Source organism: Gouania willdenowi, chromosome 5 (genome assembly GCF_900634775.1).
Source record: "Gouania willdenowi chromosome 5, fGouWil2.1, whole genome shotgun sequence".
NCBI classification, from domain to species: Eukaryota; Metazoa; Chordata; class Actinopteri; order Blenniiformes; family Gobiesocidae; genus Gouania; species Gouania willdenowi.
Window position 1 is genome coordinate 38326 of NC_041048.1, and position 133902 is coordinate 172227.

The window sequence follows — 133902 nt, forward strand, 5'->3', positions numbered from 1 at the left end:
TGAAAACAATGTTTGCTGGTTATTACCCTTTGGGTAATGTCATTTAAAAAGTGGGAACAATTAGTTTAAACTGGTATATAATGGGCATGACGATTGGTAAAATGGCAAAAATAATGATGAAATTTGGTGAAAAGAGGTTAAAAGTCATTGAAATGTGATGTAGAAGTGTCAGAAATGTGAGAAATGTAGCAAAAATACATTAAAAGGAGCAAAAATATGACAAGAAAAAGTGATGAAAATAGGTTAAAATATGGTGAGTTTGGTGAAGTTGTAGAAAAATGATAAAAATAAGCAAAAATTGGCTCAAATTATTAAAAAAAAATATTTTTCGTTTCTTGAAGGCTTCTGGGGACCCCCTACATCTTATCTCATTTGTGACTTTCTACAGAACAGGTGTAGCAAATTAGCACACATGCTAATGCTAACAAATGTAAACGTTACATCTGGGTTAAGGTCAAATCAACAAATGAATGAATAAAAACAAACCAATCAGAGGTTCTGTGTTCCAGCAGCGTTTCCAGAAGACAATTGACTATGTGCTGGTGGCCAATAAGGTGGAGGAGGAAAATGACCAGAAGAGTCGGAGACAGAAGGCGTTTGTTGAGCAGCTCCAGAACAAAAGGATCAAAGTCACTGTGAGTTACTTCTTCATGGATTTAGTGGTTCATGTTACATGTAGTGAAAACGCTTTTATTTGTAGAAAATCCAACATGATGATAAAATCTTCTTTGGTCTGCGTGCTCCCAATGAGATATTTGAGGACTACAAATACCTCCTGAAAGTATCCGACTCATGTAACTGGTGTGGTGATATGAAGTATGGAGTATCTCAGGCTACCAGGTAATATACACACCTTTCATATCACTGTGGAATGGATCCACTATTAGGGTGTGTCATCATTTACTGTGTGATGGATGGATTTATTGACATATTCATTTAAAAGCCAAAATAAACAGACAATGATTAGATGAAAAACGTCTTTATATCTCACAGCTTCCTGTCCTGTATCGTTGCACAGTAACATTAAAATAATAAACATTGTCTCATCTTAGAGTCATTTTAACTAATGTCCCACACACTACGGTCTAAAATAAATCAGATTGTTTTTAGTAATTTATTATTCTCTCTGTAAATGTTTAGTTTGATCTGATCAATACTTTATAGATATGGATAATGTAATGAGGGGGGTGTGTCCTTATTGTTCTTCCATGTTCATCTTCCAATATGTCAGGAACTCCATCACATGTAAAGGTAAATATGGTATAGTAATACAGCTCCACCTACTCTCTATATAAGGACACACCCCCCCATCACTACATTATCCATATCTATAAAGTATTGATCAGATCAAACTAAATATTTACACTGGGAATATTGAATAATAATTGATTATTATTATTATTATTATTATTATTATTATTATTATTATTATTATTATTATTATTATTATTATTATTATTAATAATAATAATAATACACTCAAAGACACTTTACAACAACAAGTACAGTGATTAAAACAAAGAAATATAAATCTGTCCCCCCAGGTTGGGTGCTTGGTCCTGGGGGGGTGAGGAGGGGGTGTAGGGGTGGAGTCTGTGAGGTAGGAGGAGCTATGAAGGGCTGTATGTGTGAGAAGGAGGAGTTTGAACTGGATGTATTGCGGAACGAGCAGTGTTGGGCAAGTTACTTTAAAGTAGTAACTTAGTTACAGTTACTAGTTACTTTTCTCAAAAGTAACTCAGTTACTTTAAGTTACTCGTTCCTTTCAAGGTAACTAGTTACTAGGGAAAGTAACTTTATTTATGTTTTACTCTAAATTCTCTAATGAATGTGTTGCCTCCCTAACTGGAGGGAGACTTGCTCTCATCCAACCCATAGTGTGTAAAAAAGAAGGGGCGGGACATCCTCCTCAGGAAGGGAAGCTTTTATTTTTAGAGCTCCCCCTGCTGACTGGATTTAATGATTTTTGAGTTTTGATCAACTTTCTTTAAATTAACCAAATTTAAATGATCCTGATGACATCATTCCAGACCGTAAGTGATGATTTGCGTTGTTTAATGCGACCAGGACAGGGCGGAGCAGCTAATAACCGGTCCCCGGAAACAAACTGTAAAGTTAAAATACTCGTCACATCATTGGATTCCACGGTGGAATCCATCTGAGAGAGTTCGGAGAGTTTGGCTCCTTTTGTCGTTAACTGCGGCTTCCAACAATGCTGCCAACGTCATCCAATTTTGCAATAGATCAGGAAAATGCCAGATCCAATCAGCAGAAGACCCGATATAATACATTCTCATCTGGTGGTGGACGTCTTCCACGTCCTCAGGACTTGTGAACTCTCCCATTGCCCGTCCTTCTAGTAGAGATTTGACAAAAAGCGAAGAAAGAGCAGATAATCAATTCCATGATTAGATTCAGGATCCAGATGCTGATAGAGGCTCATGTTAGATTAAAACAAAACAAAAGAGCAGCAAGCAGGAAAATGAGGGAGAGGGAAACATTTTACATTTGCCCACCAACAAAAACAACAGACAGGTGATGGCTGTTTAATATTTAATTTTAACCATTTATTTATTGATCATTGTATTCTAGCTGCTAATTGAGGATTGATAAGAAAGTGATTACACTACAGGTGCTTGATTTTATTTTTGATCTTATTCCAGGATTCGCATTGTTAACTTCATTCTAAATCATACCTATATCAACACAGGAGGTAAGTCATTTAAAGTATTCAGAAAGATATTTACTTTGATTAATCCATCTTTAAGTGAACAAATACAAAGTGAGCGATGTTTAGCGCTAAGCTAGTATGTAGGTAAATATGATGTTTGTGCAGGGAATGAATCGACACAAACACAATCCAAACATCTCCTTCTTTTCTTTTCTAGAGGATCTAAAGGAGCTGCTGAAAAAAGATGTTTTTGAAACTATGTTTTGTCTCCATGAGGTGGGTTCAGTTGTTAGCTAGTGTGTTAGCACTGCTGTTAGCTGTAAGCTAGTGTATTAGCACTGCTGCTAGCTGTAAGCTAGTGTATTAGCACTGCTGCTAGCTTTAAGCTAGTGTATTAGCACTGCTGTTAGCTGTAAGCTAGTGTATTAGCACTGCTGCTAGCTTTAAGCTAGTGTGTTCGTACCGCTGCTAGCTGTAAGCTAGTGTATTAGCACTGTTGTAAGCTAGTGTATTAGCACTGCTGCTAGCTCTAAGCTAGTTGGCTAGCACTGCTACTCGCTCTAAGGTAGTGTGTTAGCACTGCTGCTAGCTTTAAGCTCATGTGTTAGCACTGCTGCTAGCTGTAAGCTAGTGTATTAGCACTGCTGCTCGCTCTAAGCTAGTGTGTTAGCACTGCTGCTAGCTGTAAGCTAGCATATTAGCACTGCTGTAAGCTAGTGTATTAGCACTGCTGCTCGCTCTAAGCTAGTGTGTTAGCACTGCTGCTAGCTGTAAGCTAGTGTATTAGCACTGCTGCTAGCTTTAAGCTAGTGTGTTAGCACTGCTGCTAGCTGTAAGCTAGTGTATTAGCACTGCTGATAGCTCTAAGCTAGTGTGTTAGCACTGCTGCTAGCTGTAAGCTAGTATATTAGCACTGCTGTAAGCTAGTGTATTAGCACTGCTGCTAGCTCTAAGCTAGTTGGATAGCACTACTGCTCGCTCTAAGCTAGTATGTTAGCACTGCTGCTAGCTGTAAGCTAGTGTATTAGCACTGCTGCTAGCTTTAAGCTAGTGTGTTAGCACTGCTGCTAGCTGTAAACTAATGTATTAGCACTGCTGCTAGATGTAAGCTAGTTGGATAGCACTGCTGCTCGCTCTAAGCTAGTGTGTCAGCACTGCTGCTAGCTCTATGCTAATGTGTTACCACTGCTACTAGCTCTAAGCTAGTGTATTAGCACTGCTGCTAGCTCTAAGCTAGTGTGTTAGCACTGCTGCTAGCTGTAAGCTAGTATATTAGCACTTCTGCTAACTCTATGCTAATGTGTTAGTACTGCTGTGAGCTCTAAGCTAGTGTGTTAGCACTACTGCTAGCTCTAAGCTAGTGTGCTAACACTGCTGCTAGCACTAAGCTCGTGTGTTAGTACTGCTGCTCGCTGTAAGCTAGTGTATTGGCACTGCTGCTAGCTCTAAGCTAGTTGGGTAGCACTGCTGCTAGCTCTAAGCTCATGTGTTAGTACTGCTGCTAGCTTTAGGCTAGTGTGTTAGCACTGCTGCTAGCTCTAAGCTAGTGTATTGGCACTGCTGCTAGCTCTAAGCTAGTTGGATAGCACTGCTGCTAGCTCTAAGCTAGTGTGTTAACACTGCTGCTAGCTCTAAGCTAGTGTGTTAGCACTGCTGTTAGCTCTAAGTTAATGTGTTAGTAATGCTGCTAGCTCTAAGCTAGTGTGTTTGCACTGCTGCTAGCTCTAAGGTAGTGAATTGGCAATGCTGCTAGCTCTAAGCTAGTTGGATATCACTGCTGCTCGCTCTAAGCTAGTGTATTAGCACTACTGCTAGCTCTAAGCTAGTGTATTAGCACTGCTACTAGCTCTAGGCTAGTTGGATAGCACTGCTGCTAGCTCTAAGCTAGTAGGATAGCACTGCCGCTAACTCTAAGGTAGTGTATTAGCACTGCTGCTAGCTCTAAGCTAATGTGTTAGTACTGCTGCTAGCTGTAAGCTAGTGTATTAGCACTGCTGCTAGCTCTAAGCTGGTGCGTTAGCACTGCTGCTAGCTCTAAGCTAGTGCATTAGCACTGCCGCTAGCTCTAAGCTAGTGTGATCATGGTACCAGGATCATTCACACTAATTTATATCCCATTAATAACATACAGTAGGTCACAAAGTATAGACACACATATATTAATACAAATAATTGATCAGATGAAACTGATAATTGATAAACCAATCCAACATAACTAAGTCAAAGATCATTAAATTACAAACTGAGATATGATTTTTGATAATTTGACCAGTAATGAGAAATACAGATCCTGAATCAGTAGATTGCTATGGATCTTTTCCAAAATGTAAAGGAATCTTCAATAGCTTAAGGTTTATCTTTGGTTTAAATTATGTTCTGTAATCCTGCGAACAAACAAATAAACAAAGGTAAAAAATATGGAGATAAACAAATGGTCATTTGGTGAATCCAAAGTCTTCTGTATGACTAGATTTACATTGAGATCTTTTCACACTAAAACAACACGTAACATGTTTTATTTGGGTCATGACTCTTAGAAAGAGGATCAGAAGAAGCTGAAGAAGAAGTGGGCTCGATGGTCGGCTCTGTTCACTCGACAACCCACCGAACAAATCAAGTGAGTGTTTGTTTATAAACGTATATATTGTTCTTATAATGTTTAAAAAATGATGCAAACCAGCAGATTGAACAGTATAAGTTTCCATTTAAAACAGATGTGTTTTAAACTAACGTTCAGCACAATTTTATGACATTAAGTAATAAAGAATGTGTTAAATAATGTGTTTTACCTTCCAGGTCTTATTTTGGGGAGAAAGTGGCCTTATATTACCTGTGGTTGGGTTTTTATACCAAACTGTTGGTTCCAGCTGCTGTTATTGGTGTCATCGTGTTCCTCTTTGGGATCGCCTTCTTCAACACCAACCCTTTAATGTGAGTCATTTAAAAAGGTTCTTCATATTATCAATACAACATTACAATAATCAATCATTTTTATTTTTTAATCCACAGAAAGGAAGTTTGTAACTCCAGCATCATAATGTGTCCTCGCTGTGACAAGATGTGCAGAGTATGGGAACTTTCAGACACATGTTCCTACGCTAAGGTAACAGTCCGTGTTCCTACGCTACGCTAAGCTAACAGAACGTGTTCATACGCTAATGTAGCATGTACGCTATCTTACATTTAAGTACAGGTTTGGTACAAACAGATAGCGATACAATTATTATTATTATTATTATTATTATTATTATTATTAATATTATTATTATTATTATTATTATTATTATTATTATTATTATTATTATTATTATTTGGGCTAGAGTCAGAAGCCTAGATTTAACTCAAGGAGTGGACAGTAAAGACACTGAGCACAGTTCTGATTTTTGGTGATACCTTATATTGTGATAATTAAATTGGATTAACCAACATTTAGACATTTACTACAATAGACATTATACAAATGGCCATACACAGAAAAATACAATATATACATTATCTTGGTGTCAGTGGGCATCCAATGATTGTGTCGCACGCATAGTCCATAAATGTCCAACCAGAGTTCCAAGTCCATAGAAGTCCAAGTATAGGAGATGAATGTATATGAGGTGTGTGGCCCTTTAGTGGATGTATATGAGGTGTGTGGCCCTTTAGTGGATGTATATGAGGTGTGTGGCCCTTTAGTGGGTTGTGAAGGGGGAAAAACAAGAAAAAGAGCGGTTGCACAAAGGAGCCTCCTACCAGTGACCAGAGCAGTGGAGGGTCAGTTTGTTCAGTCCAGGTAGAATCTTCAGTTTAGTTCCCAGACTAGGTTCTAGTTCACCATCAACTGGTCAGTGTTGTACACACATTAAGAAACATTCAAACATACTGGTGCTCCATAACACAAGCTGTAATATATTTAACAGTATTTCAATAATCAAATATTGTACAATATAATTGGTTCATGGTATATAAATATGATTCAAGTAATTATAATATTTGTAATACTAATCAATTCATTAGTGATTGACTGGACTGCATTAAAGTGCATTGATAACCAGGAACTGGTTTAAAGTGTTTAAAGTGCATTAATTCTCATCAACACAGCCATGAGAATAAACTATAAATCCAACATTTCAGTCAATAGATCATAATTAGAGAAAGAAGGCATACAAGATGTTATTAAATGTGCCAACCAAAGAGCAGCGGTAGCAGCTAAGCTAAGCTAATTTAAGTTTACCAATTCTGTGGTTCAGTCCGTAAAGGGCTTCGTTTCAGACAATCAATGGCTCCGGTTTTCGGCTCCTATAGTTGGACATTTACTGCCTTTAGTTTCAAGACGTTCACTAAACAAACAACACTACAACGTACCTGCAGCAAACAGCTAACAGTACGTGTTCCTACGCTAAGGTAACAGTACGTGTTCCTACGCTAAGCTAACAGTACGTGTTCCTACGCTTAGGTAACAGTACGTGTTCCTACGCTAAGGTAACAGTACGTGTTCTTACGCTAAGCTAGCAAAACATGTTCCTACGCTAAGCTAACAGTACGCGTTCCTACGCTAAGGTAACAGTATGTGTTCCTACGCTAAGGTAACAGTACGTGTTCCTACGCTAAGGTAACAGTACGTCTTCCTACGCTAAGGTAACAGTACGTGTTCTTACGCTAAGCTAGCAAAACATGTTCCTACGCTAAGCTAACAGTACGCGTTCCTACGCTAAGGTAACAGTATGTGTTCCTACGCTAAGGTAACAGTACGTGTTCCTACGCTAAGCTAACAGTACGCATTCCTACGCTAAGGTAACAGTATGTGTTCCTACGCTAAGCTAACAGTACGTGTTCCTACGCTAAGGTAACAGTACGTCTTCCTACGCTAAGGTAACAGTACGTCTTCCTACGCTAAGCTAACAGTACGTGTTCCTACGCTAAGGTAACAGTACGTGTTCCTTCGTAAGCTAACAGTACGTGTTCCTACGCGAAGGTAACAGAACATGTTCCTACGCTAAGGTAACAGAACGTGTTCCTATGCTAAGCTAACAGTACGTGTTCCTATGCTTAGGTAACAGTACGTGTTCCTGCGCTTAGGTAACAGTACGTGTTCCTATGCTAAGCTAACAGTACGTGTTCCCACGCTAAGCTAATAGTACGTGTTCCTACGCTAAGGTAACAGTACGTGTTCCTACGCTAAGGTAACAGTACGTGTTCCTACGCTTAGGTAACAGTACGTGTTCCTACGCTAAGCTAACAGTACGTGTTCCTACGCTAAGGTAACAGTACGTGTTCCTACGCTAAGCTAACAGTACGTGTTCCTACGCTAAGGTAACAGTACGTGTTCCTACGCTAAGGTAACAGTACGTCTTCCTACGCTAAGCTAACAGTACGTGTTCCTACGCTAAGGTAACAGAACGTGTTCCTACGCTAAGGTAGCAGAACGTGTTCCTACGCTAAGGTAACAGTACATGTTCCTACGCTAAACTAACAGTACGTGTTCCTACGCTAAGGTAACAGTACGTCTTCCTACGCTAAGCTAACAGTACGTGTTCCTACGCTAAGGTAACAGTACGTGTTCCTACGCTAAACTAACAGTACGTGTTCCTACGCTAAGGTAACAGTACGTCTTCCTACGCTAAGCTAACAGTACGTGTTCCTATGCTAAGCTAACAAAACATGTTCCTACGCTAAGCTAACAGAACGTGTTCCTATGCTAAGCTAACAAAACATGTTCCTACACTAAGGAAAAAGAACATGTTCCTACGCATATATTTTTGTGCAGTGGGCGTGTCAGGAGTCTGGGGGGGAGAAATGTGCGTAATGTACGTATCGTGTGTAACGTGCAGGCACACAAAATAAAATATTTAACAGGTGAATAAAATATTTAACAATAAAACTGTGAATGAATAATTATAGGAGGTGAAAGTTTCTCTGATCCAGTGTTTGTGTTTCAGATCAGTCACTTATTTGATAATGAAGGAACCGTGGCCTTTGCTATGTTCATGGCTATCTGGGGTAAGTGATGAAGATGATGATGATGATGGTGGTGATGGTGGTGATGATGATGATGAACTTTTCCAGCCACCTTGTTCTTGGAGCTGTGGAAGAGACACAGAGCGAGACACGTTTCTAAATGGAAGGTTTACGACTGGTGTGAGGAGGAGGTGGGTGGAGCTTCTTTTACTGTGGTTTTCAACACAAGGGGCCGTCCTCTTGACATGGAGCTATGAGCATTATATATAATATATAACAGCTGTAGAATCACTGTGTGTGTGTGTGTGTGTGTGTGTGTGTGTGTGTGTGTGTGTGTGTGTGTGTGTGTGTGTGTGTGTGTGTGTGTGTGTGTGTGTGTGTGTGTGTGTGTGTGTTAACAGGAGGAGCTGATCATGGAGATTGTTAATGATACAAACTGTAAACCCAAACAGTTCAGACACTCGTATCTACGCAGCACGTTGGTTCTGGTCCTGGTCACTCTCATGGTAAACATTATTTACTCTATGATGTATATCAGGGGTCCTCAATCCTGGTCCTCATGAGCCTCTATCCAGCATGTTCTAGATGTTTCCCTCTTCCAACACTCCTGATTCAAATGATGACCTCATCATCAAGCTCTGCAGAATCCTGATGACCATCCTGGTCATTTCAATCAGGTGTGTTGGAAGAGGGAAACATCTAGAACATAGATGTGATTACAAACTATTGATCAATGGATACATGTTCATTATAACATCTGGGTAATGAGCATATGTTTAGGTTTAGTTCATAGGTTTAAATCTGAGTTATTAACTGAGGTGTTTACTGTTCATGTCAGATGATCATCATGATAATAATATAATGCTCCAGTTGATGCTGATCATAAGAATAGATCATGCTCTGATGATTTGATGATAATGTCATAAAGTGTGGATGTGGACCCAAATCTAGAGACGGTGGAGGCAGCAGGGAGAACGTTGGTAATAGAACCTCCATTTTTATTCTAAAGGCAACAAAAAACTAAATCCAAAAAGACACGTGGAGGAGAACATGGAGAACAACCAGCAATCATTCTGTGTTCAGGCACTCAAATAAAACATAGACATTATATACATAGATGCCTCATAGACTGACGCTGCCTATTGGAGTATCAGTGCGGCCGCCATCTTGGACAGGTCTATAATGCATTTATTTCTACTGAGGAAGGTGTATCTCTAATTACAATAATCATCATAACTCCCATAATTTTTACCTGATTTTCACACGGTTTAATTTGTTACAAACGGCAGAGATTTAGTTATGATACAGGATGCTGTCAGTATGGAAAAATATGAGCTTTCATGCTAAAATACTTTGTATTATGCTCTAACAAAGACGTGGTAGGCTATGATATATTGGTAAATGTTTAAATGAATTAATTTGATATTTCATTAAAGAAACAAGTTTGATTGTTTATTTTCATTTATCAGACACAATGTTTTTATTAATAATATTATACTTCTACAGTATATAAATATGATATAATATTATTGTTAATATAGGCTTCAAAGACTTTTTCAATGAAAAGATGTTCTTTGGTTAAAAAAAAGATTAAAATCACTAATTCCTAAACGTGCAGAAAGAACTAACGGTAAAAAAAAAATATTAACTTTAGTTTTCCATATGAATCATAGATATCTCTGTTAGCATATAGAGTAAAAATACACCTACTCTGTGTAGATGACATCATGTGAAGTAGATGTGGTCACATCATCTCTAAACTGATAATCTGACCCGTCCTGTCATAATGATCAGGTTTAAAGTGTTCACTACAGAAAACTGATGAATTAGTAGAAACTAAACCTCCTTTAAAACATTTAAAACATCTTCCATCGCCTCCTCAACCCTGTATCACTGGGAACCTTCAACATCACTGGGAACCTTCAACATGTGGAGAAGAAGAAAACACACACAGAGAGAGAGAAAGTTAGTTAGAATAACGTTAGTTACTATGACATAATATGATATAATATATACAAATCAATGTCTTTGGAGGGTCACTGTCATCTACTGACTAAAAACTGTTTTATCATCTGACAAATATCTCTAAAGTCAGACATTTATTATTAAAATCAGATCTAGAACTGGTCATACACACATTTATATCATCACACATTAACTATTGTAATTTGACATGTTTTAATAAGTCGACCCTAAACAGACTCCAGATCGTACAGACGCTGCTGTCAGACTTTTAACTGGTGCTTCTAGAACATCCCACATTACCACCATTCTTTCTACTCTGCACTGGTTCTAGTGAAGTTTAGAATAAACTATAAATATTAGTTATTACATTACATGAGCGTTACATGGTCAGACCCCTCAATATATCTCAGACTTGTTGTACCCCTACACTTCAGGGTGAAGTCTTCAGTCTTCAGACCAGGGTCTCCTAAAGACCCTAAAACTAAATGTAAAACCAGAGGAGACCTGGTGTTCCAGACTCTGGAATAACCTGCACCAGTCTCTCAGGGAGCTCAACTGTGTGGTTACTTTTAAAAACTGTTGAAGTCTTTACTTTACAGAAAAGCTTTTAGTTACTGGATTTTAAATGTTTTTATCCTTTTATGATGTTTATGTACATGGTTTATTATTCTATTATGATGTTACACTTGCTGTACAGCACTTTGTGATTTTATCTGCAAAAAGCACTTTATAAATAAATTACTTACTATAATAAATGATAAATAAACCAAAAGTATTGTTCAATCTTACTTGTGAAAAGTAATACCACAGAATCTGGTTTGAATACTGCGTCGGTTATTGCAGTTAAAAGCTACACAAAACACCGGTATAGTTGTTCTCTAGCGCAAACTTTAGTGGGTTCGACACCAAAAAACTTATATGGCTTAGTCAGACTCGTGTTGGGTGACTTTAATGTGCAGGTCCGCCCAAAAAGTGCAAAAAATGGATTTACAGACACCAGATCTACGTACAGTTCTTTGTACAATATTTACAGCTTTCTCAGTCTTTTTCCTGGAGTTGGTATCTGTCATGTACTCAGCTCCCCTTCAATTCCCCAAAAGACCAAAATAAAATCATTCTGTACTGAAAACGGAAAGTCACATGACGTCCCGTGACGCCACTCATGTGCGCCCTGCGTATACCGATATAATGCGTAAGATGCGTTCCCTCAGGTTGGCTGTCAGTGTATGAATGAGTGATGTATACCAGACAAATGTTAGCAACTCAGAGAAAACTATGAATAGAAAAAGGCTTGAGCAGCGACCAAGTGTGCACCCATGGTGGCTGAAGACCAAGTGTGCACCCATGGAGGCTGAAGACCAAGTGTGCACCCATGGTGGCCGAAGACCAAGTGTGCACCCATGGAGGCTGAAGACCAAGTGTGCACCCATGGTGGCCGAAGACCAAGTGTGCACCCATGGTGGCTGAAGACCAAGTGTGCACCCATGGAGGCTGAAGACCAAGTGTGCACCCATGGTGGCCGAAGACCAAGTGTGCACCCATGGTGGCCGAAGACCAAGTGTCCACCCGTGGTGGCTGAAGACCAAGTGTGCACCCATGGTGGCCGAAGACCAAGTGTGCACCTGTGGAGGCTGAAGACCAAGTGTGCACCCATGGTGGCCGAAGACCAAGTGTGCACCTGTGGAGGCTGAAGACCAAGTGTGCTCCCATGGTGGCTGAAGACCAAGTGTGCACCCGTGGTGCAGGATTATCTGGAACACAAAGACAAGAGTTAAAATCTAGAGCCTATGTTACTAATCTAGATTAGCTCTTCTCGCGCTAACTTCCAGGACTTAATCAGTGTGTGCTAGACCCTGAAGCTTGCTAACGTCTTACAGAGCTAAATCACCATGGTAACTTAGGCTGAATGACTGACCTGGTCAGAACCAGGTTTTGCTCTGGCTCGAATCTTAGCAAGTGCTAAAGCCCCGCCTCCTGACCAATCAGATCTCTTAGAAAACAACCTGCCCATTGTTAGATGATCCTGGTTGGTGCAGATCTGGCGGCTGAGTTTAGGAAAAAAAGATTATTAATGTATAAATTAATTATTTCATTCACCGATGGCATAATTTAGTAAACGTAGATTTATATCTGATAGACTGATCTACAGTCACCTGATGAAGTCTGTGTCTACGTATGCACAGACTGGTGACGTCATTTATTCATTAATTCCTACGCTATAGTGAGTCTGACATCATCATCAGGAACATACTACAGTAAACAATGTGTTCTCATCCCAGTGAGTAATAAATAGATCTACCTGAATAGAAACACGTGTGTGCTGTAATAAAGTTTAGCTGCAGAGCTCTGTCTGTTTATCATCCAAAGGATTAATATGATCAATAATCTCTCACTTTTACACATTAACAGTATCAGCAGCTTCCTGTCTGAGTTCTTTTATTCCTGTCTTTTCTGTAACAACAGGTTGTTTTTGGTCTGAATTATGGATTTTAATTATTCATCATTTTAAACTTAAGCTGAACACCTAACCTGGTCGGTACCATGTTATGAAGTAGATCAGATCTGATCGAGTATAAAAGCTCCGCCTCCTGGTGCGCTGCACTAACCCTGTTGCTCTTCACTGTCATCATGAATTTATATTTATTATATTTATTTAAGATCATAAACTGTTCCTCCTGTAAAGACGCTCAATCTGCTAGGTTCTCCAGTGATTGGTCAGACGCTGCAAGCTCCACCCCTTTTATGTGAACGCGCACGTACCGAAGCTGAAAACACTTGGCTTAAATTAGCGTGTTGTTATCGACCTTCATAGGACAGCTTCTCTCTGACAGGTAATGTTTGGTTAGGTGAATCCCACTAACGGAGTTTAATCCAGGATATAATTATCTGGATTTGTAGATTAGGGCCAAGACCCCAGACTCAAAAACAGAATAAACAAATACTCTCCGAAAAACTAAAAAAGGACCACAAGGGCTACACACAAAACAATAACTGATCCTAACAGATAATAATAATAATAATAATGTTAATGTGTTCCAGTTGATGCTGATCATAGGCATAGCTCATGCTCTGGTGATATTCCGTGTGGTTGCTGCTCCGTTGCTGTCTGAGTGTCAGTGGGAGTTTCTCAGAGATCATGCTAACAGCGTAGCTGTGATGCTAGGAGCTGTGCTGCATTACATCACCATTCAGATCATGACTCGGGTAAAAACATTAAACAGAGTAATTTCATTGGTTCGTCAATCAGGAACATTTAATTATTGAAAGGTTTTTCTAATATTTCCTCTGCAGGTGAACAGGTGGGTGTCCCAACGGCTCTGTGACATCGGTAAGAACACGTTAAAAAACACGATTAAGAACATGTTAAGGAACACGTTAAAAAACAAGTTTAAGACCACATTTAATAACATGTTTAAGAACACGTTTAAGAACATGTTTATGAACACATTAAAGAACATGGTTAAGAAAACATTTAAGAAAACGTTTAAGATCACGTTTAAGACCATGTTTAAGAACATGTTTAATAACACATTTAAGAACGCGTTTAATAACACGTTTAAGAACATGTTTAATAACACATTTAAGAACGCGTTTAAGAATGCGTTTAAGAACACGTTTTAGAACACATTTAAGAACATATTTAATAACAACTTTAATAACACGTTTAATAACAAGTTTAAGAACATGTTAAAGAACATGTTTAAGAAAATGTTTAATAACAAGTAAACAACTGTTTATTCTTTGACACTGAAAATGTGCAGAGAAATAACGATGGTCACTGTTTTCACTGTATTCTATAGCTTTACTTTGTCAAATGTAAATGTAACATCTAATCTAATCCTGGCGACTCAGAACACAATATCACAAACATGATCAAAAACTATTTCTAGAAAAAAAGTCTCTTGGTTCGCCAGAAATGTTTGATATCAAAATGGGGTCACGACCATGAACTTCTGTTCTAAACGATTCGCTGTTTACTGAGCACATGTTTGTTACAGCTGATGTTTATAATATTACAGTAGATATTTATTATATTACAATGTATATTTACAATGTTACAGTAGATATTTATATTACAATGTATATTTATAATATTACAGCAGATATTTGTAATATTAGTGTATATTTACATTATTACAGCAGATGTTTAGAATGTTACAGTGTATATTTACAATACTACAGCATATATTTATAATATTACAGTATATTTAATATTACAGCAGATATGTATAATATTACAGCTGATGTTTATAATATTACAGCTGATATTTATAATTTTACAGATGATGTTTATAATATTACAGTGTATATTTACAATATTACAGCAGATATTTATAATATTACAGTGTTTATAATATTACAGCAAATATTTCTATTGTTACAGCATATATTTATATTACAGCAGATATTTATAATATTACAACAAATATGTATAATATTTCAGTGTATATAATATTACAGCAGATATGTACAACATTACAGCTGATATTTACAATATTATAGCAGAAATATATATTATTACAATATATATTTATAATATTACAGTAGATATTTTTAGCATTACAGTGTATATTTATATTAATACAGCAGATATTTGTAATATCTGTACATTTATAATATTACAACAGATATGTATAATATTACAGGGTATATTTATATTACAGCAAATGTTTATAATATTACAGTGTACATTTATATTACAGCAGATATTTGAATATTACAGCAGATATTTATAATATTACAGCAGATGTTTATAATATTACATTGTATATTTATATTACAGCAGATGTTTATAATATTACAGTGTATGTTTATAATATTACAGCAGATGTTTATAATATTACAGTGTACATTTATAAAATTACAGCAAATATTTTAATATGACAGCAGATGTTTATAATATTACAGTGTATATTTTTTATATTTTATTGTATGAAATGGATTCAGTGATAATGAATGTTTATTATTATTAATAATAATGATGATGATGATGATGTTAATAAATCACTTCCTGTTTCCATGTGTTTTTATGAACGTAGAGAAGACCAACTCCCTGGCTGCTACAGAGAGGAGCTTCACTGTGAAGATGTTCACTTTCCAGTTCTTCACCCTCTTCTCGTCTCTTTTCTACGTGGCTTTTTTTCTGGGCAGGTACTCATTAACACTCACCTGTAATCACCACTTCCTCCTAAAATTATAACGTGAGCTGCAGGTAAAACAGGAGGCGGAGCCTCTTAGACCTGGTGGTTCAGGTGGATCATACGCGTCTGTGTTCAACCTTCCAAACATTAGATTCAACTAAGTTCAACTTAATTTATATAGCACAAATTACAACAAAGTCATCTCAAAGCGCTTAACAAAAAAAGTGGATAGTAAGAAAGAAAGAACTCAACAAGATCCAGATGAACAAGCATTTAGCGACAGTGGGAAGAAAACTCAACTCACAAGAATAAATCTCTGTTAGAACCAGGTTCAGAGGTGGCAGCCATCTGCGTGGACTGGTTGGGGTTAGTGGACAGAAGGACCAACAGAACAGGATAGAGAGATAGAACATCAGAGTGTTCCAGACTAGTTGAGCCGTGAACCACAGATCAGGAACTGACATCAGCTTCACCTGAAACAGAGCAGAGAGAGAAGAACGAGGAGAAGACACTGACTGCAGAAAAACATGATACAATATTATCAAGTCAGTCTGTCTTGGCCTTGGGCCTCACTCCCAGTGCCTAGTCAGCATTTATTATAAAGGTGATGAATCTCTTCCTGTTTATTGGTAAGCTAACCCGCGACTCCAGTGAGTGTGCACCTGTTATACTTGCCGGGAACGTCCGGCGAGTGGATCACAGCTGTCTGCGGTGGAGTTTCTTTCCCCGGAGTTGACTGGCTTTGGGGCATTTGTGTGGGAACATCTAGTGATGTTCAGGTTGCAGAAAGGTGTAAGAAAGTCTCTGTTATCGGCTCCGGTCGGCGTTGAAGCAGCTCTGCTTCTAACGGCGCAAGAGTTGCTGGTGTCTGTGGGTGATCTTCCGTCATCAGCTGGCAGTGAAGCGGTGCTGCAGTAGCATGTCTCTGGACTGCAGCTTTAAGGAGGTTTCGACGGGCTACAGGAATTAGGAATCTATTAGGAATCTGTTAGGGATTTATAAGGGACATTAAACCAGAGGTTTGTAAAGTATGGAGGAGCAAAGCCATTTACAGCTTTAAAAATAGGGATGTAACGATTAATCATAAGGCAGTTAAAAATCGATTCATAGGTATCACGGTTGATATCAATTTTCTGAAAATTTAATGGCAGTACTTTTTTAAACAACAGAGGGCGCTATATATTTATCCCTCTCTTGTTTAACAGTGTACACGGCGGGCGGAAACTGCTACTACTTTCTTTCTGGCCGCCTTCTACTCTAAAATATGTTCATAAATAATTCCTTACCCCTTTAGCACCAAAAGAATATTTGTAATATTACGTAAATATCTGTAAAAGTCACGTTTTTCTATTAGCTCTGTCTGCTAGCATAGTGTGAGCGCTGTAATTGGTGCTGTGGTGTTATGATGCGCCTTGTATGTGAGTGATGTCATCGGTGTGTGTCCGGTGGTTACCGGCAGTGTTTTAAAATGAAAATAAACGGAGATGTCCATCCTGGCGCTCCAAGAGCATAAGTTGTGTGTTCTTGTCTACCACAGCAAGTTAGAGCCCCTATAACTCGGAAGTTACATTGGTGGCACCGGTAACTGGAGAGTAGGCTGGTTTTGACAGTTTATTTAGTGGACAATTACTGGACTTTCTAGTCGGATTTTTTTTTCTTTCTTCTGGCTAGCAGTGCTCGTGTTTGCCCGGGTAACAGCATGTTTTCGACGCGGAAGCCCGAAACTGTGGACTGTGACATGGATGAGGATTATTCCAAACCTGCTGCTTCATGGGCTGCTGACGTGAGTGGTGTTAAAGTGGAGCTCCCGCCGCCATTTCGTGGGGACGGCCAGAAGCCATTTAGCACGTGGATCAAACAGTTTGAAGCTGCTGTGCACGCCCAGACGGGACGTGCAGGCCGCAGAGTTTTTCATGCTAATTTGGTGAATCTTCTGCCAACTATACTGGATGGAGAAGCTTTTCTTTTGTGGGATAGCTTTCCCCCGGATGTACAGTGTGACTTTGAACGGATGAAAGAGAAATTAAAGGAGGCGTTTGGACAGAAGCAGTTCCTGTTATACTTTCAGACGTGTGTATCTGCAAGACCTCGCCAGGTGGATGAAAGTTTGGAGGTTTATGCTGCTGACATCTCCAGGCTTGTGGCAGAGGCATTTCCAAACTATGACAAAGCTGCGCTGGATGGTGAGAAATTCAGACGTTTTCTTGCTGGACTTGATCCTGCTCTTCAAGCTAAATGCCATGAGCAGGGAGTGACTGACATGGAGGAGGCCCTGATAATAGCAAGTCGTTGTGAACGGGCCAGGCTGTCCCTGAAAGCGACCGTAACTGCTGCACCTTTCCCTCCACCTCAAGTTGCCGTGGTGTCCTCTCTCGATGGTGTTGTGGGCGCCAATGCTGATGCTGCAGAGAAGCTCTTCAATGCTGTGGAACGACTCACATCCAGGATGGACAGCTTACAGACGCAGGGACTGGCGGCCTGTCTGTCACTGTGACTGTGGCAGAGTTGGTTGCAGGTCTGTCGACAGAGATTTCCAGAGGGATGATCAGCTGAGGGGCCATTCTCCACAACGCGGATATCGGAGTGGATACAGGACCAGCGATTGCGGATGCACCGGGACGCCGCTGCGGGCTTCTCGCCACGACGGATGGAGGATCGAAACTCTGGAGTACCCCTTCCTTCTGAGCCACGACAGCCGAGACGGGAGGTGAGGTTCTCGTCTCCTTCTCGGTGCACTCCATCTCTTTCCCCACGCCGGCCGGAGAGGGGAAACTTCCAGTAGCTGGCATTGAGACCCGGATACCAGCTTCATCACCACAGGGTCGACGTGAGGGTTCAACTGCTTCGGCTCCTGACCCAGTGAGGGACTTGTGTATGGTGAGCGAGTCCAAGTTTACAGCATACGTTAAAGGTTTGGTGGAAGGTATGGATGTTACTATGCTGATCGACTGTTTCATTGATTTCTGAGGAATTTAAGATGTCTGTCCTATCCTTACGTAAACGTGTGTTACAGACTCAGTATACATTTGGTCGGGCCATAAATGGAAATTTATTGGACACCTTGACTGTGACTCTCCCTATACAGTTAGGGGGAAAATGTTATGAGCAGGTTGTTCATGTTGTGCGGGGATCCACGCAGACTGTCCTGTTAGATTTTGACTTTTTGCTACAAACTCAAGCTATTTTAGATGTGGGTCGGGGCTTTCTCCGCCTCAGTGACACTGATGTTTCTCTTATGTTGTCTGTGGACTTCATTGCTATGTGTTGTAACATTTCTGTGTCTACTGATGTTACCATTCCACCTTTCAGTGAGATGATTGTACCTGTCTAGGTAGATTCTTCTAAACATGTTGGCCCCCCCATTGCCTCTTACTTGGGCTATGTGGAGCCTGAGCTTCGGGACAGCATGGGTCTGGTGGTTGCACGTACTGTGGCGCCGGTTACTAATGGGCACACTGTCGTGCGGCTATTGAATCCTACTGACCATGAACTGGCACTACACCCTGGCTCACATTTGGGGGTTTTACACTATGTTAACGAGTGTGACATATTTAACTCCACGGAGCTTGTTGGTTCTCAACGGTTAGCGGATCCTCTGCCAGATTTATCTGAATGTGCTGCAATGGATATGCAGAGGCAGCAACTGCAGGCTTTGCTGGAGATGCATCGGGGTGTGTTCCTTCCTGGTAGAAGTCACACAGTTAAGACTGATATGATCAAGCATCACATCAACACAGGTGACAACCGTCCAGTTAAACGACGAGCCTATCGGACCTCTCCAGAAAAGAGGAAGGAGATTGAGAGGCAGGTCCAGTGTCTTCTGGAGGACGGTGTCATTTAGGAGAGCTGTAGTCCTTGGTCTTCTCCTGTGGTACTCGTAAAAAAAAAAAAAACAACACATGGCGGTTCTGTGTGGACTACAGGGGCCTGAATGCAGTAACAATTAAAGACTCTCATCCACTGCCGCGAGTGGACGACACGTTGGACGCCCTGGCAGGGACCGACTGGTTCAGCACACTAGACTTCTCTGACGGTTACTGGCAGGTGGAAGTGGCGGAGCAGGATCGCATCAAGACTGCGCTTACCACTGGCCAGGGCCTTTACCAATTCAGGTCCATGCCCATGGGTCTCACCAACGCACCAGCAACATTCCAGCGGGTCATGGAGCTGGTATTGAAGGGGCTGCCATGGCACATCTGCATGGTTTATCTTGACGACATACTGGTGTACAGCAAAACATTTGAAGATCATCTTGAGGCCCTGGGGCAGGTTTTCGGCCAGATTGAGAAAGCTGGACTAAGACTGAATGCCAGGAAATGCCATCTCGCTTGCAACAATGTTGTCTTCCTGGGTCACGTCATTTCGGCTGAGGGGCTCCGTCCGGCCCCTCGAAACACGCTCAAGGTGAAGACCTGGCCGGTACCCCAGTCAGCTACAGAGGTGCATGCGTTTCTGGGTCTCTGCTCCTATTATCGAAGATTTGTCAAGGGTTTTGCTCAACGTGCCGCTCCTCTCAGTCACCTCACGGGGAAGAATGTCCGATTCCAGTGGACAGAAGACTGCCAGATGGCATTTGAATTCCTTTGAGACGTTCTGTGCAGAACCGGTCGTCTGTCATCCTGACTTTGCTAAGCCTTTCAAACTGTACACCGATGCGTCTCAGGTAGCAGTTGGTGCTGTGTTGGCGCAAGACTCTGACGGTCAGGAGAAGGTGGTGGCCTACGCTAGTCAATCTCTCACAGCGACTGAACGCCGGTGGTCCACATTTGATAGAGAGCTGTGGGCGATTGTGTGGGCTGTCCGAAGTTTTAGGCATTATTCAGGACTTCATCAGTTCACTATTGTTACGGATCATCAGCCATTGTTGGATCTTCGGAAACTCATCATTGACAATGACAGGACGGGGCATAGATGTCGCTGGGCCCTGGAGCTGGACCCTTATGAGTGGGTGATTGTCCACAAAAAAGGTGCCCAACTTACCAATGCTGATGCTCTGTCACGCAGACCTGGTGTCAGTGAGGCGGCGCTGGACCAAGGGGCCTCCACCACTCTCAGAAGCACCGGCACACAAACAGCCATGGACAGTGATTCAATCATTGTGTGTTCGGTTGAGCCCTCCCAACCAGCTTCTGCCTCAGCATCGGATTCAACACCTTCTTCTGGCAGCGATGCTGCTGATCAAGATCAGGTTTTGATCTATACCCTGTCACATGATGGCTCCAGTGTGAGGGAACTCCAACAACAAGATGCCGATATTGGCCAAGTTTTGGCCTGGCTGGAAGAGGATCAGAGACCTCCTCGGTGGAGGCTGAGAAGTGCTAGCCGGGGCTTGAAGAAGCTGTGGCACGAGTTTCCTCGGTTGAAGTTGGTTGATGGTCTTCTGTGCAGAGCTGTTTGTCTTTCCGAGGCTGGCCTGGCCACCCAGGTGGTGGTTCCTTCCATCTTGGTCACAGAGGACCTGCAACATCTTCATGGCACCCCTCTTACAGCTCACCTTGCTCATGAACATGTTTTAGCACACGCAAGAGCTGTGTGTTATTGGCCCTACATGCACACTGACATACTTACTTGGTGTGAACAGTGTTATGACTGTCAGAGGAGGAAGTCCCCGGTGCCCCATCATCAAGCCCCCATGAGGACTTCGCAGTCAGAGAGACCATTCCAGCGTGTTGCTGCTGACATCCTGGAATTGCCTGTGACGTCCAGTGGGAACCGCTATGTTTTGGTTGTCGAGGACTATTTCACTAAATTTGACAATCTTTACGCTATTCCTGATCAGAAAGCCACCACTGTCGCTGAGTGTCTCTTTAAAGATTAGGTCCTGGAGCATGGGGTTATGGAAACACTACACACTGACATGGACAGACAATTCGAGTCAGAGGTCGTGAAACATTTATGTTGCAAGTTGGGCGTGAAGAAGACACACACCACGCCTTCCCATCCGAAGTCTGATGGGATGGTGGAGAGGTTTAATAGGACCCTTTTTGATCAGCTTGCTAAGACTCTCCTGTCATGTGAGGGGGAGTGGGACTGTTTCCTGTCGGAGGTGGCTTTTGCCTATAACACCAGTGTGCACTCGAGTACTGGGTTCACACCTTATTTTCTCACACATGGCAGGGAGGCCCGTACTCCAGTGGATGTGTTGCTGGGTTCTTCTGGCCGGCTCTATGTGGGGCCTGTGTCTCTGGAGGGTTTTGTAGAGTCCCTCCTTGGGTGCTTGGAGACAGCATTTGGTCTAACACGGGACAATAACTTTGGAGCAAGCTTAAAACAGAAAGCTTTGTATGACAGCAGGATGAGGCACGAACCCTATGAGGTGGGGGACCTGGTATGGCTCAACGACACCACGGAGAGCCGTCGCAAACTGGCTCCTCATTGGAAGGGTCCTTACTTGGTACTGGCTCGTTTGGACACAGATGACATGGTTGGGGTCACATATTGGATAAATAGTCCTTTTGCTGAGGACCCCCCACACCAGACAGTTTATTATAATAGACTGCGCCGCTATGGTCTGCCGGCTGCCGTGCCTGTGGCTGGTCGTGCCCCTTCCATGTCTCCTGCGCAGCAAGAGTTGACTACCCCCCATGGCAGCCCGGGTGCTTTTCCTTTGCCTTGCTCGGCTGGGAGGGATAGCATGGGACCAGTTAATGCTTCGCCTGGTTCACCTGTGCCTGGCCTGGTCCTGGGTACGGTCTCCCGAACTGGGAGGTAGTCGAGGCTTCCTGCTTGTTTCCGGGACTATGTCTTGGAATAGTTTGTTTTATTTTATTTTCATGTGTTTTTTTTTTTTTTCAGGCCAGTTTTGTGTCATGTTCATGGTGCCTTGTTTTCATGGTTACTTAGTTGATATAGTTTAATGTGGTTACTGTAATGTAACTAGGATATTCAATTAACAAAGGTTTCTAACTGTAACTGTAAAAGTGAAACTTTCTGAAATAAAACTACAAACAAGTTGTCATCAGTGTAAAAAACATAGATCTACAGGTAGATGTGAAACTAAATAAAACAAACAAACCCTGGAACAGTCATGTGACAAATTAATCAATAGTTATTGTTGAGAATTATTATTATTATTCTGGATACAGTGGAAACAGAAACTATAAAAAATAATTATATTGTGAACCTGTTTATATTGTAGGGAACATATTATATACATAAATGTAATTGGAGTCTAAAGACACAAAAAACACAACTTTAAAAAGATAATAAACTAATATAAGACCTCTTAACAGTTATTTGGCTCATTCTGTGCTAGTGCAACTCTGCGGCGATGACGCGCTGGTGACGACATAATCCAAGATGGCGGCGGCCTGGACTACAGCCGACATTATGTAATAAAAGCCTTAAAAGACATGGATATAATGAAAAGAGTGGATGGACAGAGACATAAACATGTTGACACTGTCACGGCAAATTTGCGGTTGACCTCATTTGAAGACATGATTTATTGCTCTGGTTGAATGATGGAGTCCAGTCGAAAGATGATGATTTTATAAAAAAAAGGTTTATTATAAAACTAAATAAAAAGAGTACAAAGATGGACAAAAATTAGTGACCGCCCGGCCGGACGTCCGATGATCGAGTGGCCCACAGTTCTAACTCATCACGTGTATTCCCCCTCAGTCCCCCTCCCTCCTCCCCCCAGGAGATAAAGAGGACAGAGAGGAGGAGGTGAAGAAGAGGGTGAAAAGAGACAGTTTCTTCTTAGGTCAAAACAACCAGTTCTCTGGTATCTCCTGATTGTCACCTGTGCTGGAGGTGTGTGCGTGTATGGTGCTTGTGTGTATGAATGGATGTGTATTGGGTGTGTATGTGTGATTATGTGAGTGTGTGTGTGTGTGATAATAGAGGATACCTCTGTGTCTGGCATGTGTTTTGGGAAGATGACCTGACCCAGCTAGAAGTAGAGCAGGAGGCACAATGAAAGTTACAACTTTTTTTTTTTTTTTTTTACTTGTCTGCACATGCTGTCAAAGGTCAACACCACAGGAAGTGCAATCATTATGAGACAGTAATGCATGTTTTGTTATTGCAATAAAATACATTGATTTATTTTATTGCTTAATTGTGACCATCACCAGCCCTTCCTAAGGAAGGGAAAGAAATCTTTTATTATAGGGAGGATATAAAAAGGGAGAGCAGTGTTACACCTAAGTGGAGGGGGAGGGGGAAGGGGAGGGGAAAGGGAGGAGAGACTCAAGGCAGGATATAGAAAAGGTGGGGAAGAATAGACTGTTTTGCAGTGAGGGTGAGATGTGAGGTTGTAGAATAAATTGTGCTTATTATGTTGTGTAATCCAGCCAGTATGGTGACAAGTGTGAAGCTTAGCTATAATGGTGGTGGCTGTGAACAGGGGGAATGAGTGAGTGGTAGTACCTAAAGCAGGTATTTGGGATTAACGTGTCTAAAGTTAAGCCCAGTATGAGTTTTATCCCACATCCCAAGGCGTGCCAGTGCATCGTATACCAGTATATGTGCAAAAAAAAAAAAACGCTACTACAAACCCAGGAACTGCCCTGGGCCCGCAGATGCAGCCAGGCCAGCAGAAAGAGCGGGGGCCAGGGAGCCCCAGGCAACCCCCCCGCGGCCAAGCAACCCCCCAGATGCCCCCAAGATCCCAGGCCGAGAGGCAGCCACCACCCCCCACACACACATCCGAGGAAGTCCCAACCAGCCGAGCACCCAGCGCATCTCCCTACCGACCCCAACCCCCAACCCCAAGGCTCCCCGCCAGCATCCAGCCCCAACCCACCCAAGCACCTAACCCCCCCAAGGGAAGGGCCCAGAGAGCCCCCCGCCCAAGACCCCAGCAGAGGAGCCAAGGCCCCCGCCCAGCAGACGGCTAGAGCCGCGCGGAACGGGCAGCCAGTGGGCCCAGAGCAAGCAGGGTCTGGACCCCAGGCCAGAAGGACCCAGAACGGAAGCAGCACCGAGAGCAGCACCCCCAGGGACGACAACCACGCCAAATGTCGCCGAGGGCACCAAGGGGATGCTGCAAGCCGCCCCGCCGGCCCCCAGACGCACCGACCAGGCACCCTAGAGCGCGCCAGATCGCCTTTCTTTGATGCCGCCCGCGCGATGCGCCCCAGACAGCCCCCTCGCACCAAAGGGCCCAGCCACACCGCAGAGCCCGGCTCACAGGGCGCCGCCCAAGTCGGGGCCACAGGTATGGCAGGGCGCGGCCCGTACCACACGCCCCGGAAGACCCCCGCCAGGACCGGCCCAGCCAGCCGGCCAGACCTGCCGGACCCAAAGGGCACCACCGCAAGACAGGGAACCCCCAAGGGCGAGCCCCCGGGCCAGACCCCCGCGGGGGGCACCCCCCACCCCCCAGCCCACGAACAGGCCACAACCCAGCAAGACCGCGCAGCCCCAGGCGGCACAAAGACACCTGCCCAGGTCCCGCCCCCCACCAGACAGCGCAAGCCACGGGGCAATGCCCCCCCCGGCGCAAGAGCGACCGGCGGCCGCCACCACAGGAGAGAGGGACCCCAATGGCACACAACCGATGCGGAGCAGCAGCCCCCAGCCAAAGGCGCAGAACCCACCCACCTGCCAGCCCGCAGATAGCAGGACAGACCTACCAAGTGGCCGATACCGACCGCAACCCCCGGAACAGCTAGAGCCGCTCCCCAGCAAAGAGCACCACCCCGGAGTGCTAAGCAACCCCGCCCCAACCCCGGCGCAGACGCCGGTACCCCCCAGCGCGCCCACCCCCCACACCGGCGCGGCAAGCCGCCCCGGACCCACACGCCTCGAGGCCCGCCCCCAAGGCAACCAGGAGACGAGACAAGCGCCAAGCCCCACCCGCAGGGAAGGGGCACCCCCACGCCCCACCAGGCCGGCACTGCCCGGAGAGACCCCGCAAAGGGAGCCCCCAGCAACACCCCTCCACGCCCCCAGAGACCCACCGCCCCGCCACGCCCGACCGCACCCCCCGATCCCCACACGGTAGCCCAGCCATCAACAGAGGGGCCGGGCCCCCACCCGACAGGCCCAGATGTGTGAATTTACACACCACCCTGTTATGGTGCCTCTCCATTCCCCAATGGAGAGGCACTTCCCTATCCCCTGAGTGAATGTATGTGTTTAGTGAATGTATGAAGTGCTATTAAAAAAGGGTGGATTGAGGGGAGCGGTGCTCCCCATCCAGCCTATGTGTATATATGTGTATGTGGTGCAATAGCTCCGGAGGGTGGAAGTGGTGGTCCCACCCTCCGGGGGGTGGTGTGTTGAGGTGTAATTAAAATTGGAGGGATTAGTAGGGCAGCCAGAGGTGGGAGTGCCGCCCCCGCGCCACTACTTAGTAGCGCAGGCGAAGGCCCCCTCCACCCCGAGCCCCACTATCCAGCCCCCCAAGGGTTGGGTATGTGAGTGTGGTGCAACAAGTGGGTGAGCCAGACCAGCTGAGAGTGAGTGATGTGAAGTGTCCATGTAGGAGGCCTGTCTGGTAGGAGCCCGGCCCATCTGCACGGCGGGCCACCGGAGAGGGCAGACGGCGCAGAAGGGCGCACGGCACCGCGGGCCCCAGAGACGCGCTGAGCAGCACAACCGGAGACCCCCCCGAACCGCGGCGGCCATACGGAGCACAGCGGGACCCCCCCCCAGGCGGAGCCAGGCACCAGCCACATCCCCCAGCCGGCCCAGAGCGGCCCGCCCCGCCAAAGCAGGAGGCGACCGCGCAGGAGAGAGGCCAGCTCCCACACCAGGGCCAGCAAAGGCCCGCACGACACCACGACATAGCACCCTCCACAGGTGGGCGGCCCCGGCCCCCCCGACGAGAGAGGACGCCACCAACCACCCAAGCAGGGCCACCCCGCCAGCCACGGACTGATAGGTAGGCGAACCCATGCTCCCCCAGCCAGGCACCGCAACCCCACATCAATGTTGCCAGCAGAGCCCCCTCACCCACGGAGACCACCCCCGCGCCGACATGTGACACCCCCGACACCAGCACAGCCCGGAGGACAGCGGGCCCCAGCCACCAGCCCCACCCCGCCCAAGGCGGCGCAGCACCTCGCCGAACCGCAGCCCGTCCCCGGGCAGACGGTGGGGGGGCGCACCCCGAGACGCCGAACCCAGAGACTCACCCCCGGGGCACCCCCGCCCAGACACGGCACCCACGGGGCCCGGCGCCCCCAGCCAGCAGACCAACCACCCCGACGCGGATCCGCCAGGAAAGGGTTAGGGTTAGAATGAAAGTTACAACTTAAGGCTTAAAGGAATAAGATACATGAGTAAATGTATTTATAAACATAACTAACAATTTTTGCCATAACAACACACACGGACACACACAGACTCATTAAACACACACAGACTTATTAAACACACACGGACCTCAGTAAACACGTTAAACAGAACAGGCTTCACCGGTCGGCAGGCACTAGGACCCAGAAGCAGAGTAAGTGCGTCTTCATACTACATTCACAAACTGTAATATCATCAGTTTATCATTTTACCAGTTATTAGAGCTACTGTATTTACCAGGGAGATAATATTTATTACTGGTGATTGTTTTACAGAGTTTTACTGGGATTTTTACCAGTGATTAGTTCATATCTCCCTTTGCTCCCCGCGGTCCAAACTGACACCATAGACACACACACACACACACACATTATACAGGGTGGATTAAAGAATGAATAAAGGATTGTTTTAGCCCGTTCTTCTCCTTGTTATTATTGCATTATAAAAAAGATTTAAAAATAGCAGGAATAATAAATAAAGGGTTAAAAATATCAGGATAAAACACGGTCATAGAGACAAACCCATTGATTAAAATCTCTGGTCAAAAAGAACAAACAAAAATGACAGAAAAATACACAAAATCAATCACATAAAGCCTTTGTTGGGATTGGTCGTTATTCTAATGCTGACATGAATGTTGATCATGTGATTCACATCAGATAGTTGTTCATCTCTCTTTACTAACCCTAACCCAATCATTTATTATTTTTTTATTTTCTAAAGGATAAATGGGCATCCAGGACACTATGTACGCATCGCAGGATTCAGACTAGAAGAGGTAAGAAAAGCCACCATATATATATATATATATATATATATATATATATATATATATATATATATATATATATACATATATATATATATGTATATATATATACATATTTACTGTGCTGCTCATCATCATTAAAGATGATTGGATGAGGGAGGATCGAACTTATCTTATTGGACCAATCAGTCATCACCTCTCTCTCTCTCATAGGGACAGTTACCAAGGCAACTAAAAATATAAAAACAGCCGTCCATTGGTCTGATATTGATCAGCCCACCATTAAAACTCCCAGTATTCCCATTGGTCAATCCATCCCTGACAATATAATGGATCTGAGCTATGGACCAGTAAAGGTTTGAAGTCATCTTCATACGTGGTTCTATAAAGGTTGGTATGGATTAGCATTGGTTCTATAAAGGTTGGTATGGATTAGCATTGGTTCTATAAAGGTTGGTATGGATTAGCATTGGTTCTATAAAGGTTGGTATGGATTAGCATTGGTTCTATAAAGGTTGGTATGGATTAGCATTAGTTCTATAAAGGTTGGTATGGATTAGCATTGGTTCTATAAAGGTTGGTATGGATTAGCATTGGTTCTATAAAGGTTGGTATGGATTAGCATTGGTTCTATAAAGGTTGGTATGGATTAGCATTGGTTCTATAAAGGTTGGTATGGATTAGCATTGGTTCTATAAAGGTTGGTATGGATTAGCATTGGTTCTATAAAGGTTGGTATGGATTAGCATTGGTTCTATAAAGGTTGGTATGGATTAGCATTGGTTCTATAAAGGTTGGTATGGATTAGCTGTCACGATGGGGTTTTATTTTGGAGGGCAGGCAGGAGATCGTGGACTCCTTTCCAGCAGCTTTCTCCTGCTGATTGGCCTCCAGCTGAAATGGATTAGCTGGGTATAAATGTGGAGGCTTGGGTTCACTTCAGGGCTGGGACATTCTGTCACGGGCATGTGTGGGTTCAGACCCAAATGCAGGGACGGAGGCGGAGCTCAGGTGCATCATACCAGTATTTATTGTTCTCCAAGGCATGGTCAGTCCAGGGAGGCAACCAAGAAAAAACAACAAAAGTAAAACCAAGAACCAAAGTCGCAGCAACAGCAAGTAGCAATGTCCCAGCCCTGAAGTGAACCCAAGCCTCCACATTTATACCCAGCTAATCCATTGCAGCTGGAGGCCAATCAGCAGGAGAAAGCTGCTGGAAGGGAGTCCACGATCTCCTACCTGCCCTCCAAAATAAAACCCCATCGTGACATTAGCATTGCTTCTATAATGGTTGGTATGGATTAGCATTGCTTCTATAATGGTTGGTATGGATTAGCATTGCTTCTATAATGGTTGGTATGGATTAGCATTGCTTCTATAATGGTTGGTATGGATTAGCATTGCTTCTATAATGGTCCAAGTAGATCTGAAGGTTTTCTATAAAATGTAGTAAAACCAAAAACACAAAGGTATTCAGATTAAATCCTTGATAATGTCAGGTCTACTTTGTGGAATAGATGATTAGGGATACACTGATCCGCTTTTTTCATTTTCTGGTATTTCATAACAAATGTAATTGGTTCAGTCAGTGCAATTAACAATGTAAAGTAAAATTAAATAATGAAGGCACTGAAATTGAGAGAAAAACAGCTTCACAAGCTTGGTTTAAAATCATTTAGCGTATTTAAATTTTTTAATACGCCACAGAAGTTTATAGCATTTAGCGTTAGCATCACACTGTGTAGCATTTAGTGTTAGCATCACAATGTGTAGCATCTAGCATTAGCATCACACTGTGTAGCTTTTAGCTTTTTAATTTATTTATTTATTCAGTTCATTTCCGACATGGTTGCAATCACAGAAATTCACTTTGACATTCAGAGCAAAATCACATCATTGTTTTTTTTTTTTTTTTTTTTGTCTTTTTTTCATGTAGGAAAGGGCGACGGAAAAAAGCATTTTGCTTATCTAGATCCATCCCCTGATTTGAACACAGATAATTTTACATCAAACCTCTTTTCATTAACGTTTTTTTTTTTTTTTTTTGTCCTTTTTTATGTAATATGTTCTCGTCTGCAGTCATTGTTCCTGTTGTTACTCCTCCTCTCTGTCCTTTTTCTCCGTATCTCCTCGAGCTTTCTTTTCCAGTCGTTGTTTACGTTCCTCCAACTCTCCAAACGAAAAGTTCTTCTTCTTTCAAAGTACCTTCATATCCTCGGAAAGTCGCCTCATCACACGATCCATCAGAAAGGCACATGCACAGACACATACCCCCATCATTAGCAGGCCAAAGATCATGACCCCTAGCAGATAGATGTCCTCCACATCTTCCACTGTCAGCAGAGAGAGACAGAGCATCTGGCTTCTCCCTCATGCATCCATGACATATCCACCTGGGTATGTGTCCTTAGGACACGCTGGTTTGTGCTGTAGTGATCGCCTTGTCGTGAAGATTGAGTCAATGGCTCAATGACCAGTTGATGAGTTCCATGTTGTCGCTGTAGAGTTCAATGAAGAGTTGACTTGAGATCTGTATGTGTGTAGAAAAATCCTGCGTGTTTTCTCCTTAAATCCTTTCAGATTTACAGATTGTTGTGTCTCTGTGTCAAGGTTATTCCAGAGGTTCATGGCTCTATACACAGTACTATGTTTGCCAACGTTTGATTTAACCCTGTTTGGTCTAAACACATTATTATGTCTGAAGTCGTAGGAATTTTGATTGTATGTGAAACGTTTTTGTATTTGATGTGGTAGTTTTTTAGATGAAGCCCTAAATGTGTGTATTTGTGTGTTGTAGTGTATTATTTCTTGCAGTTTTAGGTATTTTGACTTCTCAAATAATTCATTTGTGTGTGTGTTGTGTGGTACTTTATGTAAAATACTTATAACTTTTTTTTGTAGTTTAAATAGTGGTTCAAGATACGTTTTGTAGTTATTACCCCATATTTCGGAGCAGTAATTTAAATGTGATGCTATGAGTGAAGAATAGATTGTTTTAAGTGATTTGGTTTGTAGGATTTGTTGAAGCTTCCATAGGATGTAACTGCTTTTAGCAACTTTGTTTTTAACTATTTGTATATGTTTTTTCCAGGTCAGCTTGTCGTCCATCCACACTCCTAGTACCCTATATTCTTTTACTTCTTCTATTATTTCCATGTTTAGTTTCAGTCTTATGTCTCCTGTTATTTTTCTCTTTCTGAAATTAATGAATTTTGTTTTACTGACGTTTAGGGCTAGTTTATTTACATCTAACCATGTTTGAATTTTTAATAGTTCTTCATTTGTTGACTCTATTAGAGTTTTAATGTCTTTACCTGATCATAGGATGGTTGTATCGTCTGCAAACAACGTTAGTTTGAGGCAATTTGTGACTTTGAAAATGTCGTTTATGTATAAAATGAACAGTTTTGGCCCTAAAATTGAACCCTGTGGAACACCACATTGTATGGTTTGGCATTTTGATGTGTGTTCTTCAAAGTCAACATATTGTCTCCTATTTGTCATATAGCTTTTAATCCATTTTAAGGCGTTGTACTTTATTCCGTAATTTTGAAGTTTTTCTTCTAGAATATCATGATTAATTGTGTCAAAGGCTTTTTTTAGGTCCAGAAAAATTCCGAATACAAATAGTTTTTTTTCTAATGCTTCTCTTATATTCTCTGTTCTTATAAACAAATTTATATCCTATTATCATAAAATCCATGCCTTTTTTTTCTTTCAGCCAAGTTTCTGACAGTGCTATTATGTCAAACCTATACAATGTGGAGATGTAATCCTTAATGTCTTCAAAATTTGCATACATACTCCGACAATTACAGTGAATAAGTGACAGACCTTTTTCCTTCTTTGTTTCCACTTTGAATTCATTCTCTGTGTAGTAATGACAGTTTGTGTCTTGTTTCCAGTGTGAAAAGTTGTTTGGGTCCAATTCATCTACTTGATTAATCTCCCGTTGTTGAAGTTGTTGATAATGTTGTGGATGATTTTTAGTGATTCTTTCCATATCCATGATTTCTATCAGCATCACACTGTGTAGCATTTAGTGTTAGCATCACACTGTGTAGCATTTAGTGTTAGCATCACACTGTGTAGCATTTAGTGTTAGCATCACACTGTGTAGCATTTAATGTTAGCATCACACTGTGTAGCATTTAGTGTTAGCATCACACTGTGTAGCATTTAGTGTTAGCATCACACTGTGTAGCATTTAGTGTTAGCATCACAATGTGTAGCATTTAGTGTTAGCATCACACTGTGTAGCATTTAGTGTTAGCATCACACTGTGTAGCATTTAGCGTTAGCATCACACTGTGTAGCATTTAGTGTTAGCATCACACTGTGTAGCATTTAGCGTTAGCATCACAATGTGTAGCATTTAGTGTTAGCATCACACTGTGTAGCATTTAGTGTTAGCATCACAATGTGTAGCATTTAGTGTTAGCATCACACTGTGTAGCATTTAGTGTTAGCATCACACTGTGTAGCATTTAGCGTTAGCATCACACTGTGTAGCATTTAGTGTTAGCATCACACTGTGTAGCATTTAGCGTTAGCATCACAATGTGTAGCATTTAGTGTTAGCATCACACTGTGTAGCATTTAGTGTTAGCATCACACTGTGTAGCATTTAGTGTTAGCATCACACTGTGTAGCATTTAGTGTTAGCATCACACTGTGTAGCATTTAGTGTTAGCATCACAATGTGTAGCATTTAGTGTTAGCATCACACTGTGTAGCATTTAGTGATAGCATCACACTGTGTAGCATTTAGCGTTAGCATCACACTGTGTAGCATTTAGTGTTAGCATCACACTGTGTAGCATTTAGTGTTAGCATCACAATGTGTAGCATTTAGTGTTAGCATCACACTGTGTAGCATTTAGTGTTAGCATCACACTGTGTAGCATTTAGTGTTAGCATCACACTGTGTAGCATTTAGTGTTAGCATCACACTGTGTAGCATTTAGCATTAGCTTCACACTGTGTAGCATTTAGTGTTAGCATCACAATATGTAGCATTTAACATTAGCATCATACTGTGTAGCATTTAGTGTTAGCATCACAATGTGTAGCATTTAACGTTAGCATCACACTGTGTAGCATTTAGTGTTAGCATCACAATGTGTAGCATCTAGCATTAGCATCACACTGTGTAGCATTTAGCGTTAGCATCACACTGTGTAGCATTTAGCGTGGCATCACACTGTGTAGCATTTAGTGTTAGCATCACACTGTGTAGCATTTAGCGTTAGCATCACACTGTGTAGCATTTAGTGTTAGCATCACACTGTGTAGCATCTAGCATTAGCATCACACTGTGTAGCATTTAGCGTTAGCATCACACTGTGTAGCATTTAGCGTTGCATCACACTGTGTAGCATTTAGCGTTAGCATCACACTGTGTAGCATTTAGTGTTAGCATCACACTGTGTAGCATTTAGCGTTAGCATCACACTGTGTAGCACTAACTCTCATCCAGCCAGTGTTCTGTAAAACTCAGAGCTTTGACATATTTGATCTTCTCTAATATGCGTTTACACACTTTACCATTAAACTCGCTGTCAGTCTCAGACTAATATTTTCATCTCACCGTCTCATAACGTATCTAATGAGCAGATGAATCCAAGTATTTCACTGTTTCCAACGAACCAATGAACTCCTTCTTTAAAACCTCAGACTGATCCTTACTGACATCATTGAATCCAAAATGAATCATAGCTGGGAATTGTTCCTTCACACTGTCGTTAGGTAAACAGATCATTTTCACTTCCTGTTGAACATCTTTCACAGACACATCATCAGCTCTCAGTCCTCACGGAGCAGGAAGGTTGTGTTTCCATCATTGGATCAGAACCCTTGCTCATTGACCAGTGTCTAGTTCTACATGAATGATGATGATGATGATCTTCTGTCTTTTTTATTTCCCTCAGGGATAAAGTGTTTTGAATTAAGACCTTAGAATGTTCCAGTGCTTTTATTGATTAGGTGATGTTTATATAAAGTCTCAATGAGGACTGGATGTCATTATTGTAGCAGCAGATGAACAGAACCTGAGTCATAGAACCTTCGTAGGAGACGACTGAACCTTATCATGTGATTTAAGAAGCATTGTTTTCCAACACTCCATAAAATCATGTTAATAAGTCCTTAATGCTTTAAAGGTGCAGTCCGCAACTCTCAGATCCCTCACTCCCCCTCCCTCCCCTCTGCTCTCTTGTCCTGCCTCCAAACTTTCCAAAGTCCCTCCATCAGAGGAGCTAACAAGCTAGCGTTAGCCTGACAGCACCATCACAGTAATGTAACATGCTCTGTTAAAAGCATATTACTGCAGCGCTTCTCTATCTCAATGTGTACACACCTCAGCAGCAGCAGCAACAGTGTCACTTACAGCAGCCCACACGGAGGCTGCTACGCACACATGAACAACACATGCACTACAGAATTACCTTTCAAACAGAAAAGTCACCAATTCCATCTTCTACTCCACCAGACCATACACACACTGTAAAAAAGATGGCGCTCTAGCTATGGGAAAGGGGTGGGGCCTGTGAGCAACAGCTGTCAGACAGTCCATCAAACACAATCCTGGCTCTGATTGGTTCTTTATGCTCGGTCGCGGTGCATTCTGGCAATCTGCCAAAGGCAGCAGGAGCAGCAAAGGGCGGGGCTCAATGAGCAGACTGCACCTTTAAACACCATTGTGTCTGTTTAACTGCATGAACAATAAACAATAACTGAGTTTATTTGGCAGTGCCATCCTAGCGGTTGTTTGACGGACCTCTTCATCCAGATGGCAGTCATCCTGTTACTGAAACAGACGCTCAACAACATCTTTGAGTTTACCGTCCCGTGAGTGTTTGATTTTAAAAATAATGATAATAATATTATAATAAATTATACACATAATCTACAATGTAAGTGTTTCAGATCAAATAAACATTGGTCTCGTGACTCTGAAAACCAGCTTGTCTTCATGTTCTTATTGTTCCATTGAACCAGAACTTCTACTCGACTTTGATGGACTGTGATCAATCATTGATTTTGGTTCTGATAAAGTAGAACCAATGTTTCATGTGTTTTGCAGCTTGTTGAAGAACCTCATCAGCAAAACAACTGCAAAGAAACTACAGAGAAAATGTGGCGAGTGCTACAGGAAAAGCTGTCGTTATGGACGTGGAAACGTTGAACAATGTGACATCTGTAAACTCCGTGTGTGGCTACAGAATTATCACCTGGCCAGTACGGATTCCTTCAACCTGTTCAATGAGTTCCTTGAAATGGGTAAGTCTGTTCCTACTGGACAACTGACCAACAGACAATACTAATGCTACTAATGTTTAGATATTCACCTGATAAAATATCAACAATGGACACAAACATTCAAGATGAGCAACTTTAGTTTGAAGATAAAAGTGGTTAAATGTCCTCTTGGTGGATGTAATGTAAATATTCATAATGCAGCTGATTGACATTCTGGATTATGTGAATTATACAAACTAAATCAAATGTAATGCTTGTCTTTTTATTTACTTATCATGTTTGGGACATAAATGACAAAGGACAACCATGATTGGATATTGATTAGTTATGGATCAAAAACAGATTGATAATAGATTGTTAAGGTGACCACGTGTTATAAGTGAAGTTATTAAAAGCTCATTTGATATTTATTATCATTCACACACCTGTAAATGTACCAATGTTCAATGACGTGACATTTCATCTCTTTCTGTTTTCCAGTCGTTCAGTTTTCTTTCACCACAATATTTGTGGCAGCGTTTCCTCTCGCTCCGTTTTTAGCTTTAATCAACAACATCTTTGAAATCCGCCTGGACGCCATCAAGATGGTCTGTTTAGAACAACGTTTGGTACCGAGGAAGACCAACGACATCGGTTAGCATCCTGTGTGTCTGTAGCAGTCTGTAGTGTAACTCTAACGTGTCTGTAGTTTAACTCTAAAGTGTCTGTAGTTTAACTCTGTGTCTGTAATTTAACGCTAAAGTGTCTGTAGTTTAACTATAATGTGTCTGTAGTTTAACTATAATGTGTCTGTAGTTTAACTCTAATGTGTCTGTAGTTTAACTATAATGTGTCTGTAGTGTAACTCTAACGTGTCTGTAGTTTAACTCTAATGTGTCTGTAGTTTAACTCTAACGTGTCTGTAGTTTAACTCTAATGTGTCTGTAGTTTAACTCTAACGTGTCTGTAGTGTAACTCTAACGTGTCTGTAGTTTAACTCTAATGTGTCTGTAGTTTAACTCTAATGTGTCTGTAGTTTAACGCTAATGTGTCTGTAGTGTAACTCTAACGTGTCTGTAGTTTAACTCTAATGTGTCTGTAGTTTAACTCTAATGTGTCTGTAGTTTAACGCTAATGTGTCTGTAGTTTAACTATAATGTGTCTGTAGTTCAACTATAATGTGTCTGTAGTTTAACTCTAATGTGTCTGTAGTTTAACTCTAACGTGTCTGTAGTTTAACTATAATGTGTCTGTAGGTGTTTAACTTTAACGTGTCTGTAGTTTAACGCTAATGTGTCTGTAGTTTAACTCTAATGTGTCTGTAGTTTAACTCTAATGTGTCTGTAGTTTAACTATAATGTGTCTGTAGGTCTTTACCTCTAACGTGTCTGTAGTTTAACTATAATGTGTCTGTAGTTTAACTCTAACGTGTCTGTAGTTTAAATCTAATGTCTCTGTAGTTTAACTCTAAAGTGTCTGTAGTTTAACTATAATGTTTCTGTAGGTGTTTAACTCTAACGTGTCTGTAGTTTAACTCTTATGTGTCTGTAGGTGTTTAACTCTAATGTGTCTGTAGTTTAACTCTAATGTGTCTGTAGTTTAACTATAATGTGTCTGTAGTTTAACTCTAATGTGTCTGTAGTTTAACTCTAACGTGTATGTAGTTTAACTCTAACGTGTCTGTAGTTTAACTATAATGTGTCTGTAGGTGTTTAACTTTAACGTGTCTGTAGTTTAACGCTAATGTGTCTGTAGTTTAACTCTAACATGTCTGTAGTTTAACTATAATGTGTCTGTAGGTGTTTAACTCTAACGTGTCTGTAGTTCAACTCTAATGTGTCTGTAGTTTAACTCTAACATGTCTGTAGTTTAACTATAATGTGTCTGTAGGTGTTTAACTTTAACGTGTCTGTAGTTTAACGCTAATGTGTCTGTAGTTTAACTCTAATGTGTCTGTAGTTTAACTCTAATGTGTCTGTAGTTTAACTATAATGTGTCTGTAGGTCTTTACCTCTAACGTGTCTGTAGTTTAACTATAATGTGTCTGTAGTTTAACTCTAACGTGTCTGTAGTTTAAATCTAATGTCTCTGTAGTTTAACTCTAATGTGTCTGTAGTTTAACTATAATGTTTCTGTAGGTGTTTAACTCTAACGTGTCTGTAGTTTAACTCTTGTGTCTGTAGGTGTTTAACTCTAATGTGTCTGTAGTTTAACTCTAACATGTCTGTAGTTTAACTATAATGTGTCTGTAGGTGTTTAACTCTAACGTGTCTGTAGTTCAACTCTAATGTCTGTAGTTTAACTCTAATGTGTCTGTAGTTTAACTCTAACATGTCTGTAGTTTAACTATAATGTGTCTGTAGGTGTTTAACTTTAACGTGTCTGTAGTTTAACGCTAATGTGTCTGTAGTTTAACTCTAATGTGTCTGTAGTTTAACTCTAATGTGTCTGTAGTTTAACTATAATGTGTCTGTAGGTCTTTACCTCTAACGTGTCTGTAGTTTAACTATAATGTGTCTGTAGTTTAACTCTAACGTGTCTGTAGTTTAAATCTAATGTCTCTGTAGTTTAACTCTAGTGTGTCTGTAGTTTAACTCTAATGTGTCTGTAGTTTAACTCTAATGTGTCTGTAGTTTAACTCTAATGTGTCTGTAGTTTAACTATAATGTGTCTGTAGGTCTTTACCTCTAACGTGTCTGTAGTTTAACTATAATGTGTCTGTAGTTTAACTGTCTGTAGTTTAAATCTAATGTCTCTGTAGTTTAACTCTAGTGTGTCTGTAGTTTAACTATAATGTTTCTGTAGGTGTTTAACTCTAACGTGTCTGTAGTTTAACTCTTATGTGTCTGTAGGTGTTTAACTCTAATGTGTCTGTTGTTTAACTCTAATGTGTCTGTAGTTTAACTATAATGTGTCTGTAGTTTAACTCTAATGTGTCTGTAGTTTAACTATAATGTTTCTGTAGGTGTTTAACTCTAACGTGTCTGTAGTTTAACTATAATGTTTCTGTAGGTGTTTAACTCTAACGTGTCTGTAGTTTAACTCTTGTGTCTGTAGTTTAACTCTTATGTGTCTGTAGGTGTGTGGACCAAGGTGCTGGAGGCGGTTGGCGTGCTAGCCGTTATCGCTAACGGTCTGGTTATTGGAGTGACGTCAGACTTTGTTCCTCGTCTCGTCTATCGTTACCACTACGGTCCATGTGCTAAAGGAAGTTCTACTACAGAGTGAGTTCTTCTTCTTCTTCTTCTTCTTCTTCTTCTTCTTCTTCTTCTTCTTCGTCCTCTTCGTCCTCCTCCTCCTCCTCTTGTGTTGTGAGCTGGTCCTAATTCTTCTTCTGTGGTGTTTAATTCCAGCTGTATGCAGGGCTACATCAACGACTCTCTGTCTACAGCGTTCATCCATCACCCACAGGTTCAAAAGGACTTTCATTTCATACATAACGTCACTCAGTGCAGGTAACGAATATTAATTATTATTTATTGTGTAATAATGATGTTTTATTATTTATTGTGTAATAATGATGTTTTATTATTTATTGTGTAATAATGATGTTTTATTATTTATTGTGTAATAATGATGTTTTATTATTTATTGTGTAATAATGATGTTTTATTATTTATTGTGTAATAATAATGTTTTATTATTTATTGTGTAATAATTATGTTTTATTATTTATTGTGTAATAATGATGTTTTATTATTTATTGTGTAATAATGATGTTTTATTATTTATTGTGTAATAACTACAGCTACAGAGACTACAGAAATAATGAAGACTACACTGTTACGTCTCAGTTCTGGTTGGTTCTGGCCATTCGTTTTGCCTTCGTTATTCTTTTTGAGGTTTGTGTTTTTATTGGTTGAACAGAAACATGTGACACTATATTTATTAGCTAACGGTGTTTTTCTGCAGCATGTGGTGGTGTTCTGTAAGTTCATTGCTGCCTGGTTCGTCCCCAACAATCCCATTCAGGTGAAGAACGATCGTCTGCATGATAAACTAGATCGACTAAAGGAGGAGCTCCAGTAAGTAGATCACATGACACCTCGTGGTCCTGGTAGGCCATTGTTGTGTTCTTTAAAGGAGGTTCAACAAACTCTGAGTCTATCCATAAACTCTAGGTCAACATACCCCTGATTCATTACAGCTGATATAAAGTGGGTTAATCAACCCTGAGTATGTAAACCTTGGGTTACTTACGTTCACGAGCGCCATAAAAAGACATCATCAATGGATCAAAGATTACACGAGCTGCCATGGCAACCACCCAGAAGAGAGGGATTTATTCAAGATGATGGTGAAATAATCAGGTGTTTATAGAGATGTATGAGCCTGTTCTAAAGGTGCGTTCACTAAGAACTATAGTCGCTTAAATCGCCCGTGATTAGTCACGCTTTTTGGTCACTTCATCACGCCAAGGATGTGACTACCGGGGAATAATATGAAAAAAAAATGTGTGGGCGGAGCCAGGAAGAAACCCTGGGTTTCTTTGATAAAACCTGCCAGTGAGCAGGTTCATTTCATGGAGAATGTTACCATGGTAACATACTCAGAGAAGAACATACCTCACGTTTAGGAACGAGATACTCAGAGTTTCCCTCATTTGAGCCTGAACATACTCAGAGTTTGAACATAACCTGTTTTATGGAATAAACCTCTGGTCTCATTCAAATGTAAACATCTGAAACCTACAAAGTTCCTCTTAGAGGATTATTATGGGCTAGCGTTGGCTAGCATAAGGTGCTATCCACAGGTTACAAATGTAGCTAGTACTTTAATGTGTGGAAATGATTTGCTCAATGACTTGTTTTTGTTTTCACTTTAACAGAGAAATCAAACGCTGCCAATCAACAGACGTCTGACTGCAAATTTGATATAAAAACTTCGTGTTCAGACAAATAATGGATGAATTCTCATTTATTCAAGACATTGTGTATTTTAACTGTTGTGTATAAATAAAGGAAATGGACTGAAGTGGATTTGTTGATTCATCACAACATTACAGAAAATCTTTGAAATAGAAAATACCTGAATGAGAACCGCCTTGGTTTATATTACATTAGATGTATATTACATCCATCCATCCATCCATCTTCTCCCGCTTAGCCGTTTCCATGTCGCCGGGGCAGCATCCTCAGTAGGGAGGCCCAGACTTCCCTCTCCCCGGCCACTTCCTCCAGCTCTTCCGGGGGGACCCCGAGACGTTCCCAGGCCAGCCGAGAGACATAGTCTCTCCAGCGTGTCCTGGGTCTTCCCCAGGGCCTCCTTCTGGAGGGACATGCCCTGAACGCCTCACTAGGGAGCCCCTCCCGAATGACTGAGCTTCTCACCCTATCTCTAAGGGAGAGCCCAGCCACCCTACGGAGGAAACTCATTTCGGCCGCTTGTACCCGCGATCTTGTTCTTTCGGTCATGACCCAAAGCTCATGACCATAGGTGAGGGTTGGAACGTAGACCGACCTGTAAATCGAGAGCTTCGCTTTTTGGCTCAGCTCCCTTTTTACAATGACGGACTGGTGCAGACTCTGCATCACTGCAGACGCCGCACCAATCCGCCTGTCGATCTCTCGCTCCATCCTTCCCTCACTCGTGAACAAGACCCCGAGGTACTTGAACTCCTCCACCTGGGGCAGAACCTCATCTCCAACCCGGAGAAGGCACTCCACCTTTTTCCAGTCGAGAACCATGGACTCGGATTTGGAGGTGCTGATTCTCATTCCGGCCGCGAACCGATCCAGTGAGAGTTGAAGGTCATGGTATGTTGGAGCCAACAGGACCACATCATCTGCAAAAAGCAGTGATGCAATACTGAGGCCCCCGAACCGGACCCCCTCAACGCCCTGACTGCGCCTAGAAATTCTGTCCATAAAAGTTATGAACAGAATCGGTGACAAAGGGCAGCCCTGGCGGAGTCCAACCCTCACCGGAAATGATTTCGACTTACTGCCGGCAATGCGGACCAGACTCTGACTCCGGTCATATAGGGAACGAACAGCTCCTAACAGGAGGTTTGATACCCCATACTCCCGGAGGACCCCCCACAGGAATCCCCGAGGGACACGGTCAAATGCTTCTTCCAGGTCCACAAAACACACGTGGACTGGTTGGGCAAATTCCCATGACCCCTCAAGGACCCTGCTGAGGTTGTAGAGCTGGTCCTCAGTTCCACGGCCAGGACGAAAACCACATTGCTCCTCCTGAATCCGAGGTTCAACTATCCGGCGGACCCTCCTCTCCAGCACCCCTGAATAGACCTTACCGGGGAGGCTGAGGAGTGTGATCCCTCTAAGGGCAAGGCAAATTTATTTGTATAGCACATTTCATACTCAAGGCAACTCAATGTGCTTTACATGATAAAACATTCAATTGTTTAAAATCAATAAGAACATTTAAAATCATCAGTAAAATCAATTAAAATCATCAGTAAAATCATCATGACATCATCAACATGACCATAAATCTCTCTCAATCATACACAGTAGAGAAAAAAGTTCCTTTAACTTTGATTTAAAAATGTTCACATGTGATGCTGACTTCAGCTCTGCTGCAGTTTGTTCCACTTCTTTGCAGCATAACAACTAAAAGCAGCATCACCATGGTTACTGTGAGCTCTGGGCTCCACTATCTGATCTGTGTCCATAGATCTCAGAGACCTGCTGGGTTCATACCTGACTAACATCTCACTGATGTATTCTGGACCAAACCCATTCACACATTTATAACCAGCAGCAGAACTTTACAGTCTCCTCTGAGGCTGACTGGGAGCCAGTGTAATGTGTTCTGACCTCTTTGTTCTGGTTCAGACCTGAGCTGCAGCGTTCTGAACCAGCTGTAGATGTTTGATGAAGACCATTACAATAGTCCAGTCTGCTGGAGATAAAAGCATGGACCAGTTTCTCCTGATCTTTCTGAGTCATTAAACCTTTCACTCTGGAGATGTTCTTTAGGTGGTAGAAGATGTTTTTGTGATAGATTTGATCTGATGCTGAATGTCAGATCTGAGTCAATCAGAACACCAAGGTTTTTGACTTGGTCTTTATCTTCTAAAGATCCAGACTCAGATACTTGCTGACAGCAGTCCTCTTTTCCTTGTTACCAAAGACAATCACCTCCATCTTGTCATGGTTTAGTTGAAGGAAGTTTTCACTCATCCATCAGTTTACTTTTTCTAAGCAGTCACACAACACCTCAATGGGACCATAGTCATCTGGGTTCAGTGATAGATATAGTTGTGTGTCATCTGCGTAGCTCTGATAATCAACCTTACAGTTGTGTAAAATGTGTCCTAAAGGAAGCATATAAAGGCTAAACAGAAGAGGTCCAAGAACAGAGCCCTGAGGAACCCCACAGGACATTGGTAATCTGTCAGATTCAGAGTTTACAATGTTTATAAAATAACTTTGATCCTCCAAGTAGAACTTAAACCATTGCATTACTTTTCCATTTTCCATTCTATAATTGGAACACACCCTCCGGTCCCCCTTCTTAAAAAGGGGGACCACTACCCCGGTCTGCCAATCCAGAGGCACTGCCCCCAATGTCCACGCGATGTTGCAGAGTCGTGTCAGCCATGACAGCCTCACAACATCCAGGGCCTTGAGGAACTCCGGGCGGATCTCATCCACCCCCGGAGCCCTGCCACCGAGGAGCTTTTTAACCACCTCGGCAACCTCAGCCCCAGAGATAGGAGAGCCCACTCTCGGGTCCCCGGGCCCTGCTTCCTGATTGGAAGGCGTGTCGGTGGGATTGAGGAGGTCTTCGAAGTATTCCCCCCACCGATCCACAACGTCACGAGTCGAGGTCAGCAGCGCACCATCCGCACCATACATCGTGTTGACGGTGCACTGCTTCCCCCTCCTGAGACGCCAGATAGTGGTCCAGAATCTCTTCGAAGCCGTCCGGAAGTCGTTCTCCATGGCCTCACCAAACTCCTCCCATGTCCGGGCTTTTGCCTCGGCGACCGCCGTGGCTGCACTCCGCTTGGCCCGTTGGTACCTGTCTGCTGCCTCCGGAGTCCCACAGGCCAAAAAGGCCCGGTAGGACTCATTCTTCAGCTTGACGGCATCCCTCACCCCCGGTGTCCACCAATGGGTTTGGGTATTGCCGCCACGACAGGCACCGACTACCTTGCGGCCACAGCACCGATCAGCCGTCTCAGCAACAGAGGCACGCAACATGGCCCACTCGGACTCAATGTCCCCCGCCTCCTCCGAGACATGGTTGAAGTTTTCCCGGAGGTGGGAGTTGAAGCTCCTTCTGACGGGAGACTCTGCCAGGCGTTTCCAGCAGACCCTCACTATACGTTTGGGTCTGCCAGGTCTAACCAGCATCCTCCCCCGCCATCGGAGCCAACTCACCACCAGGTGGTGATCAGTTGACAGCTCCGCCCCTCTCTTCACCCGAGTGTCCAAGACATGCGGCCGCAAGTCCGATGACACGACTACGAAGTTGATCATCGAACTGCGGCCTAGGGTGTCCTGGTGCCAAGTGCACATATTGAAGATTAAAGATTAAAGATTAAATCGGGGCTTTTGCCTTTAATTGGCCATGTAATGTTGTTACATACATGGAATTTGTCCTCTGCATTTAACCCATCCCTGAGGAGCAGTGGGCAGACATTTTTTGCGGCGCCTGGGGAGCAGTTCGGGGTTAAGGGACTTACATTAGATTTATATTACATTCGATTTATATTACATTAGATTTATATTACATTAGATTTATATTACATTAGGTTTATATTACATTAGGTTTATATTACATTAGATTTATATTACATTAGGTTTATATTACATTAGATTTATATTACAATAGATTTATATTACATTAGATTTATATTACATTACGTTTATATTACTTTAGGTTTGTATTACAATAGATTTATATTACATTCGATTTATATTACATTAGATTTATATTACATTAGATTTATATTACATTACGTTTATATTACTTTAGGTTTGTATTACATTAGGTTTATATTACTTTAGGTTTTGTTACAAGGGCTATGTTTATAGGTGTTCCTAGGGGGACAGTTTTGAGTGTGACACGGACCGGAGCTAGGGCCGGCTGCTGTAACATGTATGCTGAGAGTCACGAGGCTAAATAAAGAGCAACTGAGAAATAACAACGTCCATTCTGTATGCTTTAATAATGAGTAAAGGGAACAGAATGAAACATGGTGGCAGCGGATATGAAAGTACCCGAGATAAGGAGTATCACCGCGAGGAGAGAGTGCCACTAGCTGGTTAGCTGTTAGCCTAGCCCGGAAGTGTGAGCGAGTGATCGGACAACATCGGAAAAGGACGAAAACAGTGACGGTGAGGAGTGAAGGGCAGCAGTCTTCATGATGGAAGGTTTGAAGCCGCCATCTACACTGGTGTTGGACTCTGCCAACTTTGCAAAAACATGGAAAAGTTGGAAAGAGGAGTTCACGTTGTACACGGACCTCACTATGCCCAGCGCGGAGGAAACAACTAAAGTGAAGTTGTTTTACTACCTCCTCGGAGAGAGAGGAAGGGAACTTTTGAACACGCTGGAGAGTGGCAGGATGCCAGCCAGGAGTACAGTGAGTAATATGATGGCGCTGTTTGATGAACACTGTAATCCAAAGCTAAATGAGACTGTGGAGAGATATAAGTTTTTCGTCAGAAACCAGGGGCAAGATGAGAACATGGACAAATATGTCACAGACCTGAGAGTTTTGGCCAACACATGCAACTTTGGGGACATAAAAGACTCATTAATAAGAGACCGCATTGTATGTGGTACAAATAGCTCTGCTATGAGGGAAAGACTGTTAAGAGAAGAAAACTTAACCCTGGAAAAGTGTATGCAAATATGCAGAGCAGCAGAACTGTCAAGAGAAAACAGCAAAACAATACAAGGGAAGACAGTAGAAGAAATACATGCATTAAAAGGGACTCCAAAGAGAGACATGAAAGATGAGATCAACTGTCATTTCTGTGGAAATATACATGAGAAAAACAAGCACAAATGCCCAGCTTTTGGCAAGAAATGTAAAAAATGTGGAAAAGAGAACCACTTTGCTTCCAAGTGCAAAACCAGGATGGAAAAATTTAAGAAAGTCAGACCAATACACACTGTCTCGGAGTCGAGTGGGTCATTGTGTGAAGACATAATGACCATAACGGTTGTGTGGGAAAATGAAGAAACAATTAACCAAATGAAGGAAATGCACAGCAAAAGTCAACAACTTTTTGCTGGGATGATGTTGAAGAAAAAGTTAATTGACTTTCAAATTGACTGTGGTGCAACATGTAACGTCATACCAATGCACATGATAAATCCAGACACAAAACTGGAAAAGACAGAGAAAGTACTAGTGATGTACAACAAAACAAGAATAAAACCACTGGGAAAGTGTAAAGTGAAGCTCAGAAATCCAAGAAATGAAAAACTGTACAGGCTAGAGTTCCAACTGGTAGACCAGGATGATAGGATTCCCTTACTAGGCCGAAAAGCTAGTGAGGCAATGAAGCTTATAAAAGTACAGTATGAGAACATCCTGGCAATAGACGACATAGTGACTAAGCAGTGTCCAGTCCAGACACAAATAAGAGGAGAGGATCTGGCAAACATGGACAAAATAAAAAGGGAGTTCAGAGATGTTTTCACTGGTGTCGGCTGCTTAGAAGGAAAGTATAAGATAGAAATAGACAAAAGTGTCCCACCTGTGAAACTACCAAAACGCAGGGTACCTGTCGCTATGATGACACCACTCAAGGAAGAACTAAAGAACTTGGAGAAGAAAAACATCATTATATCAGTGGAGAGCAGTACAGACTGGATAAGCAGCATGGTGTTGGTGACCAAACCAAATGGGAAACCAAGGATCTGCATAGACCCCAAACCACTGAATAAAGCGCTGAGGAGGAGTCACTTCCCTCTTCCCACCATTGATGACATTTTACCAGAGATCGCGAAAGCCAAGGTATTCACTGTGTGTGATGTGAAACATGGATTTTGGCACGTTAAACTTGACGAGGAGTCAAGTTATCTCACTACATTTGCAACCCCGTTTGGGCGGTATCGTTGGCTCAGGATGCCAATGGGTATCAGCCCAGCACCAGAAGTCTTCCAAAGAAAGCTGATGCAGGGCACTGGAGGGTTTGCCAGGGGTATATGTAATAGCAGATGACATACTTATAACAGGTGAGGGAGACACGCAGGACATGGCAATTGAAAGTCACAATGACAATCTGAGACGCTTTCTGCTAAGGTGCAGGGAAAAGGACATTAAGTTAAATGAGGACAAGTTTAAGTTAAGGAGGGAGTCTGTCCCTTACATTGGACATTTACTAACCTCAGAGGGCCTTAGAATTGACCCGGAGAAGGTACGGGCGATTAAAGATTTGCCGAGGCCCACTGATGTTAAAGGAATACAGAGACTGGTAGGGATGTTGAACTACCTGTCAAAGTTTTGTGTTCACCTGTCAGACGACTGTGAAGTGTTGAGACAACTCACACACAAGGACAATATGTGGGAGTGGACAGAGGTGCAAGAGAAAGCCTTTAAGAGACTTAAAGACAAAATAAGTGATGCACCACTACTGAAATATTATGACCAGACTGAGGAGCTAACACTGCAATGTGATGCTTCAGAGACTGGCCTGGGTGCTGCCCTGACTCAGAAAGGCAAACCTGTTGCCTTTGCGAGCAGAGCACTGACTCCCACGGAAAGGGGCTACGCCCAAATAGAAAAAGAATGTTTAGCCATTGTATTTGGGATGGAAAAGTTCCACCAGTATACTTATGGTAGGAAGGTGACCATAAACCACTTGAAAATATAGTGAGAAAACCACTACTTAGTGCACCAAAGAGACTGCAGAGGATGTTACTCAGACTACAGAAATATGACATTGAAGTGACTTATGTGCCAGGTAGAGAAATGTTGTTAGCGGACACACTGAGCAGAGCGTATTTGCCGGACAGTAATCAGAGTGACACTGAGTCAGAACTAGAGACTGTTAACATGTTAACCTACCTGCCCATCTCAGATGAGAGACTGTCTGCTATCCGAGATGCTACAATAGAAGATGCAAAGTTACAAAGAGTGAGAGGGCTGATCGTAAAAGGGTGGCCTAAAGACAAGAAAGACATTGCACGAGACATTCAACACTATTTTGCATTTCAGGATGAACTGAGTTTCCAGGACGGCATTGTGTTCAGGGGAGAGAGAGCAGTTATCCCTGACGTGCTCAGAAACGACCTCATCCGACGCATACACTCATCACACATAGGAGTCGAAGGATGCCTCAGACGGGCACGTGAGTGTGTGTACTGGCAGGGGATGAATGAGGAGATAAAGACTTTTATATCAAAATGTGACATTTGTAGGTCAGTTGACCCCAAACAACAAAAAGAGACTTTGCAGCCTCATGAGATCTCCTACAGACCCTGGTCCAAAGTAGGAAGTGATCTGTTTTCATGGCACAACAAGGACTACCTGATAACTGTGGACTATTATTCAAACTTCTGGGAAGTCGATTTTCTACCAGATACCAAGAGCACCACAGTAATCCACAAGCTGAAAGCACATTTTGCTCGTCAGGGAATACCAGATGTGCTAGTATCAGACAATGGGCCGCAATATTCGTCACAGGAGTTTAAGACATTCAGTCGAAAGTGGGAATTTATTCACCGAACGTCTTCACCGGGATACCCACAAAGCAACGGAAAAGCGGAGTCTGCGGTCAAATCGGCAAAGAAACTGATGCAAAAAGCAGCTGCTGCAGGACAAGACCCATACTTGGCTATACTGGATCATCGAAATACTCCCAGCCAAGGTCTTGACACTAGTCCGGCCCAGAGACTTCTGAGTAGGAGAACCCGTACCCTTCTCCCAACAAAAGAGTCTCTGATGGAACCTGAAGTGACAAACAACAAACAAGGACTTATCAACAATAAACGACGACAGGAGAAATACTACAACCGAACAGCAAGAGACTTGGACTGTCTTGAAGCAGGGGACAGTGTGCGAGTCCAACCATTTGATCCTTGCAGAACCTGGAGGCCTGCAAAAGTGCTCAGACCGGTGGGGCCAAGATCGTACGAAGTTAAACTGGAGTCTGGGGGTGTCCTGAGGAGAAATCGTCGTCATCTCAGGCACAGCCACAGCCCACCTGCTCCGTCAACACATACAGAGACTTTGACCGAGGCCCAGACGGTGGTAACTACTGGGAGAGCTGATGCTGATACTGTTACTACTAGGTCTGGTTGTCAGGTGAAAACACCAGCATATCTGAAAGATTACTGTAGGTGACGGTGATGCGTTGTTTACTGTTTGGTTATATACTGCGGTTGCATTGAAGTGTTCTTGTTTATATACGGATACATTCAGAAGATGTACTGATGAAAAAAAAAAAAAAAAAAAAAAAGAAAGGAAATGCCTTTAATGTGTGACTAGAGAAAGTAGTATAAGGTTGAGTTCAAGAATACTAGAATGTTGTCAGAACCATGCAATGAGAAAATGCACTGCAAACAGAATGTTTATTTAAAAAAATAAATAAAATAAAATAAAAAAAAAATAAAAAAAAATAAAAAAAAGAGGAAGGATGTTACAAGGGCTATGTTTATAGGTGTTCCTAGGGGGACCGTTTTGAGTGTGACACGGACCGGAGCTAGGGCCAGCTGCTGTAACATGTATGCTGAGAGTCACGAGGCTAAATAAAGAGCAACTGAGAAATAACAACGTCCATTCTGTATGTTTTAATAATGAGTAAAGGGAACAGAATGAAACAGGTTTGTATTACATTAGATTTATATTACATTAGATTTATATTACATTAGATTTATATTACATTAGGTTTATATTACATTAGGTTTATATTACAATAGATTTATATTACATTAGATTTATATTACATTACGTTTATATTACTTTAGGTTTGTATTACATTAGATTTATATTACATTAGGTTTATATTACATTAGGTTTATATTACAATAGATTTATATTACATTAGATTTATATTACATTAGATTTATATTACATTACGTTTATATTACTTTAGGTTTATATTACATTAGATTTATATTACAATAGATTTATATTACATTAGATTTATATTACATTACGTTTATATTACTTTAGGTTTGTATTACATTAGATTTATATTACATTAGGTTTATATTACATTAGGTTTATATTACAATAGATTTATATTACATTAGATTTATATTACAATAGATTTATATTACATTAGATTTATATTACAATAGATTTATATTACATTAGATTTATATTACATTACGTTTATATTACTTTAGGTTTGTATTACATTAGATTTATATTACATTCGATTTATATTACAATAGATTTATATTACATTAGGTTTATATTACATTAGATTTATATTACATTCGATTTATATTACATTAGGTTTATATTACATTAGGTTTATATTACAATAGATTTATATTACATTAGATTTATATTACAATAGATTTATATTACATTAGATTTATATTACAATAGATTTATATTACATTAGATTTATATTACATTAGATTTATATTACATTAGGTTTATATTACTTTAGGTTTGTATTACATTAGATTTATATTACATTAGATTTATATTACATTAGATTTATATTACAATAGATTTATATTACATTAGATTTATATTACATTAGATTTATATTACATTAGATTTATATTACATTAGATTTATATTACATTAGGTTTATATTACATTAGATTTATATTACATTAGATTTATATTACATTAGATTTATATTACTTTAGGTTTATATTACAATAGATGTGAGAACTTTCTTTAGTTGACTCCTCCTCTTCTTCTTCTCCTTTACATTAAAAATAGTAATGCACCCAAAATTCAGCTGCCAAAAAATGTTTTGCCAAAAATCTACCTTTGGTTTTCTGACAAAACACTGAAATAACCCGTTTGAAATAGAATATTGTGACGATGTGATCAAACTTGTATTTTATCTGGATACGAGCTGACGTGTCTGTTCACCTATTTCAACATTTGTTGGAGAACGGAGTAAAAATAATGAAACGTTCACTCAATGATTTATGTTTCTGTTTCACGTCCACGTGGAGAAAATCTTTAATCAGGCCAAGAAAAGAAGACTTGACTGAACACGACCTGAATAAAGCCGATGTCTCTTTAGGCCTGAACCCGTTTCAACTCGACACATCGGTACGCGTACATGTTGATCTGATGTGTCTTTAATATCAGCTTTATTTAATAGTCACTCATTCTGTATACAACTATAAACGTGACAAACAGCTTCATGCTAAGCTACAGATGCTATGTGCATCTTCCTCATGCTAATCCAAACGCATCACCTGACAATTTATATACAGCGCAGTGTCTGAACCCGGTCTGAGCCCCTGGTATAACAATCAAATTTAAGCGCTAACGGGCAGGCAGGGACTTCAAGCTCTGACGTGGGGCCCTAAACGTGACCTGACGTGCTTGGAACGCCTTTAAATAATCAAAACTACGAGTCAAATTCAGAAACACAAATTCAGCTTTAGAATCTGCTTCACTAAGATCTATTTATCATCTGAACTTCATCACCACTGATCCTCATTAAAACGATCATTACATGTGGGAATAAAGCAGCGTGCACGGATACGTGCACAGAGCAGGAGAAGCTGATCTTCATCAACATCTTTAATACAATTAGTGTTTTTACTTGAGAACAGATTTAATTTTCTGCATCCCAGTCACTTATGCCTCTAAATTATTAGGGTGTTGTTATGGAAATCTTCGAGCATACAATATATGTCTGATTAAATACATTCAAAATAAACCAAACTATATTTTGTGGATTTTATTCCAAGCTCTGGTATGAAAATGAGTTCAGATGAAAAGGTCTTGTGGGAGGGGGAAATGAAAAAGTGGAAACGCACAATAACAGCAAATATTTCTTCTAGGCTGGAAAAAACAAAATGATCAGAAAGGCTGCTATTGCGCAATAACTGAGGCGCATCGCGCTGGCGGTGTCAAAAAATGGTGACCTGGGGCGCTCTGGGGGTCTGGGTCGGTGCGCCTGGGGGCTGGCGGTGCGGCGTGCAGCCTCCCCTTGTTGCCCAGGGCGGCCGGGGGTGTGGTCGTTGTCCTCGGGCGTGCTGCTCCCGGTGCTGCTTCACCCCCACCCCCTCACCTATGTGTAACACTGCTCTCTCTTTCTATATCCTCCCTTTAATAAAATGTTTCTTACCCTTCCTTAGGGAGGGCTGGTGATGGTCACAATTATGCAATAAAATAATGCAATTTATTTAATTGCAATAACAAAAAAATATAAAATAAAATGCATTGCTGTCTAAAAAAAGATTGCACTTCTTGTAGTGTTGACCTTTGACAGCATGTGCAGACAAGTAGGAAAAAAAAGAAAAACTGCTATTGGCTAATCACACTGAAGAGGGGGAGGGAATAAGTTTTTCCAGCTCAGGACACACTTTGTAATGAGGGTCAGTGTTAGGGTATCCCTAATTATCTGTGTGCTGACACTAAGACGGAATCTTTGTGGGAACAAGACATGTTTTGTGAACTTGTCTGAGAGAGAGACATAACACTGACATGAAGAGAGAGAGAAATATACATATATACTGTAAGTATCTATATTGACATTTTATAAGCTCAGAATTATAATGTCCATGTAATTCTACCATTACACTCTCCACTTCTGATCATCACTTGATCATTAAAGCAAGATAACAGACAGACAGGTACAACGTTACTAAATAAACACCACCATGGTTTAAGTAAGTACATCATTATTTATATAGAAACATCTGTTTTTATCATCATATTGCTAAAAACCAGAGGAGTATAATAAGCAGGTTAAATCCAGTTATCATTTATACCATGGAGTTATGGGGGCTTCAACGTCTTAACTGTCAGATTTGTGAGTGGAGAAGGAGAAAAGGGATCAAAAGTTTGGAATTGTAGGGAAACATCTTTTATCTGGAGGTAAAACAGTTTGATCTAAGACGCTGACTAAAGCGCAGAGGCCATCCTAGTTTTGAGGGAGAAACATGATTACTACATAGACAAGGCAAATTTATTTGTATAGAGCATTTCATACTCAAGGCAACTCAATGTGCTTTACATGATAAAACATTCAATTGTTTAAAATCAATAAGAACATTTAAAATCATCAGTAAAATCAATTAAAATCATCAGTAAAATCAATTAAAATCATCAGTAAAATCAATTAAAATCATCAGTAAAATCAATTAAAATCATCAGTAAAATCATCATGACATCATCATCATGACCATAAATCTCCCTGTCAATCATATACAGTAGAGAAAAATAGTTCCTTTAACTTTGATTTAAAAATGTTCACATGTGATGCTGACTTCAGCTCTGCTGCAGTTTGTTCCACTTCTTTGCAGCATAACAACTAAACACAGCATCACCATGGTTACTGTGAGCTCTGGGCTCCACTATCTGACCTGTGTCCATAGATCTCAGAGACCTGCTGGGTTCATACCTGACTAACATCTCACTGATGTATTCTGGACCAAACCCATTCACACATTTATAACCAGCAGCAGAACTTTACAGTCTCCTCTGAGGCTGACTGGGAGCCAGTGTAATGTGTTCTGACCTCTTTGTTCTGGTTCAGACCTGAGCTGCAGCGTTCTGAACCAGCTGTAGATGTTTGATGAAGACCATTACAATAGTCCAGTCTGCTGGAGATAAAAGCATGGACCAGTTTCTCCTGATCTTTCTGAGTCATTAAACCTTTCACTCTGGAGATGTTCTTTAGGTGGTAGAAGATGTTTTTGTGATAGATTTGATCTGATGCTGAATGTAAGATCTGAGTCAATCAGAACACCAAGGTTTTTGACTTGGTCTTTATCTTCTAAAGATCCAGACTCAGATACTTGCTGACAGCAGTCCTCTTTTCATTGTTACCAAAGACAATCACCTCCATCTTGTCATGGTTTAGTTGAAGGAAGTTTTCACTCATCCATCAGTTTACTTTTTCTAAGCAGTCACACAACACCTCAATGGGACCATAGTCATCTGGGTTCAGTGATAGATATAGTTGTGTATCATCTGCGTAGCTCTGATAATCAACCTTACAGTTGTGTAAAATGTGTCCTAAAGGAAGCATATAAAGGCTAAACAGAAGAGGTCCAAGAACAGAGCCCTGAGGAACCCCACAGGACATTGGTAATCTGTCAGATTCAAAGTTTACAATGTTTATAAAATAACTTTGATCCTCCAAGTAGAACTTAAACCATTACTTTAACATTTAGTCCAACCCATGTTTACAATCTGTGTAACAACATTGTATGATCTACAGTGTCAAATGTAGACTTAGATCCAATAGAATGAGAACAGATACTTTTCCTGAATCAGTGTTCAACCTTATGTCATTGATCACTTTGATCAGATCAGTTTCTGTGATGTGATGAGAACCAAAACCTGACTGAAATTTATCAAATATTTTGTTGAATGTTAAGAATTGACTCAGTTGGTTGAAGACCACCTTCTCAATGATCTTGGCCATGAATGGAAGGTTCTGATTGGTCTATAGTTAGCCAGTATAGAGGCATCCAGTGTTCTCTTTTTTAACAGAGGTTTAACAGCAGCTACTTTCAGGGATTTTGGTACGGTGCCTGATTGGAATGATCAGTTAATTATCTGACACAAATCAGTGACAATTGACTTTACAACAGTTTTAAAGAAGTTTGAGGGTTTTGTGTCAAGGCAACACGTTGATGGATTCAGCTGCTGAACAGTTTCCTCTATTGTTTTTGGGTTCACTGTAATAAACTCTAACATTGTAGTTGACTCCTCCCTCAGTGGTTGAAGCTGTTCAAGCTTTTTGTTATTGTGCTGGTTTGTTCTGATGTTTGACCTTATTGATTGTATTTTTTCATTGAAATATACAGTAAATTCATTGCATTTTCCAGCTGACAGTAATTCAGGGGCTATCTGATCTGGGGGGGTTGTGAGCTTTTCAATTACAGAAAACAACGTGCGAGAGTTGTTGACATTTTTAGCAATAATTTCAGAAAAGTATTGCTGCCTTGCTTTGAACAAGCCATCATTGAATTTTCACAGACTTATTTTGTATAGTTCTAGATGAATTTGGTGTTTTGTTGATCTCCATTTACGCTCAGCTCTTCTACAGTCAGATTTCAAATTCTGCATTATCTCAGTCCTCCTCCAAGGTGTTTTCTGTGTGTTTGCTTTTCTCTTAGTTTTGATTGGAGCCACCACATCTATGACATCACAGACTTTTGTATTAAACTCATCCAGAAGATCATCAACTGTCTCAGCACTCAATGTTGGTGTCATTGCTATGGCTTCCATAAACTGTGCATGTGCTGTCATTTATGTACCTTTTCTTTAAACACACATAACTAGGGGGAACAGATGTTACAGTCTCTAGGTCAAAAAGACACAGAAATGATCAGATAGAGCTAAGTCTCTTACATCAACAGCAGAGATATCAACACCTTTAGAGATAACCAGATCCAAAGTGTGACCTTGAGTGTGTGTCGGACCAGTCACATGTTGTGTAAGACCAAAAGTATCCATTAAAACATACAGTTCTTTGGCAGTATTGTCCATGTTATTGTCTACATGAATATTTAAGTCACCTGTTATTATTAAAAAGTTGTATTCAGTGCATACAACTGACAGCAGTTCAACAAACTCATCCATGAATTCTCCAGAATATTTTGGGGGTCTATAAACGACTAAAAACAGAACTCTTGAATCACCCTTCAGTAAGAATGACATATATTCAAAGGAGATAAAATCACCAAATGTTATTTCTTTGCACTGAAATATTGATTTAAAAATGGCAGCAACTCCACCACCTTTCCTGTAAGTATGACACTTGTTTAAATAAATAAATTTAAATTTAAATAAAGTCTTGTGGTGAACTTTCATTGAGAATAGTATTACTGATACCATCATTCAACCACGTTTCATTAAGAAATAAAAAGTCCAAGTGATGTGTTAAAATAAAATCATTAATTATTAGTGACTTGTTAACAAGAGATCTAATATTAAGAAGAGCTAATTTTAAAGACTTTACTGGAGACACTGGTGGACTCTTTGGATGACATGTTATAGGAGTCACATTTTTATCTCTATTAAGCTTTTTGTTTTTCTTTAATTTCACAATTTTACCTGTGTTACCTGTCACCACAGGAATTAAAGAAGCTGCAATAACTCCATAAGGCCCTGACTTTTCCTAAAAATAGAGCTATTGCAGTCTAGACCCAGCACACATCAGACCTGTGTCGCTCTAAGATGAACACATCTGGCCTGAGGAGAAGAGTGATCCTGGGCCTGGTATCACTGAGGAGGGATGGGTGGTGCTGATTGGTTCTTTAGAGGAGATAAGATGGGACCATGGTGGGGTAAAGGGTGGGGTGTCAGTCTTGTGCCAGCCAGAACCAGCTCGTTCATCTGGGCAGTTAAATCCAAGAAGGCAGGGGTAGGAGAGAAGCTGGATGAGGTGGAAGTAGGTGAATTTTGGGGTGAAGCAGGTGGGTCCTGAGATGTGGGGGTTGGGTTGACCTCTTCATTTTGGTGATTTTGATTTCTTGCTGGAAGTTTTTTTTTTTTTTTTTTTTTTTTTTTTATTCAGTTTATTTCCAACATGGTTACATTCACTTTTTTTTTTTTTTTTTTTACATTTTTTTGTACATGCCGAAAAGGGAGACGAGAGAAGCAGTTTGCTTATCTGTTTCCCGTCCCCTTTTTTACCATCGCAAATTTACATGGGTTTACATGTCTCTCTGGTCAAACATTCTTGAGTTGTTGAACCGTCCTTTTTTTGTGTATTCTCATCTGTAGTCAGTGTTGTCTTGTTTTTATTCCTCTTCCTCTCTATCGTTGTTCATGTTGGCCTTGTTCCCTGCCAGACGTTGTTAGCATTCCTCCAGTTCAAGAATAGTTCCTCTTTCGAAGTTGTTTGGAAGTTTTTTTTTTTTTTTTTTTCCCTTTTCATCCATAATGTCACCACTCGGGAATGTCTCTTTTTGGACACACAAGTTTGCAGCTTGTTTTGTCTCTACATGAAGGTTAATTCAGCTGTTAGTTCTATTGGCAGTGTTGTATTTTCCACTGTTAGATTTAACATGTATAAACACATTATTATATCTTAGTTCATAAGCAAGGTAGTAATTTCATTGTATTATATCTTAGTTCATAAACAAGGTAGTAATTTCATTGTATTATATCTTAGTTCATAAGCAAGGTAGTAATTTCATTGTATTATATCTTAGTTCATAAGCAAGGTAGTAATTTCATTGTACAGGAAAACGTGTTTCTAACTGCACATATGACAATAAACACTTTGAATTTAAATTTAATGTAATCCTTAATCACCCCACCACCTAGCAATTGAAATGAATAAATGACAGACCTTTTTTACTCTTGGTTTCCACATTTAATTCAGTCTCCGTAAAATAATCACAGTGAGTTTTGTTTCCAGTGTTTATATTACCATCGGTAATGTTGTTGTTTAGGTGGATCCTTCGTATTTTCCCAAGTCTTCCATCGTTTTGACGAGGATTGGTTTTCCGTCTTCTTCTCCCAGTGGTGTGATGTAAATCCTGCAGTTCCTTGTCCAAGTCTTCACAATTTTTCCTCCTTTTTTTATTTGGCGTGCCTTCCATGCAATGCTTGCATTTTGTTTCGTCACGTTTTCATTGATGTACACCTTCGTTCCCTTGAGTTTATTTCCTTGCTTCAGTAGTTGTCCTTTGAATTTCATATTCGTGAAGGTTATTTTTACAGCTCTGTTGTCATTTTTCTTTGGCAGGAGTTGATGTTGTCAGGGTTCAGGACAATGTCCTTCGACTCCAGGTAGTCAATGACCTGTTGTTCAATCGATTTTGTTTCTTCGTCACTCGCGTAACTCCTGGGTTTTATCTTTAGGCCTGTGATGATGACATCTTTCTCTCTTTCCTTTTGTTCCAGCTGTTCAACCCTGGCGTTCAACAATTTTATCTCTTCAGCATTTCTTTCATTCTTTTCTTTCAGTACCTTTGCTTCGCTTTGTAGGTTTTCCAGTGAGTTTTCCAGCGTCTTTTCCAACGACTTTATCTCGGCAGATAGGTTTCGTAGACCCTCGCGTATCATCTCCTTGACCTCTTCCAAACCCGAATTGGGTTCTGAAGGGCCTCCCTGCGGTTTTTTCACCATTTTCCTTCAGTCTTGGGCCCAATTTTTCAGCCTGTTCAGCTGTAGCCAAGGTCGTGTTATCGGAGCGAATGAAAACACGTCTGCTCTCTCCAAAGACCAGAGATTTTCTGTTCATGGACTCCATGTTCTTTCCTTGTTGTTTTGTTCTCCAATGGTACATGTTGTCCTCTGTCTTTATCAGGACTGATAGCAGTGTGACTGGTGAAGTAAAACAAGTTGGATGTGAAGAGTTTTACTCCAGCCTTGTTTAGACACAGTCCATCTGCTCTAAAAAGATGACGACGTTCCCAAAAAATAGGAACATTTTCTATAAAATTTAGTGAAAGGGCAGCACAAGCCGAAGACAGAAATTTATTCAAAGAGTAAATCCTTGAGAATTTCAGATCTCCTTTGCGGACTGGAGGTATCTGGCCACTGATGAACACTTTAGGCTGTAAACAGCTCACAGTTTTTAGCAGATGGGTGAAATCCTGCTTTAACACCTCAGACTCCTCCTTGACTAAATCATTTAACCCAAAATGAATCACAACATTTTTCAAATGTGGGTAATCTGCAACAATATGCAAGATTTTGTCAGCCAGGTCTGATACTGTGTCATTAGGTAAACAGATCACTTTCACGTTGCTGCTAAACATCTTCTGAGCATCTTTAACAGAAACGTCTCCCACTATCAGTGTGTGAGGTTGTTGCTTTGGCCTACCATGTCACTTTTGTTTTCCTGAAGCACTTTCAGTCTTCGCAGTTCCAGAAGGTTGTGTGATGACCTCATTAGAGCAGATCCTAGGTCATTCAGCAGTGGGACGAATCAATTACCCAGTTCTACATGAAACTGGGTTTGTGACTTGGTGATACTCCTGCCTTTAGCAGATGTCCACTTTTGTGCCTGGGCAGACAAGGGAGTTGATGTTGAGGCTGCAGTCTGAGAAGGGAGTGCAGGCCAGTCCGTCTCATTATTGATATCAGGGCGCTTTGCTCGGCCCGTTAGCCTTTGAAGTGGATATGACTTTTTCTTAGGCTTAGCTCCCAGAGTATTCCAGGGAGGACTCACACCTGTTGGCTTATCAACGGGAACAGGATCCTCCCTAGGCCTGATAGCTTTGTTAGCACGGGCTGGTAGCAAGTTAGCTTTATCCACTCCGCTGTTTAGAAACAGCGGCACAGTTGTATCATTATCATATCCACAGTGTCCATTAACCTCAATGTTTACTTGTATTCCTCGCACTGTAGTCTCCAGTTCAGTAATCTTTTGGAGAAGACTGCTGTATTCTGTTGTGGAAAGAGCCATTCTTCTGCTACTTAGCTTGCTACTTGTAGCTAGCTAGCTTGCTACTTAGCTTTCCAGTTGAGCCAGCAAATAAAAAAGCAGTAGATGATTACCTCAGAGCCAGAGTCAGATGGTAAATGATAGAGTTTGATGTTGAAGTATCGTATCATTTTTCAGAAGAAAAAGTTCATGTATAGTAAATAAATTCCTCTGTGAGCTCCGCTCTGCTCTTTAGCTGCTGTCAGCTCAGCTGCCGGAAGCAGGAATCATAATTAATGGTTTTGGGCATTACTGTAACATGCAGGATTGTCTTTGGAGTTGAAAACATTCATTATCACCTTTATTCGGACAAAAAATGTAAGTGAAGTTACGTTGAAATGAACTCAAAAAAAAACCCAGTAATTGTGTGTCTGTGCCATACACACACACAGCAAATTGTTGACCATATCTGAGGTTATCAGTGGTTGAAACCAAAGGTCCCTTGGCTGGGCCAATAGATCTATAGTAGCATAGGTGTGGGACTACCAGATGGCTCTGGGTCTTTAGTGTCCCAGAACAAAGTCATAAGGAGGGTGGGATGAGTGGAGCTGGAGGAAAGGATGTGGTCTGAACCAGTGATGAGGAGGTAACATGTTGTTCTTCTTAGGCCACAGAGGGCATCATGTTTTCTGCTTCTTCTCGTCCTTGTTTAAATTTTTTGGCGGAGGCTTGGCACGCCCCATCGTTCTTTGTTAGTAACTCGACACGTTACTCGGCTTCTTCTCGTCCTGCTCTGTTGTCCGTGGAGGCTAACGAGGGCCCCTTCCTGCAGTGGCGTGGACCTAGGTAGCCCTCTCAGCGGACATGACGTGTGTGATGAGGAGCACATGGAACGGGCTTAGCAAACGTTTAGATTTCCCAGTCTTCCTGCTGAAATCTTTCATCATGACGTAGTCTCCAGAATAATGATGTGAAGAGGACAAGGGGCCGGAACGTGTATCTCTGCTGCCACCTGGTTCCTAGTCCCTTTCAAAGCAGAATAAAGTTTACTGCAGTAATTCATCTTATTATTCTCACACAATGCTCTGGAAAGGAAAGGGTTAGTTTGTTGGTTTATTATTTTATTAGTGTATCAATTAGCCTTTGCGGCTAATGTCCGACTGTAGCTCCCCCCCACAAGTCGTCAACCTGGAATGCATAGTTATGAATTGAAAAACAAGAAACGACATTACATTTGTGGTCACAAAAGATGGTGCTTCCACTCTGACGTGGGGTGGAGCTGTAAACAAAATTCCAAAAGAGCTCATGTTGGTTCTACTTCTTTTACACATCCATGTATATTTAAACTATAGGTAAAACTTTTGTTCACAGGAGTCCTTTCACCTCATAGCACTAGTCTAGTTCAGACTTTAACGTTCTGCTGTCTGTGAGGAGGAAGGACACACCTGAACCTACTTTGATGCACAGTATTGTTGTGCTGCTACTGAAAGTAAGTAAGTACATTTTATTTCTACAGTTTTTCACAGATAAAATCACAAAGTGCTGTACAGGCAAAAATGAAACTAAAAGGACAGCAACATCACGAAAGGATAATAAAACACAAATAATTTAAAACAACAATGGGAACATCATAAAATGTTATTAAAAAATTTAAAAGCAATTTAACCAAAAGCTTTTCTGAAAAGCTCTGTCTTTATAAAAGAGTTCACAGAGGGACTGATGTAGGTTATTCTAGCGTCTTGGTGCTAACACCTGGAACACCAGGTCATCCTGGGTTTTAAAATGAGTTTTTGGGATCATGAAGAGACCCTGACCTGATGACTGAAGGGTGCCCCTTGAAGCGTAGGGGTACAACATGTCAGTGATGTATTGAGGGGTCTGACCATGCATCAAACGGAAAGTCAGGACTAGAATTTTAAACTCAATACGTAAATTAATTGGAAGCCAATTGTTACGGCTGAATTTACGGTTGACCTCATTTGGAGACATGATTTATTGCTCTGGTTGAATGATGGAGTCCAGGAGAAGCATTGATGATTTTATATAAAAAAAGTTTATTCTAAACTAAGAAAAAAGGTACAAGATGGAACAAAAGAAGTGACCGTCCCGGCCGGAGGTCCGATGATTGAGTGAGAGACAGTTCTGATCCAATACGTATATTCCCCTCAGTCCCCCTCCCTCCTCCCCCCAGGAGATAGAGATAGAGAGAGAGGGAGGAGGTGAGGACAGAGGGAGAAAAAAGGAAAGACAGTTTGTTCTTTTGGGTCTAAACAACCAGTCCTGTTATCTGTCGGTTGTCATAGAGACGGAGGAGTGTGCGTTTGTGTTTGTGTGTGTGAATGAATGGATGTGTATGGCGTGTGTGTGTGACATGTGACTGTGTGAGCATGTGAGTGCGCACACAGAGTGCCTATGCGTCCTTGTGCGTTTATTGTTTTGGGGAGATAAGGTGGTGGCTTTTGACAAGGCAGTTTGACCCAGCAAAGTTGAAGACATGAAAATCACACAATGGAAAGTTACCCAAGGCTTAAGGATTAAAATATATGAACTAATAATTTCGCCCCCCACAATCCACTCTTTTTGGACAAAGTCCAACACAAAAAAAAGCGAAATTAGTTAGTAAGTTGTTTAACTTTAGCAAAGCACAGCCCAAAACACATAAAACATTAATCAAAATTAGTGTAATTCTAGCGCAACCTCATGGTCCGTAGGACTAATGATATTGACACCGTTATAACACTATGGATATAAGCATTATTTTTTTTCCAGGGGACACAGGCATCCCTCAAAGTCGGAGCAAGAAAAAGGAGGAGAAGGCAAAGAACCCCATGAACACATAATGAATATTACGTGAGACAAGACCATCTACACAATAAAATCAAATATCCTTAGCAACTAACATCATTGGTAATCAATGAATATGGAATATATATATATATATATATATATATATATCACTAGTAGCAAAAACACACATGGTATAAATGTCAGCACAGCACAGCAACAAAAACATATGTAGGTGTCATCAGTAAGCAGAGTCATCATCTGAGACATCAAAAACACTCATCATAAACACTTCAGGCAGGGCTTCCGGCGGCGGAAGGGTTATAGGACGTGGCGGTCTTTGTTCATGGCGTCGCGTCGCAAGATGCACCTACCATTGCGCAAACGCCTCTTTTGGCCACGGTCTGTAGGTCTAGGACCATTCTACTTTGTGGGACCATTAAGCGTATATTCGTGATTTCCCCCCCCCCCCCGAGAGGCCAGTAAGGGCCAAAAATGACGCGTTAACAAAGGACTTAAACCGGTATTCTAAGGTTTCGACGCGCAGCCGTACCCCAGATTGTCGTGTGGATTAAAGTCCAAAGGAGTGTGGGAATTGCGTGACAAAAGGGGAATAGTTGAGCATAGTCAAAACCGTTTGCGAGTTCCGTTTCTGGCGAAACAGAAGGGAAAAAAGTGTGGATCGCGTGTAATCTACATACATAGCGGAAGATGTGTCATCGCGTAGTGTAGTCAGTTTTTTACTGGCGGTTTAGAACAACGAAGTTAGAGTGAGACAAATAACAAAAGGAGTCAGAAGCATCCATTGGTATCGCGGTTAAGCGGGGGTGTGTTGATGACACAGGCATGTAAGAACAAAAACAGTTGGATAGGCCCCTACTTTTAGCTTGATAGTGCGCGTATCGGTACCAGGTGTTTGTGAAAACGGATGAGTAACATTGGTCGCAGCTAAAGTGTCGTGCAGTACGATATCGTTTATCCAGCGTCTATTTCTGCTTGCATTAGTCACCCTGTAAAAAGAATCATTCACATTAGGAACAACACTTGCATTCATTGGTTCAAGTCCAGTGTCCTCGATTGTCCCCCTGGAGGCCAGGAGCCAGAGGAGTACTGAAACCGCGGACAGGACCATCGCGCCAATCGATGACCAGAACACGAGTGACATGAAACGACAGAATAGTGGCATAATTCCAGCCTGCTCCTGGGGCATAAACAGAGGGGCTCGTGACCTCTTCATCACAGCGGGAAAATGCTTGTGATCTCCCACGATGTCCTCAAGGTTGGATTTCAAAGGTTTCAACAGACCATATGCCCCGTTAGAAAGATTAGCTTGTAACCCCGGGGACTTTTCTTCTGCCCTTCGTTGCAACTTTCAGGGCAAACAAAGGCTCCTCAAAACACTGCTCCTAATCCAGAAGAGAGGAAACGCTCCTTACTGCGGTTCCACGATCAGTGGTGTTGTTGGCACCTTCCTGGAGTGTGATGCGTGAATCCACGTGGCTCGCTCCGCGACCTTCACTGCCGTGTGGGTCGTCGTTCATTTCGTTGTAGATGAGGGGTGTTAGGGTTAGTTAACTAACTAAATGAATAGTTAGTATGGCCAGGAACGCAGAGACAGGTCAGAGGTCAGAGGTCAGAGGTCAGGATCTGAGAGCTTTTCAGGTCCTGAAAGGTGCTGCTGCACAATCACACAATGGTTAGGTGTGGGTTAGTGAGCTAACTCAATGTTATCTGTAGCATTCGCACGCGAGTGGGAAAATATGAGGCTGAAAGAAAGCAGGAAGTATTCATTCTTTTCCAAGAAGAAGCATAGCTGGAGTTGCAGTGATTATCTGTGGTACGTCTACTTACCTGGTGAGAAGCAAAAATTTGAGAACCACTGTTTATAAGGACATGCAAGTCGGACGAAGAAGGAGTGTGGTTACATGTCTTCTCAAGATGAATACATACAATTGGGAGACATGGAGATGTGAGAAAGCTAAATGAGTTTAACCAAATAAATAAATAATGTTATTTATTTATTTAAATTGTTTGTTTATTTTCTTTGCTATCTCTTATTTGTGAAGGAGAAATCTTATTCTATCCTTTATTTATTCTGAATAATGTTAACACTCCACACCTAATTACATAGCCTAATTCTTTTATAGAGCTGAATTTGTCAGTTCATTTATTTCATTCATTTCCCTCATAATTATTATTCGAGATGTAATTTACTTAATTTTGAAGGTCAATTGGTGGCAAAAGTGTCTCCTATTCTGTGTCTGAGTTAGAGTTAAGCAAGATTATTGGCCCTTTAAGGTTAGACAGAATTAAAGTTAAGTTGAGTCGAACAATCATATTGTCTTTTGCTCTCTGTATTTATCCCATTCGTAGGGGTGACAAGCCCCAGCACGGTTTGGAGAGCTTCCTTAAATGCTTGGAAGTTACTTAACTTTAAACTATCTCTTATTTCAATCAATTATCAAGAATTTCAGGAGGACCCTTTTTAAATCTCAGACGACCCAGATTGGGCCACCAACCCAATGTTGAGAACACTTAATTTTTCCCTTAAACGTGTCTAAACCCAGTGAAGGTGTTTTATGGTCTTGCACGCTAAGTGCTGGTGGAACAAGAAGAAAATGGTTGGAGGGTTTTGGGGTATATTATTTTCCTATGATAAAATATAAATCAAGAAATCAGAGGGACGTTGGCCCCTCCCTTCCCTTTTTTACATAAGAATACATTTGGATTCTTAAAACCATATGATAAATATCATTGGAAAATCACTTATCTGATCATTTTGGATGTGTCTCCATTTTCCTCTCTCTTGTGTCCGCCTGCCTTTGTGCCCTCGAACCTCCTCGACCTCCTCCTCCTCAGCCTTAAAAGGTCAAAGCCAGGGTCAACTGTACGCTCCTTTTGGAAATTTGAAGATCTGTCCCCACTTTCGCAGTTGGATTGGAAGTCTCTGTAGTCTCTGGAATAGATATTATGTTAGAACATCCACAATATGTCATATTGTCACGTGTCTATTTCAATCTATTTCCCCTTTGCTTCCCCGTTATAGTTATGGACAATACTTCCCTTTAATTCTCATCCTTCATCATAAGAGCAGTGACCAGGCATGGCGGCTGGGGGAGGCAGGATCGGAGTCGAGAAGGCGGTGGCATTTTCTGTTAGGAAACACTCAGAAACAGAAAGAGAGGAAAACATTAAGACTTAAATGAATAATTTAAAATATCTCTTTTCTTTAGTTGGATCTGATTCGTCTCCTTTGAGTATACAGCCAGTGACCTGTATTTTGGAAAAAGCTACACAATAACAACAACTAAGACGAAGACATAGACAAGTGCACACAACAACGAGTATACACGTATAACAACAAAAACATGGACACTGAACATGAACAGTAAGGTCAGTCAAGGTCAAAGCCAGTCATTCCACTGAAAGTGGTATCATATATAAAGACGTCGTTTGGTGTTTTTAAACACCCAGAAAAAACCTTTAAAACCTGGTAAACTTTTTAGAAGGCCCAAGGCCTAAAACCATAATTTTTTAACAAGCAGCAGTGTTTTCTGAACACCCCACTACATAATTGGCAAAAACAGGGAGAAGATCTAGTGCATCAAAACCCAGGAGGAAAGGAAGGTGAAACAGAGGAACATGTGTAGTCAAACAGCCATTCATCGGTCAATCACTCAATGACACGTCCACGGCACATTCGCACTCACAATGCGGTTCTCTCAGGCATACGTAACGTGTCATCATTCAGTCACTCATGCACCGCACACGTTCATGCCTCAATTTTCACGTCCATGCATTCACAAGGTTTTGCTGCAGTGTCTAAGTAGAATATAGGTCTCATCTAACCCACCAGCGGCGATAGCCAGTCTACCTCCTCTCTCGGGGTCAATGAGCTCTTATTGTCCCCCCATGCTTGGCAACCTTTTAGTGTTAATTAACTGCTTTTTTACTGGTATCATCTGATTACTAAGAGGTACGCTCCTTTTTACTTCCGCCTTTGCGGAGTCTACACTTAGATTATTGCCCGTGTGGTACCGACAGTCTGCTCATCTGCTGATCAGGCAGGAATCGCATGGCCATGCCTAACAACAAACTCAACCCCGGTACCGAACCTGGGGGAAACTCTCAACAGCTGCAAATTCCAGAAACCTAAAACAAATATCTGAATTAGCCGGAGACCCTCTCAACCTGGCCTTATGAAAATATAAAGTAGGGAGAATTTCCAGGGGAACCTTCCAACTTCTGACTTTATGAAAAATATAAAGTTGGGAGGAGTATGGGGGAAGGGTAACCTCTCGACCTGTGTCTTTATGCAAATATAAAGCTAGGGAGAATTTCAAACTCGACCACTCGTTACTCCGGAGATTAAAAAAAAAACCCTCCGAATTAGCAGGAGAATTATAAACAACAACCAACGCAGACTGTCAGGACTTTTTTTTGGGCACCTCTAAGATTGAACGGAGCACGCAACCTCTAATAACCCTCACTCTAAGGGAACGTAGAAATTTGTTCAGTACGGTCTTCGGTTACCAAGCATGTATCAAATCAGGTGGACCGCTATCCCCCAAAGAGCGCTTTCCCTAGCAAGGTTTATCCTTTTTCTGCACATTAAACCAGGACTTCTTGTTTGAAAAGTAATTGCCTATGTACTCATAGCAACTAATGGGACATTTTTTCTCAGGAAAAATTTGGTACCCCCCCCATACTGTCGAGTGGCTTTGGGCCGGCCAGACAGTCCGACGCGGTAAGGGGGAGGCGCGCAAAATGAAAACAATGAATGTTGAACTAGGCTGTCTGTCGCAAGCAGCTTCAAAAAGGGTAAGGTACAGATTGTTTACGAGGGTATCGGTCAAAAAATGTCAAAATGTAAACTTGGTTGAGGCTGCAGTCCTCAATCTCTGTCTCAATTTTCCTGAAATTGAGTAAAAACAAAAGAGAAAAAGAAGAATCGTTCAGAAATAACAAAGGAGAAAAACGTGTGAGCTCAAAAAAAATCATGGCCAATAAAAATTAAAACTTCAGCTCCAAAAGCTGAGGCAACAGAGGGCTCTGTCTTCAGCGGATGTAACCATATCTTGCATTGTGGGGGCCTCCCTCAGCAAGAGTATAAAATGAAAGAAAAGCAAACAAAAACAACCTTATCAGTAACACTATTTTCTTCCCCTTTGTTTGTTCTTTTCTCATAAAGGCAAAAGCAGTGTAAATAAATGAGCAACATAATGAATAAAAGCAAAGATAAATGATGGGCACACTTGATCTCATGTGGCAAACAGAAGGGTTCTGTGTGAAGTTCTGGTGGTCCTGTGTTTCTCATAGTTATGAATGTGGGTGTGTGACTGTATGTCTGGTCTGTCTGCGTGTGAGAGAATAAATGAAAACAAAATAATCTAGTGCACAGTCAGAAGATAGAGGGGTTAGTATTGTGCGAAGGAGAAGCTTGTTGGCTATTTGCTAGTTGTCCCCCTCCATGCCAAAGTTCAAGGCTAAAGTGATTTAGCACTACCACCAAAGGCTGTGGTGGACTTCTTGTGGCTTGGTATCCTTGTGGCTTTTGAAACAGTGTCTTTTTTGGTGAAGATATCCAGCAGACGTGTGACCAGTCTGCAGTTGCTGCCCATCATTCAGGCAGTAGTCATGGCGTTTAACTCGCAACTCATTGGTGGGGGAGTGTCCACTCCGACGCCCACAGGTTCTCAGTCTTTGATGATGGGGCAGGATGTGTTAATCCCAGCGATGAAGAGTTGACTTGGGACTGAGCGAGTTATTTCAGCATTGCTTTGCTGAATGGGAGTTGAGTCCTTGAGTCCTGAAAGGTCACACACCTTTGATTGTCCATTTCCTTCTGATGCTTGGTCCTTTGAATGATGTTGACATTTCATTAGCGTAAGAGTTGAAGGTGATTTCATTCTTTCATTGAAGATGTCGTTTCTTCAGGGGGCAACCACAAAGCCAACAATAGAATAATAATAAAAAAATGATAATGATGATAACAGTAATATTAAAAAAAAATAAAATGAAATACTGTATTCATCTGTGTGTGTGTTTGAGTGTGTATTGCTCATATTCATTTTAAAGTGAACCCATCAAACATGAAGTCAAAATAAAATTTAAAATAAAAATAAAAATAGTGTCTGTGTGTAATGGCACTATTCTGTAGGCAGGGGAGAAGTGAGAAATCACAATGTTGTGTCACAAGTGTGTAGTGCACTAAACTGGCCAGTGAGGGGCGCCACCTCTCTCTTGTTTGAGTGTGTGTGTGTTTCTCTTCCCTCTCTCTCTCTGTGCGTGGGTGCGTGCTTGCGTGTTTGTGTGGGTGTGTGTGTCCTCGTTCTGAGAGGAAAAAAAAAAAAAACTCTTGTGCGTGTGTGTGTTTGGCTCTCTGTGCGTGCGCGTGCCTGTGTGTGTGCGTGCTTGGCTCTCCCTTTCTCTCTCTCTGTACGTGTGTGTGTGTGTGTGTGTGTGTGTGTGTGTGTGTGTGTGTGTGTGTGTATCACTGCGAGAGAGAAACCAAAATGAGAGCCTTAAAGCCAAACAACTAAAAAAAAAAGAAGTAAAACTCCCCCAAAGCATGATCTGAGTTCACATCATACCAAGATTGTATATGCGTATGCATATATTATTTGCTTATTGGGTTGTTCATCTGTTTGATTCACAGAAACACAATTTAGGTTAGGTTCGGGGTTTTAATCTATTTTGCTTTCGGTACAGAGGTGAACTCAGATCATGGCACCGCTGGGATGTTTTGGAAACTTTGGTTGCCTGTCTATCTGTCAAAACCAAAGTAAATAATGACCAGCCGTATTTTATGCCTAAACAAAATATCCGAGCCCGAAGAAAACCAGAGGGAACCTACAGCATTAAAAAGCACAGAACCTCAACCATTTGAGCCCTTCTCTCTATTCACTGTCAAAACACAGAACAGCTGAGGATCACAATCAAAGCTCAAAGCTGAAAATCAATACAATGCTTGACTGGTTCCAAAAAAAATCAACACAGAGTGAATATATATGTAAATGAAAATTTATATATATATGTTTATAAAGGCAGCTTTACCTTAGTCCGAATTGGTGTTTGAGGTTCAACCGATGGTTCGTGCTCCAGTCTCTGTCCGAGGGCGGACCACCGCGGGCCAGCCCCGGGGCTTCAAGTGTGTAGACCCAGTGCTGGTCCACGGTCGACGCCCCACAGAGCAGAAGATGGATTCAGTTCGTCGACGCCAATTGTTACGGCTGAATTTACGGTTGACCTCATTTGGAGACATGATTTATTGCTCTGGTTGAATGATGGAGTCCAGGAGAAGCATTGATGATTTTATATAAAAAAAGTTTATTCTAAACTTAGAAAAAAGGTACAAGATGGAACAAAAGAAGTGACCGTCCCGGCCGGAGGTCCGATGATTGAGTGAGACACAGTTCTGATCCAATACGTATATTCCCCTCAGTCCCCCTCCCTCCTCCCCCCAGGAGATAGAGAGAGAGGGAGGAGGTGAGGACAGAGGGAGAAAAAAGGAAAGACAGTTTGTTCTTTTGGGTCTAAACAACCAGTCCTGTTATCTGTCGGTTGTCATAGAGACGGAGGAGTGTGCGTTTGTGTTTGTGTGTGTGAATGAATGGATGTGTATGGCGTGTGTGTGTGACATGTGACTGTGTGAGCATGTGAGTGCGCACACAGAGTGCCTATGCGTCCTTGTGCGTTTATTGTTTTGGGGAGATAAGGTGGTGGCTTTTGACAAGGCAGTTTGACCCAGCAAAGTTGAAGACATGAAAATCACACAATGGAAAGTTACCCAAGGCTTAAGGATTAAAATATATGAACTAATAATTTCACCCCCCACACAATGAAGACCAGAAAGAATGTGGGTAATGCGGGATGTTCTGGAGGACCAGTCAAAAGTCTGGCAGCAGCGTTCTGAACAATCTGAAGTTTCTTTAAAGTCAACTTGTTAAAACAAGAGAAAACAGAATTACAGTAATCAATGTGTGATGAAATGAACACGTATATGATTATTTTGAGATCTGGTTTGGACAGCAAATTCCTCACTTTAGAGATTTTTCTCAGATGATAAAAACAATTTTTAGTCAGTAGATGACAGTGACCCTCCAAAGACATTGATTTATCAAAAACAACCCCAAGGTTTCTGAGGCTGGTTTTCACAGATGATCCCAAATCACCAAGAGAGTTTTTGATCAAAGGGAACTTTTTATCCAGAGCGATGATCAGAGTTTCTGTTTTGCCAAAAATGTATCTGGTGATCTTAGATCTCAGTGCAGCCTTTGATACAGTGGATCATCATCTACTGCTGCAGAAACTGAAAAGTGTTTTTGGGTTTAAATCCTACCTATCAGACAGAACCCACTTTGTTCATGTTAATAATCTCTCCTCAGCCAGAGTTAATCATGGAGTTCCACAAGGTTCAGTTTTAGGACCAATACTCTTTACATTATATATGCTTCCACTAGGTAACATTATCAGAGAACATTATATACATTTCTATTGCTATGCAGATGATACACAGCTTTATCTCTCAATGAAATCAGATGAAACTCATCAGTTATTAAAACTCCAGGCTTGTCTTAATGACATCACATCCTGGATGAGTCGTAACTTTCTCCTTCTTAATCAGGATAAAACAGAAGTGATTTTATTTGGTCTAAAACACCTCAGAGATAAATTATCAGAGTAAATAGTGTCTCTAGATGACATCACTCTGTCACCCAGCACCACAGTAAGAAAAACATAGACATTATCTTTGATACTGACTTATCCTTTAATTCTCATATTAAACAAATCACAAGGACAGCCTTCTTCTACCTCTGTAATATCTATAAAATCAGGAATATCTTGACCCAGAGTGATGCTGAAAAACTAATCCATGCATGTGTTACATCTAGATTAGATTATTATTTATTTTATTTTTTATTTATTCAGTTTATTTCCGACATGGTTGCATTCACATAAGTTTTGTTATTCTTTTTTTTTCTTTTTTTTTTTGTCCATGCCAAAAAAGGAGACGAGAGAAGCAGTTTCCTTATCCAAGTCCCGTCCCCAGTTTTGTACACAGAAAATTTATATCAAAGCTTGTCTCTGGTCAAACAGTCGTAGGTTGCTGCCCATCTTTGTTGGAGACAATAAATATATCCCTATCAATAGGCTACGTGCCACAGTCCTTTAAAGTAGCTGTAATCAAACCCCTTCTCAAAAAACCTACTCTTGATTCCAGCACTTTAGCAAACTACAGGCCTATATCTAATCTTCCTTTTATTTCAAAGATTCTTGAGAAAGTTGTGGCGGCTCAGCTCTGTGAATTTCTTCAAAACAACAGCCTGTTCGAGGACTTCCAGTCAGGCTTTAGAGCTCAACACAGCACAGAGACTGCTTTAGTTAAAGTAACTAATGATCTACTCTGGGCTTCAGATGAAGGACGACTCTCAGTGCTGGTTTTATTAGATCTTAGTGCAGCTTTTGACACTATAGATCACTATATTCTACTAGAGAGATTAGAGGAATTACTTGGAATCACAGGGACTGCCCTAAACTGGTTTAAGTCCTACCTATCTGATAGGTACCAGTTTGTACACGTGAATAATAGGTCTTCTGTGTACACTAAAGTAAACTACGGGGTTCCTCAGGGCTCTGTGCTAGGTCCAATCCTCTTCTGTATCTATATGATCCCCCTTGGTAATGTTATGAGAAAATACTCTGTTAACTTTCACTGCTATGCTGATGATACCCAACTGTATGTATCAATGAAGCCAGGTGAGACAAATCAGCTATCTAAACTTGAGGCCTGTCTAAAGGACATTAGGGCCTGGATGGACCAAAATTTTCTTCTTCTCAACTCAGACAAGACTGAGGTCATTGTACTGGGCCCACGACACCTTAGAGAAACCTATGCTAGCCTAACTGCCCTAGATGGCATTACTCTGGCACAAAGCACAACTGTTAGAAACCTTGGGGTTCTATTTGATCAGGACTTATCCTTCAACTCTCACATAAAACAAACTTCATCTCCGTAACATTGCTAAAATCAGATCAATCCTGTCGAAAAGCTAGTCCATGCTTTTGTTACCTCTAGACTGGATTATTGTAATTCTCTTTTAGCAGGCTGCCCGAGCAAGTCGCTTAAGACACTTCAGCTGGTTCAAAATGCTGCAGCACGTGTACTGACTAAAACTAGGAGAAGAGATCACATTACTCCTGTATTAGCCTCTCTGCATTGGCTTCCCATAAAATATAGAATAGAATTCAAGATTCTTCTTCTCACTTATAAAGCCCTAAATGGACAGGCACCAGTCTATCTCAAGGAGCTTGTAGTGCCATACAATCCCCGAAGAACACTACGCTCTCAAAATGCTGGACTACTCGTTGTTCCATTTGTCTCTAGAAGTAGTATAGGAGGAAGAGCTTTCAGTTATCAGGCCCCACTTCTCTGGAACCATCTACCAACCACGGTTCGGGGGGCAGACACCCTCTCTACCTTTAAGGTTAGGCTCAAAACATTCCTCTTTGGTAAAGCTTTTAGTTAGGAACCAGCTCATAGCTCATAATTAAGATGCAATAGGCAGAGACTGCCGGGGGGGGGGTCTGGCATGCTCGGTTGGAGAGAGGTTGGAGAGGGCGTTAAGAGAGAGGTCATTTAGGTCATTTAGGCTAGAGAGGGACCGGAGAGGGTCCAATTCCTCTCTCTAACACTCCCTCTATGTCTGCTTCTTCCCTTGTGTGTTTGCTCCTGTACTCCTTCTGGCTTTTGTCTTGCAGGTCCGTGGGATCCTCAGTGTGGAGTTACAGAGTCTCAACAACTCTGTCTCCACCCTTTCCTCTGCACACACCCAACACAGCATAACGTGGATGGCTGTTCATCATAGGAATGGGATCCACACAAGGTTCCTGCTGCTTAACAGAAGGTTTTCCTTGCCGCCATGATGAATTCATGTTGGGTGTGGGATACATATGTATGTGTATATACGTATATATGCATATGTGTGTATCCATAAAATGAAGAGTCCGTCCTTAAGACTGCTCTACTGTAAAGTGCCTTGAGATACCATTGGTTATGATTTGGCGCTATACAAATAAAGATTGATTGATTGATTGGGGTTGTTCTGAACACAATTTCATTTTTTTTGTCCTTTTTTTGTCCTTTTTTATGTAGGATTTATTCTCATCTGTAGTCAGTGTTGTCTTTTTTCATTCCTCCTCTCCATCGTTGTTCGTGTCGTCCTTGTTCCCTGCAGATTTCATTCCCCGACTTTGTTTACGTTCCTCCAGTTCAAAAGAAAACTTCATCGTCTTTTGAAGTTCCTTGTTTTGTCTCTGCATCAAGGTTATTCTAGCTGTTAATAGCTATTGACAGTCCTGTGTTTTCCAATGTTAGATTTAACCCTTTCTCGTATAAACACATTACTATGTCTTAGTTTATAAGCAGTAATTTAAATGTGACCCAATAAGGGAAGAATAGATTATCTTCAGTGTTTTGGTATGTAGTATTTGTTGTAATTTCCATAGGATGTAGTTCTGTTTTCAATGTTTTGTCTTTAAGATATTTTTTATATAATGTATTTATTTATTTATTTCTTTTTTGCATGTGTTTGCGTGTGTTTCTGGGTGGATGTTGTCATTAGTATTAAATATTGTAAGTATTGGTAAATGGTCGGAGATGTCATTTATTAATATTCCATCTATCATTTTGGTTAGGTTCTCATTAAATATGTCTATTTTGCAATCAGGAGACAAACAACAGATTAATATGTTCTCTCCCTTTGGTCTCGTTATTTTTACTGTTACACATTCTCCATTTCATTGTTATCTTTTATGTATAATGCCTTTTATTGTTCATACCTTTTTGTTCATTTAGCCAAGTTTCTGACAGTGCCACATTGAATTCAATGTCCGAAAAGTAAGCACAGTCTGAGTCTTGTTTCCAGTGTTTATATAGATCTGGGTCCATGTCCATGATTACCATCAGTAATGTTGTTGTTTAGGTGGAGCCTTCATATTTTCCCAAGTCTTCCATCGTTTTGATGAAGATTGGTTTTACGTTCTCTTCTCCCAGTGGTGTGATATAAATCCTGCAGTTTCTTGTCCACGTCTTCAGATTTTTTCCTCCTTTTTTATTTGGCGTGCCTTCAATGCGATGCTTGCGTTTTGTTTTGTCAGGTGTTCATTCATGAAAACCTTTGTTTCTTTCAATTTCTTGCCTTGCTTCAGTAGTTCTCCTTTAAATTTCACATTCTTGAAGGTGATTTTTACAGCTCTTGTGTCATCACGCTTTGGCAAGAGTTGGCAGGAGTTGATGTTGTTAGGGTTCAAGACAATGTCCTTTGACTCCAAGTAATCAATGACCTGTTGTTCAATTGATTTTGTGTCTTCGTCACTCGCTTCCGTTGTCTGTCTCAACCTGGGTTTTATCTTTAGGCCTGTAATGATGACATCTTTCTCTCTTTCCTTTTGTTCCAGCTTTTCAACCCTCGCGTTTAGCAGTTTTAGCTCTTCAGCATTCTTTACATTCTGTTGTTCCAGTACCTTTACTTCACTTTGAAGGCTTTCCCGTGATTTTTCCAGCGTCTTTTCCAACGACTTTATCTCGGCTGTGATCCGTGCAGATAGATCGTCTTTGAGGTTTCGTATCATCTCCTTGACCTCTTCCAAACCCGGATCAGGTTCTGTATGGCCTGCAGGCGGTTTTTTAACCATTTTTCTTTTCGTCTTGGGCCCAAGTTTTATTTCTCAGGCTGTCCAGCTGCAGCTGTAAGCTGTTAATCTCCCAAGGTCGTCCTTTCTCTCCGAAGACCAGAGACGTATTCCATTATAACTCTATACTGTCAGGATGTCCTAGTAACTCACTAAAAAGTCTCCAGTTAATTCAGAATGCTGCAGCTAGAATACTAACAGGTACTAACAGGAGAGAACATATTTCTACAGTATTGGCTTCTCTTCATTGGCTTCCTGTAAAATCTAGAATAGAGTTTAAAATCCTCCTGTTAGCATACAAAGCTCTACATGATCTAGCTCCTGTATATCTATAGAGACCTGTTAGTGCTCTATCGTCCAGGTAGATCACTCTGCTCTCAGTCTGATGGTCTTCTGGAAGTTCCTAAAGTATCTAGAAGTAGAACAGGAGGCGGAGCATTCAGCTACCAGGCTCCTCCCCTTTGGAACCAGCTCCCAGTCTTAGTACGGGAGGCTGCTACTCTCTACACCTTTAAAAGTAAACCGTATACCCAGAGTGGGCACCAGGCAGTATTAAATGGGGGTACATTAAGAAAACTGCGGGGGGCACAAAAACACTCCGTTCCAAGTAACATCACTGCACCCCACTATCCCCCCCAGCCACCCCCCGCGCCCGCACACCAAAATCTGCATACTTTTGCGTACACGATGCAACAACAGTGATATACAACACCGAACAGTATAAAAGTACGGAGGCATATAACTTTTTTCTGGGTGGGTGGGGCCACAACCTCCTCAGCAGTAACAGCTATAATGTAAACAAACATGCTAAACATCTTAACAACAACGTTAGCCAAGGATACATGAGGTTTGTTTGACACAAACAGTATATACTATTACTGAATAGTATTTTATGACATGTAGTGAAATAGCATTAGGGTGTTCAGCTTTATGTGCACAGTGTGCAGCAGGGGTGAAAGAAAGAAGGTAAATAATAGTAAATGAGCATTTAACGTCAACCTAATGAATCCGTGTACTTTTCGTTCTTTGGTCATTTTGTTTGAAAACCAAATAGAAAAATGTAAAAAACTGGGTTATTTTTTTGTTTTATTGATTTAAAACAAGAAACAGAAAAATGGAAAAACCAAACAAGTAGTATTTTTCTGTTTTAAAATTAAATCTGGTTTTGTTAATGTGATATTTGGATATTTAAGGGACACTAGAACGAGAGCATATTGTTTTAATGTCACCACACAGAACGACCGACAGACGGACTTTTATTCTGCCGTGTGTGATAAAATGATCTTGTATCATATTGTCCACCTCACACCGCGATGGCAAAGGTGTCATTTATGTGTCGATGACGTTTTGTTAAAAAGTTCTTGATGCTGGAAGTCTTAATCTGTGAATATCTGCCAACCTTACCGAACAGTGTTACGATCCAAATAGGATCCAGATAATCTGGTGACTGGACAGAGTTTTGCTCCCGGTACAGACAAAAAAGCAACGCATAAATCATATTACTGGTGAATTGAAATGTTATTAATACATAAATAAATCGAAACCAAAAAATCGATGTTACGTAAAACATGCACGTGTGGAGCCAGAGGTGGTGTAATGAATCTACTGGTGCTCCTCGTTTCTTATGATCAACTTCTGTGTGTGTTGACGGCTGCTGTAGGCGATATTTATAACGTGCAAATTATTATTTTTACTACCCTGAAAAAAGCTGTCGTTTTTTTTGCAAAAGTGCCAAATGGTAGAAATTAGTCAGTCACCAGTTTATTTGGATTCTCTCTGGACCGTAACACTGCGAAACAAAACTACGTGAGCAGATTTTTACGAGCTAAAACATCCACAGACTAAATGAAAACATGAGCAGAACCAGAAAACTGCTGAAATAACTCCTAAACAGTCCTATTGTGTGAGGAGACCTGGTCCAGGACCTGGGGAGGGACTTCAGTTCTGGCTCTTATTTCTCTATAAATATCACATAAACAGAAAAAATAAATAAACAGAAAAAAGATGCTCATCTGGTTTTGATTTTTCTGTATTTCTGTTTTGGTTTTAAATCAGAAAAACAAAATAACCACACTGTTTATTTGTTATTTTGATTTGGTTTTAAAATGGAATAACCAAAGAATGAAGGGTACACTAATGCTATATAAACACAGCCGCAAAAACAAAGTTTACTCGCTAACCCTAACCTTATGAAGTGGTCGCTACAGCATCAGCAGACTCTGCTCCTCCTGACCACAGATATAGGTTGAAAATCCAAGTCTGGAGCAGCCGTAAACTACACAAAATGTGGACATTTTGATGATTTCAGACGTCAGATTCTCAAGTTTCCTGCCCTCTATCAGAATTTAGCGCTCTCGCTTTGTCGCGATGCAGCAATGTGAGTGACGTCAAGTGAATCAACAGAGCAGGCCCTAGACATATACACATTCTATTGGCTGATCCTGACAACAGCTCTAGGGTACGTTCAATAGCACAAACGATAAACAATTACACCACAGTATATTATATCTATGGAGCAGATTCCCGTCCGCTCTCAGTGAATGGACACAGTCAGTTACGATAGCCAATCAGATATCTTTGATTAACTCATTCAGTTCCAGCCATTCTCAGATTTTCTACCTCCTCAGTACCAGCCATTTTTGAGCATTTTGACTGATTTTAAAGACCTTCAGAATATTTTCTACTATGACTATCTGAAATCTTACACCAGATTCTGAAAGATTGAAGCCTCTACTGTCATCAAAAAAAAAAATTGTTTCTTTTACACAAATCATCAGTTTCAGAGAAAAAAAGCTGAGAAAAAAAGCCTTTTTGTAAAAAAAAAACCCCGTCAGTGACTTTGAAGTTATTTTTTTGCTTTAGTGACAACTCTAACATCTGAACATTGTTTCCTTATATAAAATAAAATAAAAACACAGACCAGGCTTTTGATGATCAAATTATTATTTATTTATCTGGGTCAGAGTTGAATGGATTTCTTACTGTATTTTGGCGTTTCTCCAACTTTCTCTCCCGTCAGTCTGCACACACGTAACTTCCTCTTCCTCCAGGACATGCAGAGTGTCACTGCGTTCCCCGTTTTATTTATGGTTTTATCTCACCATCGCCACATTATCCATGAGTTCCACACATGCTCTGGTCCAGTGTGCACTGCTGGGAACGTCAACTTTGTACGTAGCGCCATTTTCTGTCTCATAAATGCCTTTCCTCTCTCCCTCTGAGCTCTGCTGAGCATGGATGATCTCTCATCCAAAGGTGCTACTACCTCCTACATGTCACCTATTATTTTGCTATCTGGCTCACAGGCTGGGGGTATTTTGTACCCCCCCCCCCCCCCCCCTTCCGACACGCAGTGATGACCCATTTAGCCCGGTTCGTTGATGGTTTTATCTCACGATCACAACATAATCAATAATCCACTCATGTCCACACATGTTCTGTGTTAGTATGTGGTGCTGTGAGCTGCTGGATATGTCACAATATCACTCTGTAGCACCATAATCTCCCTTTTTCCTGCTTTGCTGGGTAGCATAAGTGGCTAATCTCTCATCAAAAGGTGCACTTCTGCCATCTTCAGGGCACAGTTGGTCACTACATCACCCCACAGCTTAGAAATTGATGAGGGACCTCCACCAGGGTGTTTTCTAGTAATCCCCGTGAAAACACGCAAATGACCCTTACCAATAAACAGGAAGAGATTGATCACCTTTTTAATAAGTGCTGACTAGGCACTAGGAGTGAGGTCCAAGGCCAAGACAGGCTGAGTTGATAATAATGTATCATGTTTTTCTGCAGTCAGTGTCTTCTCCTCGTTCTTCTCTCTCTGCTCTGTTTCAGGTGAAGCTGATGATGTCACTTCCTGATCTGTGGTTCACGGCTCAACTAGTCTGGAACACTCTGATGTTAAGATAGATAATGTTCTGATACACACGGTGTGTATAATGTTTTGGACCCAGACGCACGACACAGAGACAGAGTTAACAGTGAACAAGTGATTTAATTTACAAGTGATGTGAATGTACAGAGTCTTTCCTTCTTCAGTGAGCGGTGAGGTGAGTGGAGATCCCCGGCACAATCCTGAAGTCCCAAAACATGTGAGGTGAGTGTGGAGCAGAAGAGTAGCAGACAGGCAGGAGGTGAGCGTCGCTGAATGCTGGAGAATAAGGAGACACGAGGAGGTGAGAACAAAGATCATGGAGAAGAATACTGAGTTCTGAGGGTACGATACCACTGGGGTAGATAATAATCCAGCACTGAGTGGAGGTAGAGTCTGGTCTTTATGCACTGGAGGTGATGAGGAGAACCTGGCTGCCACACCTGCCGCTGATTACAGGAAACCACAGAGGAGGACACTGCACAGAACTAACCATGACAGATAATCCTTTATTCATCTCACAATGGAGAAATTTACAGTGTCACAGCAGCAAAGATGAGATAAAGTTAAAAAAGAGCCAGTAACATCAACATGTAAGTCTGTCTACACTGTATGAACACTATCATACATATAAGGGTGGACATGTTATTGCACAGTGCTCCCATAATTATTGTAATGCAAATAAAAATAAATAAATAAATAAAAGTAAAAATACAAATAAGAACAGGTGGTGATGACATTTTATGACATTTCTATTACACAAGGTTTAGGGGTGGATTGTCCGGTTTGTGGGTGTGTTTTTGCAACCTGCTGGTAGCAGGCGAAGTTAAACTATCTCTCTATCCTGTTCTGTTGGTCCTTCTGTCCACTAACCACAACCAGTCCACGCAGATGGCTGCCACCTCTGAACCTGGTTCTAACAGAGATTTATTCCTGTTCAAAGGGAGTTGTTTCTTCCAACTGTCGCTAAATACTTGTTCATGTGGATCTTGTTGTTTTTTTCTTTCTTATTATGAATTTTATATTTTGATAAGTGCATTGAGATGACTTTGTTGTAAATTGAGCTATACAAATAAAGTTGAATTGAATTGAATATGCATTATATGTTTAAGGGAAAAGTCAATTACACAAATATTGCTAAAAATCTATTCATAAATTACATTAAAAAAATTCATGTACATTTTTTAAATGTGGTTTGTTGTTAAATGTTGCAAAAAGTTTCTGTTTATTTTAGCATGTGTAGCTTTACAATCCCCAGTAAGTTATAGCCATCAATAGTACTAATAATTTGACTAATAATTAGTCTATATATATATATATATATATATATATATATATATATATATATATATATATATATATTGTTAGCAGTTTTTCAGCCTTGGTTTTCTCATTTACGGTTTTGGCTAAGAATGTAAGAATTTACAGATTGTTTTTCAAACAGAACCACACACTCAGGAAGGGAAATAATACACTTTCCTATGATCATGGTTTAAATAAATGAACCTGAACAATATGAAGGTTTATGATTAACTATTTAAACTGTTAAGCTTCATTTATTGAAGTTCATGGAAAATACATTTAATTTAGAGATTTAATAGAATGAAATGTAATGATCACTGTATTGATTAGGGTGTAAAATCATTTCATTAATGTATTAATAAGAGGATGAACCCAAACCACAAAAAGGGGATCCACTGATGCTTGTTCATTGTTGTTTTATTCTGAAAAGGTTTCATCTTTGCTTGTTTTAAACTCAAATGTTTCCCTATTAGAGTTTTGTAAATATATGTTGTGCTAATGTATCAATAAAGTGAGTCAATGAGTCTAAAGAGTTTGAGATTAAATTTAATTTAATAAAAGACAAAGCAATTATGAAAAAAGTATGAAAAACTTATGGTTAATAAATGGGTCACAAAAAGAGCTTAAAAACATCGGGTATAAAATATTGATTGATTTATTGATTGTATGTTAGTTTCCTGACTCTAGGGGGCGGAAACCCCCTCACCGCCTTTAAAAACCACCGAAGAAGAAGAAATACGGTCTGTACCGCGCTTTGTTTTCATTGGCCTGGCTGCTTGTAGGGGCGGGTTTAATGTGTTTGTCCTCCAGTGATTGGCTCTGTTTGAAAGGTGGGCGTTACCGGATTTGAACTGAATCTGTGCTTTGAACGACCGACCTGACGACAACTACCGAGATCTAAACTAACTCAACCTAGCCTAACCTAACCTAGCCTAACCTAAACTAAAGCCTCACTAGTTTAACAGACCGTCTGTGTTTGTGTTTCCTATGGAACCAACGGACACGCTCGGTTCTAATGAAGTGGACCGACTCTCTCCGACCGGTTCTGTTCCCGGTAAGATTCACTGTGTGTGTGTGTGTGTGTGTGTGTGTGTGTGTGTGTGTGTGTGTGTGTGTGTGTGTGTGTGTGTGTGTGTGTGTGTGTGTGTGTGTGTGTGTGTGTGTGTGTGTGTGTGTGTGTGTGTGTGTGTGTGTGTGTGTGTGCGTGCGTGCGTGCGTGCGTGTGTGCGTGTGAGATATTATAAGTCATTTATTAACGATACTTAAACGTAGAGTCTTACAAAAAAGCACAATTTTGAAATATGGTCTTAATAAACACAAAATAATACAATTAAAATAAATAATATTTCATTGCTGGTCACATTTCAAAGTAAAATAAATAAACATAAATAATAAAGTACAAACATGGCCATGTGTTAATGAAAGACATCAAAGCTATTAGTTATTATCATCATAGATATTTCATTTTAGTCAGTGTACTGTATGTGTGAAATATAACATGATATGAACCTAGGGCTGGGCGATATGGCCTTTTATAAATACCGCGATATTTTTAGGCCATGTCACGATACACGATATATATCTCGATATTTTGCATTACCCTTGAATTAACACTTTGATGCACAAAATCACACCAGTATGATGATTCTATATGTCTACATTAAAACATTCTTGATCATACTGCATTAATATATGCCAATTTTAAACTTTCATGCAAAAAAGGGGATATCACAACTAAGTCAAAGTTGACATAACTGTATTTATTAAACAGTGAGTGGCTCAAACATAAAATTGTCAACAGAAAGTGCACGTTCTGTGCAAATGTGTCACAGAGACATTTCAAAACAAGACATTAGTGCAGGATGCAACTCACATGGCATTTCAAAACACAAAATTAAAGTGCACTTTTTGTACATAATGCCACTACAATATTTTAAAACAAATAGTGCCCTTTTGTGCATGTTGTCATTAAGATGACATTTCAAAACAACACTAAATTTAAGTGCACCTTTTGTGCATAATGCCACTAAGATATTTAAAAAAAAAAAAAAAAGTCCGCGAGTTTAACGGTATGGTCATTTTCAACACCGCACAGACTACAAGCTGCGATATATCGAGTATATTCGATATATCGCCCAGCACTATATGAACCTTTAACACAGGTTTAAGCAAAAGTGCAACAGCAACTTCAAAGTAGCTTAAATATAGATATACAGTATCTCCCGCTAATCACATCCGTAACATGCATACAGCTCTGAGCACAGATATATAGAAGGACGGATGATCCACTCATGAATAAAACTATGTTCAGCTCCATTCACAGCTTGAAAAAGACAATTGAACCATAAAAAACCTATTTAAAATAAATAAACAAGTGACGCTTAGCCTGGTGGGGGGGCAAGAAAAGCCTGGGGTCCCACCAGACCTATAAAGCATTGGGGCGACCCTGCTGAGGGGCAATTCAGTTTCAGATACATCCCGACCAAGAAACATGAAAGACAATAGCATATTTATACAGGGCAGCGCTCCATTACACTATATATATTTATATATATGTTCAGTTATGTTGCTAGGTACGTGTCCTGCATCCCTGACACATATAACATGTGAAAGGACGCAGTAAATCCACTATCCATGCATCTCAGGGACACGCCTCATTTTTCATATGAAAAACGACACATTGTGAACAACTTATGTTTAAAATCACAGTAACCAGTAAAAGAAAGCTAGCTGTTAGCGGACCCCTTTACGTATTAATTCAGCGCAGACATGATCCCCTTGAGTACATGCTAGTTTAGCCGCTACAACAACAACTAGCCAGTTAACGCAGATTTCATTTCAACAGTTAAATATACAAAGTTCTTAGTAGTAAGTAAATTCATGTTTCCACTGCTCTATGTGGTGTTTACTCATGTTACCGATGTTTTAACATCTAGGCGATGTGCTGTAATGAAATAAATAAAACATATTCCGGTGGTGGCTGTGTGGCGATGAAAAGTACTTTGAATGTTGAGACGGCATCTGCGCATAAATCCCGCTTCCCATGAGATCCCATTTTTCCTCGAGTAAGCAGGAAAAGCAGAACCTAAGAAAAAGATGAAACCTATTGCTGGTCAGACTATTGCAGCTGTATTTAGTGCTTCCTCTACCTCTGCACCCCTCCCTGACTCTGATCAGCCTCCTCGAGTACCTCAACATCGCTTATAACTACTTCTGCCTCATCTAGTAAGCAGAGTTGTCACGATACCAAAATGAGTAACCACGGTACTATACCAGACGAAGTATCACGGCTCTGATACTGAAGCCTTCTTTAGGGGCCAAGCCCACGGGGGCCACGTATGTAAGCCATGGGCTCAGCAAAGCCTGTGGGCTGAGTCATGGGGGAAGGCTTGGCCCCTTTTCTTAACTGCTTCATAAATTTTAGTTTATTATTTTTATGAACTGCAATGTATTTGTACAAGTTAGAAATATTTATTACTTACTAATAATAATTCAGTTTACTTTGCATATCAATTTATGTTTAACTAATATAAATAATAAACTTAGGGTAACAAATCCAGTCTTTAAAAAATGTATTTGTTCTAAGAACCACAAAAACATAATATTTCAGGTTTATTTTCCAGAGTTTTAGCCTCTGAAAAGTCACTTTCTGACCAACTGTAAACAAACAACCTTTTCAGTTGGTCACACCCTTTTTTTGAAAGGGGGGGGGGGGTACAGCATAGCCGCACGTGCTAATGAATAGTTGACTTAATTGGCGTACCGTAGTTTTGTATGAAGTTAGGATTTATGACTCGATATATTTGCTAAATGTTTTAGCGTCAATATTAAGTTTTTCTGCAACAATCAGTGACTGAAATAACAGGTCATTTATTTTATATCATTTTAAAAGAAGACGTAACAAAATGTTTGTAAATAACATTAAATCATATCATGTTACATTTATTCTGTTTTTATTTTACAGAAATACTGTACATGAATTAATTTAACAGTAACATAACCAACTTATCATCTGCATTGTTTCACCCCATGAATTAAATTCAGAGGGTCCAGCTCTGATAGTGGGGTCTCCTAACCCTCTTCCCCTGGTCAGGGGTCTGTAACCTTTACTCTACAAGGAACCATTTAACCTCATCTCACCTGGATTAAAGTCCTCCTGGAGCCATAAATACCTTCTCTATGAAGACAATACAGTGGATTACATTATATATAATTATATAGATTAATGTTTGATTTCATTTATATTGATCATGTAAATGGAAACTTAAAAACAGTTTAAAATAAATAACATCAATAAATAAAACAGTATCTTCATCTTCAAATTCTTACACATCTCAGTTTACATGAACACAATGTTTATAAAGTAGATTTTTATAGTTAATGTATATGAAAGTCTACAAAAAATAACATGAATATAATAACACATGATCATGTGATCAACACATACTAATTACTCATTTCTTGCCACACATAAAACATACATATTTAACCTGTACATTGGTGGTTAAATGAATCTGTTCCCACACAATTAAAATCTGTATTTTCTTCCAGAAATAGTGTTTTTGTTGGTTTAGTTTCTTACCAGGGATTTAAAACTTAAGGTTAGTCACAGGTGGAGGAAAGTTGATGGTCTGTAGATGTTGTAGGAATGTGCTGAGTCATTGTACAACGTGATTTATTTTAGGTTAATAAATGGTTATATCATAATTTTATTTGTCATTAATCATTAATAGACTCTGTAAAAAAATTAGGGCCCAGAACCACAGGTTGCAGACCCGTCCTGGTAGAACCACAGCTGAACATCTGTCCTGGTATCATAGTCCATCAGTTCTGGTCCCTCCATGATGGTTCTGATGAGTGTGTACGCTCTATCGCTGAGCTCAGCACATTCTTCCTTTTTACTGCTGCTCTCAATGTGAGCACGCTCTCAGTGATCGACTCGTCATGTCTGGCTCCGTTTACGGACGGCGTGCACGCCAAAGCACATTGGTGTTTATACTTGGCGCTTTCACCATTGCATTACCTGCAGCCAAGTTACGTGAGCGCGCACCGTCTCCTCACCCACAGGGCGAGAGAGAAAGAGGTGCACTCTGTGGGACGTGACGGAGCGCTCAGCCGTTCCGTCCAAAATAAGTTCACCCATGCGCGCTTGCACGGATGCGACCAGATTCAATTTTTACTCGCACACACTGAAAATATACTTGCATATGCAGTAGGGATGTAACGATTCACTCAACTCCCGATACGATTCGATTCACGATACTGGGTTCACGATACGATTCTCTCGCGATTTATTTTACAAAATGGGACTAGACAAAAAATTTTATTGGGAAAAAAACTAGAAAATACTGTATTATTTTCATTTTATTTTTCATTGTCAAAAGAATCCCTTGATAAACTGTTCAAAACAATGCAATTTAACTAAAAATAAATCTTGAATGAAATAAATAAAGGAATAATACAAATGAAAATGAAGCCTATTAATTTAAATTCTGGTTCTATAATAAACAATGCAAAACTTCATAATAGTTCTTTTTCTTTTAAAAGTGCAACTGAAAATGTATTTTGTGCCTTAACAATTGGACTTTAAAAAAAAAACCGTGATTACACTGATTTACGTCATAATTGTTTGGACCAGCAGAGGGCGCTGGAAACACAGTGGTCGGTTGGCATGCAGATATCTTGCAGTGAAGAAGAGAAGCTATGCTAGCAGACAGAGCTAATAGAAAAACGTGACTTTTACAGATATTCAAGTAATATTACAGATATTCTTTCGGTGCTAAAGGGGTAATGAATCATTTATTAACATATTTAAGAGTAGAAGGCAGCCAGAAAGAAAGTATTAGCAGACTCCGCCCGCCGCCTACACTTGTGGATAGCGCCCTCTGCTGGTTAAAAAAAGTACTGCGATTCAATTTTCAGAAAATCGATATCAACGTGATACCTATGAATCGATTTTTAACTGCCTTACGATTAATCGTTACATCCCTAATATGCAACCATTTTGGTCGCAGTCTCGAGCGCTGTCGCTCTGAGCTCCTGCAGAAAAACAAACAAAAAAGTGTTCCTCCTTTGGCTCCTATAGGTGGTGACAGCGCCTGCACAGTAGATCTCCTATTGCTTTACCATCTCTGTCTCGTTTAAAGACAAAATAGTTCCTAATGGGACTTTTGGAGTTTGGTTTTTTTAGCAAAATTAGTGACGCCACTGACGACAACGACGGTAGACTCACCGCTCAGGCCTGGTGCTTCTACCATGTGTTGTCTGGTGTTTGTGACTGTAAGACATACACGTGTCCAGGAGAGACAGAACTTTAGCTTTTTTTATGTTATGAAGCAAGTTTCTGTTGAAGCAGAGCTGTCTTTAGTTTCTTCATGTGGGCAGAAACACACGAACAGCCAATCAGCTAACAGAGGGGCGGACCCAGCGTGCAGAAACAGCCTATCATCTCTCTGTACGTCACCAGTAACAGGCAAACAGCCAATCATTCAGCAGCTGTGGAGTTCGGTTGTCATGTTGGTTTGTTTTCAAGTGAATATCATGCAGTGAGTTTAGACTGTGCAGTGAGAGGAGGAGAGTAGAGGCAGCGTTATGTAGCAGAAACTGGTACCAGTAGTATCGTAATCTACGGTAGTACCGTCATGTAGAATTTCTAGTATAGTAGGAACTGTTATAATTTTGCACCGCGGGATATCGTGTAACTATACTAGTGAGCTTGATGAGCTCACTGCAAAAGAAGTGCCTCCACCCTCTACATCTTGCTTGCAAAAAAAGCAAACTTTCCTCAAGCAGTGGCTCACCACATACAGTATAAATGGCTTCATTTTTCTGATGACAATTTCATGTAGTGCAACATTTGGACGAATTACAACAAACATTACAACTTGATTACACACAGGAGGATTCTATTTATCATCAATAGTCATTCAGGTCAACATTGGATCATTCAGAGATCCTCACTGAACTTTTGGAGAGAGTTTGCTGCACTGAAAGTAAAGGGGATGAATAATTTTACACGCCCAATTTTTCAGTTTTTTATTTGTTAAAAATGTTTGAAATATCCAATAAATTTCGTTTCACTTCATGATTGTGTCCCACTTGTTGATTCTTCACAAAAAATTACAGTTTTATATCTTTATGTTTGAAGCCTGAAATGTGTGATTCTGAGGGGCATCCTGACAGAAACATGCTCAGCTGAACACGTGACTTCCTACGGGTGATGTGAGATCTTGTGTCATTAGCCCTCTCACAGGAGGAAGAGGAAGATGTTGGCAGTGGTTCAAACCAGTTCATCACAGAACGTTATGGAACGCGTCTCATCAGATGTGAACGACATCATCTCCCCGACACATTCAACACCAGCAACCTGCTCTTCTACGATAGGTTCAAGGCCTACCAGGACTACATGTTAGGTAACCTTCATCATCATTATCAATGTTGCACTTAATTACTCTGTCGTAGAAAAAAGTGGTGACAACAAAGATCAAATATAATTAAATGTAACACATTTTGTTTCGTCTAAAACTGGTAAATTTAAACTTATTAGAAATGCTGAAGGTCAGTTTTTTGGCGTGCATGTGGAGCGTGGAGGAGGTGTGCGTGTAGCGGGGCTATGATGGACAGGGTTGGCTCCGCCTCATCTGACATAACACACGTAGACACCTTGACTGGCTTCATTACCTGGATAAGTTTATTTATAGTCCATCCAGGGTCTGTTGGTCTGCTGCTAGGTGTCTCATCTTTCTCTAGCTTTAATGTCTGGATGGTGACGGACATGAGCAGTAATGTTTGTTATGACACAATACGCTTCTTATCTGGAGTAGAATTTATTACAGCTTTGGTCATGTGTTTAAATCCTTTTGCCAGGTACAGGTGCAGGTTTAATCACAGTTGTTGGTTTGTTTGCTAAAGGGAAATCTCAGCTGCTGCAACTCTTCCTCGTGTTTGCACTCACTTGTTGGTGCAATACTGCCACCCAGTGGTCGCCTACAAAAATGGGGTTTTAGGCTAAATCACCATGGTAACTGAGACTAAATCACCATGGTAACTGAGACTAAATCACCATGGTAACTGAGACTAAATCACCATGGTAACTTAGACTAAATCACCATGGTAACTTAGACTAAATCACCATGGTAACTTAGACTAAATCACCATGGTAACTGTGTGTGTGGAGTGAATATCTCCCTGGCGTGGTGGTATCTGTTCGACTTGAAACTTTGTCAGTGGCAGAACTTTAGTTTGTTTGTTTTGAATCAGAATCAACTTTATTGACCAAGAGTGTATGAATATTTGTCTTGGTGACCTGTGCTCTCTCAGATAGTGTAACATTAAATAATAACAATCAACTAGAATAAAGAAAAATAAATAAAAAAAGAAGTATAAATATAAGAGTAGTTAGACTAATATGTGCAAACTAAATAAAATAACAAGATAATAATGATAATAGTAATAATAATAATAATAATAATAACGAAATAAAATAAAAATACAATAATAATAATAATAAGATAATAGTCAGTAGTGCAGGTGAACATATAAATGAAAATATTATGTACATGAACATTCACAGTGACAGGTTGATCCAGGGTTGTTATGTTAGTTCCAGGTTATTTCACAGTAACAGAAACAGGTCTGACTCTCTATGACTGTATAGTGTTGATCACAGTGACAGCCTGGGGGAACAAACTGTTTTTATGGCGTACAGTGATCTGTAGCGTCTGCCTGAGGGGAGGAGTTTAAACAGATTGTGTGCAGGGTGGGAGGAGTCTGCAGTGATGCTACCTGCCCGTTTCCTGACCCTGGACAGGTATAAGTCTTGGATGGAGGGCAGATCAACACCAATGATCTTTTCTACAGTCCTGACTATCCTTTGTAGTCTGTGTCTGTCTAGTTTGAAGCAAGTTTCTGTGAAAGTGAAGCTGTCTTGATGGAGTTTGTTCAGAGTATGTAAACCTCTTTGTACATTCTTCAAACACATACTAATTTGGCCATAATTGACAACTCTACTTAAGCCCCTCCCACTATATGAAAACATATTTCCGACGGGCACTGGACTAGTAAAATATTAATATATTATGATGTAGATCTGTATGAACACAGCATCAGACGCAGACAAAGTGAAAGTGATCAGTGTGTTTATTCTCCGTTTATAATCTCACTAATTTATTCATTAACACTCATCAATTCCTGCATTAATTATTTTATGCTTTTACTGCAGCAACAGTGTTGTTTTTGTCTGATTTATGGATTTTAATTCTTCATATTTTTAAAGAATTATTGTGACGTAAGTTGTTCTACAGTTTCTCTGTAATTGTGATTGGTCTGACGCTGTTAACTCCGCCCCCTGTCACAGGAGAGCTCACATAGTCAGGCTGGAATCACCGTGTGTGTGTGTGTGTGTGTGTGTGTGTGTGTGTGTGTGTGTGTGTGTGTGTGTGTGTGTGTGTGTGTGTGTGTGTGTGTGTGTGTGTGTGTGTGTGTGTGTGTGTGTGTGTGTGTGTGTGTGTGTGTGTGTGTGTGTGTGTGTGTGTGTGTAGGTGACTGTAAACCGTCAGAGGTCAGAACTTTCACTGCAGATTATCTAGAGAAGGTGGTGGAGCCCTGTGATTGGTTGGCTCTCTGGATCACTGATGTCTTTGATGTTCTAGTGGAGGTAAGTTTTCATCCCACACACACACACACACACACTAATGTAGTAAATACAGAGCTATGATTGGTTCCCAGTGCTGGACTAGAACCAGAACCTGTGAGTCCATCAGTTAAATATTGTGGGATTTACGTATAATACGTTCTATAAACACATATTAATAGGTGGACAAACTAGTGTTATTGGTGTATATCATATACCTCATACATTAAACACCAATAACATTGGTGTGTAATGTTTAATTTAATTTCATATAAAGTGATGGTTCCTTTTCTGGTTGACGAGGAACCAAACCCAAGTGTGGAAGAACATCTGTATTAATCTGCTTTTTTGTTCCAGGTCCATGATGTGGATCTAAAGGGTTTTAAAGCTGAGGTTCAGCTGGTTTTGCCTGTGCAATGTGACAGTAAAGGTTCAGAACTCAACCCAGAGGCCCTGGAGGTTCTGCTGGAGGCCACTCAGCATAAAGTCCCCCTCCAGGACCTGGTGGTGGTCTATGAGGAGTCAGGAGATCTGGATCAAACAGCTCTAGCTCTGGAACACCTCAGGTTAGACTTAACACATTAGATTAGTTAATCCAACAGAGTCTAATACCGACGGTCCTTCTGTTCCACATCAGGTTCTTCTATCAACACATCTGGAGACGCTGGGATGAGGAAGATGAAGATGATGAGTTTGACTACTTTGTTCGCTGCGTAGAGCCTCGTCTCAGACTGTAATAGAAGAGTGTGTGCGCGTGCGTGTGTGTGTGTGTGTTGAGCTGCAGTAAATCTCGTTCCTGTTCCAGACACTACGACATCCTAGAGGGTCGACTTCCTGTTGGACTAGTGACAGAATACCAGTCCCTACTGGAGCAGGGTTCCCAGTGCTTCATCACCTTCTCTGAGCTCCGTAACAGCCTAAGCACTGAGTCTGACTCAGAGCTGGATAACGTGTCCATGGTGGAGGGTTTGAAGCTCTACGATCAGCTGGAGACGCTGAAAGGAAAGCTTCACATCATGGAGAACCCTTTGTTACGGTTAGTGACAAATGTTCTTAAAGGATCCTCCACTGTCCTAAAACCTTCTAAATGTCCTCATTAGTAGAGCTATGTCTAACAGCTTTTTAAAATCATTTAGCAGCTTTTTCACTCAAAATGTGCTGCTTTTGGTTGCTCTAAAAAACCAGGAGAAGTTAAAGATGTGGATGTGAACCTCTTGTTTACAGAAAGAGGATAAAAACAGTTGTGACCACGGGGGGGGCAGTTCCAACTCTGAGGGTTGGAAGTAGACAATGAAGCAGAGAAGAAGAGCTCTCTTAAGGGACCTTTACTCTCCCTTAAACAGTCTGCTGACATGCTCTGGTGGCTGAAGTTAGAGAGTAAATCATGGACTGTTGAAGGACTTCTATCCTCAGAGTTTGTGCGTCTTTAACAGTCTGATTTACTCTCTAACTTCAGCCACCAGAGCGTGTCAACACACTGTTTAAGGGGGCGTTTCAGATGTTTTTTATGGTCGCATTTGTATAAACACTGGATGATTCCTTTAAATTTAAATGAATTATCACACACACTCAACTAGTGAGTTAGTCACATTAAACGTGTGTGCGTGCGTGCATGTGCGTGTGTAGGTATGTGCTGGTGGACAAAGGGAGCAGCAGGCCTCAGTCTGTCCACAGTAGAGGTTCCAGATCATCAGGACAGACTGTGGTCCATGTGGTGAGCTCATCATGCACCATCAGTCAGCTCCAGTCCCTCCTCAGCACCAGGATGATGACCACGTTCTCCTCTGAAGACTCTGAGATACAAGTAAGGACCATCAGCAGGACTGTGTGTAATATCTGATACACAGCATGGGTTCATTTGATCTATTATAGATATATAATATTTTTTCCATCTTTGAATGAGCGATTGGGAACTAAGATGGCGCCAGCAGTGTGCACGGCGCTCCGTCTCCCTGCTCTACTTTGCATATTGCTCATTGTATGGATTTGTGTTTGTGGTACTCATGGATCTGCGATGCTTGTGTATGACCGTCAAACATTGTTGAACATTCAAGCATCTCATGACACTTTCTTGAGGAACTGCACAGCTAGACAGTCTTCATGTCCTCCAGCGCCACTCCTCGCGTCTCCATCGGGCGTTCTGTGCACACCTTTTGCTGTGCCCTGGAGGAGACGCTCCCGCAGAAGACGGAAGCGTGGAGGTATTTTGATTAAAATCAGAGCTTACCTTCGATCCGGAAAGAAAGGCGGCTATGGAAACCCAGCTACATCTCGGGGAAGTGAGCGTTGTCTCGTCCCTGTATTGCCCAGTGGCATCCAGGAGGGGCATCAGCTGATGCCGTCGCAACTCTCGGAGCGGCTCCGCACCCGGCGTCCCAGAGCTGCTAACCACCGCGGCGTCAACCAGGAAAACCTTCGCTTGCTAGCACGAGCTTCTTCACCGAAAAACGTGGAAATACTTCGCATGGCACTGCTTAATGTCAGGTCGCTGGCAAACAAGACCTTCGTACTCAATGATTTCTTCATTTCCCAGCATTTGGACATCATGTTTCTGACAGAGACATGGTTACGTCCTGGTGAGTCTTCAGCTTTCTCTGAACTCCTTCCTCCAGGTGGCTCGTTTTTTAGCTCTTTCCGTACCTCTGGAAAGGGCGGAGGGCTAGCGTTGGTGTTTAAATCCAGTCTTAAATGCCGACAACGTCCAGCAACAACTTTCTCAAGCTTTGAACTGCAGTTGATTGAAATACAGAGCACTGTGCCTGTCCTGTGCGCGCTGGTATATCGACCTCCAAAGTTTAACAAAGACATCATTGCAGACTTTTCCGACTTTGTGGCAGGAACCGTTCTTAAATGTGATCATTTCTTTATAGTGGGTGATTTTAACATACATGTTTGCTGTGACTCAAAGCCTCTGGTAAAGGACTTTTTAAGTGCCATCGATTCTTTTAATCTTACACAGTGGGTAACTGGCCCTACGCATACACTTGATCTCGTGTTGTCTCATGGTTTAAATGTAGGCATTGATAATCTCTGTAGCTCGCAGATATCGGACCATTTGCCAGTTTTGTTTTCACTAACACTTCCATGTGCTCCAGCTAAACCGTGCGCTGCGGCGCGTCATGAGCCCGTCGACAGCAGAAGAATTCTCAAATGCTTTTACTCATCTTGTGCCCACACTGGTCTTATCACCTTGTTCTGTTGATGAGGCCACTAGCATGTTTAATTCTACATGCTCCTCCATTTTAGACCTGATTGCTCCTTTGAAAATGGTTAAATCTAAGTCTGTGTCTGAGCCATGGTTGAATGACTCTACTCATACAGTTAGGTGTGAATATAGACGCGCAGAAAGGAGGTGGAAAAATGACAAGCTTCACGTTTCTTTGGGCGTTTTGTGAGACTGTTTATCAAAGTATCAGAAAGCTGTGAAATGTGCTAAAGCTGAGTACATGTCAAACTTGATTTCTACAAATCATAACAGACCCCAAGTTCTGTTTAATGTTTTAAATAGACTTGTGAAACCTATTGACTCAAACTATGTTGTACATTCTCAAACTTTGTGTGAAACTTTTCTGAAATTTTTTGTTGACAAGATAACTGCTATTAGAGACTCAACCTCTTCTTTCAAAGTAGTTGATCCCTGTGTTACTTCTGTGTGTTCTGTGACTTTTGAGCATTTTGAACCTGTGTCCCTTAGCGACCTGTCCATTGTTGTGCATAAATTAAGAGCTTCTAACTGTCCGCTTGATTGTCTCCCTCCTAAACTGCTCAAAGATGTTTTGGGCGCGATTGGGCCTCATATGCTGGCAATTATAAATTCCTCGCTGACATCAGGCTGCGTTCCAAGTTCCTTTAAACATGCTGTTGTTCAGCCTCTGCTTAAGAAGCAAAACCTGGACTTTGAAGTTCTGACAAACTACAGGCCGATTTCTAAATTTCCTTTCTTATCAAAAATCTTGGAAAAACTGGTTTTTGCTCAAATACAAACTTATCTGGATGTAAATGGTATTTTAGAAAAATTTCAATCTGGCTTTAAGTTACGTCACAGCACTGAGACTGCACTCTTAAGAGTTTTTAATGACCTTATTTTAACTGTTGATTCAGGCTGCTCTACTGTTTTGGTACTTTTAGATTTAACGGCAGCATTTGACACTGTCAACCATGAAATATTGTTTTCACGCCTCAAAAATCATGTTGGCATTAAAGGTACTGCCTTAAGTTGGTTTAGATCGTACCTTGAAAATCGATCTTTTGCCGTCCACCTTGGTCCTTACGTTTCTGGAGTTGCCCCACTCAGCTGTGGCGTGCCGCAGGGCTCCATTTTGGGCCCCTTATTGTTTTCAATGTATATGTTGCCCATTGGGTCAATTTTCAGAAAATATAAAATGGACTTTCATTGTTTTGCAGACGACCTGCAAATGTATCTTCCTTTGAAGCCAGGCACAGACAATGCTCAAGTTTTGTTTGATTGTTTACAGGAAGTAAAGGACTGGATGGCTCAAAATTGCCTAAAGCTTAATGACATGGCAGCAGAAACACTGGTAAACAAGTAGCAAATTAAATGATCTTCTATGGAACACTCTGGGTTTGATGATGAAGATCTAGAGCAAAGACACAACAAGTGTTTGGTTTTATGCAAAAATAAACACACTTGATTTTAGTGTTTGAAGGATTTTATTTATGTTTAAAGAATATATTTTGTTTTTTTGTACAAAAAATAACTAACATTTGGTTGACAAATAGTTTGAATAATCGTGATTTCAATTATTACTAAAATTATTGTGATTATTATTTTTTCTGTAATGGAGCAGCACTAAACAATAATGGCTGTGCTGTGAGTCTGGTCCTAAAGGACCAGAGCATTCTGTGATTTTACCCCATTTTAATGATGAAAAAAACCTAATCAATGCAAGATAAGAAGTGGGGGATAGAAATACGCATCAGTCGGCACCCTCATCTGAACAAAGAGCAAGTGAACCGAAAGATTTTCCCTAGGGAAACCCTGTGCTAGCATTAGCGGCTAACCAAAATAACTAGTGCACCGTGGAAAATTCTAAAGTTATTTTACAAGAGCTGAGAGCCTTCTGTCTAAAAAACAAAGAACAACTTGAAATACTGATAATTACTACTGTTGATAATGCTACGTAAACCAAAAGGCTGCCCCACTTCTCTCTATTGTTCGTTTGTTCCAAGTTTCATAATGTAAAAATGGAAAAGCAGAATCACATGAATTTGCTGAAATTAAATCTGTAACTATTTGTCTCTTCAATAAAAATAAATGTAAAAAAAAAACAGTGATTTGTCATGTATAGGGTGTAAACGGAGATGAACAAATGTATTAATTACATGTTCTCTGAGATGTTCTGCTCCAACAGCAAAGAACATATGTTTTTTTCAAATGTCAATGAGGTTTTATATTATTGGGACAATTACAAACATAGGGCCCAACTCATTCATTTGTTTTATTTAGTTGATAGTTTTTGTTTAGATTATAATATGGGTTTGATGTTGCAGTTCTAATATTACAAGTTCAGTTTTTTATAAGATGTAAAAGTAAATAGTTGAATAAATGACATCAATGGGCTGTAATTAGAGGTTCATTGGTTCTAATCCAACCTGGTCCATTACTGTTGGACGTGATCAAGTCCCTTAACTCTAACTGCTCGTGTTATATAAAAGCATCTGATCAATAAAATGTAATGTTGTAATTTTAAGAATGTATAAACACTTCTTTGCAGTAAAACACAGATACATTTAAATAGAGCTGGGTATCACCAGGTTCCTCGCGATACGATACTATTGCGATGTTTTGCTCACGGTAACTATATTATTGTGATGATCGATATATCGTGAGAAATTTTAGCCAGGATACGTTACAATATCTGTCACTGAAGAAATTCAGAATTTATCTACTGCACTGAATCCATTTCACGGGAATTACAAACATTGTCAATCAATTTCACATGAATGAGTAAAACAAAGTGTATATATACAGTATACTATGCTATACAGTGGCTCTTCTTAACCCTGCACTGCAGACTGCTCATACATTTTAGTGCTAATACTAATATCAATTTGTTGTTTGTAAACTTGAAAATCTGAGAACATTTAACTTGTGTAAAAACAAAAGAAACGATATTCGGCGCCAGTTTATTGATAACGTGCCGTAAGACAAATTATCACGATCAATAGTATCAATATTTTGGCACACCTTACATTTAAAGCTCTATTTATTCATATTTTACTTGACTTTACATGGTTCTATCTGAGATAAATGACTTTGACTTTTCAATACATATAGTTAATAGAAAGTTTAAATGACTTATTTGGTTATTAAATCTATGGAATTGATATTTGCTAAGGTGAATGAATGAGATTCCTAACCCTACTATGATATGTTTAGTTTCACAGAGAACCAACATCAGCAGTGGATTCCTGCTATGAGGGGGACCTGGTTCTGGTTCTTCCTGGAACTTATGATGTTAGCAGCTCCATCTCCATAGCAGACTCCATCACTATGGAAGGTACTTTAACACTTTTAATATCACACTCATTCTGAAACCATTGGTTTATATTAATGAAGACGTAAACATGACGTGTTTTTACTGTTTCCTTTATCAATGACGTCATCAGTGTTTGGGTTTGATGTAATGTAACTGTAATGTGTTGGAGTTACAGTAGATGATTCATTAACTGCAAACGACACATTTATTCTACAAACCAAAGTTAGAAGACGTATTGCAGTATTAAACAAAGCCAGTATGACTTTATAGTCTATTATTATGAATATTATTATTATATGGTTTATCAATGAGTTAGTGGATGGAGGTTTGGGCCGAGAACCCCAACAACACAAAACCTCCAGCGAGGACACATTGATCATACAAATGGATTATTGATACAGTCACGCATTGATCTACAGACAGTTAGTGTTAGAAAAACATCCACTCAGAGGGATGTGACTGTTATAGAATTAGAAATATAGCTTTAAAAGGACCAGTATGCAGAGAGATTGTGTATATGTATGTTACATACATACTGTATGTGTGTGTGTGTGTGTGTGTAACACTGTATCTGCTGTTATAAATACATGTCCTTATACTGTTAAAATGGTCTATTTTTTATACATTCCATCAGTAAATTATATGTATTTAAATAGTTATTTATATGGATCCATTTGTTGTTTGTTAGCATACACCACTATACACTTATATAAATATGGTTTTATGTAGTTTCCACCAGATTTTTTTTTTCCTGACATATTTACAGTTACTTTGAGGTAATGTTAAGTTTCTTTTGTGATATGCTGTATGCATCAAAGCTGATATAATAATTCTTTATGAATCCAGAGTAAAACCTTGTGTAATATCTCCCTAAATAATATGATCGATTGTTTTCAGGTTTTGGTTTTCCAGATGATGTAGTGATTGAGAAGAAAAATAAAGGGGACTCATTTGTGGAGTGTTCTGGAGCAGAGGTCAGACTCTCCAACATCAAGTTCATCCAGAATGATTCTATTGAAGGCATCATATGTGAGTATTTCTCACAAGATACTGCATCACTTCAAACGGTGTACGGAAAAAAAACACAAGCCCGCAGCAATAATAATAATAGTGATAAATATAAGAATAGATGAAAAATTAAAGTAAAGATTCAATTCAACTTTATTTGTATAGCGCAATGTACAGCAAAGTCATCTCAATGCGCTTATCAAAATATAAAATTCATAATAACAAAGAAAAAAACCAACATGATCCACATGAACAAACATTTAGCGACAGTTGGAAGAAACGACTCCATTTGAACAGGAATAAATCTCTGTTAGAACCAGGTTCAGAGGTGGCAGCCATCTGCGTGGACTGGTTGTGGTTAGTGGACAGAAGGACCAACAGAACATGATAGAGAGATAGAACATCAGAATGTTCCAGACTAGTTGAGCCGTGAACCACAGATCAGGAAGTGACATCATCAGCTTCACCTGAAACAGAGCAGAGAGAGAAGGACGAGGAGAAGACACTGACTGCAGAAAAACATGATACATTATTATCAGGTCATCATGTGTTGGTCTTGGACCTCACTCCTAGTGCCTAGTCAGCACTTATTATAAAGATGATGAATCTCGTCCTGTTTATTGATCATCTAACAGTGACTCTAAGGTCTGTAAATGTGACTGTTTATAGACGAGCCCATGTCTGCTCTAGTGGTTATGTTATGATTATGATTCAGTCCTGTTTATGCAGACTGTAAATCATAACCACCTACATCACAATTTTAATCTGTTCCCGTTTATATGACGTTTACGGACGAGCTAATGTCTGCTCTAGCGGTTAAGTTAATGCTATTATACGGTATACGCTTTAGCAAATAAGTAGGTCTTGAGTTTACTTTTAAAGGAGGTAGCAGCGTCCTGCACTAAGACTGGGAGCTGGTTCCAAAGGGGAGAAGACCATCAGACTGAGAGCAGAGTGATCTGCCTGGATGATAGGACACTAACAGGTCTATATAGATATACAGGAGCTAGATCATGTAGAGCTTTGTATGCTAACAGGAGGATTTTAAACTATTCTAGATTTTACAGGAAGCCAATGAAGAGAATCCAATACTGTAGAAATATGTTCTCTCCTGTTAGTACCTGTTAGTATTCTAGCTGCAGCATTCTGAATTAACTGGAGACTTTTTAGTGAGTTACTAGAACATCCTGACAGTATAGAGTTATAATAATCTAATCTAGATGTAACACATGCATGGATTAGTTTTTCAGCATCACTCTGGGTCAAGATATTCCTGATTTTATAGATATTACAGAGGTAGAAGAAGGCTGTCCTTGTGATCTGTTTAATATGAGAATTAAAGGATAAGTCAGTATCAAAGATAATGTCTATGTTTTTTACTGTGGTGCTGGGTGACAGAGTGATGTCATCTAGAGACACTATTTACTCTGATAATTTATCTCTGAGGTGTTTTGGACCAAATAAAATCACTTTGGTTTTATCTTGGTTAAGAAGGAGAAAGTTACGACTCATCCAGGATGTGATGTCATTAAGACAAGCCTGGAGTTTTAATAACTGATGAGTTTCATCTGATTTCATTGAGAGATAAAGCTGTGTATCATCTGCATAGCAATAGAAATTTATAGGCTTGTCTGAGGCTAAGAGGAGATCATTGGTTACTTTTACTAAGACAGTCTCTGTGCTGTGATTGGCTCTAAAGCCAGACTGAAAGCTCTCTATAAATTGTTCCTATGAAGGTGATCACATAGTTGACCAGTGATGACTTTTTCAATAATTTTGTAAATAAAAGGTAGATTAGATATTGGTCTATAAATGGATCAATGGTTGTTTTTTAAGGAGAGGTTTGATTACAGAGGTTTTAAAGGCCTGTGATTCATAACCTGTTACTAGAGATGTGTTAATGTAGTTCATCATATTAGTGCTGATTAGTGGAAGAACATCTTTAAATAGTGGAGATGGGATTGGATCTAAAAGACAGGTTGTTGGTTTAGAAGCACTAACTATTGAGGTCAGTTCAGATAGACCAATTGGAGCGAAACTATGTAAATAAAAGCTGAATGTTGGGGATATTTCAGGAGCTGCTTTGTTTAATAAAGTATTGATCACTCCTGCAGGGGGGACATTAGCTTTGTTTCTAATTGTTAGAATTTTATCAGTAAAGAAGTTGATGAAGTCATCACTGCTCAGGTTGACAGGAATAGAGGGTTCAACAGAGCTGTGGCTTTTGGTGGGCGTGGCTACAGTGTTGAATAGAAACCCAGCATTATTCTTGTTTTCCTCTATTAAAGTTGAGTAATAAAATGTTCCAGCTTTGCGAAGTGCTTTTTTATAAGTTAAACTCTTTTTTTCAAGCAATATGAACTTCTACCATGTTTGAGGAGAGCCACTTCCTTTCTAATTTTTGCAATGCCTGTTTTAGAAGATGCAATTCAGATTTATACCAGGGAGAGACCTTTTTATGACATATCGTCTCTTTTTTAAGCGGAGCAACAGCATCCAGAGCTGTGTGCAGTGACAACATTGCACTGTTAATAAAATCATCTATTTTCTCTGTTGTAGGACATTGATAGTTACTCTCTGTTGAGATATCACATGGATCAGAGGAAAACAGTGATGGAACTAAATCTTTAAATCTCGCTACAGCTTTTTCAGACAGTGATCTACTATAGCGTACTCTTCTCTCAGAGTTTAAGCAGGCTGATATTTTGAATTCAAAGGATAACAGGAAGTGATATATTGTTAAGTGATCAATATATAAACCATATGTTAGAACAAGGTCCAGGGCATGATTAAGATAATGAGTTGGTTTGTTTACATTTTGTGTAAAGCCGATTGAATCTAATAGTGAGGTAAATAATTTATTTAAGCTGTTGTTTTCATCATCAACATGAATGTTCGAGTCACCTACTATGATAGCTTTCTCAGTGCTCAGCACCAGATCAGTGAGAAAGTCAGAGAATTCAGAGAGAAACTCTGAATATGGACCAGGAGGACGGGAAACTGTAACCAGTAAAGGGTGTTAGGGTTAACCCTAAGATGAAGATAAGAGGGATGAATTACTGCAGTAGATTGTTTTAGGATGCTCTATTTTATTGTCATGATGAGTGAATATTGTAGAATAATTTCACACTAGTAGTAATACAAGTTTGCAACAGCAGACCGTCCGAGGACCGTGCCTTGGTGGTGGGGAGGATGGGCCATGAGGAACCCATGGATGCGTGCCTGAAAGCGTAACAGGTGGAGCTGGTGGACGGGGAACATCCAGCTGTATCACTGAGGGAGGAGAAAGCGGACAGACTATCGTTTCCTTCCTCCTCGTTTGCGTATGCTAAGCGGGCTGTGTCAGCGTAGCAGCGGCCGCGGGCCAGGCTGGGGTGTCTTGCTGAGGCTGCGGTGGGGCAGATCGCGGAGCGGCTGGACGCAGTGACTTAAACTGCAGACCCTGGGGGGCAGTTTGAGACGGTCTCTTGCATGAGGATGGAGACAGGACTGAGGCTTCCGTGGACGACACAGACAGAGAGCTTCATTATCCCTCCTTTTCTTCTCTGCAGCATTGCTGCACAAAAGCTAGCGCCGGGCCGAATATCCCATCTGAGACCATCGGTGCATGGAGGATGTGGCTCTTTTCTACGTCAGAAAGCCTAGTGAGGTCGAGCACCATGTTGCTCATCACACTACCCAAGGCATGCACGGAGCGGCGCTGGGTGCGGGGTTGAGGAGGGGTTGCTCGGTGCTTCGGAATGATGCTGTTTGCTGCAGGGCGATGCTAACTGTTGCGGTGGTTGCGGTTGCTGTCGGCCGCCTGGTAGGTCTGTCATGCTATCTGCGGACTGGTGGGTGGATCCGGGGCGCCCTTGGCTGGGGGCTGCTGTTCCACACCAGGTGTGTGCCATTGGAGTGCCTCCTTCCCGCAGTGGTGGCCGCCGGTTGCTCACGCACTTGGGCCTTGGGGTTGGGGGTTGTGGTCAGTAGCGGGGTGCGCTGGGTCCTCGGCTCTTTGGTGCTTTCTTGGGTGTGTGGGGGGCGGTGGCTGCCTCTCGGCTTGAGATCTTAGGGGTGTCTGGGGGGCTGCTCGGCCATGGGGGGGGTTGCCTAGGCTCCCTGGCCCCCGCTCTTTCTGCTGATCTGGCTGCATCTGTGGGTCAGGGGCAGTGCCTGGGTTTACAGTAGTGGTTCTTACCCATACACTGGTCTATGATACACTGACATGTCTTAGACTGTAGATAAAACTGGGCTTAACTTTAGACACGTTGATCCTAAATACCTGCTTTAGGTTTTACCACTCACTCCTTCCCTCTGACCACACCCACCACCATTATACCTAAGCTTCACACTGGTCACCTGACTGGTTTGATTACACAACATAATAAACACAATATACACAACTACAACTACACATCTCACTTTACAATAATCAACTCTTCCCACCCTTTACATTTTCTACCTTGAATCTCTCCTCCCTGTCCCCCCCCCAACCCCTCACCCAGGTGTAACACCGCCCTCTCTTTTTATATCCTCCCTATAATAAAAGATTTCTTACACTTCCTTAGGGAGGGCTGGTGATGGTCACAATTATGCAATAAAATAAATTCATTTATTTAATTGCGTTAACAAAACAAGTATTGCTGTGTTAAAAAGATTACACTTTTTGTAGTGTTGACCTTTGACATCATGTGCAGACAAGTGGAAAAAAAAGTTACAAATAATAATGTAATGTAGTCAAAAAATTAATCACTTTAGATTCAAACCCCTGATCCACCCTAACCCTTTCAGACAAAAGGATTAACTTTGCGATTGATAACGATTCTTTACGATTATATTGGGCTGTTTTACAGTAAGAAATAATGTAAATGTGTATTAATTTAATTTATCATCTCCTCCTTAATATTATTTACAGGTTTATATACAGGTAACTTTACTACAGACGTCAGTAGATGTTTTAATGCAGATCAACCTCTCAGTGTCTTTCACTAAATGATCTACATCACCAACGTTATAAAGAAAACTACCATTTGTAAAAAAAAAAAATAAAGCAGCATAACATTAGTAATGATGTGAACACGTCTGTGGTGTGTGATGAGAGATAAACATACCTCACCTTCAGGAATCTGATACGCAGAGTTTCCCTCATTTGAGCCCCAACATTCTCAGTGTTTGAATATAACCCACTTTCTGCAACACCCCTCAGGTGTTCATCATGTGTTCATATGATCACCAGGTGTCCGTCATGGGGATGTAAAGATGGAGAACTGTGTTCTTCAGAGTCAAACCACTGGAGTTATAGTGAGAACATCAGCCAGTCTCACCATGAAACAATGTGATCTTTATGGTTCAAAGGTAATTAACTCAAATCTCAAAGGGCGACCGTGGTTCAGGTGGTAGAGGGTCGTCTTCTGATCGAGAGGTTGAGGATTCGATCCCAGTACCTGACTATGTGTCGAAGTGTCCTTGGGCAAGACACTGAACCCTAAGTTGCTCCCAGTGGTCGACTAGCGCCTTGCATGTCAGTCCTGTCCCACTGGTGTGTGAATGTGAGAGTGATTGGGTGAATGAGCTGATATGTAAAGCTTTGAGACTGTTTCAGTGGTGATAAAGCTCTATATAAATCATGTCTATTTATCAAATCTGAACCAATGGAAATACCAGTAGCGTCATGTACACATTTATTACTGTAGAAAAACAGACAATACTTCATTTATTTGAACAACTAAAATCTGCTTGAGTTATTTGTGAATTCTAAAGAATGACGTCCAAACCTTTGTGTTGGTAAAATAACCCAATTTTTCCAGTTGTTTAATTAAAAAATGTATTTATTTATAAAGTGGATCACTGTGTCTTTAAGATGTGAAAACTGGTCATATTTTATTATTTTCTATCCTCTGACCAGGGAGCAGGTGTTGAGATCTACCCAGGAAGTGTTTGTAGTCTGATCGGAAATGGAATTCATCACTGTAAAGATGGAGTCCTGATTAAGGTATACATACACACATACACACACACACTCTCATGCACACACTCTCACACATACACACACACACACACTAACTGGGGGGTTTCCACTGGATACGTCTCTGCTGAGCTACGGCAGATCTAGTTTTTCCGCGCTGTTCGCCGTCCGGTAATCCCCACCGGTTGTGTTAGTGAGCCACGGCGCACTCTGGTTAGACGACTGTGATGTCACGAGACAGAGTTCTCACGATATTTATATAAATAACACGTGTTCTCACGAGTTCTCATGTGTGTGTTATAAATGCAACAATAAACAGATAAACTCAAAATCAATATCTATTTATATCAGTGTAGTTACAGTATGAGAGGAAACAATATAGTGAATGTGATTTGTTTTTACACATGACATTTTGGTGATGTAGTTATAGAAAAATAATCTGAATTGTTTTATTTTGAAAAGTAACCAGATATTTTATTGTGGAGTACGTGCCTAACTTCCTGTTTAGCTTCATCTGCTCTGTGCTGATTGATGCGTCGTGTCCACCAGAAATAGAAGTCCTGTGTATATCTGGTGGAGGACACTGGACCACATCTATGAAGGAGCAGACACACACACACACACACCCCACAGTGGACCTGGTGGAGATTAATACATAGACTAAAGTGGAAACTTATCAGCTCTGGTGACGTAACGCAGCAGAGCCGCATCCAGTGGAAATTGGGGATTACACATCACTGTAAAGATGAGTCCTGATTAAAGGTAGGGTAGGCGATTTTCCAAAGCTAGCATGATTTTGAATGTAGCCTCCCCAATGGCTACATAGATAAACTTAAAAAGTGTATCTATAAAAAATTACCCACCCTAGCTTTAATGTACACACACACACACACACACACACACACACACACAGTAGTCGCTAACTCCTGGAAGCTAACGTGTGCTCCACTAGCTGGTGGCTAACTCCTGGGTGCTAACTGATGCTAACTCCACTACAGGACTTTGCTGATGAGCTCAACCTAAAGTTGTCCATAACGATGGAGAACAACGTGATTCACAACAATGAAGGTTATGGGGTGTATCTAGTAAAACCCTGTAGCCACGCCCCCAATAGTGCGTTAGGTAAGTAAAACTGAACTAAATGAATTTGTGTGTTGAAAGCTCTGTAAAGCAATCGTTTTTCTTTTTTTTCTCCGCAGCGACACAAAACCAACAGGAAGGACTTTCAGATCTACTTCCTGTCCAGGCCACGCCTACTTCAGGTAGTAGTGGGGCCGATACCCAGCTGTGTTCTTCCTCTCTGGGCAGAAGGCAGCCAATCAGAGGCAGGGGCGTGTCCTCCAGCCAAGCCGTTGAAGACCTGTCCGACCACAACATCTTTGGTTCTATCAAAGGAAACGAGTTCAGACGCAACGGCCTCGGAGACTTTGGGACGTTTTTCTACTGACTCATCACGAGTCATTGATTGATCCATTTATGATTAGATGTTCTGACCCTTTGATGCTTTTATTTAATTCTCTCTTTTAAAGGTTCATATATTATTTTTGAATTCACTTTTCTTTCTGAAGTTTGTGATGAATCTTAAATCACATAAAGCTACAGCTTCACAAGCTTGTTGATGAATTTCACGTGTTTTATGGCAAAACCTTTTCTCGTTCTAACATTAAAAGCTTGTGGTTGGGTTTTATATTGAGAAATAATAGTTAAATATTTTCTCTAAAATCATTTCTGGTTAATAAAAATGTAACCAAACGTCTCTGTGTGTAATAAGGACTTTTAACAAACGTTCGTGTTCCTCGACCAACAACTTTTATTTCCCACATCTCTAATGAATGTTTAGTTTAGGAAAATACTTTTACTTACTTTAAATGTTTGGATGAAGTTATAGATTTACTTTCTTCAATCCATCGTTTCTGTGAATCGTCTGAATCTGTTGAGGAAACATTAAGAGGAAGTAGTTGATCTTTTATTGGATTAATCAAAATCATTTAGTATCTTTTCTTTGCTTGTTTATCAACGGATCAGTGATTGGATGACGACAAAACGATTTCAACCAATGAGAACGCTCTAAAACCAGCTGATACAGGAATCTTTCAAAATAAAGTCCCTGACTTGGCCGTGTCTGTTCTCAGATTTAGTCATTTCAAAGTCACATGTTTGGGTCCACTTTGTTTATGTAACAGATTATAGATTATTTTAGGGAAGATTTTCTTTTTTATAGAAATAATTCAGCCAATGAGTGAGATGAGATTATTAATAAGTCTCCTGTGATTTTATCCATCAGTGAATCAAAGTTAATTTTATCAAACCTGTCAAGCTCCAGTATCCCTTATATTTTAATATAGATGTACAATAAATCTAAAGTACCCACTTATCATCCACTGACTAAATATAATAATGTGATTATAATCTGGTAGGTTGACCTTTATTAATATTAAAATGCTGTGAACATTCCTACTAAGGCTGGTGATATGAACCAAAACTCATATTTCAATATATTTTCTCAAAATGGTGAAATATGATATAAATCTAGATAATTTTATTAAATAAAGTCTGACCCGAAAAACAATTCTGGGTTAAATTTATTACATTTATTAACAAACAGATGCTCAATATGTGACACTTTTTAATCATCAAACTGAGCTTTACATGTTCTGAGAAATAAAAGCAGCGACTCCTAAAACTAGTATTTTATATACATAAGCTTTAATATAAGGGTGTGTGATCTGATGACATTAGATCATTAAGGATTACAACATGACGACGATCTCCCAAATCACGGAGATTGTAGAACCGTCTGTAGTTCATATTTTAACCCTTGTGGTGCCGTGTCTGTCATATCATACACAGAACATCCAATGGTTTTTTTTTCTGCCGAATCACATCATTTACTAGTCAGTGTTACAGATTATTAAGCGCTTAAAAAATTACCCACCCTAGCTTTAATGTACACACACAGTAGTCGGTAACTCCTGGAAGCTAACGTGTGCTCCGCTAGCTGGTGGCTAGTGGAACTGGTCGCAAGCGCGACTTGCGGCGATGACGCGCTGGTGACGACATAATCCAAGATGGCGGCGGCCCGGACTACAGCAACACTATGTAATAAAATCCTTAAAAGACATGAATATAATGAAAAGAGTGGATGGACAGAGACATAAACATGTAGACTTTCACACAGACACACACAGACTTATTAAACACACAGGCTTCACCGGTCAGCAGGCACTAGGACCCAGGTGGAGTAAGTGCATCCCCTGTACTGCATTCACAGACTGTAATATCATCAGTTTATCATTTTACCAGTTATTAGAGCTACTGTATTTAAATATTTATTACTGGTGATTGTTTTACAGAGTTTTACTGGGATTTTTACCAGTGATTAGTTCATATCTCCCTTTGCTCCCCGCGGTCCAAACTGACACCGTAGACACACACACACATACACATACACACACACACACACGCACACACACACACGCACACACACACACACACACATACACACACACGCACATACACACACACACATACACACACACACACATACACACACACGCACATACACACACACATACACACACACACACACACACATTAAGGAAGGTTGTGGTCATTATAACAGGGTGGATTAAATAATGAATAAAATATTGTTTTATCACGTTCTTCTCTGTGTTATTATCACATTATAAAAAAGTTTAAAAATAGCAGGAATTAGTTCTGGTCTCTAACAATGTTGAGGGAAAATCCAGAGTCCGACACAAGACCGAGTCAAAATGTTTCCGAGTCCGAGACCTTTAAAATTCGGTCTCGAGACCAAGACCGGTCTGGACGACCACAACACTAGTTATTAATTTAACAGAAGGTGTAACTGTGTCACATCCTGCTGCTCTTTAGGAAAATAAACTCTGTCACATTTTACAACGTATTTACACCAGGTATTTGTTTTTTAACCCTATTCGTCATCTTTGTTCTCAGTTGTTTACGGGTTTGTTGCCGCTGACGTCACGAGAACTGCCACCTGAAATTACCTGAGTGGCAGCTCTCGTGAGGCTAGTGACGGCGTTCAGTTTATTAAGGCATCTTTTAATTATTATTACATTAAAATACAGGATATTTACAGGAAAATACTAATACGGGACAATGGCGGGAAAGAGGGGTAAAATACGGGAGTTTCCTGGCCAAAACGGGATACTTGACAGCCTAGGTATGGCGTGGAATGATGTTTGCACACGATTTAGAATCAGGAAGCTTTTAATGACCCCGCCCCTCAGTTTTGTTGTGAGGACAGCGAGTCCAAAGTCTCCTTTTACAGCTGCTATAAATGATGCTGCTGATAAGTTAGTGCTTCACTCTGACCTGATTCTACTCAGTTACTGACTTCAGCTCTGCTGCAGAAATGTCCACAGTAGGAAAGGTAAGAACATTTCATCAGTAATAATATCATTATTGATATCAGTCATTCCTTTTCCACTTGTGGAAATAACAAATATAGTCATTCATGTCATTTCAACTAATTTTCAGGACATCTCATGAGTTTTGGTTTCAAAATATTCTGAAATTTGTACATAGATTATTCATATCACTAATAATTAGTCAGATAAATACATTTATTACTTGGTGACAGTCTCTTAAAATCTGAAAAAATGATTTTTTGTTTTACTACAATAACCTCATGTAAAGGATTTTTATTCACAAGTGGTGAAATAAGTTTAGATGTAAAATATAAATGAAAAAGTCACATAAAGAAAAATGTACAACTGACTGACTGATGATGTCACAATAAAGCAATGATATAAATGATTCATTTTGTTTCATTGCAATAATATAATAAAACAGTCAGAGCTGTCGTAAAAAGACTGAAGTACAGAATTGTGACGAGTGGAAATTTGTTTTCTAATGTTGGATATCAACAATTACTCCTCAGCGAGGGGTTAACAATGTATGTATATATATATACAGTATATATATATATATATATAAATCACCTTTAAATTCTGAAATGAATATGATAAGCTGGGTTTTTTAATACTTTTGCAGTAAATTTCAAAATAATTTATTATTTGCCAAAACTTTGCACCATCATTATTTGTATCTGCATAGTGTTAATATAAAATAACATTACATAATATATACATAGTACATAACATAGGACACTCATCTTTCTGATGAGTTTCATCATTGCATTTACATAAAGTTAGGGTTATATAAATATATATATATATATATATATATATATATATATATATATATATATATATATATAAATATATTAGGGTTATATAAATAGATATATATTAGGGTTATATAAATATATATATATATATATATATATATATATTAGGGTTATATAAATATATATATACATATATATATATATATATAAATATATTAGGGTTATATAAATATATATATATTAGGGTTTATCCTCTCTCTCCTCGCTCTCCCATCTCTATCATATTAGGGTTATATATCGTCTCATCAGTCCTGTGTAACTAAAGCTCAGTTCATCATTTTAACCACAACTTTTTAGGTGTTTTATGAACTTTATGAATTCTAAATTAAGGAGTTGGGTTAGAAAAATATATATTCATCTAACAGCAAAAGTCTAACAACGTCGCCTGTTTTATACCCGGGTATACTGTATATCCATAATATACATAACATAGATACATACATACATACATACATACATAATATACATAATATACATACATACATACATAATATACATACATACATACATACATACATACATACATACATACATACATACATAATATACATACATACATACATACATACATACATAATATACATAATATACATACATACATACATAATATACATACATACATACATACATACATACATAATATACATACATACATACATACATACATACATACATACATACATACATAATATACATACATACATACATACATAATATACATACATACATACATACATACATACATACATACATACATACATACATACATACATACATAATATACATACATAATATACATACATACATACATACATAATATACATACATACATACATACATACATACATACATAATATACATAATATACATACATAATATACATACATACATACATACATAGATACATACATACATACATAATATACATACATACATACATAATATACATACATACATACATACATACATACATACATAATATACATACATACATACATACATACATACATACATACATAATATACATAATATACATACATAATATACATACATACATACATACATACATACATACATACATACATACATAATATACATACATACATAATATACATACATACATACATACATAATATACATACATACATACATACATACATACATACATAATATACATAATATACATACATACATACATACATACATACATAATATACATACATACATACATAATATACATACATACATACATACATACATACATACATACATACATAATATACATACATACATACATACATACATACATACATAATATACATACATACATACATACATACATACATAATATACATACATACATACATACATACATAATATACATACATACATACATACATACATACATACATACATACATACATACATACATAATATACATACATACATACATACATACATAATATACATACATACATACATACATACATACATACATACATACATACATACATACATACATACATACATACATACATACATACATACATACATACATACATACATACATACATACCTACATACATACATACATACATACATACATACATACATACATACATACATACATACATAATATACATACATACATACATAATATACATACATACATACATACATACATAATATACATACGTACATAATATTCATACATAATATACATACATACATACATACATACATAATATACATACATACATACATACATACATAAATACATAATATACATACATACATGCATACATACATACATACATACATAACATACATAATATACATACGTACATAATATACATGCATACATACATACATAATATACATACATACATACATACATACATAATATACATACATACATACATACATACATACATACATACATACATACATAAATAATATACATTCATAATATACATACATACATAATATACATGCATACATACATACATAATATACATACATACATACATACATACATACATACATACATACATACGTACATAATATACATTCATAATATACATACATACATAATATAACCCTGGTAGAATAAGGCCTAGATGAATTCATCCCCCATGACATCATCAGTATTGAGAGTGATAAATATTAATATCTGCATTTCTAAACGTTCTATCAACTTTGACAGTAAAGTTAATAAAACTACGTCTCTGAACTGATTTTTATTGCTTCAAAACAGGAAAACCACAATCAGTAAATATGTTGGACTCTAGACATCAAAGATCGCTACTTATTCAATTAAAAGCACATAGTAGAACCAAATAATGCAATTGTAACATCATATTTAAGTAACTTTACTGTTTATAATGTGAAAAAAGTTAACATTTAACTCCTTCATTCCGTTCATTCAACAGGTCATATTTTTCATTGTTTTCAAAGATGCAAAAAAATAAAAGCTATGATCTAGACTTGGGTAGTAACAAAGCCTTTGTTGTTATTGTTGTTGTTTTCATTGCATGTTCTGATCTGTTTTGCCCTGGTCTGCACAGCAAAGTTACAAATACTGTGACATTTGATCTTAGCGTCAATGCACATCTTATTACTTTCATTACGTGCTTTTATTGAAAGCTGAGAAAAGAAACACTAGAGGGCAGCAGAGGTAATGGTTGGACACTGGCCCCCTGCAGGTCATTGTGTGTAAGGCAGCTGTTGCCTGGGAGCCAAACAAGCCTTTGAAGATGGAGGAGATCCAGGTGGCACCCCCTCAGGCTGACGAGGTCCGCATCAAGGTAAGAGTCATTAACCGTCAAATCTTATAGAAGTCGATAAAAGCATTTATGCACATTATCTATTTGAACTGTCTGGTGTAGATTGTGGCCACAGCGGTCTGTCACTCAGACCTGTACCATCTCCTGGAGAACAGGAACACTGACGGATTCCCAACGGTTCTTGGCCATGAAGCAGCAGGCGTTGTAGAGAGTGTTGGGGAGGGAGTCACTGAGTTTCAGCCCGGTAAGATGGAAACATACGGTGAGGATAAACTATTCACTGGTTTTTGTTTGCATCTGTTTTATCTGACAGGGGACAAGGTGATTCCTGTGTTCCTGTCCCAGTGCGGAGAGTGTCGCTTCTGTAAGAGTCCAAAGACCAATCAATGTGTAACGGCATGGTGAGCTTATGCTGATTGACTTTCTCATCTACATGTTTTTCATTGGATATGAGATGTAATCACAGAATATCTCCTGGTCAGACTGTCCTAAGCAGGCCAGATACCACAGCACACTGACTGAGCATTCACCAAGGTATCTGTCTGAGGAGGCTGTGCTATATTATGACTACTGCTATCAGGCGCACACACTGATAGATGGTAAACCTCTGACCTCCCAGACCATCTGTTCCATAAAACCCTTTGATAAATAAACCCTGAGTCAGCGTCTGACCAGCAACCCTAAAACTGGACTCACCTAACCCTAACCCATTCATTAAAACTGCTACAACAGGACAAATCATTCAAATCCACTTCATTTATGTCAGGACAAATACAACGCGTCATCTCGAGGCACTGATCAAACAATATGATTTTGTGCTAAAACAGCATCAAAGATGGTGAGAAAAAGCCTTTGAACAGGAAGAAGCAGATCCAGAGGTGGAGAACATCTGCTAGACTGGTTGGACTTAGTGGACAGGAAGAGGTCCAAAACCACACAAGGTCAGTACCGGTACTTCATCAAGGCTGGTATCCCAGAGGAGACGAGGAGCGTGGAGTCACTGGGAAGACCCACCAACGGGATCCTAACCTTGTTCACCTCACCTTTACCCATCGTGCACATTACAAAACATACACTTACCTCTGAGTCTCCAAACAGCAAAGCCCACAAACACTCCTGTCCAGCACCGACAAAAACCCAGCCAACGAACAGGCTACAAACCACATAATTCTCCCAAAGAGCACAACAAACTATCCATATAAGGAAAATGACATCACAGGGAATCCCCAGGTACCAGCCAATCAAATGAGAGCACAGCTCAGAAGAAGACGACATACTGCCATGAACAAAGAAACACAGTAGAAAAACAAACAAAAGCACAGCCACATTTATTTTTGTTAGATGTGGCCGAGCAAATGTTTTTTAGACACGCCTCCAACTTGTTACGGCTTGTTAACGCAATGACACAAAGGTGGGAGGCGACATTGTCTTAAAGGTGCACAAAGAAAGATTTAATACCAACAAACTCAGGGTTGAACACGAAGATCCAAACTAAGGCTGATTAATGAGAAAATATACTTAAAGGTTCATGAGTGAGGATAATCTTCTGAAGAGAGAACCAACACCACGATGATGGACGGATCCTTCAAACAGTCAAACAACCGGCGGCGTGGACAGAAATGTTCAAGGCCAGCAGGCGGGGCCAAAGCACAGCCAATCAGCACCTGTAACATGGAAGAAAAAGGAGGATAAGCAGTTATTGCATGTCACCTACACTTTCACCCTCTCAGCTGTCCTTCATCCTCCATGTTGAACACTTTACACACACAATTATCATTTAAACAGTCTGCACATGCACTGATTTGTACGTAAGAAAATAGTTTCATCTAAACATGTACGCAGAGAAAATGACAAATATGTTTCATATTCTTTTTCAGGACTCGGATTCATCAAGACCTGATGGCATCAGTGGAATCCAGGCTGAGCTGTAATGGTAAAAGGTTACATCAGTTTATGGGAACCAGCACCTTCTCTGAGTACACAGTAGTCCATCAGACGGCTGTGGCTAAGATTGACCCCAATGCTCCTCTGGACAAGGTCTGCCTCATCGGCTGTGGAATTAGCACCGGATATGGAGCGGCAGTTAATACTGCTAAGGTAAATATGGTTAAAGATATTATAATAAAACCAGGTGGAACTAAATGGTTGTCCTTGCAGGTAGAACCAGGCTCCACCTGTGCTGTGTTTGGACTGGGAGCTGTGGGTTTGGCTGCAGTCATGGGTTGTAAAAGTGCAGGAGCTGAGAGGATCATTGCTGTGGACATCATCGCTGACAAGTTTGAAAAGGCCAAAGTGTTCGGTGCAACTGACTTTGTTAATCCAAAAGATCACGATAGACCCATCAACCAGGTGTTGGCGGACATGACCAGTGGAGGCGTGGACTACTCCATAGAGTGCGCTGGGAAAGTGGAAGTTATGGTAGAGATATTTCTTCAATAGTTTTTTTTTCTTTGATAAAATGTTAAGGTTTCAGACTGTTCTTCAGAGGAACATTTTTACTTTCCACCACCAACAGGGGGCGTGGCCAGCCTGACAGAATCCGTCAAGTTGGCTATGCCCAGAAATAACTCATAAGGACACATCAAATCAATCAGCATACGCCTCTGAGGAAGACTTTTTCTACTTCCATGCTCCTGTTTTTTATGGACCTGTGTCTGCAATAAAGTTTAGTCTTCTTTAGCGAAATATATCCTGTATTAAAATAAATGTTAAAATAATCCAGCACTAGTGTTCTAATAAACTCTAACACTTGTGTACGTAGAGGAGTGCCCTGGAGTCGTGTGTCGGTAGTTGGGGAGTCAGCGTCATCGTTGGATGGACGGATGTGTGTGACGTAGCTGTTCGACCAGGTCAGCTTGTTGCTGGACGCACATGGAAAGGCTCCGTGTTTGGAGGTAAGATGATATGAACAGATTAAGAATGTGAATCTCCATCACTGACAATGATTCAATACACTACCAGCGATACGATACATTAGCGATACATTGAATCCCCTGGCAATACGATTCAATTCTACACAAAACAATACAATGAAATTCAACATGATGCAAATAAAATATACCAAACAGTTAAGTAGTAAATAAGTAGTTGAAATTCAGTTTAGTTCCAGAGGCAGAAGATTTATTGATTTCTTTATAAGCAGCAAATTTGACTAAAAAATTAGACATTAACGTTTACTAGTACAGTGTCTGTTGGAAGTATGTATTCATGCGGGAGCTTAAGTAGAGTTGTTAATTATGACCAAGTGAGTATGTGTTTGTGTCACGTGCAGGTATAGGTGCAGACCCAAACTCAAGGACTGAGATGGAGCTCAGGTGCAATGAACTAATCATTATTGGTTTCTTAGACATGGTCAGACAAGCAGGGATTCGTCACACAGGTGGTCAGTCCAGGGGGGGCAGAGGTATCCAAAAACACAAAAAGCAAAACCAAGAACACGGAGCAAGAGTAAACAACAACAATGTCTAAAAGCAAAAAACACTTGTCGATCCAGGAATTACTGGCATGAAACCAGATCACAAGTGAACCCACGTAGAAAATGTCCCAGAACTGAACTGAGGCAAAGCCTCCCCATTTATACACAGAGCAGTTAGTTCATCCTTTGTAAGTGGATGACCAATCACCAGCAGGAGGAAGTTCAGAATCAGAATCAGAAATGTTTTAATGGCCAAGTACAGTTTTTAGGACCGTACAAGGAATTTGTCTTGGTAGTTGGTGCACGAAACAAAAAACAAAGAAAATAAAGAACAAAGAAACAACCCAGCAACAATAATAATAATGATAAATACAAAGGATGAGGGATAAATAAAGGATAACTAGAGAATAAAGGATAAATAGGATAAATATAAATTCATATATATATATTGTTTTGGCTCCTTATGAGCCATCCAGAGTCTATTTTATGCTGTGAATGTATTTATATGGCTTCCTACATTATTTTGAAGAGTTTGTTTACACTTACGTTTCATTTTGGTAAAACCGGAAGTGGCGGCCATACTACTTCCTGTTTGCCGAAAAGTCCGGAGAAATATGTTCAGCTTCCACTTGAGGTCCTGAGTGATGATGGTCCCCAGGAAGCAGAAGTTCTCCACAGAGCTCACTGTAGAGTCTCCCAGGGTGAGGGGGGTGAGGGGGGCTGGGTTCTTCCTGAAGTCTGCTATCATCTCCACTGTCTTTAAAGCGTTGAGCTCCAGGTTGTTCTGGCTGCACCAGGACACCAGCCGGTCTGTCTCCCACCTGTAGTCAGACTCGTCTCCATCAGAGATGAGACGATGATGGTCGTGTCGTCTGCAAACTTCAGGAGTTTGACCGACTGGTGAGAGGAGGTGCAGCTGTTGGTGTACAGGGAGAAGAGCAGAGGAGAAAGAACACAGCCCTGAGGAGATCCAGTGCTGATGGTCCTGGAGCAGAGATGGTTTTTCCCAGCTTCACGTGCTGCTTCCTGTCAGACAGGAAGTCTGTGATCCACTTGCAGGTGGAGTCTGGCACGTTCAGCTGGGAAAGCTTGTCCTGAAGGAGAGCTGGGATTATAGTGTTGAAAGCAGAGCTGAAGTCCACAAACAGGATCCTGGCGTAGGAGCCTGGGGAGTCCAGGTGCTGGAGGATGAAGTGGAGAGCCAGGTTTACAGCATCGTCTATAGACCTGTTGGATCTATAGGCAAACTGCAGGGGGTCCAGGTGGGGGTCGGTGATGTCCTTGATGTGGGAGAGCATGAGGCGTTCAAAGGACTTCATGACCACAGATGTCAGAGCGATGGGTCTGTAGTCATTAAGTCCTGTGATCCTCAGCTTTTTAGGGACAGGAACGATGGTGGAGACCTTAAAACAGGCTGGTACGGTGCATGTCTCCAGTGAGGTGTTAAAAATGTCTGTGAACACTGGAGACAGCTGATCAGCACAGTGCTTTAAGGTGGAAGGAGAGACAGAGTTGTGGTGAGACTCTAGCTTTGATGTGGGGGGTGAAGGTGTTGGAGTGAGGCTGGTCAGAGGTGTGAGGGGGGTTGGAGTCAGGTCTGTCCCATTGTCTGTCAAATCTACAATAGAACTCATTCAGACTGTTGGCCAGGCAGAGGTCGTTAGCAGCATCAGGGGCTCTGGGCTTGTAGTTTGTAATTTGCCTGAGCCTCTCCAGACAGAAGCCGAGTCATTTGCAGAGAACGGATATTGTAGCTTCTCTGAGTACAAACGTTTGTCTTTTTTCACCTCCTTTCCAAACGTGTACTTTGACTCTCTGTACCTGGCTCTGTCTCCACTCCTGAAAGCGTCCTCTTTGTCTGCCCTCAGCCCTCTGAGCTTAGCTGTGAACCAGGGTTTGTCATTGTTATAACTCACCCTGGTCTTTGATGGAATGCAGCTGTCCTCACAGAAGCTGATGTAGGACGTCACAGCGTCTGTAAACTCATCCAGAGAACTGTTCACAGACCTGAAAACATCCCAGTCAGTCCAGTCCAAACACTCCTGGAGTTTCTCCACTGCTTCACTGGTTCATTGTTTAGATTCCTTCACCACAGGTTTACAGAGCTTCAGCCTCTGTCTGTATGAAGGAATCAGGTGGACCATCACATGGTCCGATTGGCCCAGTGCAGCATGGGAAACGGCGTGATAAGCACTGCTTAGTGTGGTGTAACAGTGATCCAGTGTCTTCTCCTCTCTGGTCGGACATTTAATTAATTGTCTATATTTGGGGAGCTGGTGTGAGAGGTTACCTTTATTAAAGTCACCAAGCACAATGATAAAAGAGTCCGGGTAGGTCCGCTCCACGCACAGGATCTGGTCGGCGAGTGTGCGCTGTGCCTCACACACATCAGCTGACGGTGGGATGTACACACCAACCAGGATGAATGAAGTGAACTCACGGGGAGAATAGAAGGGTTTGTTGTTGATAATAAAGGATTCCAGGTGAGGAGAGCAGTGCTGGAGGATCACTGTCACGTAGTTACACCAGTTACTGTTCACATAAAAGCAGATTCCTCCACCTTTCCTCTTCCCGGTGAGCTCCGCGTCTCGGTCCGCTCTGTGAAGTTGGAAGCCGGCCAACTGCAGCGCAGAGTCCGGTACCGCTCCACACAGCCACGTTTCCGTGAAGCACAGAACAGAAGATGAGGAGAAGTCTCTGTTTCTACCCAACAGCAGCTGGAGTTCGTCCACTTTGTTACACAGTGAGCGCACGTTAGAGAGGAATATCCCCGGTAACGGTGTGCGTCGGCCGCGCTGGCGGAGGCGCACAAGCGCATTACCTCTTTTTCCTCTCCTCCGGCGCTTCTCTGCGTGAGCAAAGGTGAGCGAACATTTGAGTAAAATGTCCAGTAAATCCACAGAGGAAGTGATGAAAGTGGGAAATAAATCTTTGGGGATTGTTGCCCTGACATTCAAGAGCTCTTCTCTGGAATAAGAGCAGCCAGTAGCGGATTTTATGACAAAAACAAGACAAAAAAGTGCGTACCAACACACCACAGCAGCCATCCGCGGCGCCATCTTGCATCAAAAAAAAGAGTTCCTGTCTGCCCTACAAAATAAAACCCCATCCTGACATTTTTAAGGTTAGCTGTACAAAGAGGTGTACATACTCTGTAATGTGTACTGTTATAAAAATGTTTATTTGCGGGTGCAAAGTAGTAGTGTACATTGTTTTTTTTTACTCATTTTTATATATTTTTTGTTTGGTGTATTTTTTGTGATAAATGTTTTCTGGAGCCTTTTTGTATATTTTTGTGCATTTCTGTTGTAGTTTTGTTTACATTTTGCATAAATATTGTTTCGTTTGTTTTCTTTTACTCATTTAATATATTTTTATTATAAATACCTTATGTGTGGTGAGGGTGTGTGTGTGTGTGTGTGTGTGTTTGCATTAACGTCTTCCTCTGTTTTTCCTGCATAGAAGCATTAAAGATAATATTTAATTTATTATTTATTTCGTCTTCACAATAAAAAAATACAAAAACCAACAAAACTCAATTGTGTAATTCTTCAGCCACAAGAGTCTGAAGCAAAACTTATTCATATCTACCCTATCACAATAAAACTAAAGGTTCTCTACATAATATCACACAAACTATTTAGCTTATATTACTATTTTCACAATATATATTCTACACAAGTTTTATATATACAGTTTATACATTCACATCAAACATATATATATACACATGAATGTACCTAATATTAAACTAATTAATATTTACAGCACAAATTACATCAATTAAATTTAGAGGGGCACTTTATAAATTAATAAAAACATTTTATTATGTTTGTTACATATTAATATATTTTAAACCATTATATACATATTATATATTTTTGCTGTACTTGGTAAAATTGTTACTGTTCTTTCTTATACTTACTAATGATATATGATTTTAAAAGCTTTTTAACCTGATTTATGTTGTTTTATTTCATCCCTTACACATAATTTAACCCCTGATATTGTTATATTCATCTTTTTCACTGTTGTTCTAACATTTTTCATCTTAAAATGTAGTTTTCCTCTTAAATTATTTCCCCTTCTCTCTCTAAAAATACTTTCTACAAACCTTTTACAAGTAAACCATTACTTTCTAAATCATTTAGAGTTTGATGAGATCTGGAGTTTTAAATCTGGCGTTTTTAACAATAATCCATGTGTGTGTTCTCTGTATCCTGTGTTATTGATCAGTCTGATGATCTTTTTTACATTATAAATAACGGTTGGATGTTCATCATGTATGTATTTACCTAAACTTCTAGATAGTAAATCAAATATGATAAAACAAGTGTATAATAGAGTGTGCAAGTCTTTTCGATTAAGAATGAGCCTCGTTTTGTCCAGGAATAGAAAACATTAGTTCTTAATAATAGTTTCATTTATTCATAAACAAATATAAATTAAAGTAAATGGTGTATAATAATATTTCAGGATGAACCAACAGATAATATTGATCATGTTGATGTTTGCATAGAATAAATAACTCTACCTGTATTTGTTCTGAGATGAAGATGAGCTGAGCTACAGATAAACCTTTAAATCTAACTGTAAAATGATCAGAAACGTTGTTACCATATTAATATTATTACATAATCATTGTGTAACAATGAGATCAGTTCTGAATACAGATCAATGATATATTACTGCTGCTTTCAGGAATATTAAAGTATTGTTATGGTTTCCTAGCTAACCAGTGGCTAACTGGCTAACCTGTGCCACATTAGCCGTAACGTTCATAATATTGATGAGAGAATATTGTAGCAAGTTAATATTGGTAGTAGTTTAATAACAGGGTGAAATAAAACTTACCAGGATTATTAACAGTTCTACAGGACCAGCTCCTCCATGGCTGTAGTTCTGTTTGGTCCGTGGGGCTCCGCCCACTTTCCCCTGTATCTCTTCAGACACCCACAGAACCAGGAAACAATGTTCTCCTCCTCTGACCACTGCTCTGTGTTCTTGGACTCACTTTAAAATGTTTTTTCTTCAGATTTGCGCTAATGCTACTAGCCGCTCGCCAGCTTAAAAAATGGCTGCTTTTCATTTTTGGAGGACCGTGGATAACCCCACCTACCACCCGCCCACTTCAGAGCTCAGCTGTAGCCCAGAAGCTATGTGGGGCCAGCGTAGCTCTGGTTTTTGGCTCTGAGAGCTGGAGCTATGTTGGTGGAAACAGAATGGCTCGGAGCCAAAACAAGCGCTAGCTCCAAGTTAGCTCCAGCTCCTGCCTGGTGGAAAAGCAGTATTTGTGATTTTATCTGTGAAAAGCGCAAAATGTACTTACTTGGATGGATGAATGGATGGATGATGGATGGATGGATGGATGGATGGAACCATTGATTTTACCGATGCAGGCATGCAGTGATCGATGCATCTCCATTTCATCCATAAATTGTATCGATGCCACTGAATGCATCGATACACTCACATCGAGCACGTTTTTATTTAGATACTGATTCATATCCATTAATCCCCACATGCTTAGAATAGCTGTTACACTAAATATTTCTACTGAAGTGCTGTTTGTTGTTAAGGGTTTAAAGGTAAGGTTGGCATCCCTGGGATGGTTCAGGCCTACCTGGACAAGAAGCTGAAGCTTGATGAGTTCATCACACACAAGATGACTTTAGACCAAGTCAACGACGCCATCGACCTGATGAAGCAGTGCAAATGGTGAGGTGATAATAGTGACTAGACCAATATTATCAGAAACAAGTGCAACACTTTTCACTGATTTTTTTTTTTTTTTGCAGCATCAGGACTGTCCTTACCGTCTGCCAGCAGTAGAGCCACTGTGCTACAGAACTCAACAATAGAACACATTAAAAGAATGAAACAAGTATTATGATTGAAATGAAATGATTCAATATATTGTGCTAGATGTGTCCGTCACACTTTCAGCTCTAATTAAAGAAGCCATTTGGTCAGAGAATTGAAGGAAGGTTGTTTCTGTTGTTGAGTCTTAATATTCCATCAACACCTGCTTGTAATTAAGACATTATTATCTCTGAAAAAATTAATACATTCTTTCTTTCTGATATAGTCTTTGATTGTCTCATTAACCTCACATGTTTTCAGAGATACTTAATAGAACTGATGCTGTTCATTTTAGTATTTATATCTATGGGTTCCTTTGTAGTTTTTGGTAGAGACATTTTCTGTTACTAATTTTTCAAGGTCACAAAAACAACAACAACCTGGGAAAAGTAAAATAATAATAATAAATTCCCAAGTCATAATTATGAAATATCTCATAACTGTGACTTAAATTGTGTTATTATTATTATTATTTTACTTTAATTTCTTTTCTTTTTTTTAAATGGTAGAAATGGGTTTCCAAATGGAGCAGCTGATAATGATGATGATGAGGATGATGATGGTGATTGCATGGTGGGAAGCCTCCACGCAGGCGCAAGGGGGACTCGCCCGGGCAGCTTGCAGCCTTGGTGCGACAAATGACCCACCAGGGGGCGGGGGGCAATGTGGGGTCAAACCGTGAGGAGAGATGCCCAGCAACGCCCCGCCCACAACAGAGGGGGAAGGAACCAGCCGACCCGGACCCCTCTTTAGAAACCTTTCAAGGCGAGAGCCCCCCGGGGGTCCGTACTGGTGCGACTTTGGTGGTGAACTTTGGGGGCAAGGCAGGCAACTGCCCTGAGGAGGGTTGGTTTTTGGACCATCCATTCCCACCCCGGGCCGAGGAACTGGAGAGGTAGGAGAGGTGTTAGAGAGGAAAGGCGGAAAGAGAGGAGGGAGAGAAGACATGATGGGAGGAGAAACAGGAGGAGGGAAAAGAAGGATGAGAGGGTGGTGACTGAGGAAGTGAAGAACGTGGTCAGAGGAAAGAAAGAGAGATTGTAACATGTGCAGCGTTTGTCTCTGAGGGAGCAGAACAGGAGAAGGTTGAAGAGGGTGATGGAGAAGATTGTGATGAAAGAGTGGGAGATTGTGTTGCTGAGTGAGATAAGTGCAGATGATGAAGGGATGCTGTGGTTGTGAGAGGATGAGGAGAGAGTGGTAGTTGTTCTAGAAGAAGTCAGTGGTGGTATTGTGTGGAGAGGTGATGGAGTTGTGAGTGAGTGAGGGACAACAGAGATGGTTGAGGAGAGGGTGACTGTGGTTGTGTTTGGAGGTTTGAGGTTGGTTGTGGTATATCAGCCTGTGTGGGGTATAGATGTGGATAGTATGGAGAGGTACAGAAGGGCAATGGAAAGTCAGGTTGTGATTGGTGGAAAAGAAAAGCTGATAATTGGAGGTGATTTTAATGCAAATGTTGGAAGAGGGTACGAGAGAGAAGGAGTGAATGGGAAGTATGGCATAGGTAGAACAAATGAAGCTGGAGATGGAGAGTGCCAGGAGGGAGACAAAGGAGAGAAGATCAGATGGGAGCTTTTGAAAGAGCAGGAGAAGAGAGTGAAGTATAAGGAAAGAACGAGAGAACTGATGGAAGAGGAGAATGTACGTGGAGATGGAAGGAAGGAATGGGAAGTACTTTCCAAGGTGATGATGGAGGCAGTGAAAGAAGTGTGTGGAGTACATGAAAAGGGGTGCAAAACCCATGGACGATTGGACATGAAAAGGAGTTCAATGTGATGAATGAGAGAATAAGAGTGGTGGTGAGAAAGAGGAATGAGAAGGTACAACTGGTGGGTAACAGAAGAAGGCAGAGACAGAGGAGAGATGGACAAGTGATGGAGAGAATGGAGAGTGAGGTGGTGGAAGCAAGAGACGAAGTGAAGGAGGTGAGGAAACAGATGAAGGAAAAATGGTGGACAGAGAAGATAAGAGAGTGTCAGGAAGTGAGTGAGACTGGCAGAGTGGGTGAGATTTATAAGTGCTTGAGAACAATTAGGAGTAAAGGATGTAAGGCTCTGGAGAGTGAGAATATAACGGTGAATGAATATAAAGAACATTTCTAAAGGATGACTAGTGAGAGGTCTGAGGAGGAACCAAAGGTGATTGAAGAGGTGGTGAATGGAACAACAGATCTGTGTGAAGATGAGAGAGAGAAAGAGGTGAATGAGATGCTGAACGAGACGCCTGAAAGGGAGGAGATTGAAGAAGAAATGAACGAGATGAAAGAATCAGTGTCTGGTGATAATGGAGTGAGAGTTGTATATATTATGATGGTACATGGTGAAGTGAAAGAGAGGGTGATACAGATGGTGAGAGATGTTTGAGAAGAAAGCAGACAGATGGGATGGATCTTTGAAAGTGGGGTTGATGTTTGTTTAAGAAAGGAGACAGGAATGATAGGAACAACTATAGGGTGTGGCTGTTGAGTATGGGAAGTAGGATTTTAGCTAAAGTGATAGTGAAAAGGGTGGCATGGTGGGCGGAGCATCTGGGTTTGTTGGATGAGGAGCAAGTGGGGTTCAGGAAGGGTAGGTCGATGGTGGATGTGGTGCAAATGATGGTAGAATGTAGGAGGATGTGGAGGACTACAAGAAACGGATGGAAGGACAAGAAAATGTAGGGATGAATGATGATGAATGACCAGTTGCTAGATTTTAGAAAAGCGTATCTGAGAGTGAGTAAGTCTGGTCTGTGGAAGTTGTTGGAAAGGTATGGAATAAAATGGAGGAGTCTGGAAACGAACATGGGTTAGGGTTCGGGTATTAGTTTGTGGGTCTCGATGATTCCTCGGATCTTTCCAGCTTGGAAGAGGGAATCAAAGGCAAGGCACGGGCCGTCGCATGTCGCTCGTATCCCACCAGACCGTGCACCTTCATCAGAAAAACATGGATCAGAGAGTGAGTGTGGAGGAGAGAGAACCAGGTAGTATGTGTAAGAAGTGTAGCACATAGAGGGCCAGCAGTAGGCGAACTAGAGACCATCAGCCACCACTTTGTCCTCTTGACACAGCCCAGAAAAGTAAATGCGAAGGCAATGAAATGATGTGGAACAGGAATGGGGTGTGGGACGTAACGTAAAACACCAGAGTCAGTGGAGTGTCACCCCCAGCTGAATCACTCCTGTTTGGAAAAGTTATAATCACCGGGATAGGAAGTGGGGGCATGTCTGTGCCCGCGCCACTACCCCGCCTGTCTGGGCGTTCCCGGAAACCCCCCTTCTCTCCCCCCTCTCTCACCCACTGCAGGGGTGGTAGGCATGTGGGAAACTCATGTAGCTTTCGAACGGCATCACCCCGATGTCTTTAGCCCGTTCGGTTCCGAGATATTGCGATTTTTTTAATTTTAGCTAAATGCTAACTTTTGAACAGAGGCTCGTAGAGACTCGGGGGCGGTACCGTTGGAAAGCCCGTACCCGAATTATGGCAGATGGACGTTGGTTGCATCCTTCTAGCACCTTCCTATCAAAAGATACAGGCCATTTTGTACCTGTCATAGGCGGAGACTGGAGTCGAAAATTGACTGTTGACTTTGTATAGAAAATTGTGATATTCACAGAAAAGCCATTTCTGGGCCTTCTGAGTCGATTGGACACAACTTCCGGTTTTTGGTTGAGGTGAGTGTAACTCCGCCCCCTGACTAGATAGGAGGGCGGGACCAGATCGAGCCTTTGTTTTAAGAGACTGGCTTTCCAGCGGTTTTGGTCCCATGTCTCTGGGACTAACTCTACCCTCCCATTTTCAGAGTCTGGCTTTCCACTGGCACCACTTTCAAGGCTGTAGGAGGACATTTGGCATGCAACCTTAAATTTCGCCAGGAAGTGGAGGCGGTAGCGGTTAAGGTTAGTGTCAAGGATCATGTCCAGGTATAGTAAAAAAGGAAGGTACGTGTTGGTAAAACCCGAATTTGCCAGAAAAGTGGAGGCGGTAGCGGTTGAGTTAAGTGTTGAGGTTCATGTCCAGGTTTAATAAAAAAAGGAAGGTAACTGACTGAGCTAAACCATCAGGAATGAAGAGCATGGATGAGGTTTGTAGTTGTAATTCTGTGGTGAAAACTGTTGACACACAATACAAACAAACACGTTGTTTATTAAACAATACTACCAATAAAAGTGAAATGTATCTTATTATATGCATATATAAAGTCATAATATGAACTGATGATGTTCCCTGCTGATGCATTCTCCTTGGATGATGACAGATTGTGCTTCCATGTGGCGACCATGTGCTCGAAAGCAAGATGGCCGCACAGAGGAAGTACTGTCACCAAAACATGAAGTGCAGTTAAAATTTAATAGGAAGGTGCTGGCATTCTGAATTTTTTATATGTTATAGAACACAATTAGACCTTTAAAAAATGTAATCCAGAAGTCTGTGGGATATACAGAAGCAGAGATACGACCGTGTGAATCTCTGGATTTTCCCGTCTTTAATCTTGCTTAACTCGCCACTAGAAGGCGCTAGAGTTCTGGATTTTTTATATGTTATAGAGCTCAATTAGACCTTTCAAAAAATTGTCAGTCATAAGTTTGTGGGACCTTCCTATCAAAAGTTATACTTATTTCCCACAAGAGGGCGCCATACCAATAGCTAGTATGCAAATTAGGTTGCGCAACTGGACACCTGGCTGTGCTGCCAGAGCAGAGTGTACACGCTGGTGTAACAGAGGTTATAAAAGGGGGAAACTTCATTCAGCTCTCATTCTGGCTCTGACTGTTGTAGAGACAAGAGGTTTTTTTCCCTGCTCTCAGTCAATTCTGCTCTTTCAGTTTATTATTGTCCCTTGTCTCTGTATGTTGTAAATTATTGTGTCACTTACCTGTTTGTTCTTCTTTTTTGATTTATACGTGTTTTATAAGTCTTGATTTACTAGTTTTGTTTTGCTTTTGTAGTTTATTAGTGTGTCTTGTTTCTATATGTTGTAAATAATTGTTACTTACCTGTTTTATAAGTCTGAATTACCAGTTTTATTTTGCTTTTGTATTTGTTAAGTGTTTTATAAGTGTGGATTTTAAGCATGAAAACTTTAATGGAGGTTGAAATGCAGTGGGAGTTGGAGGACCAGTTGATTGCTGATCTGGTCCAAGAGGGCTATTTTGCCAATCTGCAGCCATTTGACCATGTTTACGTGGCGAAGGGAAATGGGGAGCGGCTATTAAAATATTATCCTCTCACTGATGAGGACATGTCATCATTTCTTTTAAATGATGACATAACAGTCCCCCTTTATTCAAGCCCAGTGTATGATACAAAACATGAACTGGCTTTCACTTATGACATTGACAGCATTGTCATTGAGCTCAATGATGCCAGAGGGATTAGGGCAGGCCTCAACCGACTCATAATGCCAAATTTTGTGGAGAGGCATCTCAAGCCCATGTATCATGTGATAAAAAAGCACCTAAGGTTGGATCGCATACCCCCAGAGATGAGGAGATGTTTAAAGAACATCCAGGGTGTGAACTTGGCTTGGCTAGATAGTGGGTATGTGCTGGCACTCTCAGTCATGCCCAAAAGTTTGGCCAAGTTCCACCCAATGTGGGACAATCCTTGGTCCATTAAATAGTTCACCCTGACCCTCCTGAACTCTGTGAGGGGGGAGTTCATCAAGGCACTGAAAGCACTGCCACCGGAAGACAAGGGCCGCCCGACCATGAAGAAGAACCACCTGTGGAAAGTGGACAGTTTTGAAGTCCTTCCACAGGACAGGTTCTGTGTCATGCAGCTACTGGACACTGCCATAAAGCAGGCAATCTGTGAGGAAGAAGATCGATCCTTTATGATCACAGTCAGCAAGTTCGGTCAAAAGTCCCCAGAGGATCTGGATCTGACACTGGTGGTTGACACCCAGACCATAGTTTCTGTCAGTGTCCACGTAGCCTGCAACATCAGCGCTAGATCTCATCAAACCCTCCTGCTGTGGTCACGTACAGGCTTGCAGGACCACTGTGGTCGTCACGTTGAGATGTTCAGTGCTCTGTCGTTGTTCGAGGCAGTGAATATCCAAACCACCCTGGATGGCAAACCGGTTGATGCGAGCCCACAACTCCGGCGAATATGTCGACCGCAGTACCTAACCTTCCTTCAGCTCTATGTTGACTCTGCCCATGTCCACATCAACACTCCATACAAGCACCCAGTGAGTGGTGCTGTGGTGACCATGGGGCTGGGTCACTACATGTTTATGAGAATGCTAAATGAAAGGGAAGTGGAATATCTCGAACATATGCAAGATCTGGGGGAAAAGCTCAACAGTCCCTTTAGTCTAAGGATGGAGCAAGTGGCTCTCTTCACAGCAGGGAAAGATGACATCCCTGAGGTGTTGGTGTCTTGTGACTTCTTTGATGAGGTCAAACTGATGGCCTTCTTCAGGGACAACCCTGTTGTGGTGCCACTCAACCAAAGACCTCCTGATGTCTCCTTTAACAAGCTGATAAGCAGGATGGTTCTGCACTTGGTGCAACAACTCAAGGCCATATATGCAAAGCATAAGGGGCTGGGGGGGTTCAAGCCTAGCTGGACTGCTTTCCAGCTTGAGCTGGCATTAGAGGAGGTGTTTTATGGACATCCTCTCAGTTATCATGACAGGGAGCTGAGCATGTCCCTGGGCACTTCCTCCACAAATCAACACAGCATCACCCACCTCAGGGGTATCTTGGGGATGGGTGAATACAACAGTGCAGCAGTAAATGAGGAAAGAACTCCTCCCTTGTCCCACTGGACTAGGGACTATCGGCAAATGAAAAGGATTGAGAGGCTCTTCCCTCTAAGCAACACAATGGAAGCAGAACCTGTTGTCATTGGGGTTGCACTGGTCTTGGTGTTGTTGAAGGATCTGTACGATCGCAATGATCGTATAGATCTTGCAGGGATGCAGGCCCAATCACCTCCCGGGGTCCTGAAAGGGCACATAAGCCTTAGAAAACTGACAGAGGACCTGGCCACAAGAGATGCTTTCCCTGCTCCAGCTTACGTTTTCCAAAGAGCAAGGTTTATGGTGAGCTATTATGGAAAAAATGTTCAGGAGTGCCTGATGATGGGCTTCCAAGAGCTAAAAATTAGGTACTTCCCTGACATCAAATACCGGGACATCAAAAAAGCAAAGCGAGTCACCTGGAATTGGCTGGACTTCGTGGAGGTCCACAATGAGGAAGATGCTCCTTCAAATGAGAGCGTGGCTCAATCCATGGTGGGTGACATCTGCATCGAAATAGAGCGTAGAGGGCTTACCTATGCACGCCATCTTCAAAGGTACAAGGACTTTGGAATGCCCTGGCTCTCTGCGCTGAATAAGCGTGTGCCCACGAAGCTGCCCTCTGCCACTCGTTTCAGGGTTTTGACATTCCTGTCATGTGTGGCAATGATACAAAACAAAGACTTTGTAAGTTACGAGAAGCTGGCTGATCTGATCATTGACATGGGGGTGTCTCAAGCAAACCTTCAAAAGTACCAGGTCCTTGGAAAGTTCCTTCTGGTGAAGGTGAGGACTTACGGGGTCTGGTCACTTCATCCTAGCATTCCCTACAGGATGGTGCATCAAAAACCAGTTCCTCTCCAGTGTCTTCGTGGAAAAAAACCACAACCAAAGTGCACTTACGATCCTGAACAAGAGTTCGAGGACGTCATGGCTGTAGAGGACGACTATGAGCGCGCTGCTCCCCATGTCCGCAGCAATATCATTCCTGATGTCAAGCGTCTTCGGTGGACAGCCATGGAAATGTCCCTCATCCCCATGAACCCAGGGTACAGTGAGCAAAAAGCTTACAAGCAGTATATTGAGAACTGCAGAAAAAGCTCACTGCCTTATCGTACTTTTGATGCTTTCAGAACAAAGCATTATCGGATGATGGCTGATAATGCTGCAAAACCATAAACCAAAGAGGAAAACTCTTAATACAAATAAACAGTGATGTGGCTTGTGTGTAGCGTTTGCTGTTGCAATCACTTTGTGTGAAGTGTTACTTTTAGTGTGCTGTTGCAATTGAGTTCATTGTGTGTGTGCTGTTGTACAAACAGTAGTTCAAAGTGTGTGTTTGTGTGCTGTTGCTCAGTGAATAGTATCTCGTGTGTGTTGTTGCAGTGATTAAAAAAAAAAAAAAAACCCACTTGGACTCTGCCTTGACGTGGCGTGGGGGCTTACATGTGTGCTTACTCCCTTGGAGTAGGTTCACACAACCAAAGAGTCCACCAATATACAGACTTTTTCTTAGGGTTAATACTGAGATTAATAATAGTAGTTATACGTTCTACCATCAGTGCAGGAGGAGGAGTTTGGGTTAGGTTCTAAGTGAAACAAGTTACATACAACTCTTCCACTGTGGTCAGCAACTCGTAAACAATGGCCTTCAACTCTGCTGCAACAGTCGCTCTATGATGCTGAGCAGGCTTCCCCTGCGTGGGTTTTGGGTCTGATAAATGCACGTATCCCCGGAGATCAGCGCTCGTTTGCCTGTATTGGATCTAGAATTGCCACAGTTGTCCAAGTAACGGCTGAGCTATCAAAGAACTTCCTGTGCGAAACTACCGTCATACCTGAGGCTATCAGCTAGGGTTAGGTTCTAGGTGAAACAAGTTATTTCTCCCAGTGAATTTTCCCCTGTTGTACTCATTAAAACAGCCAAGATGGCGCCAGGGTTAGGGTTAGGTTCTAGGTGAAACAAGTTACATACAACTCTTCCACTGTGGTCAGCAACTCGTAAACAATGGCCTTCAACTCTGCACTACCTATTGTTTCAATCTGCTGCAAGGGTTAGGGTTAAGGTTATAGGCAAGAAAACCACTCCTAATGACCGAAAAACACCCCACACTGACATGGTGAACACTTTGACCAGCTGGAACCGACTTTGGATCAGGTACTTCTGGAGCACTGCCTGATTCGTCCCCATCTCCTTCATAAGGAGCTGCAGCTCTTTGTAGCTGATGTAATCTTTGTTGTGTATGAGACACAAACAACTAACAAAAGTCAGCACCTTGAATTTTGTGTCTGCATTTTCCGAGATTTTTTTGGGCAGACGGCGGATGACTGCAGCCAGCTAGGGCATTCCGTAATCCCGATACCTTTCCAGGTTTCGGGCATAGGTCAGGCCCCGGCGCTCCATTTCCCCGCAGATATCCCCCACCAAGGCTGCTGCTGAGCTTTGCTCTGAAGGAGCATCCCCAGTGGCGTGGACTTCAACAAAGTCCCCCCAGTTCCAGACCACCTTCTTTGCCTTATTTTTTGTCCTGTAGTGGATGTCCGGGAAGTAGCGTATGCCTAGCTCTTTGAAGGCCAAGCGAAGACATTCAACAACGCTCTTCCCGGCACCCTCCACTAGCTGCCTGGCCCTATGAAAAACATAAGCCACAGGAAAGGAGTCCCTGGTGGCCAGATCCTCTGTCAGACGCTCTAGGGTCACGTGGCCCTTGAGGTATTCCGGAGGATCTGGTCCCTTGAAGGGGATGAGGGGGATCCGGTCATTCCGGTCATAGAGGTCCTTCACAAGTACCCAGAAGAGTGCCACCCCCACTACCACTGGCTCTGCCTCCAGTGCATTGGTCAGTGGGAAGAGGCGCTCTATCCGGGCTTTTTGCGTTGGGTCCCTGGTCCAGTGCATCAGTGGCGGTGGCCTGTCCTCATCGATGGTGGCACTGTTGTGGGGGGCCAGGCAGAGGAAACCGCGCTGATGTGTGAGGCTGTGGGTGTTGGTGGAGGAGGTCCCCAAGGCCATGCAGTATTCTGAGTCTGCTTGGCTTAGAGGATGCCCATAGAACACCTCCTCTAAGGCCAGCTCAGCCTGAAAAGCCTTCCAGCTGGCATCATATCCCCCCAAGCCTGCATGCCTTTGGTGAAGCCTCTTCAGAGTGGTGACTAAGGTCTTCACCACGCCATGCATGACACCCATCAGCGAGGATACTTCATCGTACCACAGCGAGAATGGGAGGACCACAGGGTTACGCCGAAAGAACTGCCGGAGGTTCCCAGTGTGGAAAAACTCCTCTGGCACCATCACTTGTGGGATTTCCTCTGGCTCCCCAAACAGTGCCACCTGCTCAATCCGCAGTGAGTAAGGACATTGCATTTTTTTTCCCAGGTCCTCCATGTGGGCCAGGTAGTCATCGGCCCTCTTCGCCATAGCCTGGCGAAACTGTGGGTGGGAGAGACCTATGCATGTGATGTCCCCACTCACTGGGTGCTTGTAGGGCATCTTAACATGCACGTGTGGGGAGTTCACATAGAACTGGAGGAAGGTCAGCCTCCCCGGTGCGCACAGGCTCCGCACCTCCCTGCTCAGGGACAGACCACGCCCAGTAAATGTTGTCTGAGCATTCACCGCCTCAAACATCCCCAAAGCTGTGAAGACCTTTGTTTGCGCCCCAAAGTGATCCTGGAGACCGGCCCGGGACCACAAAAGGACCACTGAGGGATCCTTGGGACGGATCTCACAGGCGGCGTGCACGCTGATGCTGGTAACACACTGTGGGTCGGCCAGCAGAATCAAGTCAAAGCGAAATTGGCTCTTGAAGCCAAACCTGCTGACCGTCCTCATGAGATGGATGTGTGGGTTGTGGCTGCATTCAACAATGCTTTGGTCGAGCAGGCCCAAGATGTATGCTTGGTCCCCAACCAACACATCCATCCCATGTGGCTCCCACAGTGTATTCTTCTGCAGCGTGGGGCGACAAAGCTCATGGGGGGGGAGATTTTTGAGGCGGTGAACGAAGTTCAACTTGATGTCCCTCAGAATCCCCAATGTGGTGTCCTTGACCCACTTCTCCTGCTCCCACCGGCAGAATGGGTCCCGGGGATTTTTTGGGAGAAAGACTAACGACACCACATAGCCACCATCCACCCACCCTATGTTAAAACCCTGGGTGTGTTTCAGGCACTCCAGAGCCTTAGAAGGGATGCCGTCCAAATTTAAATGTTTTTTAATATGATGGTATTGTGGCTTGAGGTGCCTCAGCATGAACTCTGGCAGGAGCAGGCGGTGGAAGCCAGCAGCAATACCTGCCAGTGTGGACACCTCCACAACAATACCATCAAGGTCATACATAAAGTTGAGCATTGACTCAGGGTCCTCAATATTGCTCGCGTAGACAGGAATTCTGTCGTCGTCATTTTTTAGCCAATCCCCCAAGTCCCCATCGAAGGTCATGATACTTGGCACAAGGTTGTCAATGTTGGTTGCAGCCACCTCTTCAAACAGGTTTTTGGGATTGCAAAAATCCATTTTTTAAAACAGTTGATGTAATTAAAGAAAATAACAACAGGTAAACACAAGCACAGGTACAATAAATCAAACAACAAATACACACAGGTAAGAAAAAGGGGTAATACACAGCATAAAACAAGAAATAGCAGGGTTTTATAGGAGTTTTCTAGAGATTTTATATGTGTTTTAAGAGATGTTCTCAGTACAGTGGTCAGAGCTGGACTGACTGAGCTGCTTTCCTTATATAGGCCAGTTAACGAGCAGCTGTGCCACTGGGGTGCGGCTCATTTGCATATTTTTTTCCCCTCACGATTCCTTAAAAAAATCATTAAAAATCAACAGATGACCCTATACACTTGAAAATTCACACACTATGTCATAAGACCACAGCCTTCTGATGGTCCAAGTCTCCAGTTTCTACCACCTTTCCTTTAAAAGTTACACGACACTTTGTTTCTGCTCCATTGAAGTGAATGGGAGAAAATCATTAAGTCATAGCTCCACAGTGGAATAAGGTATTACTTTGATATTCACGTATGTTTTACAGCTCGAAAAGACCTTTCTAATGATACCAATCACAAGTCAGTGGCATATGTAGAAGCTGAGATACAATCATGTGAATCTATGGATTTTTACATATTTTCTCTAACCCTAACCCATTTCCAGAAATGTAATCCAGAAGTCTGTGGCACATACAGAAGCTGAGATCTAATTGTGTGAATGTCTGGATTTTTGCGTTTTTCATCTTGCCTAACTCGCCACTAGAAGGCGCTGGAGTTCTGGATTTTTTATATGTTATAAAACTCACCAAGACCTTTCCAAAGATGTAAAGCACAAGTTTGTGGCACATTCCTATCAAAAGTTAGTCACCATGCGGCCGCCATGTGCTCTGACAAAATGGCTGCCGGGTAAACAGTAAGTGCTGTTAAAATTAGATAGGAAAGTGCTGGCATTCTGATTTTTTTATATGTTATAGAATTCACTTAGAGCTTTCCAGAAATGTAATCCAGAAGTCTGTGGCACAAACAGAAGCAGAGATACAACCATGTGAATCTCTGGATTTTCCCGTCTTGCCTAACTCACCACTAGAAGGCGCTGGAGTTCTGGATTTTTTATATGTTGTAGAACTAAATTAGACCTTTTAAAAAATGTGAGGAGGAAGTCTGTGGCACATACAGAAGCTGAGATATAGCAATGTGCACCTATGAATTTTCTGATCTTTCTTCTTGCTTAACTCGCCAGTAGAAGGCGCTAGAGTTCTGGGGTTTTGATATGTTGTAGAGCTAAATTAGACCTTTTCAAACATGTGTGTCAGAAGTCTGTGGCACATAGAGAAGCTAAGATACAACTATGTGCATTTACAGTTTTTCACGTATTTCCTCTTGCCTAACTCGCCAGTAGAAGGCGCTGGAGTTCTGAATTTTTTATATGTTATAGTACACACCAAGACCTTTCCAAAGATGTAAAGCACAAGTTTGTGCTACCCTCCTATCAAAACTTAGTCACCATGTGGCCGCCATGTGCTGTGACAAAATGGCTGCCGGGTAAACAGTAAGTGCTGTTAAAGTTAGATAGGAAAGTGCTGGCATTATTATCAAAATCGCACCACTGGTCCAGCCCCTCCTCACTATAGATGGTGTGGATTTTCAGTCATGTAGCTCAAAGCATTCAGGATTTATGGACAAAAAACTGTCTATTTTCTTTAAACTGTTTTCTTTTTTATTCTGATAATCCATAGAAAAACATTTAGGGCTTTTATTTTGAAACTCTGGAACATTTCGGACACCTGGTGAGCAGATAAGACACTTTTGGATAACTTTAGCAGATTTTGAATACTATGGGACAGTTTTTGACAATTGTAAAAACATTATTAGAATAAATGTGTTTTTACTTATTTCGCTATCGTCATCATATGTGCTGATTTATCAGCCTGAGTAATAATGTAAAGGTCGTAACCTTACGACTGTAACTTCGCAACGCAAGGTCCGATCCGCATGGGGTCGACGCCTCCCATATCGTCTTATAGGCAACATAAACATATGTAAAAATCAGACCTCTGGCTGCTTGCCTATCAAATGTTATAGGCAATTTTGTTTTTCCATTCGACTGCGTTCAGACGAAAATTGACTGTGTTTTTTTGTATGGGAATTTTGCCATATTTTGGGAGAGCGCGTTTCAGATGATTTGGGGCAACTTTGATCCAGGCCCCGTTTCAAGAAAATTTTGGGTTCATAGCTCCGCCCCCTAACGAGCAAGGGGCGTGGGACCATGACCAACCCCCACATTATTGGGTACGAGCTTTCCAACGGTCTTGGTCCCATGTCTCTCGGATGTTCCTATCAAAAGTGATACTTTTTCACCTGAGGGGGGCGCCATAAAAGCGTTTTAACAGGTTTTTGGCTATAACTCGGCCCCCTTTAGAGATAGAGAGACGGGACTAACTCTACCCTCCCATTTTCAGGGTCTGGCTTTCCACTGGCACCACTTTCAAGGCTGTAGGAGGACGTTTGGCATGCAACCTCAAATTTCGCCAGGAAGTGGAGGCGGTAGCGGTTAAGGTTAGTGTTAGGGATCATGTCCAGGTATAGTAAAAAAGGAAAGTCAGTTTAGCAAATTCCCGAATTTTCCACAAAAGTGGAGGCGGTAGCGGTTGAGTTAAGTGTTGAGGTTCATGTCCAGGTTTAATAAAAAAAGGAAGGTAACTGACTGAGCTAAACCATCAGGAATGAAGAGCATGGATGAGGTTTGTAGTTGTAATTCTGTGGTGAAAACTGTTGACACACAATACAAACAAACACGTTGTTTATTAAACAATACTACCAATAAAAGTGAAATGTATCTTATTATATGCATATATAAAGTCATAATATGAACTGATGATGTTCCCTGCTGATGCATTCACCTTGGATGATGACAGATTGTGTTTCCATGTGGCGACCATGTGCTCGAAAGCAAGATGGCCGCACAGAGGAAGTACTGTCATCAAAACATGAAGTGCAGTTAAAATTTAATAGGAAGGTGCTGGCATTCTGAATTTTGTATATGTTATAGAGCACAATTAGACCTTTAAAAAATGTGAGGAGGAAGTCTGTTGCACATACAGAAGCTGAGATATAACTGTGTGCAGCCATACATTTTCCCGTCTTTCATCTTGCCTAACTCGCCACTAGAAGGCGCTGGAGTTGTAGATTTTTTATATGTTGTAGAACTCACCAAGGCCTGTCCAAAGATGTA

General features: G+C 40.9%; 3 protein-coding genes across 5 annotated transcripts in view; all 3 read left to right on the forward strand.

Moving 5' to 3' along the window:
* ano9b (anoctamin 9b) overlaps nt 1–39952 on the forward strand; it is a 52647-nt gene extending 12695 nt beyond the window's left edge. Inside the window, exons 3-24 of one of the 2 annotated variants that reach the window (XM_028447752.1) lie at nt 510–635; nt 701–840; nt 2664–2713; nt 2889–2947; nt 5209–5288; nt 5468–5602; nt 5681–5774; nt 8596–8656; nt 8723–8805; nt 9016–9120; nt 13619–13783; nt 13871–13907; nt 15619–15730; nt 27694–27748; nt 34491–34588; nt 34824–35020; nt 35480–35632; nt 38058–38202; nt 38332–38433; nt 38727–38820; nt 38891–39003; nt 39807–39952. In XM_028447752.1, coding sequence (XP_028303553.1) covers nt 510–635; nt 701–840; nt 2664–2713; nt 2889–2947; nt 5209–5288; nt 5468–5602; nt 5681–5774; nt 8596–8656; nt 8723–8805; nt 9016–9120; nt 13619–13783; nt 13871–13907; nt 15619–15730; nt 27694–27748; nt 34491–34588; nt 34824–35020; nt 35480–35632; nt 38058–38202; nt 38332–38433; nt 38727–38820; nt 38891–39003; nt 39807–39840 — 2238 coding nt within the window. In that variant the 3' untranslated portion in view covers nt 39841–39952. The remainder of the gene's footprint in view (nt 1–509; nt 636–700; nt 841–2663; nt 2714–2888; nt 2948–5208; nt 5289–5467; nt 5603–5680; nt 5775–8595; nt 8657–8722; nt 8806–9015; nt 9121–13618; nt 13784–13870; nt 13908–15618; nt 15731–27693; nt 27749–34490; nt 34589–34823; nt 35021–35479; nt 35633–38057; nt 38203–38331; nt 38434–38726; nt 38821–38890; nt 39004–39806) is intronic. The other variant, XM_028447754.1, reaches the window with a different exon arrangement.
* Nucleotides 39953–79869: 39917 nt separating this feature from the next.
* shcbp1 (SHC SH2-domain binding protein 1) lies at nt 79870–103942 on the forward strand. Its single transcript, XM_028447757.1, has 13 exons — nt 79870–80114; nt 86302–86472; nt 88600–88715; nt 89049–89257; nt 89329–89424; nt 89497–89727; nt 90318–90495; nt 95092–95212; nt 96089–96220; nt 101418–101536; nt 102087–102173; nt 103145–103268; nt 103346–103942. The coding sequence occupies exons 1-13, from the start codon at nt 80048–80050 to the stop codon at nt 103591–103593; spliced, it is 1899 nt and encodes a 632-aa protein (XP_028303558.1). The 5' UTR covers nt 79870–80047; the 3' UTR covers nt 103594–103942.
* A 2504-nt stretch (nt 103943–106446) lies between these two features.
* On the forward strand, nt 106447–119566 carry LOC114463895 (alcohol dehydrogenase 1-like). 2 transcript variants are annotated; one of them, XM_028447764.1, is made up of 9 exons: nt 106447–106560; nt 110085–110186; nt 110268–110409; nt 110479–110566; nt 112043–112262; nt 112323–112583; nt 112927–113059; nt 119160–119298; nt 119379–119566. In XM_028447764.1, exons 1-9 carry the CDS (start codon nt 106543–106545, stop codon nt 119410–119412), a joined length of 1137 nt encoding a protein of 378 aa, XP_028303565.1. In that variant the 5' UTR covers nt 106447–106542; the 3' UTR covers nt 119413–119566. The 2 variants fall into 2 exon arrangements, with proteins under 2 accessions (XP_028303565.1, XP_028303564.1); XM_028447763.1 differs by having other exon boundaries at nt 110268–110566.
* The last annotated feature ends 14336 nt before the right edge of the window (nt 119567–133902 follow it).

Coding starts and splice junctions, on each gene's coding strand:
- shcbp1 (XM_028447757.1), top strand. CDS start 80,048: ATGGAACCAACGGACACGCTCGGTTCTAATGAAGTGGACCGACTCTCT. Junction 86,473..88,599: donor CTACCAGGACTACATGTTAG/GTAACCTTCATC, acceptor GTGTGTGTGTAG/GTGACTGTAAACCGTCAGAG. Junction 89,425..89,496: donor GTAGAGCCTCGTCTCAGACT/GTAATAGAAGAG, acceptor TTCCTGTTCCAG/ACACTACGACATCCTAGAGG.
- LOC114463895 (XM_028447763.1), top strand. Junction 112,263..112,322: donor CGGCAGTTAATACTGCTAAG/GTAAATATGGTT, acceptor TTGTCCTTGCAG/GTAGAACCAGGCTCCACCTG. Junction 113,060..119,159: donor GAAAGGCTCCGTGTTTGGAG/GTAAGATGATAT, acceptor TTTGTTGTTAAG/GGTTTAAAGGTAAGGTTGGC.